The 144,179-nt window shown below is 44.9% G+C and overlaps 2 protein-coding genes across 3 annotated transcripts; one reads left to right on the forward strand and one right to left on the reverse strand.

The window, feature by feature from the left end:
• The first annotated feature begins 45,586 nt into the window (after positions 1–45,586).
• Dlgap5 (DLG associated protein 5) lies at positions 45,587–83,055 on the forward strand. Its single transcript, XM_059274501.1, has 19 exons — positions 45,587–45,689; positions 50,642–50,877; positions 54,269–54,458; positions 54,905–54,971; positions 56,415–56,499; positions 56,591–56,710; positions 57,781–57,851; positions 59,596–59,870; positions 60,720–60,847; positions 61,359–61,485; positions 66,175–66,260; positions 67,390–67,550; positions 69,561–69,653; positions 73,967–74,186; positions 76,189–76,372; positions 79,180–79,240; positions 80,215–80,422; positions 81,379–81,425; positions 82,695–83,055. Exons 2-19 carry the CDS (start codon positions 50,643–50,645, stop codon positions 82,833–82,835), a joined length of 2,499 nt encoding a protein of 832 aa, XP_059130484.1. The 5' UTR covers positions 45,587–45,689; position 50,642; the 3' UTR covers positions 82,836–83,055.
• Positions 83,056–84,883: 1,828 nt separating this feature from the next.
• On the reverse strand, positions 84,884–96,387 carry Lgals3 (galectin 3). Of its 2 annotated transcripts, none has more exons than XM_059273742.1 (7): positions 96,324–96,387; positions 91,683–91,743; positions 89,253–89,274; positions 88,440–88,778; positions 87,594–87,682; positions 86,271–86,436; positions 84,884–85,182 (listed from the first exon to the last, which is right to left on the reverse strand). In XM_059273742.1, exons 3-7 carry the CDS (start codon positions 89,268–89,270, stop codon positions 85,027–85,029), a joined length of 768 nt encoding a protein of 255 aa, XP_059129725.1. In that variant the 5' UTR covers positions 89,271–89,274; positions 91,683–91,743; positions 96,324–96,387; the 3' UTR covers positions 84,884–85,026. The 2 variants fall into 2 exon arrangements, with proteins under 2 accessions (XP_059129725.1, XP_059129726.1); XM_059273743.1 differs by lacking the exon at positions 96,324–96,387 and adding an exon at positions 95,570–95,697.
• Positions 96,388–144,179: the final 47,792 nt, after the last annotated feature.

The following is a 144,179-nucleotide window of genomic DNA, read 5'->3' on the forward strand; positions in this document are numbered from 1 at the left end:
AACACGCTTTATATTGTAATAAGCAAAAAATTGTCTCATTTTATTTGAGACATATACTGGGACATTGTTAATCTTAATTTGTACAGGTATTCCCATGATGACCATAACTTCTAATAGGTGTGTAATCACAGAATCAGCCTTTTAGCAAATACCACTACACCTGTGGATAAAGAGGGTTTGGAGGTGGGCTGGGGGAGCTCTGCAGCAAAGCTCCAATTGGATGGTCACAGCACTTGCCTGAGGAGCGGTGTAAATACTCCCACCCTGGTCAGTTTCAGGCTACTGATGTGTTGGAGTTGGGAAAGGAAGTTCAGAGTCGGCTCTCAGCAGTTCCTTGGTGCTAGCTCCGGGATATGGGAGCTTTTGATGTGGACGCTACAGCAAAGAGTTAGAAAATAACGTTTTATGTCCTTAGGCTCTTCTGCTTCTCTGTAACATCAGATCCATGACAGCAGGGTAAGGGAAGGACCACTCAGACCACTCATCTCCAATTCAGGAGGAGAGCGGAACCAAAAGCTAATTCTGAGCACCTGTCAGCATGACGAACACTAGGATAAAGTCTTTTGATTCTCTAGGAGATGGGAGTTAAGATGGGGTTGGCATAAGAGAAGAATCTTTTATCAGAGGGACCTCCAACCCTAGGGAGAAACATATGATCCAAATAGGTCTCCAGACCCTTGGTCTCCTCGACATTGCTGGATAGTCCTTCCTTGTGGATATGATTGGTAAGAGGATCGCTTCCTTAGTGGTTAGTCTTGGATCTCTGACCAATGTGAAAGCTAGGAACTTAAGAGTGTTTTCCAAGCACCTAAATGCATTCATTCTCTCTCTCTCTCTCTCTCTCTCTCTCTCTCTCTCTCTCTCTCTCTCTCTCTCTCTCTCTCTCTCTGTCTCTCTGTCTCTCTCTCTGTCTCTCTCTGTCTCTCTCTCTGTCTCTCTCTCTCTCTGTCTCTCTCTCTGTCTCTCTCTCTCTCTCTCTCTCTCTCTCTCTCTCTCTCTCTCTCTCTGGTTTTTTTCGAGACAGGGTTTCTCTATGTAGCTTTTTGCCTTTCCTGGATCTCGCTCTGTAGACCAGGCTGGCCTCGAACTCACAAAAATCCACCTGCCTCTGCCTCCCAAGTGCTGGGATTAAAGGCACATTTTCTCTTCTTAAACTATCAAAGTTTCTCCAGCCTACATAACTCTCAACTGGTTGTTAAGAGTCTTCCTTTTATGAAGAAATAAACTAGCTTTGGTGATATCTCATCAATTCTTTTCTATCTCTTTGGAAGGAATTTTGGCTTTGACTTTTTGTTCAGCTCTTCACATCTTTCTATCATTATGCTTCTATCCCTATCTATAGAGAAATTGCTTCTGAATTTTTTTTGATGAAATTTCATTTCTTTTCCTTGAAGTTATTCTGAAAGAACTTGGACATTCTGCCAGAGCTTGGCCTCTCCCTTCCTGAGAGCTCTGTGTTCATTTTGGTTCTATTTGTGGAAGAATGACGTTCTAATACAAAGAGGACCATCTAGTCAAAAAGTACCATTCTGAAGACAAGATTCAAGGGACATAACCTGACCAGGTCCTGGTGATAGTAGGAAAAGGTCCCACACTGGAATGGGAGACCCAGGTGAAAGAACTACCTGACGCCTTCTGCTCTCAAGTTTAATCCATCTAGTTCTTGATCTGAAATCAAATTCCTCTCTGAGCTGAGGATGTCTTTTTTGTCTTTCTTTCTCATGAACAATGGCATTCCCCAGCAACAGTGCCTCTATGGGTCAGCTACACCAGGACTTCCAGGAAGACTTCTTTCCATAGTTTTGTTTGTCTTTCTACACTTTGCCTACAGGGATCAAAATGTCTCTACCATCTGTGAAGCTGTTGTCCTGAGGTTGGGGGTAGGTTCCATTCTACAAAAAGAAAGACACCCCTTCCTTAACCCCCAGATCCCCTTCAGGCTCTAACACCATCTCCCCTCTTCTTGACATACCCCTTAGTGTTTGAGGCTATGTCTCCAGCCCTCATAACAAAATGGGTACCTCTTCTTTCACGCCCTTCCCACCCTTGTTTGCCCTCCATGCCCACTCTGCTTTAGATTTCTTGATTGTCAATTTGTGTCATGCTCAATGATTGCTGTGGTTTCTATCCCCTCTCTAATTGCCTGAGGTGCTCAAGACCCCAACAACCGTCCTTTTATTGCCTTCTTGGGATATAGATGTAAGGGCTGAAGTCATAGGAGGAAGGCAGAAGATACATCAATAGAGCAAAATACAGCAGGCTGAAAAATAATGATTGTGGTAAATCAGGTACTGGTTTGGAAATGTCTGCTATGGCCACCAATTTCTTCTCTCCCATCTGTACTTTTTCTTCAAAAGCTTTTGCACAAGTAACTCATCTGTAACAATCCATATTTTTTTTTCACACTCCGTTCAGGCGTCCAATTTCAAATTTCTCACATTGTGTGGTTTTCTTCCAATCTTTCTCCAATGTAGTCCAATTTCTCATTTTTGGCCACTTTTGCCCGTACGCTTGCCTCCCCCCCCTCCAATTGTTTAGAACGAGTTCCATATGTCCTAAGCAAGTCTAGACTTCTTTTCTGTGGGATGAATTCCTCCAGTCTTCTGTTCCGTTCTTCAGCTCCTTGTGAACACAGTGTTATGCTTTCTTGATAATCAGACTTTTCACCCAGACTCCTTTCAGTGCCTCTGACATTGCTGGCATTTCTGTCAGGCACTCTGAATTCTGTTTTGGTAGCAGGCTTGTGTGTTTTGTCACACATTCTAAAGACTAAATCACCCTCACGCTGTCAATCACATTCAATTTGTTTTGAATGCTTGCATCTTTTCTTTCTTAAGTTCCTGGTTTCAAACCCAAGGAAAGATCTGGCAAAGCCCAGGCCATTATCAAATGTCAGTTCCGTTAAAACTGATGAAAGTTTCCTCGTCCCCTTTCCTTCTCCTCTGAAGGGGACCTGAATTTTATTAGCACTAGTTCATTATTAGAACTCCTGATGGAGTTTGGATCTAATGGCAGCTCAGGAATCAGTAGCGATATTTACCCATGTTAGCCTCTGAGATGATGATTATATGGTGCAAGAGTTTACTATTTATTTATTTATCTATTTATCTATTTGACTTTGTCTCCCCCACCCCACCCCTCTTCAGACAGGGTCTCACTCTGAGACTGTAGATTGGTGCCACCTTGCCAGGCTGGCTTAAGACTTTTTTGGTAAGTTTTCTGTATTATCCTTATAACCTTTCTTGTAAACTTTAGATTTTTTTAATTAATAAACTATATTTTTAAAATAATTCTTAGGTCCATTAATACAATTAAGTAGGAAGTACAGAGTTCCCATCTGTGCACAGCATCTTCCACCATTTACAGCACAGTGGTGGTGTGCTTCTTACAGGGATGAGCCTAGACTTGCACATCATGTTCACCTAAAGTTCATTGTGTATGTCAGAGTTCTCACTTGATGTCATACATTCTCCAAGTTTGGTCCAATGTGTAGTGATTGCATGCATCATTGTGGTATTGCACAGAATAACTTCACTGTCCCAAAGCCCTTCTATGCTTGGATTGTTCATCCTTCCCTACCACACATATCCCTGGTGATCAATAATTTCTTTAGTTTCCATAACCTTTTCCAGAGTGGAATTCAGTAGGTAGTCATTTCTTTTAAAACTTCAGTTATTTTTTTTTTACAGTACTAAGGATTGAACCCAGCTCTCCATTAGTACAGTGACACCAGGTATAAACCTCAGTAGATGTGACAGAAAGTGCTGGTAAAACATTGGCCAATGACTCTTTTCCTCTTGTAATTTTTTTTATTCTGAAGCCCTTAAAACATTATGATGTCCATAAAAGTGAGAATAAGAATTCCTCTTGTATTAATCAAGGTTCTCTAGAGGGAAAGAACTGAGAGAATGAATGTCTATTTAAAAGGGAATTTGTTAGTGTGGCTTAAAGGTTGTGGTCCAGCTAATCCAACAATGGCTGTTTTTCAGCAGAAAGTCTAAGAATCCAGTAGTTGCTCAGCCCACAAAACTGGATGTCTCAAATGGTCTTCAGCCTCTAGTGCCAGTGAAGAAATGAAGTTGCTAGCAAAAAGGCAAAGAGCAAAGAGCGTCCTTCTTCCATGTCCTTTATACAGGCGGCAGAAGGTGTGGCCCAGACTTAAGGTGGATCGTCTCACCTCAAAAGATTTGCACTTAGGATGGGTCTTCCTATTTAAAATGATTTAATTAATAAAAATCCCTCCCAAGTGCACAAGCTACTTGGGTTTTAGTTAATTCCAGATGTAGTAAAATTGACAACCATGATTAGCCATCACAAATCCACTCCTTGTCAAGTTGATGCACAATCACATCTCTTTATGTCATGCTTAATTTCAAAATGAAAATGACAACCAGGCCATATTGTGCCTACAGTGATATAACTACTCCACGTATGACCACAAATGCATAATAAATTTTAGAATATGTGGCCATGTCCCTTGACAGACATTCTTTTAGTGACTCAAAACTTAAATATGACAACCACTGATATTCTCTCGATTGATATTAAGTTACACAATATAGAATTGAGAAAAGAACACACAAATATCTTCACAAGCACATTATTAACAAAATATGACAGAAACATGCATGTCAGTTATATAACCCTTGCTTTTGCAACTGGTCATGTGGCCTTGGTTGGTATTTATAACTACCTTTCTCTACTACCCATTCTATATTTCTTCCATTGTAGGGAAGCAATCCAGTTTCCACTTGGTAATCTGGATCAATCTCCCCTCCTAACACTATTACTTTCTTAGCCTGTTGGATTAAGGGCACGAGAAACCCAAAGTGGCAAGAGGGAAGTCCGAGCTTCCAGTTCAATGGAATGTTTGTTGTGTCTCCTGGCAGGGGCACTCCCCATTCTGGAACCAAAACTTCTGGGCCAGCAGAACCTAAGGTCATGGGAACAGGAAGCAAAAATTTTCCTAGTGGGTCACTAGGCAGGAGAGTGGAAACATTACTTTTTCCACCCCTTGATTCATGAACCCATATATCCTGGCTATGGGAGACACAGTACCATACACTGGATGCTGATTCAAAGCATGTACCACTTCTGGAGAACCCTGCTCCAGCCCTCCATGCAGCTGCCACCTAATTGGCACTGTAACTGTGTCTTCAAAAGCCCATCATTCTATCTGGCCAGCTGCTTCAGAATGTTGTGAAACATGATTAAGACCAATAGGGTCCATGATCGTGGGCCCACTGTTGTTCTTCTCTGGCTGTGAAGTGAGTTCCTTGGTCAGAAGCAATACTGTGTGGAATACCATGATAAGGCATTCTGTAAGTTCATGAATGGTAGTTTTGGCAGAAGCACTACCTGTAGGAAAGGCAAATCCATAACCAGAATAAGTATCTGCAACGTTAAGGACAAACCGTTGTCCCTTCCATGAAGACAGTGGTCCAATATAGTCAACTTGCCATCAGGTCGCTGGCTGGTTACCTGGAGAATGGTGCCATATCTGGGCCTCAGTGTTGGCCTCTGCTATTGGCAAATCTGGCATCAGCAGCAGGTGTAGCTAGATAGTTTTAGGGACTGGAAGTCCATGTTGTTGACCCATGCATAACCTTCATCTCTGCCACCCTGGCCACGTTGGTCATGGGCCCATTGGACAAAGACAGAGGAGGGTGAGGAAAGAGATTGGCGAGTTGATTCCTTCACTGGCATTAGAAGCTACTTCTTCAGGATTCCGGCATATTCTGAAGAGTGTCTGAGGTGTCTAGCCTTGTGGACCAAACAACTATTGGATCATTGGATTTTATGCTAGAAATGAAAAGTATCGGCCCAAGACCCTCAAGGCCAAATTCTAAGCACAAAGGAGATTTATTTGTCCCAGAACAGAAAGTAGGGAATAGAAGACAAAGACAGGAGATAGAGAACCAGGGAGAAGGGGGAGGGAACAATGATGCAGAATATTATTTTAAGGTGTGTTACTTTTGTTTATCTTGTATTTGTTTAACTCTGTGAAGCTGTGTTCCTTTGCCTGTCTAAAACACCTGATAGTCTAATAAAGAGCCGAATGGCCAAGAGTGAGGCAGGAGAGAGACATAGGCAGGGCTGGCAGGCAGAGAGGATCAATAGAAGGAGAAATCTTGGAGGAAAGGAGTGGCCAGAGAATGGGGACTCCAGGGGCCAGCCACCCAGCTACACAACCAGCCATGGAGTAAGAGTAAGATTTACAGAAGTAAGAGAACAAAAAAGCCCAGAGGCAAAAGATAGAGGGACAATTTAAGTTCAGGAAAGCTGGCAAGAAACAAGCCAAGCTAAGGCTTGGCATTCATAAGTAAGAATAAGCCTCTGTGTGTGAATCATTTGGGAGCTGGGTGGCAGGCCCCGCAAAGAGCAAAAACAAACAACAACAGGACAAGGAAAAGAAGCAGAGATATTTGTCCCAGGGGCAGTGGAGACAAAGGACTGCCTCTGGATAGAGGGAAGATGGACGTGGAACATAGGAAAATGGCAGTTTATAAAGTTACACCAGGGAATTCCTGTGTTAGGACGAGGTGTTTAAATTTAACTGGGCATGTTAATTAGGTGAGCCAAAGGGCATTTTGATTGCTGGACTTCAACACTTTCATAGCTGCACCTGGGTAGTCAGCCTCAGGAAGAGTGTTTTAGTTAGGGTTTCTATTGCTGTGAAGAGACACCATCCACAGCAACTGTTATAAAGAAAAAACATTTAATTTGGCTGGCTTACATTTTCAGAGGTTCAGTCTATTATGATCATGGTGCAACATGGTAGTGTGCAGGCAGACATGGTGCTGGAGAAGCAGCCGTGTGTCCTACATCTTGACTCAGAGGCAACATAAAGCGGTCTGAGATAGTGGATGTGCTTGAATATATGAGACTTCAAAACCTACCTTCACAGTGACACACTTCCTCCAACAAGGCCACATCTACTCCAACAAAGCCATACCTCCTAATATTCCTGCTTCCTTTGGGGGGCTGTTTTTTTTTTGTTTGTTTGTTTGTTTTTCAAACCACCACAAGGAAGAAATGGCCAAATAATGGACTAGACCTTGATGGCTAACTTTAGGAATGTAATCTAATGATTTTTAGCAAGGCAGAGGGGGTAGGAGCGCAAGGCCTGCCAGGGCCACGTGCTCAGGTGGGCTAGTGTCCCTTCAATGCTGGTAGACAGCCGTTGTTAGAAGAATTAGACCACAACCTGTAAGCCACTCTGATACATCCAGAAGGTTGGGATATTGTGAGGAAGACCCCTCATCTCCTCCTCTAGCCTCCTAACATCTGTGATAGGCATGAACACCTGCACATATCACACGCGCACACACACACACACACACACACACACACACCACATATACATACACTACACACATACACACATGCACGCACATACATGCATGCACGCACACACCACAAAAAAAGAAACAAACAAAAAAGTGTGGGAGACAGCTTAGAAATGGAGAGCAGAGAGCCACAATCATCTGATTCAGACACGTATCTACAAGGCAGTCGTGGGGACTCTCTAGGTTCTCCACAGCATGTGTACTAAGATTCTAGAGTTTTTCGTTTGTTTCAGAATATACCATAAAACTCACATCATATGAAATGACCTGGATACATCTCTGCTCTTGGACTCGGAAAAAGTAAAACCCACTAAAAAAGATAAAAGCGGCCCAGAACGGACAATTCTAAGTGCCCAGAGCTTGCCCACTGGATGTAAGTTCATAAAGGGACCCCCATCTAGTTTATTTGTTCACTGTTCAAACACCTTTTGCTCCTGGGAAGGCTAAGGACATGCTTGTCGGAAACTGCAATGGAGTTGCAGAGTAAGTGCTGTACAGCCCCCTTTAGAGTACAAACTGTGGCTGTTAGAACTCCGGAGTGATGCACATTCTGGGTTGATCTCTGATCCACCATCTATCTGCTCTTTCTCCACTCTCCTCTGTGCCTTAGAAGGATGATGTCCAAGGACCTCAAACCCTGGGCTCCCTTTTTCTATAACTTTCCATAGGAAAGGACTAAAAAGGAGCATTCCCCACCCCACCCCACCCCCGAAATGGGGGACTAGAGAAAAGTAAGGAGCTACACCCCGTGTCCCTCTGGCCATGGCTGTGCTACTCTATGGCCACAGCTCCAGCTTCCCAGGTCTCAGAGATATTGCTCCCTCCCTGATCTCTTTTTTTTTGTTGTTGTTGTTGTTGTTTGTTTTTTGTTTTTTCGAGACAGGGTTTCTCTGTGTAGCTTTGCGCCTTTCCTGGAACTCGCTTTGGAGACCAGGCTGGCCTCGAACTCACAGAGATATCCACCTGCCTCTGCCTCCCAAGTGCTGGGATTAAAGGCGTGCGCCACCACTGCCCGGCCCTCCCTGATCTCTTAAGGTTTACAGTAGCAATAGATTCCAGCTGTTGTTAATCTCGGGTCTTTCCCCAGTCTTTGCTGGATCCCTTAACCTGGTCCGTACTTCTGAAAATAGTGTCTCCATTAAACTTTTCAGTACAACTTGGTAAGTGGATCATCCATGACAGCCAGAGACTCACTGTTGCATTATGTTCATATTCCAGAAGGAAGATAACTCTGTTCTCCTTACCAAAGAGTCTTACTGCTCGACCTTACCAAGCAGGTCATGTTCGCACAGTCTGGACGAATGCACAAAAAGGCTTTTTGTGCCGCTGGAGATAAAGGATGTCTCTGCTTCTTTCCGTATCTACCCTAAATTCCCTCACCGGGGCCGGATCGCAGCCTTCCCCTCCCCCCGCCGCCGCCCCCACTCCTCAGTGCAGCCCCCTCCTTCCCTAGTGCTAGATTCATTCTCTCTCTTTCAAATCTCCCCTTCACCTGAGTCCCAGGACCACTTGCTTTTTATGTCAGCTACCACTCTTCTGATTTAGTCTGCTTCTTTGAAAAGGCATTAGGATTTCTAATTCTGGAGATCAAAGCAGAAAGAGGAAACGCAGGGCAGGGGAGGACTTATAGAAGTCTGTCTGCCTTCAGGTTGTATAATCTACAGGGTCACCAGGTCCCACAGGTCAGGTTGGGCACCATGGTAGTGCTTCCTATGAAGGCTAGAGAGTCCACTAAAGATGCTCTCTGACAGACTGCTCCACTGTGAATTCTGTGGAATGAATCCATCTGATTCTAGGAGGAGAGAGGAGAGAGGGGATGACTTCTTTGAGGAACGAGGACCCAAACTTAGCTTTTGAGGGTGGGAATGACACAGGACATCACACGGAAACTTAAGCTGGCCTCGAATACTCAACATCCCCCGCGTCAGCCTCACAATTGCGGGGATTTCACACAAGAAACATCACAACCATCTTGACTATAGCACTGAAGGAGAGGTGAGCTTAAATCACTTCTAAGAAGAAAAAAGGGCTTTCAGAACATGGGCAAGGATGTGAGCAAAGAGTGTGAAAATGTGGCAAGAAATCACCATGCCACTTTGATGTTAGGAAGTAAGGGAGTCTGATGTGGTAGCCCATACCTGTAATTCCAGCATTTGGGAGGCTAGGGCAGGCAGATTGCCATGACTTTAAAGTTGACCTTGATTATATAGTAAGTTCCAAGCCAGCCTGGGCTACAGAGTAAGATTTTATCTTAAAGAAAAAAAAAAGCCAGGCATGGTGGCACACACCTTTAATCCCAGCATACAGGAGGTAGAGGCAGATGGATCGGAGTTCTAAGCCAGCCAGGTCTACATACTGAGTGGCAGGCCAGCCTGGGGTACATAGTGAGACCCCATCTTCCCCCTACCAACACACAAGTAGGAGGTCACACATTCCATAAGAAGGGTTTTTAAAGGAGTCTTTAAAGACTCTTAGCAGGATTTTAGAATTCCATATAATAGATGGGAAAGAGTATGACGAGCTGAAAAATAAAGACATCTAGATGGGAGATTGATTGTTCGGGGCTGTGTCAGGTAGTGGTCCTTGAGTTCATTGCGGAAGAAAACAATTGCATGTAATGGCTAAATACAGTTGAAAGGGGAAATTGGAAGATAAGGCTGACTTCAAATTTGGGAATGTAGGGTGAGTGAGAGTAATGTTTTAAGTGAGAACAGAGAAATTTTACAGAGCAAGGCATTTGGGAAGGATGAGGTTCGTGCAGCTAGGGGGCTAGTGTGCTTGAGGTGCCTGTGGAACTGGGGCCTGAAACACAAGGAAGTCTGAGACCTACGCTGTGAGCGAGCAGCTCTCCGGGGAAAGCTGCATATTAATCAGGTGGACAATAAGCCATGCCATGTGATTCCATGGACTTAGAGGACAAGACGTGAAATAAACCAACCACAGAAAGACCTAAAATCTCGCTTATGAATGTAATCTGAAAGCAGAGGCCGATCTGGAGGAGGTCGGGAAGATGTTGGTCAAAAGACACAATTGGGGCTGGAGAGATGGCTCAGAGGTTAAGAGCACTGGCTGTTCTTCCAGAGGTCCTGAGTTCAATTCCCAGCAACCACATGGTGGCTCACAACCATCTGTAATGAGATCTGGTGCCCTCTTCTGGCCTGCAGACATACATGCAGGCAGAACACTGAATACATAATAAATAAATGAATCTTTAAAAAAAAAAAAAAACAAAGACACAATTGTAGTTACATGGGAGGAATAAGTCCAAGAGAGTTGATATAGTTAATAATAATGTATTGTATACTTGAAAATTAGCAAGAAAACCAGTGCTCTACAAAAAGTGTGTGAAATAAAGAATGTTATCTCATTTTAGCCATTTTACAATGTATTCATACTTTAAAATATGTTTTTACACCGGGCGGTGGTGGCGCACGCCTTTAGTCCCAGCACTTGGGAGGCAGAGCCAGGCAGATCTTTGTGAGTTCGAGGCCAGCCTGGTCTACAGAGCGAGATCCAGGAAAGGCGCAAAGCTACACAGAGAAATCCTGTCTCAAAAAAAAAAAAAATGTTTTTACTTGTCAATAAAAGAGAAATATTTAAATTAATGACAAACTGAGACATTGAATGTGCCCATCTTTCTGAAACTTAGAGAAATCGCTTTTGAAGGTTTCACTACAGACAACATCCAAGAAATGGGGGAAAAAATCTAAAGAAATGGAACAGCATAAGAAATGTAAGAAACCCGGGCGGTGGTGCACGTCTTTAATCCCAGCACTCAGGAAGCAGAGGCAGGCAGATCTCTGAGTTCAAGGCCAGCCTGGTCTACAGAGTGAGTTCCAGGATAGCCAGGGCTATACAGAGAAACACTGTCTCGAAAAAACAACAAAAACAAAAACAAACAAACAAAAAAAGAATGTAGCTTGTTACTGGTCACTTAGCTATTAGAATTAGAACCCAGACACAGTTCTTTTTAAAATATGTATTAAAGTATTTTATTTTATTTTATTTACGTGTCTGAGTGTTTGAGTCTGTGCACCGTATATGTACCTGGTACCTGAGGATGCCAGAAGAGGGCTGCAGACCCCTGAATCTGGAGTTACACATGCTTGTTAGCTCCCATGTGGGTGCTGTGACTGAACCCTGGTCCTCTGTTAGACAGAGCTGAACCATCCCTCCAGCACCCAAACACAGTTCTTTTAACCCATAACTTATTGGCCCCTTTTCATTACTTATTTTTCTAAATTGGGATTTTTTCCTCTCTTCTCCTGCTTGTCTTGTTTGCTAGATTAGAAATGGATCACCACCTTCCCAAGTATTAGTAAGTCACTCCTGTGTCACCAGGCTTGAGGCTTGAGGTCGTTCTATCAACTGCACTAATCTCAATTCCTTCTTCTTTTTCTTTTTTGTTTGTTTTTGTTTTTTTTGTTGTTGTTTGTTTGTTTGTTTTTCGAGACAGGGTTTCTCTGTGTAGCTTTGGAGCCTATCCTGGAACTCGCTCTGTAGACCAGGCTGATCTCGAACTCACAGAGATCCACCTGCCTCAGCCTCCCGAGTGCTGGACTGAAGGAGTGCACCACCACTGCCCAGCCCTAATCCCACTGCCCGGCCCTAATCCCATTTCTTTAGAGCAGCTGAAAATGCATATTTTTCCCAAAATTTATTTCCCCTTGTTTCCTAGTCATAGACTGTTTACAGAAAAATGGCCACCCCAAGGTAAAGTCCCCTTCCGAGTGTGCGTCTAAGGTAGGCGTGGCCACGGGATAAAGGCCCAGCTGCTGGTGTCCCATGCTTTTTCTTCCTTGTACCTTCTTCATCCTGCTGCTGAGGGTTACGACAATGAAGGTTGAATCCTAGGAATGCCATCAGGATCAGGGTCCCAAGGACAATGGAAAGAGCTATGGCTCAACCCTGTATTATCACGTTATAGACGCTAGTCAGTAGAGAGAGCTACTCTGTTTGATCCATTGGTATTCTGACTTACCCAGGCACATCCCTATGTACACATTTATCCTTCTGTAGGCTCTACTGATTTCCCCAGCATTAACTTGCCTTCTGTCATCATCAATCAGAGCAGCAGGTAAATGATGTTGATTACACCTTTTACATCTAGAGGTCTACCCTCCTGGGAATAGGGCCACTCCAGGTCATTTCTACAGGGTGTGAAGAATTGGCTCAATAATGAGTGTTAGTTCATTAGTGACACTCAGCCTGCCGCCCTTCTGTGCTCCTAGTGATTGGTTCCGCTGACACAAATAATTGAAAGTTTGGTAGAGGCACCTTCTCCTCAGAAAGAATGCAGTTCCACAGGCAAACATGCAAGCCGCTAGCTGTACAGAAACCAAGGTAAAGAGAACGCAGTTGGTGGAGAAATGTAGATCCAAGGGAATTGTGGGTGATTTCTCTGAGATTGGACTAATTCTAAAGCCAACATGTGGTAATTTCAGGAAAATGAAATGCCAACATATATCCAGTAAGATTCTTTAAGCTCAGCTGACTTGGGTTTTCTGTTACTAGCACAAAACATATCTCCTATCACACCTTCCAGTGACTTCAGGGTCACATCAGTGTTCAGTAATGCCCATCAAGCTGAGTGTAGTGACACAGGCCTATAGTTCCCAAGGCAGAGGAGCCCCTGAGGCCCAGAATTTGAGGCTAGTCTTGGGTTCAAGGTCATTCTTGGTTATATAGCAAGTTCAAGGTCAGCCTAGGCTACACAAACTTTGTCTTAAAAAAAAAAAAAAGATAAAGAAGTTAGCATGATGGCACACTCTTGTAATCTGAGCCCTCAGGGAGCAGACAGAGGGTAGACGCCAACTTGAGGCCAACTTAGTCTAATATAGCAAATTCCAGTCCAACAAAGACCGCATAGTAAGACTTTGTCTCAAAATACGAAAAAAAAAAATCAAAACGTGGAGGTTTCTTTCTTTTCTTTCTTCTCTCTCTCTCTCTCTCTCTCTCTCTCTCTTTCTCTCTTTCCTCTCTCTCCCTCCCTCCCTTTCTTTTTTCCTCTTTTCCTCAAGACGGTGTCTTTCTGTGTAGCTTAGTCCTGGCCATCCTGGGACTCACTTTATAGACCATAGACCATGCTGTCCTTGAACAGACAGAGATCTACCTGCCTCTGCCTCCTGACTGTTGGGATTAAAGGCGTGAGCCACCACCTGGCCAGACAGGGGTTACTCTTTGTGGAAATTCATTCTGTGAAATTCTCCTTCCTTCCTTTCTTCCTCATTTATTTTTTTATTTTGTTGAGACAGCTTTTTTTTTTTTTTTTTTTTGGTTTTTCGAGACAGGGTTTCTCTGTGTAGCTTTGGTGCCTTTCCTGTATCTCGCTCTGTAAACCAGGCTGGCCTCGAACTCACAGAGATCCGCCTGTGTTGTGATCAAATGTGTGCTCCATCACTGCCCAGCTAACAAGCTACATTCTTAACAAGCCTGTGATGTATCTATTAAGTGAAGATGATCTCAGTGATGCCACAGAGCCAGAAGAAATGGGGATGTTAGCTCTTAAATGCTTTGTAAACCACGGCACTCATGCAGATAAAAGCTACCTTTATTAACAGCCATGCTCACAGCCATGTAGCAAATACTTTAGGAACACATTCATTGAGTTAAGAGTGAGATTTTAGTTTTTTCATTACCTCTTCAAGATTGGTATCTGTGGCTAATTGAATTTAAATTTTTCTCACTCCTTTCCCCCCGCTGATCAGATCTCATTTATCAAGTTTGTATATCCAGAAAGAAGCTGAACAACCATTCTCAAGTACAGTAAGTCCGTAAACAGAGCAGACGCACCAAGTAAGGTGGTTCCAGCTATTATATATATATATACCATCAATGTCAAAATAAATAAATGTGAAATACATTTCTTTCTTTTTTTTTTTTTTTTTTTTTTTTTGGTTTTTCGAGACAGGATTTCTCTGTGTAGCTTTGCACCTTTCCTGAAACTCACTCGGTAGTCCATGCTGGCCTCGAACTCACAGAGATACGCCTGGCTCTGCCTCCCAAATGCTGGGATTAAAGGCGTGCGCCACCACCGCCCGGCGAAATACATTTCTTAAGGTTATAATAAATGGAGTTCAAAGTTCATCTATAAACTTTTACACACATAGTAGGCATTACTTAAAAAGAAAATGTTTCATGTTTTGGATAACATGCATTTTACAAGTTACAGTAGGAACAGCAGATGGGTTGCCTCACTATGGAGACATTATTTCTTCTCCTGGGTTAGCCATAGGGAAGGTGATGTCTTGGTCTGCAAGGTAGTCATTGGTGGGGAAATGTTTTATACACAAGGAGCTTATCTGAGGGCATTGTGATCATGGGAGCCATCTTTGTCAAAGAAGAGAATTAATACAGGAAGGGAGCTCCATTCTCCACAAAGAAGATACAAAAATCCACAAATAAACAGTTGACTTGCTGGGACAGGGTAAGTCAAAGTGTTCCTGGAACATCTTGTTGAGCAAGAAAGTAACAAAGCACTCAAAGAATGATGGGTAAGCGCTAGAAGGATCAGAGCCAGTTTGAACGTCTCCCATTAGCTAAACCTGAGACAGTCTGGATGTCGAATAGTGATAGCAGCAGATTAACTCCTGTTGAAATCTGTACGGAGGGCAAGGCTTACTGAAGGAGCTTGCACTGTCTGGGCATCTGGATAGACACACTTCTTCTTCTCCATTATATACACAGCAAGCTTTGGAGACCAGACACCCCTGTCCCTTGTCCCAGCAAATACAAATAAGACTGTCAAAACAAGGGAGGAGGCGAGGGATCATCATGGTGGAATACAATTGTAATCCCAGTACTTGAAAGGTTGAGGCAGAGGGATCCTAAGTTTAAAGTCTAACATACCTAGACCCCATCTCAAACGCACACAAAAACAAATAAAGAGCATGAGAAGAATTGAACCTGAGTCTGATGATGCCTCTGGACCTAGGGCCAATTTCTAAGAAACACAGAAGACAGACAAACAAGAAGAACAATGCAATGAGTGTGTCGTCAACAAAATAGAGACGGTAAGGAGGTCTAAGTCAGACACACTACATTCCACAGTAAACAAAACAATACAAAACAATAAGGGAAGGAGTGGAGGAGAAACCTGGAGACCGAAAGAGACTCCAAAGACACAACAAATGTTTGGGGGGCTTCCCTCCAGCATCAGGTATCTGCTGAGATTGTGTGAAGCTGATACTAATAAAGATCTCAAAATGTTCATTAGCATTTTATTCATTTGTTTTTGAGACAAGGGTCTCACTTGGCACAAATGATTTTCCTGCCTCAGTGCTACTAATGCTAAGAGCCCAGGCCTCCTGGTGCCATGCCTGGCTCATTATTTGTTACTTTTTTAACCACTGACAGGGGTAGAATACACTCAGGACACATATGTGGTCAGTACTATCATTCATGATATGCACTTACCTTAACCATCTTTATCAAAATCTAAAGTTCATCAAATCCAAAGACAGGAGCTACATGTCAATTTTTAAAAGCACGATTCTGGACAATAGTAAATTAGTGTACAAGCACACACATGGGAGGGAAGGAGTCATAGAGGACACCAGAGAGTGTCTGGTTCAAAAGCCAGGAGAGGAGCTGGGGAGGAGAAACAGGTGTGAATAGCTAGGGACTCCGGAGGATGCTGGGTCACATCTGAGTTTGGAGCTAGGTTACAGAGGTAGTCTTCTTATTATAACACAAAAGCTCTATATTTGTGCTGTTTAGTTGTATATTTCTATTTAATTTAATGGGTAAAAAGTTTTAAGAGGAGGGAATTGGGGGGTAGATTTGATCAAAACATATTCAATGTATGTATGGAATTACTTTTATTACCATTCTTTTCTTTGATTGAAAATAGATTCTTTTCATACAATATATTCTGATTATGGTTTCTCCTCCCTCAGCTCCTCACATTTCCTCACCAACTCCCCCTCCCATCTTGATCTATACCTCATCTGTCTCTCATTAAAAGACAACAGGCATCTAATATAAAATAAAATAATACATAACAAAAACAAACAAATCAAAATAAAATGAAAGAAACATAAGAAAAAGAGCCTAAGAAAAAATACAGCAAATGTAATATAGACACAGAGACACACATGTTCTAAAGCACAGAAAACCCATAAAAACAACACCGAGTTCGCTTTGTGTTAGCCATCTATTGGCAGGCATAGGACCTCCCCTTTAGAGTGGCATGTTTCCCCAGTGAGACTCCCTTGGAGAAAACTAATTCTCCATTTGCAAATGGTCATCTGGGTTAGAGATGGGTATGGGTGTTCACCTCTCCTCTCAGCTCTAGGCTGCCACCATTTGGTGCAGACCCATGCAGGCCTTCCCTGCATGCTGCCACAGTCTCACATTTGGTGGAGACCCATGCAGGCCTTCCCTGCATGCTGCCACAGTCTCACATTTGGTGGAGACCCACGCAGGCTCTCTGCATGCTGCCACAGTCTCTGTGAGTTCCTCTGTGCATCTGCAGTGCTCTGTTTAGAAGGCCTTGTTTCCTTGGTGTCCTTTATTCCCTCTGGCTCTTACATCCTCCCCACCTCCACTTCTGCAGAATTCCCTGAGCTCTGAGAGGAGAGAATTGATGGAGACATCTCATTTAGGGCCGAGAGTTCCAAGGTCTCTCACTCTCTGCATGTTGTCAGACTGTGGGTCTCTGTATTTGTTCTCATCTGCTGCAGGAAGAAGCTTCTCTGATGATGGCTGAGCAAGGCACTGATCTGTAAGTACAGCAGAACGTCATTAAGGGGTCATTTTACTGTCAAGTTCCTTTAACAGGAGAGTAGTATTTGGTTTTTCCCCTAGGTCCCTTGTTGGAACATGGTCCAAGAATGGAGTAGTGTGAGGAGATTTCTGAGTGCTTGTGAGAAAACCCCAAGAAAACAAGACATGAATCTTGTGACCTCAGTTTCCTCAAAAACACCAATTTGTTCTTGGAATGTGTTTTCGTGCTCCTCCCAGATGTAACAAATAGGAGTGAGTTAACAGCTGGGCGGTGGGTGGTGGCACACGCCTTTCATCCCAGCACTCGGGAGGCAGAGCCAGGTGGATCTCTGTGAGTTCGAGGCCAGCCTGGCCTACAGACTGAGTTCCAGGACAGGAACCAAAACTACAAAGAGAAACCCTGTCTTGAAAAAAAAAAAAGAGTGAGTTGACTTCAGCTGTTGTTATTCATGCGCCTCTATGGGAAAACATGTTTTTGCCACAGGTAACTTGTCCTTGTGACTGTATACAGCTTGAAAGCGTGAGAATTTTACTCGGGTGACCTTTCTTAACACTCAAGGTATAAACTGCCTGATGCTTTCAATAAAGTTGACTATTGCACGAGACTTTAGTCCTCTTCATTTTGGGGCCCTGCTCTCCCAGGTTCATGACATAGAGCAGTAAACAGTCCCTGGCCCATCTGGTCTATATTCTGGACCACCCAAGTGGCACTGGGTATGGGTTCCATTCCATGGGGTGGACTCCAACTCAAATCAAATATTGGTTGGTTACTCCCACAAGTGTGTGCAACTTACTGTATCAGCATATCTTGCAGGCAGGTTATAGACCATTATAGATGGAAGGGTTTGTGGCTGGGTTGGTGTTTACATTTCTGCTCTGGTAGCATGCAGAGTGTCTTCCAGTACCAAGAACACTAGTCCATAGGGGTGAAGGCTCTAGGTGTGATGGGGTAAAAACCCCAAAGACCACTGAGTACAACCCAGGTTTAAATTTAGAGTCTGTATTCAGCTGGCCAGCGACTGCCTGGAGAAAAACACTTCTCACAGAGCAGCCCCAAATGCATATTGCAGGGAGTTTTTAAAGACAAAGAACACAGCAAAAAAAAAACTACATCCGGGCTGGTGGTTGTAGTTGACCAGCAAGCAGTTGAACAAGAGTCAAGAACACGCAGTTAAGCTGGGCAGTGGTGGCTCACGCCTTTAATCCCAGCACTCGGGACGCAGAGCCAGGCGAATCTCTGTGAGTTCGAGGCCAGCCTGGGCTACCAAGTGAGTTCCAGGAAAGGCCCAGAGCTACACAGAGAAACCCTGTCTCAAAAACAAAACAAAACAAAACAAAAAAAAACAAAAAACAAAAAACATGCAGTTATCTGGGGCATTTCAACCCCGAGTTTCTAGAACAGGGGAGGGTGATTTCCCATGGGACTTTTCAGGGCAGGGGCTAAAAACCAAAGATGGCTTCAACTGAGACAAAATGGAGAAACTTTTGCCCTGCTACATAGGTAGGCACCAGCTTGACTTCTCCGTGTTCAATGAGTTGTAAAGGTGTTGTCTTCAGCAATAGGCCCTTACCATCACTTGGTGGGGAGCAGCCAACAGCCTTGGCAGTCGCCTAGGTTGTTTGGGGGTTCTCATGGGACCCCTTTGGCCAACAACTAGATTAGATGTAACCAGTTCCTGGTACTGGAAGCTTCATTTGGTGAGATGTTCAGCTAGGGCTCTGTCTCCCTTATTATTTGGAGATTTCATTTAGATCATCTTCTTATATGTATATACTTTAGAAAGATTCTACTGTATTAGATTTCCATATGACCCCTCCAATAGCCCTTAGTTTTAGCTGTCCCCTCCTCATACTCCCTTCCCCTACTTGTCTGATCCTCCTGTTACAGCCCCACCCCCCGCCAGTTTATCCGTTACTATTCTATCTTCCCTTCATAGGAAGATCTATGCTGTTTTCTTTTCTTTCTTCCTTTTTTTAAATAGATTTGTTTATTTATTTATTATTTATTATGTACACAGTGTTCTGCCTGCATGCCAGAAGGGGTCACCAGATCTCATTAGAGATAGTTGTGAGTCATCATGTGTGTGCTGGGACTTGAACCCAGGACTTCTGGAAGAGCAGCCAGTGCCCTTAACCTCTGAGCCATCTCTCCAGCCTCAGACCTATGCTGTTTTAATTACCATAGCTCTGTAGTACAATTTGAGATCAGGATGGTGATACCTCCAGCAGTTCTTCTATTATTGAGGGTTGTTTTGTCTATCCTGGGTTTTGTGTGTGTGTGTGTGTGTGTGTGTGTGTGTGTGTTTCTGTATGAAGCCGAAAATTGTGCTTTCAAGATCTGTGAAGAACTGTGTTAGAATTTTAATGTGATTGCATTGAATCTATAGATTGCTTTTGGTAGGACGGCCATTTTTACCATATTAATCCTGCCTATCCACGAGCATGGGAGAGCTTTCCATTTTCTGATATCTTCTTCAATGTCTTAAAGGTTTTATGTTTGTTTGTTTGTTTTGTTGTTGTTGTTTCAAGACAGGGTTTCTCTGTGTAGTTTTGGTGCCTGTCCCGGATCTCGCTCTGTAGGTCCGCTTGTCTCTGCCTCTGGAGAGCTGGGACTAAAGGCGTGTACCACCACCGCCTGGCCCAATGTCTTAAAGTTTTTATCATACAAGTCTTTTGCTTGCTTGGTGGAATTACTCCAAGATGTTTTATATTTTTTTAAGGCTATTGTGAAAGGTGCTATTTTCCTGATTTCCTTTTGTTGTTTTGTATATAGGAAGGCTAGTGGTTTTTGTGTGTTAATTTTGTGCCTGCCACTTTGCTGAAAGGTTTTTCAGCTGTTGCAATTTCCGGGTGGAATTTTTAGGGTCACACATGTATATCTATCATATCTTCTGTAAATAAAGATACCTTGACTTCTTCTCTTCCTATTTGTATCCCCTTGATCTCCTTCAGTTGTCTTATTGCTCTAGCTCAGACTTCAAGTACCATATTGAATAGGTATGGAGCGAGTGGGCAGCCTTGATGGTGTGAGCCACCACACAGGTGCTGAGATGTGAACACAGGTCTTCAGGGGAGCAGCCAGGGCTCTTTCCTGCTGAGCTGTAGCTCCTGTGCATCTTTTTCTTCTTTCCCAAGGACACAAGCGTATCAACAGGCAGCAAGCCTAACTTAATCGCAAATGAGCTCTATCGTTTTATAATACCTTCTGCAAAGAGAGACCAGGAGCTCTATTCAATACATCACCCTACTCCCAGTCCCTAAAACAGCACCTGATGAAGAGTGAAGGATGAGTGACTTAATGCTCAACATAGGAAACGGATGTATGTATGTGGTTAAAGACTTTCTGCAGAAAATCTAAATGAACTTGTAAATTTCATAGAAAGCCAGAGCAATGGCCTCATTAACAAATAGCAGTCTGCAAAATAATCACCAGCGTCCCCACTCCAGGCCACCGAGTGGCCTAATATGTATCTTTCACATTATTGGATTTCTTGTAATGATACCACTGGGCGGATTATTTAAGGAAACCTAGAATATACAAGTGCTAAGTTCTATTACTTAATGAATAATGTATAAATTAATTGCTCCTGGAAAATTGGCGAAACTTTCCTTCGGCTGTCTACAAATTTATGTTTGCACCTTACACTCCTGGGGAGGCAGTAACACATCAGAGTTAATTAAGATCACAGGCTTGGAGTTAGGCAGTAACACCCCATTCTACTTATTTCCTTCTATTCTTTGAGAGGAAATTTTAATTCCACAACATACTGTGACATCATGCTGGAAAGGAGCCAGAGTTGAGCAGTTGAATTAACACACCAGCCAGGCACTCTGTCCTAGCAACACAGGGTTCTACTCTTCTCTTCAGTTTAGTTTGGCATTTTGACAAGAAAAATAATCTCACGATTCCAGCCTGGGACTAAAATTAGAGTACTAGATTTCGTTTCCAGTGCTACCTCTGGTAAGCACTATGGCCATGAGAAAATTATCTATCCCACAGTGCACATGTTTCTTCATCTATAATAATGACAAAATCCTGATCACCAGGGAAGCATGTAAAATGAGGGGAAAATAGCATAACATTCTATTTTTTTTTGTCTCAGCATATTAAGGAAGAGGCAAGGTATGCTAGAAAGTACAGTGGGCTAAAAAAAAAATACAGACTATTTCCAACTTATCACTAGAAGTCTAGAGGATCTGGGATGAGTACTAACTTTTGTGGGTTAGAATCTAGCAGCCACATGGACTCTAGTGTTGGTTCATCTAGATTCCCTGCTGACTTTTCATCACCATAATAAGATACTCAGTGCAATTAACAGGAATAGAACAGATTTCTTAGGGTGCACAATTTCATGGGTTCTAGTTCCTGACCAGCTGGGCCTGATGTTTGGAGCCTTTGATGAATGAGTCCATTACGACCACAAAGCCACACCATTTCCTAAAGGCTCCACCATTTCCTAACAGTATCGCCTGGAGACCATGCCTACAACCTAGATTTGGGGTACCATTTATACAAACCACAGCACCCTCAGTCTAAAAGGTCCAAGTTATTACTCTGGGTATTGTGCAAGTTCAAAATTTTCTCCGATGATCAAATTGTTTGGGTGGAGTAAGGGAATAGATAGAACCATGCTAAAGAAATGCTAAATTAATGGGCATGTCTCCATCATCCACAGTGTCCTCCAGGTTTTGTAAAATTGATCTTATAAAGGAATATCCATGGTTAAGAAAAGAGACAGCTGTTCCCTTCCAATAAGGACAGGATCTGCACAATTTGCTCCATCCTTCACAAGGTTGCTTTTCCAACCCCTGGTGAAAAGAACTTACTCAATAGCCATTCCCAAGGGAAGTGGTGTTGATTAGCTATTTGGCAGATTCCATGGCTCCCCTAATCCTCAACCAAATGTCCAGCCGAGGTTCTTGCAATGAGTATTTATAGAAAAACTCTTCTCCACCAGCATCTCTCAAAGTCAGATTCCAACCAAAGAAACTGAGCATACTTACAGTGCTATAAGGAATTGGTTTCTGAGATTGTGGGCTAGTTAAGCAAGCCCGAAGTCCACAGAGCAGGTAGCAGATAAGGCAAGATCTTGAATGTGCTGCATCCCCATGGGACCAAGCTGAAGCTTGTCCACGGGCCTTCAGGAAGGAAGAGCCAAGAGGAAAGGAGAGCAATGGCAAACTCAGCTGTGCTTTCCAGTCACTGAACTCAGGAGAGACTCACGTCCCTCCTCAAAAAGGACAGCTTTATGGAGGTGGAGCCTGACCTGGAAGCCCAGATCAGTGCGGCTCTCAACAGACAGCAGAGAAGCTGCTTCTTGCTGTAGATGACAATCAGTGCAGAAACCCGACGCAGGCCAGTGTCGGAAGGACCAGAGACTAAGGAGTGCTCAGCCCTAAATGAGAGGTCTGTGTCATGCCCCACCCCCGAGGCTCAGGGAGCTTCTTGTAAGATTGTGAGAGCCAGAGGTGGTGACGACTTCAGGCCAAGTGTCTTCCAGACACAACAGGGCAGCAGCACATATGAACCCACAGTACCTGTGATAACATGCCTAAGGCCGGTGGAAGCTCAAGCCAGACATAATCCCAGCAGGGAAGGGGAAGGTGGGCATGCAGTCCCACCCCCCGAGGAGCTGAGGAGCTATTAACATCTGATAGTGCTGGGAGAGGGAGAGCTCATGTTCTTTAATCATGTGACCCTGGTAGGTTGATCACATTACAGAGCGAGCCGCACTCCAAACAGTAGCTGGGCTACACAAATTAGACTCAATGGTTTTAAATTGAGAGAGAGAGAGAGAGAGAGAGAGAGAAACAGAGAGAAAGAAGGGGGGATGAGCACAGGAAGGTGGGTGGATAAGGATGTGGGGGTGAATCTGAGAGGAGCTGAAAGACAGAGGTGAATATGATTAAAATACATTGTATGAAATTCTCAGAGGATTAACAAAAATATTTAAAAGATAATATAGCTTTATTGAGATATAATTAACACAAAATAAATATAATTTCCCTGCTTAAAGTATTAATTCAGTTGATTACAGTATATTGTCATTTATCAATATCCACAAGGTATTTGTCTTAGGGTTTTATTGCTGTGAAGAGACACCATGACCATGGCAGGGCAACTCTTACAAAGGAAAACATTTAATTGGGGCTGGCATAGTTTCAGAGTTTTAGTCCATTATCGTCATGGCAGGAAGCATGGCATCACACAGACAGACATGGTGCTGGAGAGGTAGCTGAGAGTTCTACATCTGGATCCTCAGGCAGCAGGAAGTGACAGTGACACAGTGGCCAGGCTTGAGATTCTGAGACCTCAAAGCCCACTCCCTAGTTACACACCTCCTTCAACAAAGCCACACCTCCTCCAACAAAGCCACACCTCCTCCAACAAAGCCACACCTCCTCCAACAAAGCCACACCTCCTCCAACAAAGCCACACCTACTCCAACAAAGCCACACCTCCTCCAACAAAGTCACACCTACTCCAACAAAGCCACACCTACTCCAACAAAGCCACACCTTCTCCAACAAAGCCACACCTACTCCAACAAAGCCACATCTCCTCCAACAAAGCCACACCTCCTCCAACAAAGCCACACCTACTCCAACAAAGCCACACCTACTCCAACAAAGCCACACCTACTCCAACAAAGCCACACCTACTCCAACAAAGCCACACCTTCTCCAACAAAGCCACACCTACTCCAACAAAGCCACATCTCCTCCAACAAAGCCACACCTCCTCCAACAAAGCCACACCTACTCCAACAAAGCCACACCTACTCCAACAAAGCCACACCTACTCCAACAAAGCCACACCTACTCCAACAAAGCCACACCTACTCCAACAAGGCCACATCTCCTAATAGTGCCACTCCCTATGGGCCTATGGGGGCCATTTTCATTCAAGCCACCACAGCATTGGTTCTAGGTCTTTCCACAGATACCAAAATCTATAGGTGGTAAAATCCCTTGGATATAATGGTATAGTATCTGTATATAATCTGTAGCCATCCTCCCATGTAACTGTGACTCACTTCCATATTACTTAAAACATATGATTAAAAAAAAAGCACACAACTAGTTGTTATACTATATTGTTTAAAAGATAATGGCAAGACCATGAAAATCTAAACGTTTTAGCGGAGAAGCATTGTTTTAAAGATTTCTCTTCTTTTCTTTTTTTTTAATCTGTTTTTTTTTTTAATTATTCTAGCCCAGGCTGGCCTTGAACTCGTGATTCTCCTGCCTCTGCCTCCTTCAGCAAATCCTACCGGCGTACGTCACCACAACCAGCTTAAAGATTTATTTATTTTATTTTGTATATATAAATGTTTTTCTGCATGTACGTCTGTGTACCATGTCCATGCCTGGTGCCCATGGGGTCCAAAAGAGGCATCAGATCCCCAGAACTAGAGATACAGACAAATGTGAGCCATCATGTGAGTGACTGGAACCAAACCCAGTCCTCTGCAAGATCAGCAAGTGATCTTAACTGCTGAGCCGTCTCTCCAGCCACAACAGGAGCAATTGAAAAAATAAATTCTGGATAAAGGATGCCAGAGAAGCAGAGAAGAAGGACCGTGGAGGGTAGAAGAGGGGCAAATATGAGCAAGGCACACTGACAAATGTGTGCTGAAATGTCATAACGAAACTCATTTGTACACTAAAAGGTTAGTAAGAGAAAATGAATGTTTTCAGGCAGCTGAGGGTATTGTTTAGTGGTGTGTAGCATATGTTTAGCATGCACAGGCCCTGGGTATGGCGTCCAGCACACATATGTATAGTTTTTTTTCTTTTTTCTTTTTTTTTTTTTCCAGAGCTGAGGACCAAACCCAGGGCCTTGCACTTGCTAGGCAAGAGCTCTACCACTGAGCTAAATCCCCAACCCCACATATGCATAGTTTTACTCCCAGTTTGTAGCTGGTTGACTGTGAAGATGTGGAACCTGCAGATACAAGGGACTGACTGCGTTACAGAAGCTGGGCCATTGCCACCACAATCAATTGTAGAAAAGGTTATATCCCTCACATATGCCTCCATCCCTACCCACCCTCTCCAAACTCTACACTCAAGGCCTCATCAGTCACTTCTTGTGTCTTTACACCTGTTGGATTAGAGGATTGATATTAACAGATTCAAGGAATAATATTTTTATAAGGATTTTGTTTTTATTTTATGTGATGCCAGTTGGTGGTTGAACCAAGGCCTCGTGCATGTAATCACTGAGCTGTATCCCCATTCCCACATGTAAAATCATGTTAATTTAAAAGTTTTAATTTTTTTCTTTCTAATTCAGATATCATTTTTTAAATGTCTTACCCAATTTACCTAGAAAGAATGTCTAATGAAATGTTCATTTGAGTTGATGAGAATAATCTGGGCATGGGGGGCCAAGCCTATAGCTCCAGCTACTTGGGAGGCTGACGTGGGAGCATGAAGTGAGCCCAGGAGTTGGTCACCAGCATGGGCAGCATCAAGACTTCCATCTCAAAAACAAAAGGGGAGTGGGAGAGGAAGAGGGGTGCTGTTCTTGTCTTATCCCCGACTCTAGGCAGAAAACAATCTTTTATTATGGCGTATGAGCTGGCTGTTGGTTTTTCATAGGTGTCCTTTTTAGGTTGAGAAGATTCTCTTCTACTGCTTTTATCAAGAAGAGGTTTCGGGGGCCCTGGGGAGACAGCTCAGTTGTTCAGAGCACTAGCTGTTCATCCTGAGGACATGGGTTTGAAATGCGAATGCAACGTTACTGGCTGTGAGCAGATAATTGTTGACACTGTCTGGTTGACACATGAAATGTGGTCGTCGTCTTCTTCTTCTTCTTCTTCTTCATATTGAAAATCTCTATATAGATCATGCTGGCCTTGAACTCACAGAGAGCCACCTGCCTTTGCCTCCCTCAGGTTGCTGAGATTAAAGGTATGAACCACCACACCCGGCCAAGATTTATTTTATTTATGTGTGTGTGTGTGTGTGTGTGTGTGTGTGTGTGTGGTGTGTGTGTGTGTGTGTGTGTGTGTGTGTGTGTTAGTGTGTACATACACATGCAGATGTCCTTAGAGGCCAGAAGAGGACGTCAGATCCGCTGGAGCTGGTGTTACGGGCAAGTGTGGGTGCTGGGACCCGAGCTCTGGTCCTTTGCAAGAACAGCAAGTGTACTTATCTGTTGAGCCATCTCTCCAGCTCCTGCTTTTCTTTCGAAGAATATGGTTGAAATATATAGCAACTGAAGTTTTTATTTGTTTTGTTTTGTTTTACTTGACTAGAGAGCAAACCCAGGGCCTTGTGCATGTTGACAAGCACACTATATCTTCGCTATAGCCCCAGATTAAAAAGGCGTTTTTGTTTTGTTTTTCTTTGTTTTGTTTGTTGAGATAAGTTCTCCTGAGCAGCCCAGGATGGCTTCCATCTCTCGTTCTTTCTGTCTCAGCCTCCAGAGTGATGGGGTTCCAGGCTTGCATCAAAACACTCATTCTCAAATGTTTTTGAGAGGATTTTCTGTGCTTCTTTCCCCATGAGCTACCTCATTTTGTCCTAATATCTTGTTTGGCAACTTGGTGACTGACTATTTACAGACAAAGACCTAAGAGACAGAGAGATGATTACACTACATAACTGCGATCACACAGCTAGTTGGAGGCTGTACTCAAATCTAGGCACTCTACCTCCAAATCTAGGGTCCTTCTATTCTGAAATTCTCACCATGGCTTACTGGAGAATACGTAGAGAAGAACCAGGAAGTGGGTTAATGGTCATTGCTTTCATTCAGAATTATGAATGTAGCACAGGCTTCTCTATAGGAATTATACCAGCCCCCAGCTGCTATGAGTTTACACATAAAAGTGTTACTAACCAGGACTGACTCTCAAGTTCTAGATGTGCAAGAAGGGTTCCAGATGAGAAAGAAGGGTTCCACCAACATTTCTGTCAACACCACAGAAGACAGTGATAAAAGCAAATTTATCATTAAATTAATTGCAATTGCCTTTCTTAGGACTCAGGGTTGTACTATGCACCTTTTCCTTCACAATGGAGTGTCTGCTGAGAAAGCTGAGCCATTAACTCCTGCTTAGAATCTGTTAGCACATCCATTGTCAAATCAGTTTTGTCATGGATGGCTTTCGGCTTCCCAAAGGCCGTGTGCCGAGGCCTACGATTTCCTTTTGGCATTTACATTTCATACATAAAAGATGTCACAGCAGAGGACAGATCAGCTAATGCTCTTAGCAAATATTTTCACTCTTTAATAATTTTAATGCAGAGGAGTGTCCTTAAGATAGTGAATTAGCCACCAGCTCTCTAGTAGGAGACAGAAAAGGAGATATTAATATACCAGTTATCACTCATTGTATACCACAAAGGAGGTTTCCACACAGAAGTCTGATGAATGCCCACCTGGAGGTAAATTCCATTTAGGTTTATACAGCGGTGAAGGAACATAATCCAACCTCCATAATCCAACATCCAGAGACCGTACAGGGAACTATGATTGGGAGTCATACTCTTTTAGGTAATACATTTTATGAAAAGTGTTGAACATGAAAATAAAAAAAAAAAAAAACATCCCTGGTTTCTGAAGAAGCAAACACATTTTCAGTCCACATCAAGCCTTCTGATTCACCACACCTGCTACATTCCTCTCTCACTTTATAAATGTATTGCCTGTCTACACATACCACTCAGCAGATGTCACGTCTGGTTGTCCTACAGGTTTAGCATTGTAACTGACTTGTAGCTGGGACGCCATGGCACTGTGGAATGCCATGGATAAACTTACAGTGTAAAAACGGTGAGCCTGAACTATGGCACAGCTGGCAGTGGCCGGAATCCTCAGGATTGGCTTGATGAGGAAAAGAAAGGAGGAGAGGAGGAAAGAAACATCAGTCCTGGGACCCACAGTTACCACAGGTGAACGGTTACCCTAACCCGACACTCAGGAAGGCTGCATTCGGTAGCTCGGTTTTGTGCAATGAGAAAACGCTTCAGGTGAAAAGCAGCTGGCGATGACATCCAGGGTTGAGAGGTTCCCCAAACACATCTTCTGAAGTTGATTTGACTTCACTTTTGTCCTCTCTTCATGACTGGTAGGTATGGCGCTGGGTAATGGAATCAAATCACCAGACTTCTGGTCGGTGGGCACCATTTTCCGAATTTCCCCACTGTGACCTAAAAAGAGCAATAAACAAACTGTGTTTGTAAGAAATAATCACTTCTCACTCAAAGTGAATATGACAAGAAAGATCAAAACGATAAGAAAGAAATCTTCTGAGCACCACTTGGTAGTGTGTCCAGCAGTCACAAAGCTCTGGATTTGAACCTCAATACTACATAAACCAGGAGGGGTAGTGCATATCTGTGGGGTGGTGCATATCTGTGGGGTGGTGCGTATCTGTGGGGTGGTGCGTATCTGTGGGGTGGTGCGTATCTGTGGGGTGGTGCGTATCTGTGCGGTGGTGCATATCCGTAACCTCCGCTCAAGAGAGGTTGCGGCAGAAGAGTGGGAAGTTTAAGGTCATTCTCAGCTATACAGTGAATTTGAGACCAGCCTCGGTTACTTGACATCTTGTCTCAGAGAAAAAAATTAAAAATTAAAAATAAATCCCGGCTAGGGCTGTAGTTCCGTGAGAGAATGAATCACCTGGCTCTTGTGAGGCCCTAGGTTCGCATACCATAGTAAGTATGGAGGTCAGAGGACAGCTTGCAGAAGTGGGTTTTCTTCCTCCACTCTGTGGGGTGTAGAGGTTAAACTGAGGTGCCAGGGTTAGTTTCAGCACCTTTAAGCACTTAGCCATCTCACAGGCCCTGCTTACTCATTCCAAAAAAAAAAAAAAAGGCAAAATGTAATTCTTTCTTCAAAAATGTTCAACTCTGCTGTGGTGTCTCATGCCCCAGCCCTGGGGAAGCAGAACCACGAGGCCTGCCGTGAATTCAACCCCAGCATGGGCAACTAGTGAGTCTGAGGATAACTCAGACTGCAGAGTGAAACCTTGTTTAAAAAGACAAATCAAAACAAATTGAAAAGTGTTCAGGTATGTTCTCATTGGTTCCATTGCCTTGCTTGCTAGACAGATCCTTCATCCTCTAAGCCTAAACTGACCGGAGCATCCCATTCCCACCATCCTTTCCTTTCATGGAAGCAGAACAAGTCTTGTCCACTTCCAGATATTATATTACAGATGTTAGAGCCTAAAACTTATTTCCTCTCCTGGGGTTCAACTAAGTTAGACCAATGTCCTCTAATCACAAACTGCTAGCCTCACAGAGACAAGGTTGATGGACAGGCCCTTCTGTCCTTTATTAGCAACATTAATCAGGAGGCCGGCACGCTTGTGGACAGCTTCTCCTGGGAACCTTTGTGGTGAAATGAGTCTGTCTGACACAAATCCTTGCAGATCCTGAAGTGACTTGTTTAAGGACAATTGCTACAGTTTGTGTGTTCAGTCTTTTGTTATTTCCTGTCTCGTTTTACCCTGAAGGATAGAGGAAAAGAGTCAAGATTTTAGTGCATATGAGGAAGGTTTCGGGTAGACAAATGATCTCCAAACACTCGGGCACGTCAGCTGCAGCAGGGTGGTTTCCTCTGGGGAAAGGTGGAGAAGCATGAAATCAGAAACACACAAGAAGTTTCTGTTGAACTTGTAACAGTCCACTCTCTAAAAAGAAAAAAAGAAAACGGCTGGACTGGGTAGATGGCTCAGAGGGTAAAGATGCTTGCCACCAAGCCTGACAAATGACCTAGGCTTGATCTCCAGGAGGCACGTGGTGGAAAGCCAGAGGCAACTCCACAGATGCTGTCTCCTGGCCTCCATACAAGTGCGTGGCGCACACACACTTCTAATAAAAATTTAAAAGCACGTATACTATTGTGGTTAGGATGGGGTATGTTCCCTGTAGGTTCACGTGTCTGAATGCTTGGACCCAGCTGGTTCGGTAACTTTTTTCTTAATCTAGCCATCTTTCCAGCCTTATATAAACATTCTTTTTAAAAAATTTTACAGGGCTGGGCAGTGGTGGCGCATGCCTTTAATCCCAGCACTCGGGAGGCAGAGCCAGGAGGATCTCTGTGAGTTCGAGACCAGCCTGGTCTACCAAGTGAGTTCCAGGAAAGGCGCAAAGCTACACAGGGAAACCCTGTCTCGAAAAAACCAAAAAAAAAATTTTTTTTTTAAAAATTTACACATTTTATCATGTTTTTCCCTCCCTTATTCTTCTCAGATCCTCTCTAACCTCCCCACCCACCCAATTTTGTGTTCCTTTTCTCTTTCTCTTCCAAAAAAAAACAAAACAAAAGAAAAAAAAATACCCCAAAAAAAACCCACAAAAACAAATATTAAAATAAACAAGCAAAAGACCAATACGACCAACAACAAAAAAAAGACAAAAACAAAAAAACAAATCTGCCAAACAAATGACAAATTAAAATAAATAGAACTATCACTGAGTTCATTTTGTGTTGGCCGTGGCTCTATTTTTGAAGGCTGTGGAACCTTTAGGGGGCGGAGCCTAGCTGGAGGGGGCGAGTCACTGTGGGCTCACTCTCCCGCAGCCACGCCTTCCTGCCATGATGGATTGCAGCCCTTCTTAAATTATGAGTCAAAACAAACCCTTCCTGCCTTAAGTGGCTTTTGTCATGAATTTGTCAGTAATGAGAAGAGTGACTTACATGCACGTATTTACGTAAAAGTTTAAAGGCTTGTATTACGCGCGCCTGTCTTATATCCAAGCCAGTGTCTGGAATAGGCACAGCTGATGAGCTCTAGAGCCGGGAGCTCAAGGGTGGGAATGGGAAGTCTTCCTAGATTTTGACAGCTCTAGTGTACACGTGACAGAACCGCACCTGCTCTAACAAACAGGCGCATCCATTGGTCAATTTAACTGAAAAATCTACCGGTAGTTTCAAGTTGGTCCTGAATCGGGGCACCTCAGTGTGACCAGGATGCTATTTTTTTTTTTTTTTAATGTGCATTGGTGTTTTGCCTGCACGTATGTCTATGTGAGAGTTTTGGGTCTCCTAGAACTGGAGTTGCAGACAGTTGTGAACCGCCATGTGGGTGCTGGGAATTGAACCCCGGGTCTATTTGGAAGAGCAGACAGTGCTCCTAACTTCTGAGCCATCTCTCCATTCCCCGGGATGCTATTTCTGACTGCTCACTTCATGCTTTGCATGTGTGAGTGATGCCTCCTGGTGGCGTGTACTTACTGCTTCACCCTTGCTATCTGAATGACTTCCTTCAAGTTAGCAATACGGTGACCCCTTACCAAGGTTTGTCACTTTCCACAGCAAAAGTGAATGCTTACTTTTCCCCAAAGTATCTTGGCTTGTCACTCTCAACTGTAGCATGTGATCATCCTTGAATCATTGTCATGGCAATAAGCTTGAGACCTATTCCAGCTAAACCAGAGAGTAAATAGGAATTTTGGATTGCTCCCCAAAAGAAGGGATACTAGGCAACAAACAACAGATAGCCACTGTAGCTAACTAATGCTTTACCACGTACACCAACTAGTCCATATCTATGTCACCAATTTACAGTTCCCATAGCTTAGTCTCTAAGACCCAAGAGGAGCCCATGTCTGTCCTCAATGTTACCCTGTCTTTAGAGCCTCCCTCAGTTTCTGACACATGGCAAGCCATCAGAAAGAGGAAGTTGTAGACAGAACAAAGCAGTGTGCCTTGCAACTTCACTCCTGAGCATTGGCTCCACATCAGAAAAAAACAAAAAACAAAAAAACCAAAAACAAAACAAAACAAAAAAAAACTAATGTTAGGTCTAAATGCGCATAACTAGGGCTGGCTCGCGTATCTTCCTCCAAGACTAAGAGAAGAGCATCTGATGCTTTAGGAGACAGGTAATTTTTAGGAAGAACTGATGGCTCTTTGCAACATTTGCTGACAATGCTTTTGGCTGATAGAAATGGTTTGCTACAGCTTGTAAATTCACTTAGAATGGTTGCAACAGCGATGGAACTTAGAGGATCCATTTACACTGTTGTTCAGAAGGAGCTTAGATCCAGACTAACTTCTTTTCTTTTCTTCTTCTTCCTCTGGAGGCTTGTCTGCCCATCACTCTACTTCTTCCTGTAGAACTTGTATAATGGAAGTTGCCAGGTAAAATCTCCAATGCTTCATTTTATGTAAATTTCAAATATATAATTGTCTTGTTTTTTTGTTTTGTTTTGTTTTGTTTTTGTTTTTTGAGACAGGATTTCTCTGTGTAGCTTTGGAGCCTGTCCTGGAACTTGCTTTATAGACCAGGCTGGCCTCGAACTCACAGAGATCTGCCTGCCTCTGTCTCCTGAGTGCTGGGATTAAAGGTGTGTGTCACCACAGCCCAGCTTTGTCTTGTTGTTGTTGTTGTTGTTGTTTAAATATGTCCTAGATGTTGTATAACACCAGCTATTGATTGCATGGAGATATATTAATTATTGTTGGAGATTGATTGCAGCTCAGAAGCAGAGTGCTTGTCTATCCTGAGTATGGTCCCCAAGCTTGCACAACAAACCACAACAAAAGTATTTGCCATTTATGTGAAGTTACTGGACATCCCGTATTTTAATTTTCTAGAGTTCTGTCTTTATATTTGTTAAGATCTGGCCACCCAATAGATAATTCCAGGTGCTTACAGCTCTTTTTAGTTTACTAGTAGATAAAACCCTGGGTTTCTTGGAGTATAAAATATCTAATTATGGGATTGTTTGTTTTTTATCATTTTCTTTTTGCTTAAGGAGTAATTAGTAGTTATAAAACAAAGGCTAAGTACTAAGAGATTCGGCCACACCTTAACAGCCCTCTATGTTCCTATCCTCAAGTTGTGTCCTTATCTTAGTCAATCTCCTATTGCTGTGAAGAGACACCATGACCTCAGCAACTCTATAAAGGAAAGCATTTAATTGGAGCTGACTTACAGTTCAGAGGTTTAGTCCATTATTATCATGGCAGGTAGCATGGCGGCGTGCAGGTTGACATGGTGCTGGAGAGGTAGCTAAGAGTTCTATATCCAAATCCCCAGACAGCAGGAAGAGAGTGTGACACTGGGCCTGGCTTGAGCATCTGAGACCTCAAAGCCCGCCCTCATGACACACTTCCTCCAACAAGGTCACGCCTACTCCAACAAGCTTATACTTCCTTATAATGCCACTCCCTATGGGCCTATGGAGGCCATTTTCAATCAAACCAACACAGTCTTCCTCCTGCCCCTTAAAGAGCAGCCACTGTCCCGATTTCACAGAACAATGACAACTGTTCTCTGGCATTTCTTTTTTCTTTTTAAATTTTTTATTAATTAAATTTTTTCATTTATTTTACATCACAACTGCAGTTTCCCCTCTCTCCTCTCCTCCCGTCCCCTCCCCCCACCTCCTCTCTGTCTGGCATTTCTTTAACGTTGGCTATCCATGTGGACATCCCTAAGTGGATTTTATTTTGAATATTTTTGAATTTTATATAAAAGTTTACATATGAGTGATATTTATGACTTTTCACTCAATATTGTGTTTGTAAAATTTGAACATGTTAAAAATACATGCAGATGTGATCTCTTAGCTCTCATTCATATGACGTTCCTATCTGTCAGCATAACGTTCACGGTTTATCCACCTGTATGTTTTAAATGTACTACAGTAAGCTAAAATAAATGTTCTTTTTTTAGACAAATAGATGCTCTAACTACCCAGGAAAATTGCTCACACTTAGCACTTTTTGTGAAACTTCATTACTGTGTTCAATAACAGGGAAAAAGTTTATGATTCCTTATGTAATAAAATGCTTCAATTCGATAGTTATTTAATTTTTAGCTATTTAGTTATTTTTCCTGTACTGTGAATCAAAACACTTATTTTCATTTGGAAGGGAGAGGTTTTGTCAGCCTTAGCCATTTCACAAATTTGAGCCATCTTGGGCTACATGAAACCCTGTATCAAAAAGAAGAATTTAAAATTTTTACTGATGTATTATATGTATGTAGTAAAATGTACACATCTTTTTAGGGTTGTTGGTTTTTTGTTGTTGTTTTTGTTTTTGTTTTTTGAGATAGTGTTTCACTGTGTGTCTCTGGCAGTCCAGGAATTCACTCTGTAGCCCAGGCTGGCCTCAAACACATAGTTTAATGGTTTTTCATATATACATGCTATCTTTAATATTGTATCTTCCAGCTGTATATTTCCTGCTGCTGTCTACACACTCTGTCAAAATGTTTGAACAGATAGAATCAGGGTTGTGTGCAGTCTGCTAGACCTCGAGGCGCCCCCCCCCCCTTGGTGAGTCCACTGTACTGCTGCTGCTTGGTTCCTTTAAAGAAGAGCTCAAGAATGGAATTCCAAAATGAACTGAGACGATATAGATTTTGACACAGGTGACAATGAAAGCAGATGAACTGATCTATCTACTAAGAAAATAAGATTTACCTTCCAAAAACAGGCTTTAAAGCAGGCCATGGTAACTTGTATCTGAAATCCTAGCACTTGGGAGGCTGAGTCAGGATTGCTGTAAGTTGGAGGCCAACCTGGGCTACATAGTGAGTCCAAAACCTGTCTGTACTACAAAGTGAGAGACTGTCTCAAAAACAAAACAAAACAAAAGGAAAGAGAGAGAATTTAGGATCAGTCAGATAAGGACATCACAGATATTTATAACAAAATTAAATATGTAGACTAGTACACAAAGCAAAAATGGGATGAGATAGGATACACCTGTGACCCCAGCTACACCTCATTTCTGCCTTAAATACGGTTTTAGTGATGGGTTTTGCCTGTGCACTATTTTATGATACCCTGCGTTCATCTTCTCACACTTAAGGTAGGCAGGCACTGCAAATATCATCCCCTGCTAGCTGTAAAATGCTTTGAGTTTGATAGTGTATGGAAATAAGATTACAGGCAAGTAGTTTGCTCTAACTTTTGGACTTGCTGATATATTTTTCATTATTCTCTCTTCTGATGACAAATGCCTGTCATTCCTATGGAAATGATGCTCATCTGTAACTATCACGGCAGTAAAATCTCTCTAAATGTGCACCATATCTGAAAACGATATGCACTCATAGTTCAGACACTTGTTACAGAGCTGCTGGCACTATTTGAGGAGGCTGTGGAACTCTGGAATTTTGGATTGTTTCCCAAAAGAAGGGATACTGGGCAGCAAAGAGCGTAGAGGGGACTTAGCTGGCCCAAGTAGGTCGCTGGGATTAGGCCTTTGAATGCTATCTCTGACCCCCGGTTCTCCTTCCTTCCTTACTCTGTCAACGGCTTCCACCACGCTGTGTTGCTACAGTGAACTGCCATGATGGACTGAAACCTCTGAAACCAGGAGCCAAAAAAAGTCCCTTAGGTCATTCCTGTAGGGTGATTTGGTCACAGAGATACAAAGTAACTAATGTACTCACTAATGCACACAATTCTAGTAGGGTTTTCTAGTGCTGTTCAGGAAAGACAGAAAGAGAAGCCAAGCACTGAGAACTTAATGACTACTAAGCAGAAGTGTTCAGATGACGGATTCAATGATTAAACAACTGCCATGGCCTGCTGGGCTTTGAGATGGATACTACTGAGGTGATGGGGAATGAAGAAATGACAGATATATGTACAGAGAAGCTGGGATCAGGAGGGCTGTGTAATAGGATGGAGACTCACTGGCGGGCCAGGAAGCTCAGTGAGTTGATTCTTTTTAGCTGAATGAAGAGGTGAGCTAGCCAATCTTGGTAGGGGGTTTCTGTAGGGGAGCAGTCCCAGGTGGCAGTCACCCTGGATGAGGAAACTGTTGGAGGAAGCATGACATGGTTATGCTTATGTCATGAATGTTCATTCACAGGGGTACACTTGTTCCCCACAACCAATCATCTTTTAAAGACTTATATTTAATTGTGTGTTTTGGATGTGTGTCTTCTCTATGTGAATATGTACATATAAATGACAATGTCCACGGAGGCCAGAGGTGTTGGATTCCCTGAAGCTGGAGTTACAGATGGTTGTGAGCCACCTAATATGGGTGCTGAGAGCTGAACTCAGGTCCTTGAAAAAGTACTACATGCTCTTAACCACTAAGTCTCCTCTGCAGCCCTATTGCTAACAACAGTGGACGCAAAGAGCTCTAGATCAAACTGCAGACTTTCCAACATGGCTAATCCCTCTGAAATACCATCCAAGTTATTTTTTAAAAACATAGCAATGGTGGTTGAAAGGTGGCCCAGTGGCTAAGAACACTGTCTGCTCTTCCAGATAATCTGGGTTCAATTTCCAGCACCCACATAGTGGCTAACAACTGTCTGTAACTCCAGTTCCAGGGGATCTGAAACCCTCTTCTGCCTCCATGGGCAACACTTGCATGTAGTGCACAGACATATGTGTAGGCAGAACACCTATACATATAAAATAAAAACAGATAATTTTTTAAAATCATGATAGTGGAAAAAGATTTGAGTATCATTGATGTATCCCAAATTTTAAGAATGGATTTATATTTCCAGAAAAGTTAAAGGAAAAAAAATTGTATCTCAAAACTTGGAAAACAAGCCAAGCTCTTTCTGAGACAGCTTCTGAGTTGTTCCAGACTAAGCATCAAAGACAGAACAGTGGGCTGCAGAGCCACGGGAGTGCTCACCGACAGAGCAGTGGGCTGCAGAGCCACGGGAGTGCTCACTGAAGATGCTTCTGGTGAGAGATCTGGGGACAGAGACACTCATTCAACATTCAGAAGCAGAAGTTATAAGTGATTCTGAGACTCAGAACAGAAGAGACGTGGAGGCTCCAGCTCAGCTCTCTTCACCCATGTTAGTGCAAATAGATGAAAATTAGGTAACGCTGGAGAATAAAGCGGAATAATAGCTTCAATGATCTGAGGAAAATATTTTTACCTCAGCATTATTATTAATTAAGCATGAGGCCAAAATAAAATTGTTCCAGGAATAAAAAAGCAAGTTTAGCATTCATTCCTTCCATAGAAAAATTTCTTAAAACAGTTGGCCAACAAAGAAGGAGCCTAAGCTCCCAGTCTACACAACAATAATGGCAATCACATGGAACCAGAAAGAGTAAAAAATGAAATGGCAAACTCCTAGACTTTTTTCCTTCTACATTAGTTCAAATCATACTATTTGACTTACAGAGGATTACATGTATTTAATTACAATATTATATGAACATCCTATCATTTTAATTTGTTTAGACTTTTGAAATGTACATGTGTATGGGTGTTTTGCTTGTGCATATGTATGTGTATACCATGCATGTCTGGTGCTCTCAAAAGTCTCCCTGGACTGGAGTTATGGATGGTTGTGAGTTATGATATGGGTGCTGAGAACTGAATCCGGGTCCTCTGCAAGAGCAGCAAGTGCCTTAATCACTGAGCCATCTCTCCAGTCCCTAGTGTTTTATATATATAACATATATGTATATATGCATGTTTAATATATATGTTCTTAGCATAATTTGCATTGCCTGTGAAGCCTGCTAACATGGGGATAATATTTATTGTAAGTGTTTGTGTTTGAGGGAGGGATTGTGGGGACAAGACCCAGGGCCTTGTACATACTCGTCGACCATGCTCCCTCTCAACCAGCAGATACTATTTATTTAATTAATTAATTTGTAAATTAAAATTTTATATATGTGAGGGTTTTGACCACACATGTGTGTGTCTATCTCTATATAGATACATATGTATACACACATGTGTATGTGTGTTACCATGTCACCATGTGCAAGCCTGGGGTACACAGAAATCAGAAAGGGTGTTGGAGACCCTAGAACTGGAGTCACAGTTGACAGTGAGCCACAACGTGGGTTCTGGAAATTGAAACTGGGACCTTAGCAAAAGCAAGAAGTGCTCCAAACCACTGACCAGCCTCCAAGCCCTGGTTTAATTTGAATCAAAGCACAGAAAATTTAATAATTAAAGAACAGTGTGTATATGTCATAAACTTTGACAACATAAAAATTATGTGGCAGGGTAAAAATCTCAGTCAATAAACTAAAGTGTGAGAAATACCTCTTTTTTTCCACACTTCAACTTAAAAGCCTGCTTCTGGGGCTGGTGAGATGGTCCAGCAAGATAAGGCACTAGCCACCAAGCATGAGGACCTTGATTCTATCCCTGGGCCCCACATGTTGGAAAGAGAGAACCTGCTCTGACCTCCACACACAAGCTACGGCACACACAACAGACACACACCCACACACCAAAATAATAAAATAAAGGTAATAAAAAGTTTAACAAAGCCTGCTTCTGGGACAATTTCCCTTTCTTTTCCTCTCCCTCAAGTACAGCTAAATAAGAAACGAACTGCAGATGGTCTGGGATTTCCTTGATTTCTCAGGGTCTGGTCATGACACACAGTTGCCAAAGCACTAGAGAGTAGGGAGACCCTTCCTCCATGAGTAATCTTTGCAGTCAGGTACCCAAGAGTCTCCATGAATGATCACAGGGCTCCGCTCCTGCCTCTGGGGCCCAGTGAGTGGCGTGAGTCTTAGCTGAAGTCAGAAAGCCTGTGCAAGCATCCTACCTTCCCCAAGATTTGCCGCCTCTGTCTCTTCTGAGGCTTGCCCTTGCCTCAGGATGCCAAGATGGAGCAGTATCTGAGGAGAATACACAGCTTGGCCACCGCCCCAACCCTTACCCAATCTCTGCCGAGAAGGCCCTGCCAGCCTCCTGCTTCTCTGTTTCCATGGAGCTACCCTTAAGCCCTGAACTTCTCACTGAGTTAGGTTTGCGGCAAACGAAATTTTACCAGCTAACCATACTTTCATCCCTGTATTATACCTAAGGTGAGAACATTTGGAGCTTGATATTTTTCTTGAGTGGGGAAATGGTAAAGGGAAATGTAAGTTAGAAGAAATATGAACTAATGCTATAAAATATTATTCAGACACGTGGTGATGTAACCGTGATGGTTAATCCTCACTATAAACCTGACTACATCAAGACAGGCCTGGTTGGCCTGGTTGGCTCACCTAGGAGGCTTGCCAAAGAATTCAGAGCCAGCCTGGGCTACACAGTGAGTTCTAGACCAGCTTGGGCTACAGAGTTAAAAAGTGAGACTCTGTCCCACCAACCCTCCCAAAAAAGGAAGAAAGGAAGGAAGAGAGCAGAAAGAAAGAAGAAATAATTCCTAGGGCCTATGGTTGGCCAGATGGCTCTAGGGGTAAGGATGCCTGCTACCAAGCCTGATGACCTGAGTTCAATCCCCAGACCCTCCATGAAAGAAGACAAGCACTAATTCCTGGAGGTTGTTCTCTGACCTCCTCATCCATGCACATATACACTCACAAAAATAAATATATAAATATGCTTTAAGAGAAGATCTTATTCATTCTATAAGTTCTGTTCCTCTAGAGAACTCTAACACATTATTTAAAGCCAATGAATCAACCACCAGAATACTTTTAAAAACTAATTAAAAAATACCAGTAATAAAAACACAGAGGAGGTGGGCACTATAGTGCATCCCTACACCCCCAGCACTCAACAGACAGAAGCAGGAGGCTCATGAACTCCAGGGTAGCTTGGGCTACACGGTGAAACTCTGCTTCAAAAATAAATAAAATATGCATCCAGAAGTGGGGGGATAGATAGATCATACTAAAACCTTAAGTGTTCGTAGAAGAAAATCAACTGACTCCATGTGAATCTGACTCAACTTGAAGAGCAGAGACATATTAAACTAAAAGCAGAAATTATCACCGTCAGTTATTTATGGAAATGAATTACAGACTGGGAGAGAGTCAGCCAAAGCAGGGAGATTTAATTTTTCCATGTTAGGCTTGTTTTATTCTAATTTTTATATTATATGAATGGAAACACTTTAACAAAATTAGATCAATTAAAAATAAATAAGGCTCTTTTTAACACATGGCCTCATTAATATTTATAAGATATAGTTAATGAAGAACTCATTAAAATATGCCCATGGGCACTAGGTTTTCACTTTTAAAATTCACTGCTAAATCTCTTCCTGTATCATAAACAACTGCTAAAAATATTCAGGAAAAACTCCTGGGGTCAGTGAGGTGGTTCAGTGGTTAGAGGCACTTGTTCAAGCCTTAGAAACCAGAGAGTGGGAGAAAACTGATTCCTGTAAGCTGTCTGTCCCTTGCCCTCCATGTGTGCACCATGGCATGTCTGCAACCAAACACACAAAGAATAAGCAAATAAAGTATACAGAAATGAAAAAACTCCTTGCCTTTCTACAAATGAACTATTTCCTCCAAAATAAAAACAAGTTAAACTATAACTTGTTTATAATGTAACAAAAATTAACAAGAGTCACAGATCAGCATCAGTGAGCACGCAGTCTTTTGGAAAAGAAAATCAGTTAGTCAAAAGGCAATCACATTATTTGATCCAGTTGAACTGCTTTTATTACATTTGTAACAGACCCCCAGACCTTCATAGGCTCCCAGACCTTGGCACAACTGACGCCATGATGCAAGTGCCAGTCAGGCCATGTAGACATTCGGCATGTAGACAGCACTACTAGCCAAAAAAATGGAAACAAAGACTTAATCCATCAAAATCCATAGTTCTGGGCAAGTCTCTAAATGTACTAACCTTGCTTTTTGGCTTCTGTAGTTCCTCTTCTGGCTAACCGTTCTTGTTCATTGAAGTATGTCAACCCAGGATATGTCTTTTGTGCTTAAAAGCTCACCCTGAGAAAGGCTCGGGGTTACACTGGGACCCTGAACACCCAGTGTAGTCCCTGCCAGCTGATAAAGACTGTCTATTGGTTTAAACCCATGTCTGAGTAGTGTTCTCTGGTGGATACCCCACAACACATTTTTTTTGTTGTTGTTGTTTTTTGTTTTTCGAGACAGAGTTTCTCTGTGTAGCTTTGCGCCTTTCCTGGGACTCACTTGGTAGCCCAGGCTCGCCTTGAACTCACAGAGATCCGCCTGGCTCTGCCTCCCGAGTGCTGGGATTAAAGGCGTGCACCACCACCACCACCACCACCACCACCACCACCACCACCACCCGGACCACAACACATTTTTATTCATTTCGTGTGTGTGTGTGTGTGTGTGTGTGTGTGTGTGTGTGTGTGTATGTGTGTTTATTATGTGGTGTAGAATTGTGTGTGCATGCATGCTATGGTACATATGTGAAAATCTGAGAATTGTAGGGGGCATGGAGGTCTTCGTGCTCACATGCACTGGAGGAACCTGGAATGTTAAGCACACAGGGTTTTTCCTTCAAGGGAAGGAATCCCAAACCTACTTTCTGTCTGGAAGGCTGGAGCAGATGCACTTTCTAGCTTGGTGATCATTGTGAAATATGTGTGGCTGGAGACTTTCCCCAAACGGGACCTTCCTCCAGACTCATCCTCATAAACTTGTTCCTATACAATCTATCTTTATGTCTATCTTTATGGAAGGTGTCATGTGTGATTCTGCTTACTCTGTTCCTCAAAGAGATTTAGATATGCTTTGTTGTGCCTGTGGGATTGAGTTAATCATCACAAGAATAAATTTTTACCAGATTGTGCTATGTTTAAATACACCTAAAATAGACAACTCCTGAAGTTTGAACCAACATTGGCTACCGGGTCATTTTGTGCTGAATTGCATTTCTGCCTCCCAAGGCTCGTCTCTCTGCTGCCTGTGAAGGATGCAGAGACCCCAGCAGAAGACAACTTCAAAGACTCGGTTCTTTCCTGTGATGTCAACAGGCACCTTTGTTGCTTTTTGTAAGGAATTTGGCCACAGTGATGAAAAAAAATCTAACACAGTGTTCAGTGTATAAGTATACTTTTTTTTTTTTTTTGGTTTTTCGAGACAGGGTTTCTCTGTGTAGCTTTGCGCCTTTCCTGGGACTCACTTGGTAGCCCAGGCTGGCCTCGAACTCACAGAGATCCGCCTGGCTCTGCCTCTCGAGTGCTGGGATTAAAGGAACCATCTCACCAGCATGAACTTTTTTTTTAAAAAGATGGGCACGGTGGCACACACTTGTAATTCCAGAACTTATTCACTGGAGGATCAGGAGTTCAAGGCCAGTCTCCATCTGGTCAGTTGGAAGCCAGTTTGGGTTATAGGACAATGGCCGCAAAAGTATCCTGACTCCGAGTAAAAGAAAGTATAAGATACTGTAGTCATTAAGGTCCTCACGTGGTAAAATCCTTAAGAAAGTGTGTTAGTTCCTTCGGCTCCCACTAATTTTTCTCCTTTGTAAAAAGTATACTTATACAGCCGGGCGGTGGTGGCGCACGCCTTTAATCCCAGCACTCGAGAGGCAGAGCCAGGCGGATCTCTGTGAGTTCGAGGCCAGCCTGGGCTACCAAGTGAGTCCCAGGAAAGGCGCAAAGCTACACAGAGAAACCCTGTCTCGAAAAACAAAAAAAAAAAAAAAAAAAAAGTATACTTATACACTGAACACTGTGTTAGATTTTTTTTCATCACTGTGGCCAAATTCCTTACAAAAAGCAACAAAGGCAGGCAAGGTTTATACGGCTCACACCTGAGGGATGCTATCCATCTCGCTAAGGCAGTACAGCAGTGAGCAGAGGGTCCAGAGGCTGCTTGCTCACTTCTCAGTGGATCAGGATCAGAGAGGTCAACAGGAAGCTGGGCTGGGCTATAATCCTCAAGGTCCACCCTCAGGACCTCCCTCCTCCAGACAAGTCCCGCCTCCCAAAGTCTCCCCAAAGTTAGCACCATCAGTTAACTGACTTCCACAAGCACACTATGGTACATGTACATACACACACACACACACACACACACACACACACACACACAGAGTAACAGTGTTGTGTGTGTTAGTGTGTTACAGTGTGTGTGTGTGTGTGTGTGTGTGTGTGTGTGTGTGTATGTAAGACCATGTACGCAGGTAGGTGTGTTTGCAGGTGCCCTGGAAGCCAGAAGAAGGTGTTGGATCTCTTGACGCTAGAGTTACAGGTCTTTGAGAACCACTTGATGTGGGTGATGAGATTCAAACTCCAGTCCTCAAGTCATTTTTTTCAGGGCCTCCTATAAGTTTTGATTAACATTATTTTCATTTTCATTTAGTGATTGTTTTTTTATAAGATTTATTTATTTATTATGTATACAGTGTTCTGCCTGCATGTATGTCTGCAGGCCAGAAGAGGGCACCAGATCTCATTACAGGTGGTTGTGAGCCACCATGTGGTTGCTGGGAATTGAACTCGGGACTTCTGGAAGAGCAGTCAGTGCTCTTAACCACTGAGCCATCTCTCCAGCTCTTAGTGATTGTTTTAAAACCCTGGTTTCTGGGTGCCCCCCCCCCCCCCCCCCCCGCCATGCAGCTGACCTGACGTAATAATCCCATCAAACCGAATTAATAAATCCAGGTTTAATGAGCAAAGCAATCCTGGGTGACCTTGGGAAGGCAGGGGAAGAGTCAGAGAGGAAGAGTCACAGAAGGGTCACAGAGGAAGGGTCACATGGCAAATATGACTAGCAGGTCTTAAGTACCCTGGAGGTGTAGTCTTGAGCAGCCCCAGGGAGCGGCTGGTTTTGGGTGGGCTTTGAGGGGGAGAGGGTCTGGAATGGGAGGGCAGCTCTAGGGGGTTTTAAGGAGGCAGGTTTGGGGAGAGAGAGAGATGGGGGAAGGGGAACTGAGGGGGAGCTTCCACCAGAATATTCCAGACTCTTTGGGTATATGGGTGCCAGGGGTTGAGGTGGAGTTCCCACCAGAACACTTAGCTTTAGGCTTTTTAAATTTTCCATTGTAATTTTTTCTTCAACCTGTTTCTTTTTTGTTTTGTTCTATTTTTTAGGTTTGTTACTCTGTGTAACAGTCCTGGCTGTTCTGGAACTCACTTTGTAGACCATGGTAGCCTTGAACTCAGAGATGCCTGCCTCTGCCTCCCAAGTGCTGGAATTAAAGGTGTATGCCACCACCACCCAGCTCAACCTATTTCTTAACAGAGTCCTAAATTTATCTTCTTGTTCTTGGTTTCTGATTTAATTGGAGATCTGCTCTCTGAAGCTTCATGGTGCCTTTTGTCATGGTCTAGCGTGTGATCATTTGTTACTGTCCAATACAAGCATTCCTTATAAATACCCCGCTAACATAAAAGTTAAACAGACTTCTCACCATGTGGAGAACTTGGGCAGGAAGTGTTGCAGGCTTTCGCTGGGGAATTTTCTCTAGTGAGGATGCTTTGGGAGGTTTGCTGGCTCCACCCTCATCAGCCATGAAGTCTTTCAGGGTTGGCAGGCTGGGGGGATGGTACAAATGGAGGTCCAGCAGGTCATTGAGAGCAGAGGCCAGTGGCTAGCATTGACAGGCGAGCAAGTGTGAGCCCAGAGACTGTGACGGATGTGATTCAGTGGCCACTGCCACCAGGGCCACTCTCTAGCCGTCTCTCCCAGGGGTATCCATGCAGAGGGTAGAGAAGCCATGTCTCAGGAGTACTCCAGTAAGATCCTAAAGACCATTCCCAAAGATCCAGTTTTTGTATCATTATATCACTGAATGGTAGATTTGTGTTTTCAGAGCTCATGGGTGGTTCACTAACATACCAAGGCCACCTTGGGGTTCGGTCATTAGCATGTCTAGGCCTGCCTTGGGTTTGGCTCCTACCTGAGCTACCATGTGGCTGGGTTTACCAACATACCAGAGCTTGGTTCTGAGGTCCAGCTCTGATCAGAGCTACCTGGTGCCAAGCTCCTGTCTTATAGGCATTACATTATTCCAAATCACACAGAATGGATTTTAAGTTACACAAAATGGTTTCACTTACGTTCCTAACAGTTTTGTTTGGATAGAGATAGGATCACACCCTGTAGCCGTGGCTTGTCTGGAACTCATTATGTAAACCAGGATGGCCTAGCACTCACAGGCCTCCAGTGCAACCTGCCAGTCTGGACTCAGCATTTTCCTTTAAAAACAGAACTTATTTATTAAATGTTCTAAGATTTGTTTTCTGCACGTGAGTGTTTTGCCTGAAAATTTATCTGCCTCACATATGTGCCCACAGAGGTCAGAAGATGATGGATCCTCAGGAATTGGAGTAACAGTTGGTTGTAAGCCACCACGTAGAACTGAACCTGAGTCCTTCGCAAGAGCAAAAAAGCTCTCTCAATTGCTAAGCCAACCCTCCAGCCATTGTCTCAGCAATTTTTTTTTTTTTTTTTTTTCAGTTTTTCGAGACAGGGTTTCTCTGTGTAGCTTTGTGCCTTTCCTGGAACTCGCTTTGTAGATCAGGCTGGCCCTGAACTCACAGAGATCCGCCTGGCTCTGCCTCCCGAGTGCTGGGATTAAAGGCGTGCGCCACCGCCCGGCAAAGAAAAAAAAAATCTTTTAAAATGAAAGGAGATGAGAATAAACGACCTGCAGAAGCGAGAAGGAAAGCTCCTCCGCTGGCCTCGCCCTCCCGCCCGCTCCACCAAGACAGATGCTCCCCGCCAGCCTGTTTACCGCGCCGTCACCGCCTCCTAAGCCTTCGCCTTCCAAACAATTCAAAAGTCGCACAGATCCGACCTATCGCAAGCCTCGCCCGAGGGGAAGGGGCGGGAGCTTCCGGAAGTGTTGGCCAAGGTCCCTCTAATCAGCGACCCGCCGCGGGAAGTTTCAGTTCAGGGCCGGCTCGAGGCGTTCCTACTGCGGGTCTGCGGAGGTTTCTCTGTTGCGGGATTGTTGGGGAACGGGCCCAGAAGCTGCTTCAGGTAAGTAGGATCTAGAGATCAAGGTCCTTCTTCGCCGCATACTGGCTTGAGAATGGCCTAGGCTGAAATGTTTTCGTGGTCCCGGAAGATGGCTCAGCAGTTAAGAGCGCTTGCTGTTTTTGCAGAGGTTCACTTCACTCCCAGCAACTCACATTAGACATCTTTAGCCTGTAGCCAGCGTCAAGAGATTCGACACCCTCTTTTGGACATTAATATGCAGGTACACACACACACACACACACAATAAAGTCTTCGAAAAATTAAAAAGCGGCATGAAAATTATGCATGTTGTCCTGAAGAATTAGCCAAGTGTTGGAGATAAGAATCTATCTGACTTGTAAGCTAATAACCTCTCAAAAGAGCCCAGAAGTGGCAGCGGCCTTCGCTTTTCATGAAGACTCTTGTCATTTGTTACCTCGTATAATTATTAAGTTGAAAATCTTAAAAGCTAAAACTTACGCGGTTTTAAAATACAGGGGAGTAGGGTGAGAGCCCACGCGAGGGGGCTGACGTGAGAGTCACGTTTGATCTTCACCTAGAAGGTAGTGGCTGTTATTGTCAGTCAGCTGCTCTCCTCGCTGTGGAGCGGCCCCTGTATGATCCATTCAGATCTTGCCTTTAGGCTCCTGCTTCGACTTCCCTGGATGGGCTGTAAGCCACGTAAACCTCTTCTCTCCTAAGTAGGTTTTAGCCAGTGCTTCATCACAACAGAAAGCGGACTAAGATAGAAAACTTTTGGAATCAGATCTTGGTCCTTAGTGTCCTTCTCCTGTATTTTGCTTGGATACATTACTATCTTTTTAGCCGGGTGGTGGCACGGGGCAGATCTCTGTGAGTTCCAGGACAGCCAGGGCTACACAGAGAAACCTTGTCTTGAAAACAAAAACAAAAAGATCTAAGAAAAGGTCATTGCAAAGTATAATTTCTAAGATGGACAAAAATAATGGGGCAAACTGATGAGGTTAACAGTGTTACCAAGTTTTGCTTAAACTCTTTCTCTAGTAGTTACTTTGTGTTTGGCTTGTTTTCTATTTCTTTTTTTTTCTCTCTCTCTCTTTTTTTTTTATTTTTGGGTGGGAAGAGGATTAAAACAAGGTCTCATGTAGCTCTCTCCAGCCTCGAACACCCTATGGAGCTAAGACTGGCTATGACCCAGCCCTCTCACCTCCCATCTCCCAAGTGCTGTGATTGTGGTTTTGCGATTGTGGTCTCACTATTTCATAGGCTGGCTTTAGCCCGGTGCTGGAATCACAAGAGTATTCATCACAGTAGGCTATCACTGGAATGATCTCACTCTAGCCCAGTCTGGCTTTGAACTCCACTGAGCCTTCTGTGTCAGAGTCCCAATAACTATTACTAGGATTGTGTGTGTGTGTGTGTGCGCGCGCGCGCGCGCGCGCGCGCTGTGGAGACCTGAAGTCAATGGCAGGCGCCTTCCTCTATGGCTCTTGTCTGACTGGTCTTATGTCAACTTGACACACAAACTAGAGTTATCTGAAAGGAGGGAGCCTGAACTGAGAAAATGCTTTCATAAGATCTGGCTGTAAGGCATTTTCTTAATTAGTGATCGATGGAGGAGGACCCAGCCCATTGTGGGTGGTGCCATCCCTGGGCTGGTGGTCCTGGGTTCTATAAGAAAGCAGGCGGAGCAAGCCAGTAAGCAGCACCCTCCATGGCCTCTGCATCAGCTCCTGGCTTCAGGTTCCTGCCCTGCTTGAGTTCCTGTCCTGACTTCCTCCAGTGTAGCACTATGATCTTGAAGTTAAGCCAAATAGACCCTTTTCTCCCCAATGTGCCTTTTGTTCGTGGTGTTTTGTTGCAGCAATAGAAACCCTAACTAAGACAAGTTGGTACCAGCGAACTGGGGGTCTTGCTCTGACCGACCTGACCATGTTTTTAGGGGGATTGTGGAAAGACTTTGGAACTTTGGGCTAGAAAAGCCATTGAGTGTTGAGAGCTCAGTGGGATATTCTTTGGGAGCTTGGGAGATAAGAATGTTGAGAGCAGTGCAGAGGATGGAGGCCTGGATTGGGAAATTTAAAGGCTCTTTCAGGGCCCTTTGCTATTTTGATCGAAGACTCTTTGGTTCTCATTAGCTGGGGCTTAAGAATCAGCTGTGATTAAAAAGATACCAGAATTACTAAAGGAAAACCTTTCTTCGCTGGGATCCTCGATGCTAGTCAGCTGGAGCTGAGAAGTTAGCGATTAAGAAGAGACCAGCACCATTGAGGTGAAATCTTCTGGGAAGTGTTTCCTGAGACAGTCAGCGCACAGAAGCTGTGTTCCAGAGGCGACCAAGGTTGGGCTTTGTGCTGACAGCAGAATTGGATAGGCATGAAGGTAGTACTGGTTTTGAAGGCATGAAGGGGTCATGGAGAGCAGCTTGGCACTGAGAAACCAGGAGAGGCCACTGGTGAAGGTGTAGCCTCAGCATCAGTTGAGGCCCAGTTGAAGGGGTCATGAAGAAAACTTGGGTAGGTACCACGAAGAGAGCCTATGAGCGGCTACTGGTGAAAGTGCAGCCCAGCTGCAGCAGAAGACCCCAGAGTTGTGGAGATGCCGTTACCATGGGATGACCACCAAGAACAGCAGCAGCAGTGGAGTGGAGCCAGCCAGAGCCAGAAGACAAGCTGTGTGTGCTGCACTGGGCAGAGCATAAGAAGTGACCCAAGCCGGGCCGTGGTGGCACACGCCTTTAATCCCAGCACTCGGGAGGCAGAGCCAGGTGGATCTCTGTGAGTTCAAGGCCAGCCTGGTCTACAGAGTGAGACCCAGGAAAGGCACAAAGCTACACAGAGAAACCCTGTCTCAAAAAATCAAGAAGTGACCCAAGCCCCTTGGAGGGTCCCAGAAGATCATAGTGGATCCCAGACATTGGACATTGTGTTCTTTACACTTGGAGTTTGGTTTGGCTTTGGTTTGATTGTAACTGTGCCCTGGTTCTTCCCTCTTGAAGTGAGAAAGTATTTAATTTACTTTTTATTTTTACAGGAGTCCACAGCGTGAAATTCTTTGAACTTTTAAAAGAGATTTGGGATTTGTAAAGAGATTGGGTATTTTAAAGAGACTGAAATGTGAATGAATTTGTAAGGGCTATGGACTTTTTCAAGTTATTTATGTTTTTAATGTGAGATCTTGGCGATGGTGGCGCACGCTTTTGATCCCAGAACTCAGGAAGCAGAGTCAGAGGCTGGCGGATCTCTGTGAGTTCGAGGCCAGCCTGGTCTACAAAGTGAGTTCCAGGAAAGGCACAAAGCTACACAGAGAAACCCTGTCTCGAAAAACCAAAAAAAAAAAAAAAAAAAAAAAAGAAAGCAAAGAAAGAAAGGGAAGGTTGTGGCTTTAATCGTGATGTGTTTGTGTGTCAAACTGACAAGGGGTCTATTGTCCTGCTGGTTTTATGTCAACTTGACACAGAAACTAGAGTTATCTGAGATGGAAACCTCAATTGAGAAAATGACTCCATAAGATCCAGCTGTAAGGCATTTTTTTTAATTACTGATTGATGCGGGAGAGCCCAGCCCATTGTGGGTGGTGCCATCCCTGGGCTGGTTGGTGGTCCAGGATTCTATAAGAAAGCAGGCTGCCGGGCGGTGGTGGCGCATGCCTGTAATCCCAGCACTCGGGAGGCAGAGGCAGGTGGATCTCTGTGAGTTTGAGGCCAGCCTGGTCTACAGAGCTAGTCCAGGACAGGCTCCAAAGCTACAGAGAAACCCTGTCTTGAAAAACCAAAAAAAAAAAAAAAAAAAAAAAAAAGAAAGCAGGCTGAGCAAGCTATAGGGAGCTTGTAAGCCAGGAAGCAGCACCCTTCCAAGGCTTCTGTATCAGCTCCTGCCTCTAGGTTCCTGTCCTGCTTGAGTAGGAACTTTGGATTTCCTCCAGTGATGGACTGTGATCTAGAAGTGTAAGCCAGATAAACCCTTGCTTGCTCTTTGGTCGTGGTGTTTTGTTGCAGCAATAGAAACCCTAACTATGACAGCTCTCTTCCTGAGTTTCTCATCAAAGCTGGAGCTCATTCATTCAGTTAGGCTGGCGGGCAGAAGAGCTCCGGTTAAGTGCCTGCGCCTGCCCAGGTCAGCACTGGAATTACAGGCATGCGCTGCTGCTGTGCCTGCCTCTTACGTGTTAGAGATGAGCTAAGGTCTTCAGGGTTGGGTGGCAGGCACTCGGTGGATTGAGCCATCTCCCCAGACCATTGCTTTGTTTTTTTAAAGCCTGCCTCCGCCTCCCCAGTGCTGGGATTAAAGGCGTGCACCACCACCACCACCACCACCACCACCACCACCCCCGCCCGGCTCATTCTTTTGCTGTTTGAATTGAGAAGAAAGGCTGAGGCTCTTCATCGCCAGAGGAAGGTCAAGGAAGTTGTTCTGTAACGTAGCTCTTTACTTCCTCTGTTTCCACTTCACACGTTGCCTCTTGTCTGTATTCTAGATTATAGTTTTCCTCTGCTTCATTTAATCTGCTGAGCAGCTTTCTACCCAGAAACCCCAGATAGGCACGTATCTTTGTCTTTGATAACTTTCCACTTTCATATTTATTCATTTTTATTCTGTTGTGTGTTTTAATATTTTCATTTCAAGGGAGTGCAAAGGAATATAAGAGATCTGAAATCTTAATTGTTTTTATTAATTTCTTTTGGTCTTTGAGAGAGGCTCTTCCTCTTTAGCCCAGAAGATCCTAAAACTCACAATGTTCTGCTTTCTTGAGCCTCCCAAGTGATGGAATTGTAAGGGTGAGCCAGCCACCACAACCTGGTCTCAGATCTTAATTTTTTAAATACTAAAATGAAAATCCATGGGGTTGGGAATTTAGCTCAGTGGTAGAGCGCTTGCCTAGCAAGCTCAAGGCCCTGGGTTCGATCCTCAGCTCCAGAAAATAAATAAATAAATAAATAAATAAAAATAAAATGAAAATCCATTAAGTTAGTGTCTATTTCTCTTTTTTGACAGGATGTCTTCATCACATTTTGCCAGTCGGCTTCGGAAAGATTTAAGCACTGAAATGATCAGAACCCAGATTGCTCACAGGAAGTCATTATCTCAGAAGGAAAACAGACACAAGGTATATGAACGAAACAGGCACTTCGGCTTGAAAGATGTCAACATTCCATTGGAAGGTAGAGACCTTGTTAATATACATGAGATGTCTCTAGACCTCGCTCCAGAAAAGGCCAGTACCAAAACGAGTAAGTAAAGACCTTTCGAAGTTGTGAGTACTTTTCAGAGTGAGTCAAAGTGAGTCTGGAGAGATGGCTCAGCAGTTAAGAGCGTTTACTGTTCTTGCAGAGGACCTGGGTTCAGTTCCTGGTGTGGTAGCTCACAACCATCTGCAGCTCCAGCTCCAGGATGTCTGACTCCTCTTCTGATCTCACAGGCTCCTGCATGCATGTGGTGTACATACAGACACATACATACACTCAGACGTTCGTGCGCATGCATTAGATAAATATTAAAAGCAAAGTGAAAGTTGGTTTAATGCCTGGGAGGATAATTAAAGAACTCCACTGATCAAAGGAAAATCATTCTAAATAACTCGGTGAGAACCTTTGAAATAAAATAGAAATACTTTGCCAGTCATCTAGAGGAGAGAACAAAGAGATCATTTTTTTTTTTTTTTTTTTTTCTGGAGCTGAGGACCGAACCCAGGGCCTTGGCTTGCTAGGCAAGCGCTCTACCACTGAGATCATTCTTAACATTTGCCAAAATGCAAGGAAAGAAAGAACTGAATAAGCAAAAAGGGATATTCTCAGAAAAAAAAATAATGAAAACAGAGTGTCCTAGAAGGCAAGAAATGTTATAGGGATGGAGAAAGAGAACCAAGGCATAACTTAAGCTCTAGCCAGGAGTCACTGGAGTCCTATTTTGTTTATATACCAAGTGTTAGAAACTAAATGGCAGTCATGCCACACAATGTAAGTGGTGAATGAGAGAATGTTTAGAAAGGTTTGGTTTGTGCTATGTGGGAGGCAGATGGAAGTACAGCCGTTCTCCTTCAAGTGTGTGGAGTTCAGAGGACAGCTTTGGAGTTTAGCTCTCCTCCCACAGTTATGTTGGTTCCAGAGGTGAAACTCATGTGTCAGGGTTGCTTAGCAAGCGCTATAACTACTGAGCTGTCCTCTTGGCCCCTAGAAGTTTTATGTTATGGTTTTCAGGGTCAGTGTGGCATGTGCACCCAGTGCATTTGAACCTGGTTTTGGAAAGGGTTTTATTGGGACTGGAAGATGATAGTCTGCCACCTCGCCCAGCTCTCTCCCAGATTTCTCGGTTTTTTTTTTGTTTTTTTTTTTTTTGTTTTTTTTTTTTTGTGATTCTGAAGTGTGAGGGGTGAGAACTGGACAAAACAGTTACGGGTTTTTGTTTCTTCTGACCTGAGGTGAATAGTGCATGTTTGAAAAAAAAAGGAACTGGGCCTGCTAGCCTGTTTAGAGAGAAAAAAAATAACCTATTTGGGGAGCTGGCAGGAAATGAAAAAGGCCTAGAACCCGAGTTTTGAAAGGGAGATTTTTTTTGTGGTCTGAGCACAGCTAAAACATACAGTGAATATTGAAGAATACAGCAATAGTTTTAGGAAAGAGCATTTTTAAATTGAGTTCAATTTTTCCTTTTTGAAAAATACATTTTAAATTAAAATAGAATTGCCTCACTTTACCCCTTCCCTTTCCTCCCTTCAGTTCTTAGGTCCCACCCCTCCAAACCCTTCTATACCCCTAAATTGATAGTCTTTCTTTTATTATTATTACATACGTATGCATGTATGTATATGTATGCACAAGTATATACATACAGCCTGCTTGTTGGACATGTTGAGGTTATAATGCCTATTAGGCATGTAAGCAGAGATGATTTTTTAAAAAGTAATTGAGGGGCCTGATGTGGTGGCTCATGCCTTTAATCTCAGTACCCAGGACGCAGAGGCATGTTAAAGCCATAGGGGCTGTATATAATGAGACCCTGGCTCAAAGGAGGGGAAGGGTGGGGGAAAGCCAGATAGGAATGGGTTCAAAAGAGAATGGAAGTGTCGCCTAGGACATACTCGGTCTTCAAAGATTGAACTTGAGTCTAGTAAAACCCTTAGATGTAATTTCTACTCTCGAAAACGTGGAGGTTAGGAATAAGTGAAAAACGTGAAATAAGCAAAAACAAGAGCCCAACAAGGGACCAGTTCTTATGCGGGCTTGGCCTAGGCTTAAGAACCTAATTAATGCGAGAGACAATTCACAGAGAAGCTTATAAAATTTACAGAGAATGAAATTCAAAGAAATGACCACAGTGTGATGCTTCTTAGAGCAGAGGTCGGTAAGCTTGTGAAGGAGTGACCGAACAAGGTGGTAAGAACCAGCAGTGTTGCTGAGAGACACACAGAGCTAGGGAGGTAAAGCTAGTGGAAGAGCTGGTCTAGTCAAAAACAGGAGCCCCAGTGAGGAAGGCTTTGTGTATGAGTGACATCTCTCCCAAAGAATGCTTTTGCTTTGTTTGCAAGGTGTGAGGAATTGAACTCAGGGCCTCACCCAGGCTAGGCAGTTAATTAAGCATGTGCTCTTCCACTGAGCTAGACTCCCAAAAGAACCTTGAGTTTTGCTAATGCCAAGCTAGCCAAGACCTTGCTTCCCTCTCTCAAGGTACAGCTTGTAGGCATATGTCAAAAAATACCAACAGAATTCTTCAGGCTTGTTGCATGTAGGAGAAGGCAGACCAAATGGCCCGTTCTAAAGTTCTTTTGAGTGATTCAGCTTGAAGTAATCAACATACCAACTTTTTTTTTTTTTTTAGCTGAGGATCGAACCCAGGGCCTTGTGCTTGCTAGGCAAGCGCTCTACCACTGAGCTAAATCCCCAACCAACTTTTTTTTTTTTTTGGTTTTTCGAGACAGGGTTTCTCTGTGCAGCTTTGCGCCTTTTCCTGGAACTCACTTGGTAGCCCAGGCTGGCCTCGAACTCACAGAGATCCACCTGGCTCTGCCTCCCGAGTGCTGGGATTAAAGGCGTGTGCCACCACCGCCCGGCCCAACTTTTTTTTAATTGAGCAAGTGAAGGCATACACAGTGAATACAATTTTCAAAATGATTTGAGCTTGAAATAACTTGTTTTGCCGGGTAGTGGTGGTGGTGCACACCTTTAATCCCAGCACTCGGGGGTCAGAGCCAGGCAGATCTCTGAGTTTGAGGCCAGCCTGGTCTACACATCGAGATCAGAACAGGCACCAAAACTACACAGAGAAACACTGACTCGAAAAAACAAACAAACAAAAAATAAATAACTTGTTTTACAGTGTTAAGGAATTAATAGGACAGGATTAAAAGCATTTCTTAGCAGATGAAATTAGACAAAAAATGTGCTTTTAGAAATTTGATGTTAACCAGGCACTGGTGATGCATGCTTTTAATTCCAGCACTTGGGAGGCAGAGGCAGGCAGATCTCTGAGATCGAGGCCAGCCTGGTCTACAGAGCAGCAAAGGCTATACAGAGAGAAACTCTGTCTCGAAAAAATAAGGAAAAAAAAAAAACCACCAAAAATGGTTTTGTAATATTTTGTGTAAAATGTTTCATGGACTGTTGTTTGACACTCTGCTCCCCTTAGAGTCAGAGAAAACAGTTCTGAGTGACCAGCGGAAGCAGCTCCTCCAAAAATACAAGGAAGAAAAGCAGCTTCAGAAATTGAAAGAACAACGAGAGAAAGCTAAGCGAGGAGTGTTTAAAGTGGGTCTCTACAGGCCTGCTGCTCCGGGCTTCCTCGCCACAGACCAGAGGAGTGTGAGGACCCAGCCTGCTGCCCCCGGCTTCCTCACCACAGCCCAGAGGAGTGTGAGGACCCAGCCTCCTGCCCCTGGCTTCCTCGCCACAGACCAGAGGAGTGTGAGGACCCAGCCTCCTGCCCCCAGCTTCCTCGCCACAGACCAGAGGAGTGTGAGGACCCAGCCTCCTGCCCCCAGCTTCCTCGCCACAGACCAGAGGAGTGTGAGGACCCAGCCTCCTGCCCCTGGCTTCCTCGCCACAGACCAGAGGAGTGTGAGGACCCAGCCTGAGGTGTGTCCATGGTTTAACTTAAAACATCAGACAGTTCCTTTAACTCTGAAACCGAAAAGCAGCTACTTAACTTAAGGAAAGGTCTGAATATTAAACTGAGACATAGAATAAGTTTGGTCTGTGTTTGTGTTTTCGTTTTCTGTTCTTTTTTAATTGATCTTTTTTTTTTTTTTTTTTTTTTTGACTGTTTAAAGGCTTTTTCATACAATGGGCGGATTACAAGATCCAAGGCTAAAGACCACACGGAACACACTAAGGTATCATTGTGTATAGATAATTGCTACTGAAAGAACATACTGTGCCTGTTCCTCCCTCAAAAGTTTGTAATTCCATTTTAAACCTAAAAGCAGATGCAAACGTAGTGATTTATTTACCTGAATCGGAAGTGTGAAAATTAGCAGTGACTTAGAGTAGTTTCTGGCTAGAGGCCAAGGAGGTTTTCACTCACAATAGTCTCTGCAGAAACACCTCTTGGTGCAGTCCATCCAGACTTCATCCACATGCTGCTGTTCACTGTGCTGCTACTGTGCATTCCACACCAACTGCAGGAAGTGCAGATCGGAATGAGAAAAGCACAGGGCGGCTGAGATACATTTCCAGGTCCTCTAAATACGGCAGCAAATGAAGGCTTCAGGAGAGAATTAAGTATGTCAGCTGGGGCCTGAGTATGACTTTTTGTCAAGTAAGGAAGCTAAGTTTCATGTTTTTAACATATTGGAGTCACTGCCATGTCCTCGTAGCTCCTCTAGCTTTCGGGATTCTTACAATGCTGGAGACAATTCTGAGGCTTTATGGTGCTGACTGTAGGCCTAGAAATAAAATGGATACATATGGTGTGTAAGGTAGGTAAGATAGGGGATGGCATTAAGAGTAGGCATTGAGTAACATTTTAGTTGGAGCAGTCCAGGGAAACCTTACTGAGATGCTTGCCTGTGGGGTGTAATCTTAAGGAGGTGAGTGAACCCCAGGAAAAGGCTTTCTGCCTAGGAGAAATGTAAATGTAAAATTCAGAGATTTCTCTTTTGATGTTATAATTTGGGGTTTTTTTTCCCCCAGCGGTGTTGGGAATCACAGAGGCCAGGGAACTACAGGTTAGTCACGCTCTGTACCCTGAGCAACTAACTAGACCGTGGTACAGGTGCCACTCACTATTCATGGCTCCTCAAGAGGCTGAGGCAGGGGGCTAGCTTGCCAGTCTAGGCAACACAAAAGGCCTCATCTCAGGGAAAGAAAACCACAGTTAATATTGTTAGTGTTTTCGGAATTCTCAAGTGAGCATATGGCCTTGAACTCAGAGATCCTCCTGCCTCTGTTTCCTGAGTGCTCGGATTAAAGGTGTGTGCTGCCATGCCTTCCAGCTTTGGTTTTTTGTTTTTGTGTTTTTTTGAGATAGGATTTCATGTAGCCCACACCCATGTATCTCCCTATTGGTTGAGGCTGGTCTTCAACTGCTGATTCTTTTGAGATCAACTTACAAGTTAAAAGTGTATTTGGCTGGGCGGTGGTGGGGCATGTTTTTAATCACAGAACTCGGGAGGCAGAGCCAGGCGGATCTCTGTGAGTTCGAGGCCAGCCTGGTCTACAGAGCGAGATCCAGGAAAGACGCAAAGCTACTCAGAGAAACCCTGTCTTGAAAAAAAAAAAACGTGTATTTGATTTCTTATGCAGTTACGTAACAAAGTACCTAATTCTCTTCACAGATTGAGAGCAGGAATGTTCTTCAAACAACACGATGTGGCCAAAAACAAACTTCTGAAAAGAAAACACTGGACAAAGAGAAAAAAGGTGGGAACATTAGCAATGATGATGCCCTTGGTGCTGCCACAGGAATAATGTAGGAATGACAGAAAGCATCTGATTGGATTATTTTTCCCAGTCATGCAGCCCATGGTGTCGTCAGGGAGAGTGACTGGATCAGCTGCTCCTCAGAGGACAAAGCAGACCGCCCGAACAGTCTCGTCTGCCCCGAGAAAGCCAGTCACAAGCGTTGCTGGTGGTAAGGACTGTCCGAATGCTCACACAGTAATGCACTTTATAAAGAACAAGAAAGCTTCAAAACAGATCATGGCCCTGAAATACAGTGTGCTAATAAACAAAAAACACTATAAACAGATGCTGAATTATCAGATTGGTACTGGAGTCATGGCCGGGGGCTGTGTGTAGGCTGTAGGTCCACATTGGGTCGCTTCCTCAGTTATTCCTCACTTTGCTTTCTGAGGGGCAGCCTCTGACCCTGAAGTTGCCCATTGAGCTAGCCTGGCTGGTTGGTAAGCTCCGGGGATCCAGCACTGACTGCAGATGGGTGCTGCCACATGCAGCTTTTTATAGAGTCCTGGGACCCAGACTCCAGTCTTTGCCTTACAGTTAGCACTTTGCCAACTGAACTCCTGCTCTGGACTTTTTTGTTGGTTTATTTTTCTTTTCTTTTTGAGATTTATTTCTATTTTATGTGGATGGGTTTTACCTGAGTGTATGTCTGTGTACCACATGTGTGCCTACGGAGGCCAGAAGAGGTCTCTTTATCTCCTGGAACTGGAGTTAAGGTGGTGGTTAACTGCCATCTAGGTGCTGGGAGTCACCCTCTGAAGAACAGGCAGTGCTCTTAACTGCTGAACCCTCTCTCCAGCCGCCATACTGTGTTTTTGAGATAAGGTCTCACCAATTAGCTGAGGCTAGCCTACACTCTTGATCCTGTTGCCTCAGTCTTCCAAGGAAGTTCTGAAGTTGCAGGCTGCCCAGCTGTGTTGGTTGGTTGGTTGGTTGGTTGGTTTAGTGTTGGCAGTTAGATTTATTGCTTCTGTTTTCTTTTTTATAATCAGTATGTATTTGGTAATCAGAAAGAAAGGAAACATACTTTATTTTGAAAAGCAAAATAAAGTTTGCTTTGTATTTGACAGGAAATTTTATTTGTTTTTGTCCCCTTTTATAGTGTGACTTGTAATCTTAAAAGTTGAAGATATGTATTCCTATTTGTCTTTTTTCAAACTTTACCGAATGATCTAGTACTTTAACGGAGCATTGCCTGTCTGTTTTAAAATGGATGTCTTACTTCATTTTTTATTTTAGAGAATGAATCCGAAAGAGTGGGGCCAAGTAGAGGAAGACCTGCCAGAAAGGTGGAAGCCAAACTTGGCAAGGTAGAGCACGGGTCTGCTTATTTCTAAGTGCCTTGACTCAGCTGAAGGGGAGCGTGTAGACTGCTTCAGAGAGCGCCCCTCCACACACACTCTTCAGAGAGCGCCCCTCCACACACGTTAACGCCTTCCACATCAGGAAGCGTCACAAGGATTTACTGATACTGGTGGTTAGGTGTCTTGATCTAACCTTGGGTTTTATAAGTAGAGAAGGCACAATCTGGTTAACAGAGAAAATGGAGAATAGAAAAACACAGCTGCAAGAACTAGTTATAGGGTGAGATGCTTTGATTGTGGATTCAGCTAGAGCAGGGTATTATCTATGCTTGCAATTAGCTGCATAATTGGAGTTTATTTCTCCATCCCTAACAGAATTTCCTATATAGATTGTCAAGAATCAATAAGCTAGGGTTCTTAACAGCATCCAGCAATGAGATCCTCAAAAAACAGGACCAGGGCCTGCAAGATGGCTCAGCAGGTACAGGTGCTTGCTGCCAAGCCTGATGGCCTTAACTCAATCCCCAGAACCCACACAGTGGAAGGAGAGAATCCGTATCTGCAGCTTGTCCTCTGACCACCACTCATAGAAATTAAAAGAAGCCAGGTGGTGGTGACGCACGTCTTTAATCCCAGCACTCAGGATGCAGAGCCAGGTGGATCTCTGTGAGTTCGAGGCCAGCCTGGTCTACAGGACAGGCACCAAAGCTACGCAGAGAAACCCTGTCTCCAAAAAAAAAAAAAAAAAAAATTAAAAAAAGAAAACAAAAATTTTAAGGAACTATTTTGAGTTCCTAGTTTCTTGGCCTACAGTGCAACCTTAACCTTTAGGGGGAAAAAAAGATCTCCTGCTGAAGAGTAAGAAACCTCCCTGGAGCCTTACTGAGTGTCAAAATCCTCCAAGGAAGGAAATAGTGAATCTTTTTAAGCCATGCTAAGATTGATTGTGGGGGCCAGCGAGATGGCTCAGTGGGTTAAAGACCTTGCAGTCAACCCTGATTCCCGGATCCCACAAGATGGAGGAAGGGAGCTAACATCTGAAAGATGTGTTCTAATTCCACCCATGCCGTGGTGTGCATGCCCCCAAACAAATACACAGACAGTACCATAATAAGTGTATTTTTAAAAAATGATTGTTCCTCTGCATGTTATCATTGGTTTTTACTTTCACTGACACCTTGGCCTTTGAGATCCTTATCCAGGTTGAGTTTGAGTTCAGACCTCATTAATAAGCCAAACTAATTTTTAATGTCTAAATATCAATTAACAACTAAACTGACTTGGAAGAATATCTTTGTATTCCATTGCTTGATCTCATTGTATCACACCGAGAACTATTGTTCTGTAGTAAGATTATGTACAGCCTAAGGTTATTTTTTAAGTATTTACCAATTTTAAGTATGTGGGTGTTTTGCTTTTATATGTCTTTGTGCCACCTGTGTGCCTGGTGCCTGAGGAGACTAGAAGAGGGTGTTAGATCCCCTGGGATTGGAGTTAAAGATGGTTGTGACCCACCATGTGGCTGCCGAGAATTTGAACTCAGGTCCTCTGGAAGAGGAGCCAGTGCTCTTAACCTCTGAGCCACCTCTCCAGACCCAGAAGTTGAATCTTGTTGAATTCTGATTGGTACAAGCCATCACATTGTGAAACTTGTTTGTTGCTGCTGCTGCTGCTGCTATTTGTGTTTCTGTTTTAATGATTGCGTTTGTTCCTGGAAGAGAAATTCCAACTTGATTCTGCTTGTACCTAGGTCCTTCCCTCTAAAGTTGATAGAGAAGAAAATAGTATGGATCCACAGAGCAGTGTAACAAATGGAGTGGATCTGGGTGGCGTCTTCCCCGAGGTGGAGAGCTCCACTAAGACAGTTCCTGCAGAAGTGAAGGGGAGGAAGTCCTTTGCACCTACGCATTGTGTGTTTCAGCCTCCGTGTGGTCTGAAGACCTATCCAGTAGCACCCATGAGTCACAGAAGTGACAGCGCTTTCTTGACACCCAGTTGTCACTGGAGCCCTTTGAAACCAGAAGTGTAAGATGAAATCTTTAAGCACACACAAATACTAATACACAGTTAATCTTAATAATAAGCACTTTATTAAAAGGAGTAACAAATGCCTGTCTTGCATTTCTACTCTTTCTTTTCCTTTGTCTTTTTTTTCTGCACTATTTGTAGTTAGTGAAGTATGCTAACTATGAATCACACACACAAAAGAGTTCTTTGAGAAAAGCTCTTCAGAAGCCTACAGTAATGCCTTTGATAGTTTGGATATTTTCTCTGAGTTGTCTTCACCATAAACATGTTGGGTTTTGCTTTTAAATACGTGGTTTAATTATAGCCCTTAAATAATATTTCCTTCTTTACTTTTGTAAAGATTTATTTTTATGCACATGAGTGATTTGCATTCGTGTATATAAGTGTACCACATGGGAAAATGTGCCACACGTATGCAGTTCCTCTAGAGGGCATCGATCCCCCGGCACAGGAGTTACAGATGATGGGATCAGCCGTGTGGGTTCTGGGAACTCAACTCACATTCTCTTCTAGAGCTGCAAGTGCTTGTAACTCAGTCGTTTCTCCAGCCCCTTAGATTTTTGGGGGGGTGAGGGGTGGGGAGACTGGGGCTGAGATGGCAGCTCACTTTGTAACCTAAGCAGCCTTGGCCTCCTAAGTGCTGGGGTTATAAACTTGTATCACCACACCCAGATAGAAGCGTATTCAATAAAAGCACCTCTGTGAGTGACTAATGAGGCCTACTCTCAAACAAAGAGCATTTCCACTTTATCTTTTTTTTAAGCAACACAGCTTTCCAGTCCTTCAGTTTTACATATATGTGGACTTCATTTTTCGTGAAGTATATTTTTTTGCTGTTATTTTTAGCACTACCACTCAAGATGCAGCAAACGAAATCTTGGTGCACAAATCTCTAACTTGCTCTACAGACACAACTCAGCAGGAACGAAACGACCCCCAGAGTGCTTTGGGTTCTCCCGCAGTCTGTAAGGAAGGTACGGTGTTCTCATCCCGTCTCTGGCTGGATCGTGAAGAACTTCCTGTAGAGCTCATTTTCACCATGTGCTTCAGGAATGTGGCCTGGGCCTGGATAAAGTGGGGATGGAGAAGGAGCTGGGGGATCGCTCAGCCGCCAAGGACAGAGCTGGATGTGGGTCGGGCAGGAGCTGGAAGGAGCCCTGGGGAGGTGGGGACACTGCAGGTGGCCTGTCCCAGGCCCTGGAGAGACCACTTCAGGAAGAAGAACGACCTCTGACTTCCACCTGCTCTTGCGCGCGCGCGCGCACACACACACACACACACACACACACACACACACACACACACACACACCCCAAATATTGACAACCATGATAGAAGAGATGTAAATGAAATGACTGAAGCGGAAACAAAAATTTCAAAGTTCAACATTGAGAAAACTGAAGGATTTTAAAAATTATCTTGTGAGGACTGTCATTCTAGAAATTGTTCCTTAATTAATGAGTAATGTTTTCTTTCACGTTGTAGAACATGCCTTAAATCAAAAGGAAGCGTCTACTACAGATTCCAATCCCCTTTCGGTGGGAGGAGTCACATCACTTGAAGCAGGGGAAGGTCAGGTGTCTCAGCCACAGCATGATGTGCCATATTTCAGGTTTGTCTGCTATTACCGTGAGAATGTGCATTCATGTCTAGACATTAAACCCCAAATTAAAGTGTTTCATTTTATGCATACATATTTAATATGGTGAGCGGGGAGGAGCTGGCTTTTGGGGGATTTTTACTGTGCAGTTTTAACTCTTCTAATAGCTAGGACACAGTAAGGTTTCTATTCCAGGGTAGGTAGATGTGTGAGGGAAGTGGCCTTCCCAGCCTGCCCCGAAGTGTGACCCTTCCGTGCAGGTGTTAACTTTCTTATGTTATTTTGAGAGGTAGAGAATGGATTTGAGGACACATGCAGGCTTTTTGTCTTTTGAGAATATACAAGTCTTGTACGGTACATTGTTTTGTTTTCATTTAGTGGTAAATGTTGCTGACAGGCCTTTTTAGCACCTGAAGAACTCTCTCGTATGTGAGCGCAGAGTACTCTCTTGTCCCGCTCTATCATGGTTTATTTAGTCGGGCTCAGTGGATGTAAACAGGGTTCAGCTGCTCACTCTTGAAGCCAAAACAGAAGAGGGGGAACATCTTATGGATGGGCTGGCAGTGTCTGTCGGTAACACACTTCTAGCCCCCAGGAAGCCCTGGGATTGATCTCAAAATGAATAAACCTCCCAGCACTCAGGAGGTAAAGCCAGGAGGGTCCGAAGTTAAAGGTCACCCTTGGCTACATAACAAATTCAAGACCAGCCTGGGATAGATGAGAGCTTCTCTCTCTCTTTTTCTTTTTTCTTGGTCCTCTGAGAGTTCCATACAATGTATTTTCATCAAGTTCACCTCCAGCATCCTTTAACTCTTTCCTGGGCCACTCTGCCACCAAGCTTTGTTTTGTTTTTTTTTTTTTTTTAATAACCCACGGACTCCTCTTTGTGCTCTCATACACCCCTGGGTGTGGGCCATCCACTGAAGCATGGTGACCTATGGGAAGCCACCCTTGTAAAGAAAACTGACTGTCCATCCCTTAGAGGCCATCAGCTGTCAGGGTGGGGGCCAGATCTGTCTTCAGAACTACAAATCAGCACTGATTTCAAATGCTGTTCCCTCCAGCAGCGTCCCAAGGGTCTTATTTTCCCAGGATAGTGTTTGCAGTACTGAAGAACTTGGCCAGTTAACTGGATGACACGTCATCTCCCCGTTGTACTTGGATGGTTTGTCATGTGTGGATGTCATGCTTCCATGTGTGCTAGTGTATTATGTGTGCGCCTGGTGCTTGCAGAGGCCAGGAGAGGCCTTTGGATGCCCTGGAACTGGTGTTGTGAGCTGCCGGGTGGGTGCTGGGAATCAAACCTGGGTCCTCTGGAAGAGCAGCCAGTGCTCTCGTTTTAACCATCTTTTCCTGAGTATTTCCTGTTAATAACCACTTGAATTGTTTGTACTGTGAAGTTTTTCTAATGGAAGGGGTAAGCTATGCTGTGGTGCTGTGCCACCCACCTGGTACTGTCAGTGCTAAGCTGAGTCTCCTTCCCATTACCTCAGTCATTCAGTTTCTGTGTCTGTCCATTGAATGTGAACAGTAGACCTTCCTTTTTGCCTATCATTTCGTATTTCTCCACTGTTGTGCATCAAACCCAGGCCTTGTATGTGTTCTGTAGATGCTCTACCACTGAGCTATACATCTCTAGACAGGGTGACTCACTCCTGTAATCCCAGCCCTTGGGAGACTCTCAAATTTCAGGCTAGCCTGTGTTGCATAGTGAGACCCTGCCTCAAAGAAAAGGATTTAAGAACAAAACAAACCGTCCTTGGGTTTTCTTCTTAGGGAGTTTGTGGGGTGATCTGCCCAACTCCCTCCCATACCTTGTTTGTTTGTTTGTTTGTTTCTCTTGAGTTTGTGTTGATAGTTTTCCAGTTTTTTACTATGGTGAGATGTACATCATGCAACTCTTTAAGTATACAGCTCATGGGTATTAAATATAGTGTTATGTGCCCATCACCACCATCCATCTCCAGAGCTTTCATCCTGTAAAACTAAAACATTCTTTATCTGCTAGACAAATCCCCATTTCTCCCAAGAGCCCTTGACAAACACAGTTCTAGTTAGTCTCTGTGACTTTTTTTTAATTAAGTGTGTGTCATGTAATTAAATGGAATCACACACTATTTGCATTTAATTAACTAATTTCTTTTGGGGACATGGGAGCCTTTTGGATCTCTCTTCATAGCCCTGGCTGTCTGGAACTCATTATGTTGACCAGGCTGGCCTTGAACTCACAAGAGATCCACCTGCCTCTGGTCCTGAGTACTGGGATCAAAGGTGTGTGCTGCCACACCCAGCCTTTTAATTAATTTATTCATTTTGGTTTTTCAAGACAGGGTTTCTCTATAAAGCCTTGGCTGTCCTGGAACTCACTATGTAGACCAGGCTGGCCTTGACCTCAGAGATCTACCTGATTCTGCCTTCTGAGGTGCTGGGATTAAAGTCATGCCTGGCCCTTTGGGTTTTTGTTGTTGTTGTTTTGAGACAGGGTTTCTCTGTGTAGCTTTGGAGCCTGCCCTGGAACTCACTCTGTAGCCCAGGCTGGCCTCGAACTCACAGAGATCCTCCTGCCTCTGCCTCCCGAGTGATGGGATTAAAGGCGTGCGCCACCACTGCCTGGCTTGGCCCTTTGTTTTTAAGACAGTCTCAAGTAGCCCAGACTTTCCTGAAACTGTATGTTCCTGCATCAGCCTTCTGATTTTATCTATCACCCCAGGCTAGGTTTTGTGTGTGTGTGTGTGTGTGTGTGTGTGTGTGTGTGTGTGTGTGTATGTGTATCTTTGTGACTGGTTTGTTGTGCTTAGCATAGTGTCCTTAAGATTGATCTTTCTTTCCTCCCCCCCCCCCCCCCCTCTTTGAGTTGTGATTTCAATGTGTAGTCCTGACTGGCATGGGCCTCACTTTGTAGACCAGCCTGGCTTCCACCTCATGGGGAGTCCTGTCTATGCCTAACAAGTTCTGAGACTACAGACAAACCCCTGTGCCCAGTTTTCCTTTCTCAAGGTTGAATAATTGGGGCCAGGGGAGGGGAAGGCAGGGGGCCTGTCTAGAGCGAAAGCTCAGCCATTCAGGGCACTTTGCTGCTCTTACAGGGGAGTTTGGTCTCCAGTACCCCGGTGGCAGCTGTCACTCTAGCTCCAGGGAATCCAGTATCCGCTTCTGTCCTCCAAGGCCACTGTGCACACATGGCACACTTACATACATGTAGGCAAGACACTCATACACCTAAAAGTAAATAAATCTTTTCTTTTTTTAAATTTTGTTTATATGTTGTGTATGAGTGCTCTACATGTACACCTGCAGCCCGGAAGAGGACATCAGATCCTGTCACAGATAGTTGTGAGCCACCATGTGTGTGCTGGGAATTGAACTCAGGACCTCTGAAAGGGCAGCCAGTGCTTTTAACTGCTGAGCCATCTCTCCAGCCCAAAAGTAAATCTTAAGTAAATCTTAATCCATACTGGCATTTTGCTCTTCTGTGTGTCTGTCATTTATATTTGTTAGTTTTGGTTTTGGTGGTGTTTGTGACAGTCATGCTCTGGTCTCCTGACTGGCCCAGAGCTCGCTGTGGCAGTCTCCAATCTACATTGAGCCTCGTTGTCTCTGGCTCTGGTGCCCCCACACCCAGCCATAACGACGTTCGGCTTGCCTCCATTTTAGTGATTAGAAGTGCTGTAAACATGAGTGTGTGGTCACACTTTGGGATCTTGCTTTCAATCCTTTGATGTCTACCTGATTTCTCTGCTCTCTGGAATGCCTGTGTGAGCACAGATGGAGCTCCTCCTAGGTCTAGGTCTCTCAGCCTGACTATTACTCACAGTTTAGATCATGTACTTCTTGTTTGGGGGTCTCTTATGTCAGGTGTTTGAAGCATCCCTAGCCTATAGTGACAAACAAAAATCTCCAGCTACTCAGTTGTACAGACCTTTAGTATCAGCAGAGGGAGGCAGAAGGGAGGAAGATCTGAGTTCAAGGCCAGCTGGGGCTCTATGGTGACACCTTGTCTTAAGAAAAATCTCTGGGCATCATCAAATGTTCTCTGAGGAGCAAAATTAACCCAACTAAGAAATAACTATCTAGGGCTGGAAAGATGGCTCAGAGGTTAAGAGCACTGGCTGCTCTTCTAGGGGTCCTGAGTTTAATTTCCAGCACCCACATAGTGGCTCACAACCATCTGTAATGAGATCTGGTGCCCTCTCCTGGTGTGCAGGGATACATGCAGGCAGAACACTATACATAATTTTTAAAGAGAGAGAGAGACAGACAGACAGACTATCTAATAGTTAGATTTTGTAAGACCCTATCACCTTGTGGAGTGGATTTGTTTGTTTCGGTCCTTATTAGTGTGCGTATTAACACCAAGAGATGTTGAACTCTGGACAAAGAACAGAACAAATCACAAATGGTAGCTTGAAAAGTGGGAAAGTGGGTCTTGGCGTCATCCATCCAATGTAAATTTTAGGTGTAGACAAAGGACATACACAAGGTGTATATGACAGGAAATTTGTCTTTTGTGAGTTTCGTATATAATAGTTCATTAAATCCTTACACATAAAGTCTTCAAAATGGCTATTTTGCCTCTATTTCCCTTACTGTTTTGTGCCTTTGTTTTAAACCATCCTAGCCTTGTGTGTTGAAGTGTCATAATGGTCAGGCTGAACTAAGGTGGCCACACTTGTAGAACTAAAACAGATGTCACACTTTTAGAAAGATCCTCCAGTCAGAAACTGACAAGTTAACCTCACAGTGCCTGGAGTGGGACAGGAAGCTGGAACTGGACATTCCTGATGATGGTAAGAAAAGAACATTCTTAGTTTTGTTTCTTTCTGTTGTTGGCATTATATCGTTTTGTGTTTTAGAGAGGTTTTCCTAGCACAGGCTGGCCTAGAGCTCACTGTGGTTGAAGATGACCTGAACCCTAGTCATCTTGTCCCACCTCTCAAGAGCTGGGCTTACAGGTGTGCCCAAACACACCTGACAGTAATAATGATGATGCTGTGTATTTTCTTTTTTTGTAGTAGTAGTAGTAGAGATTGAACCCAGGATCTTCTTTGTGCTAAGCAAGTGCTTGACCAGAGAACTATATCTATAGCCCTTGTTTCTATTAATATTGTTGCATTCTTTCAAAATTAAAACTCTAGTGTCCAACTTTGTAGTTTCAGTATTGCTCAAAACACCAAGAGCTGTTCAACCTCTAATATCTCTATGCTAATGAAGTGTACAGCCTTTGTATATTTTGGGTTTTTTTTGTTTGTTTGTTTGTTTGTTTTTGTTTTTGGTTTTTTTTTTGTTTTTGTTTTTTTTTTTTTGGTTTTTCGAGGCAGGGTTTCTCTGTGTAGCTTTGCGCCTTTTCTGGAACTCACTTGGTAGTCCAGGCTGGCCTTGAACTCACAAAGATCCGCCTGCCTCTGCCTCCCGAGTGCTGGGATTAAAGGCGTGCGCCACCACCGCCCGGCTGTATTTTGTTTTTTTAATGTGACCTTGTATATAGTGGTGTTAATCTCGTATTCCTTAATTATACAAATAATATGTTCTGAATTATAATTATGTATATCAGTATGAAAACAAATTTTGGGCAAAGTCCTTAGTCCTATTTTATTTGGAGAAGCTATTTAAAAAGTTACCAGTGTGAGGTCCTGGGATACTTATGTACTTGACATGTTTGTGGTTGAATTCTCATAAAATACAGGAGAAAGGGAATGGTACTCATTGGGAAGCCATGTGTGATTGAGGATGAACACTGCTAATTGTTACTGGTGCTTGAAGCCAGGCACTAGGGTTCAGTATCTATGGCAAAGTTTTTTTGATGGTTATTTTTTGTTTTTCTGTAAGAATTTAATTCTGTAAACTCTAGGGATCGGGGTTAAGTCTCAGTTGGCTGGCTTGCTATAAAGGTCCATTTTCTTTTCTTAACTTCTTCAGCTAAAGACCTTATTCGCACAACAGTTGGTCAAACAAGACTCCTTATTATGGAAAGATTCAAACAGTTTGAAGGGCTGGTGGATAATTGTGAATATAAACGAGGTGAAAAAGAGACAACCTGTTCCGACCTGGATGGATTTTGGGATATGGTTAATTTTCAGGTATGTGTCAGGTGCTTCGTACATTTGCTTCTAAGGATGGTAAAATGGACGGTAGTGGTTTAGCTACCTAGGATGTGATAAGTGAGCTATCAGGGTGCACCGTGTAAGCTGCATTGTCTTTTCCCCATGGTGTCAAATAGTCTGAGACAGATAATTCTACATGGGAGGCATGAGCCAGTGCAGTTAGTGAATTCTCTTGTGTGCCCGGCATTGTTTTAAGAAATGATAAAAAGGAAAACAGCTGGCCGTAGTGGCACATGTCTTTAATCCCAGGCAGAGGCCGGTGGATCTGAGGTCAAGGCCAGCCTGGTCTACAGTTCCAGGACAGGCAGAGTACACAGAGAAACCCTGTCTTCAACACGAAACAGACACGAAGCAAAGTGAATGGTTTCTCTAGCAGCTCTCATACAGTATGACATTGTAACGTAAAGCTGAGTGTCGGTGGAGGCAGTGGCTAGGAGGCTTTTTGGAGGAAGAACGTTTTCTACCTTGCTGAGTTTATTTCAGAAATAAGCATATGGGGAGCTGAAGAGATAGACCAGCAGTTAAGAGCACCTGCTCCTCTTGCATAGGACTACGATTCTGTTCCCAGCACCTACATCAGGCAGCCTGCAAACACCACGACACTTTATGTAAAGGATTTTCACCCTCTCTATACATGTGCTGCACCTGCATTGGGGCCTTCCCTCTGCCAGCGAGCACTCGGTTATCAGGGCATACCTTCTTCCTCATCTCGGGATTTGAATTTGTAGTGTTTGGTCCCCTCCCTTCTCCTCCCCCTAAAAACATTGAGAAGGAAAGCGTGAAAATGAACAACCGAGCTTAAAAAGTTGGAAAAAGACCCAAACAGACGCCGCAGCCCAGAATGCCAACAGATGGTGGCTGATGGAATGGTGAGCCTGTAACGTGTCAGCATCATATGCCACCGGCAGTTAGCAGTTAGAGCAATAAGGTAACAGCTAACCAGACGCTTAGAAAACCCTGACAGTGAATGCTGGTGAGCAAGCAGCAGGACATGGGGCAGCAGGAACTCTGTCACTGCTGGTGACAGGGCCAGGTTAGAAGACGGTTTGGTGGTTCCTGGCAAAACTAAATAGACTCTGACGTTGTGGTCCCAAAGTCACCATCCTGGATGTTTACTCAAGCGATCGACAGCGTGTGTTGGCATGTGATCTGTGTGTGGTGCCAAGAACAACGCTGTTTGTATTTGCCAACATCTGGGGAAAACGAGATGTCCCTTAATGAGGTCGGTGACAGCTGTTTTTAAAGGGATTCTGTTTGTATTATGAGGAAGCAATGGTACTGAGGCCTTCTTTCCTACCACCACAGTGATCCATCGATCAATCTGGGAGAGTTGTGCATCTAGAACATCCTTTCTGTAGGTTATAAGATGACAAGGCCAAAACTACCAATGAATAATTTTACATAAAAATTCTTGACTTGAACACTGTTTACAGTGACTTAAGCTGAATAACCCCAGCATTTGGGAGGTAGAGGCAGGGGCATTGGGAGTTCGAGTATGTCCTGGACTGTGCAGCAAGATGTGGGTCATCCCACAGTGACTTAAGACCCTGCCACTCCTACACACTCATGCACAGTTCCTTTCTCTCTCTCTCCCCCTCCCTCCACCTCTCCCTCCCTCCCTCTCTCTGTCTCACACACATACACATTCAGTCTTTCTCACACATTCTCTTTCTCTCGCACACTCATCATACACAGTCTCTCTCTCTCACACACACAATCGTATACAAAGTCTTTCTCTTGCACACACAGTCTTTCTCACACTCATACACATTCAGTCTCTCTCTCTCTGTCTCTCTCTCTCTCACACACACACACACACACGCACACGCACACGCACACGCACACGCACACGCACAGGATTTTAAGTTTAATAACTAACCAGTTCTGGGTCACCATTTTCAGTTTATTTAACATAGTCATTTTATAGTCATAAAGTAGCAATTTTAACATAGCATTAATGGGATGAACTTGTGCTTTTATTAACAGGTAGATGATGTAAAGCAAAAATTCAACAACCTCATCAAACTCGAGGAAGCTGAATGGAAAAACAATAATAATCCAAGCAAAAAAGTCCTCCGGGTAGGTTTGTGCATTTTCTACCCAAATTTCTAGCATAGATTCTTCTCTGGTTTTTGTTTTTTAAAAAAACATTTATTTATGTGGGTGGGTGGGTGGGTGGGTGGGTGGGTGGGGGCCCACCCAGTTGTGCCACGGAGCACATAGAGGTCAGAGGACAACGTGGAGACATTGATTCTTTCCTTTTACCATATAAGTTTTGAAAATATTTAGCTTTGGGTTTCTTGTTTCACAAACTAAATTTCATATATTGCTTATTACATTCCGATTGCTCTTGAGGGGAAAAGCAAGGATATAATCAACATGAAGTGTAAGATGTGTCCTTCTAAAGAGAGGGAAGAAAGAGATGTGTGATTGAATTGTATAAGATGTGTCCTTCTAAAGAGAGGAAAGGAAGAGATGTGTGATTGAATTGGGGTGTCCAGGTGACATTTATGTTTCTAGATAGTGGGTAGATGGGCATGGGTTTGTTCTGAAAGCTGCACCTATGTTGACAGGTGTGGTGTGGCACACTTGTAATACCAGTTCTTGGGAGGCTGAGACAGAATGATTACCATGAGTTTAAGGCCAACATGGGCTCCGTAGCAAGTTTCAGGACAGCCAGGGTTACATAGCAAGACTGTGTCTCACAAAACAGACAGACCTCCTACATTTATATATTTCTTTGTAATTGCAATAGCCGTAGGTAATTCATGTTTTTTTATGCTAAATTCCAAGTAGTCCCATGTTAAGCTTTATAGCAGTCCATTTAGAGGGGTGCTATATCCAAAATTTATGGTTGGAAAAATGAAAGATTAAATAATTTGCCCAGGGTAGTGCTGGGTTTCATTCCAGGCCTTTGTATTCCACAGTTCATGCTCTTACTGAGCAGATCACACCTCTGCTTGTTGACAAGCTTTTTGTGTGACGGATTGTAGAATAAGATCTTCCTCACTATGCTTATAAGGTTTTCTATTCTCCTGTAAAACATGCTTTGTCAGTCTAATAAGAGTCCATTAGGAGTTAAGAGCACTAGTTATTTCTTGCACACACACAGGGTAGCTCACAATGGCCTATCATTCCAGCTCTGCGGGGTGATGCTCTCTTCTGGACTCTGGGACACCTGCACTCATATGCACAGTCTCATACAGACACACACATGTACACATTAAGATCTTTTTTAAAGTCCATTTTTCTTACGGTTCAGATGGACATTGGCTTTATTAAATTGTCAGTTTTCTTTATGAAGTTAGAAGAACACTTAGTTTATAAACTCAGGTTGATTGATACTTTATAGTGTGTTATGCGAACAAAGCTGTTCTGAATTCCATCTTAGCAGAGCAAAGTGATAAAGAATTAAAAGAAACCTTATTTCCCCAATGAAGTCTCACTCCAAGGATCTGAGGGGAATGATTAGGTGGTTGAATAAATATCAAATCTTCTATAAAATAAAGGATGTTATTTATTAAAGGTACTAAGATAATGATAAATGTTTTTGAGATGGGTCTCACTATGTATCCCAGCCTGAACTCAAACATGGAATCCTCCTACCTCAGCTTCCAGGATGCTGGGATTATAGGCTTGCAATGCTGCTCCTGACATCCTGTGGGTATTTCTTATTGTTTAGATCTGAAAGTAGTATCAGTGGCTGTATCATATAAGAGTTGTAATTCTGCCTGTGACCACCAGATGTCGCTCTCCTACTTTGTTTCAGGCTACAGTTTGGTTGTTTGGGGGAGGTTTATGTCTGAGCTATACACCAAGCCCTTAAGGCTACTGTTAATCAAATCAAACTAATTTCTTACCTATACTTTGACACACCCTTAACTCTTATACATTTCCCTCAGTTTGTCAGTCTTATTTGTTACTCCCTCTTTAAATGTGTTCGAGATCTAACCTTATTACACTGAAACCAATCAGCTTGCCTGGTCAGACATCTTACTATGTCTCAGCTCCTCAAGTGCTGTTCCATCTCTCCAGCCACATGTCCCGTGCATCTTAACCTGCTTCTTGGTGTCCCAAATCTGTACTGCATACAAAAGTTACTGCTCAAGCTCAAATTCTGCACACCATTATCTCAGAGTATCTTTAGTAAAATCATTTCCATGAACTGTTTTCCTGTCTCAGAAGAATGGCATCACCATGCCATCGGGTGTATAGCCTCTCAATTTTAGTTACATATTTCTCGTCACTGCTCTGCAGGCAGTGGAACGTGGGAGAATGGAGTCCATAGATGAGGTGGATTAAAGTCTCGTGCAATAGGCAACTTTATTCAGAGCCTTTAACACTTTATTCTCTGAGGATTAAGAAAGGTCACATGAGTAAATTTCACATGAGTTCAAGCTGTATACAATCACAAAGATAAGTCACAGGTGGTAAAAACATGTTTTTCCAGAGAGGAATATAAAGGATCATTTCAACATTTAATTGCATAACAACAGCAAGCAATAATTAGAAATCTGAAGTAAACTCACCTCTATCCGCTACACCTTGGAGGAGCACAAAACACATTCCAAGAACAATTCTGTGTTCTGCAGAAACTGAGGCCACGTGAGTGTTTTGGAGTGTTCTTACAAGCATTCAGAATTTTCCTCACTCCATTCCTGGACTATATTCCAACAGTTTTCTGTAGCATGAATTCTAATTCTAAAAACCCAGAGTCAGATATCAGGGTGAAAGCTTAAAGATCAGAGAAGACTAGAAAGACTTCTTACCTCTAGGAATCCTCAGACTGAGGGGGCGGAGCTCCTGTCTCTACTCGGCCTTATCACTTCCTCTCTCCGCCCAGCTATATCACTTCCTGTTTCCTCCTCCCAAGTGCTGTTTTCTTCCTGTTTTTTTTTTTTTTGTTGTTGTTGTTGTTTATTTTTTAGACGGGGAAGTTCTAGACCATCCTGCACCACACAATGAGGTTCTTTTCTTTGTTTTGTTTTGTTTTCCAGACAGGGTTTCTCTGTGTAGTTTTGGTGCCTGTCCTGGATCTTGCTCTGTAGACCAGGCTGGCCTCGAACTCAGAGATCCGCCTACCTCTGCCTCCCAAGTGCTGGGACTAAAGGCATGCGCCTCCACTGCCCGGTACAATGAGGTTCTTCTTTTTTTTTTTTTAATATTTATTTATTTATTATGTACCAGATCTCATTACAGATGGTTGTGAGCCACCATGTGGTTGCTGGGAATTGAACTCAGGACGTCTGGAAGAGCAGCCAGTGCTTTTAACCACTGAGCCATCTCTCCAGCCCTACAATGAGGTTCTTAACCAAAACAAAAACTGAACTACTTTTTTTAAAAAAAAAAAAACAAAAAAAACGGATGTCTTAGTGAAGAGACACTGTAACCAAGGCAAGTCATATAAAAAAAAAAGCATTTAATTGGGGGCCTGCTTACACTCTTAGAAGGTTAGCCCATGGTCATCATGGAGGAAAACAAATTGGCAAGATGCTGGAGCAGTAGCTGAGAGCTTTACATCCAGAGGCAGCAGGAGGAGAAAGAGGCCCCGTGTGGGCTTACGAAGCCTCCAAGCCTCCCACCCTCAGTAACACACCTCCTCCAACAAAGTCACACCTACTTCCGCAGGGCCACACCTCCTAATTCTGCCCAGATGGTTCCACTAAATGGGGACCAACCATTTAAACTAGTGAGCCTTGGATGGCCATTCTCATTCAAACTGCCACACCACACAGGGTGATACTTGGTGTGGGGATGCTGGTCTTTAATGTCAACTGGTCCTAAGGTTGGAGTGGGTGTGCATTCAAGACCAGCTGGGACAACTTAGTGAGACTCTGTCAGAAAATAAGTTATAAAGGGCTAATGACTTACTTGAGTGGTAGAAAGATTTCCTGCCATGTACCTCAGTACCAAAGGAACAGGAAGAGGATGGTAATGTTCAAGGTGGTGTATTAGGGTTTCTGTTGCTGTGAAGAGACACCGTGACCACGGCAACTCTTATAAAGGAAAAACATTTAATTGGGGCTGGCTTACAGTTTCAGAGGTTTAGTCCATTATCATCATGGTGGGACATGGCGGCGTTCAGGCAGACATGGTGCTGGAGAAGGGGCAGAGTGTCCTACATCTTGACTTGCAGGCAACAGGAAGTGGTCTTGAGTCACTAGGTGTGGCTTGAGCATGTATGAGACCTCAAAGCCCACCTCCGCAGTGACACACTTCCTCCAAGAAGACCATACCCACTCTATCAAAGCCACACCTAATAGTGCCACTCCCTGTGAGCTTATGGGGGCCAGCTGCATCAAACCACAGATGGTAATGTTCAGTCCTCAGTACCAAAGGAACAGGAAAAGCATGGTGATGTCACCTTTAATTACTACTATTTCTCTTTGCAGAAAAAAATTGTGCCTGCCAGAACAAGCAAGGCAAAACAAGATGACGACGGAAGGATGGCGGCTAGAAATCGTCTCGCTGCCATAAAAAATGCGATGAGAGAGAGACTGAAGCAAGAAGAGCATGCCCCAGCCGCAGCTGTGGAAGCACCAAAGGAAGTCGACAAAATAGTGTTCGATGCTGGGTTTTTCAGGATTGAGAGTCCTGTCAAATCGTTTGCAGGTTTGTGTTTTTGCAGAGACTTAAGAGAAGTATTTGGACCAAATGGGAGCTTGTATAAAAGGTGAAAAGTAATTTTCATGTGAAAAGATGAAAGTGCACTGATTTCTAGAAAACAGACTATATGCTGGCAAACCCACCTGCAAATCACATGTTTGGAGGCGTGATCAGATTGTTCTGTGCATGATTTATCTTTTAAGATCATGTTTGTGTTTTCCAAGAGATTCCATAGCTGCTACTGCTATGTAATCTCAGTCTGTAGGTTCTGTGACAAGTTAGATTAGAATTAAGATGCAAAAGAAATTGGACCTGGGCTTTGCACTTCGCTGAGCGGTCCAGGTGACTGCAGCCTGCCTCTCGGCACATGAGAGATGGGGAGGTACCTGAGCTACTTTGGTGGAAACCTGTACATCGCTGCATTTTGTTTACTGTTCACTGAGATTCTTGGGACCAAATTCAGCTTTGCATAAGTAAGCTAGGCAAGCACTTGTCCATTGAGCAATGGCCTCCCTTTTTGAAATTATCGCCTTTGAGACAAGGTCTAGTTATACTTCTCAGGATGTCCTTGAACTCATGCGGGCCTGGAACTTGCTCAAATCCTCCTGCCTTTGCCTCTGGGGAGGCTGGGGTGTAGGCTTGTACCACCGGGTCCCACTTCATATCACTGAATTCAAATGTTTTTCTTTTTCTTTTTTTTTTTTTAAAGATGTATTTATTATGTGTACAGTGTTCCGTCTGCACGTATCCCTGCAGGTCAGAAGAGGGCGCCAGATCTCATTACATGTGGTTGTGAGCTGCCATGTGGGTGCTGGGAATTGAACTCAGGACCTCTGGGAGAGCAGCCAGTGCTCTTAACCTCTGAGCCATCTCTCCAGCCCCTCAAATGTTTTTCTGTATGCTACCTGCTCACTCCACTTGAGATCACCCTGTCACCTCCTGCTAGGACTATCCGATTCTGGCACCACCCATTCAAGTGCTGATGGGGGAAAGCTGAGTGTCTCAACAGTTCATTTGTAAATATTCACTTGTTTCCGTGTATTAACCTGTTTTTTAGCTATATCTGGTAACTACATCAGGTTACAGCCTGTGTCTCAACCTTCTAGGAAATACTCTGCTTTACAAAATAATCAAAGGAACTTATTATAATTAATATTCAAACTGGGGTTTTGTTTTTGTTTAGTTTTTCAAGACAAGGTTTCTCTGTGTAGCCTTGGCTGTCCTAGAAGTCACTCTGCCAGGTTGACACTCTTGACCCAAGCATTCATTTGGGTTAGCTAAGGAGTCGCTCATCTTGATTTGCAGGCAACAGGAAGTGGTCCGAGTCACTAGGTGTGGCTTGAGCATGTATTATATTTTATTATACCTCGTAAAATATTCTCACTGTTGTCTCATATTGTCAGAGCTGCCCCTCTTTTTAGTTTTAGTTTTAGTGTTTTATGTATGTAGATGCTTTGTCTGCATGGTTGTCTGCACTGTGTGTGTGCCTGGTGCCTGCAGAAGCCAGAAGAGGGCCTCAGATCCCCAGGGCCGGAGTTACAGCTGTTGTGAAGCACCATGAGGTGCCGGGAGTCAAACTTGGTTCCTCTAGGAGAGCAGCTAGTGGGGTTTTTGTTTTGTTTTTTGTTTTGTTTTGTTTTGGTTTAGGTTTTGGTTTTTCGAGACAGGGTTTCTCTGTGTAGTTTTGGTGCCTGTCCTGGATCTCACTCTGTACACCAGGCTGGCCTCCAACTCACAGAGATCCGACAGGCTCTGTCTCCCCAGTGCTGGGATTAAAGGCGTGCGCCACTGCTGCCCGGCCCAAAGTCAAACCTTTTTAGAGCAGTTCTATAATATTATAGGCACGGGATAGCAAAGGGACACGTTGTCTAAGTGATAATTCTTCAGAGGAAGTCCTTGGCACTTGTCAGATGTTGACAAGAGAAGGCCTAGTTAGGATTTGCATTGCCTTTCTGAATGAAAAGTGAATGAAAGGACTTTTGCTATGGAGGTTACTTTCTTTTTCTAGCACTTTCTTCTGAACGTCGTTCTCAGAGATTTGGAGCACTTAAGTCTGCCAGCAGAGTCGTTCCTGAGAGTGGGGCTGCAGGGGACCTTCTGAGACAAAGGGTTTCGCTGGAGAATCCTGATCTTCACAGCAACAAGAGTGAAAGTGTCAATAAGACATTGTTTGCAGACATTCTTGAAAGCAGGTATTTCTCTACTGTGCATTACAGGTTTAACGGTACTGATATTACTGTCATTTCTCATGGTTAAGCTGGTAAAATGTGACGGACATTTCACAGATGGATGACCTGTAACATGTACACTAGACTTGCTCTTTTCTAACTGAGATTTCAGGTCAGAAGTAAGTTTGGTGGTGGTAATCCTGGCCACTCAGGAGACAGGTGGAGGGATGATTTAACCAGGAGTTTGAGACCAGCTTTAGTGACACAGCCTGTCTTAAAAGAAAGCAGAAAGATCGGAGTTGATAGGTGGTCATGTTTAGATGAGCAGAGTGTATGGTGCAGTACAGGGGAGAGAGAAGCAGACCGGTGTCCTGGTGGTTAGCAGAGCTGAGCTCAAGACCCACCACGTGACTGGCCAGCTGTGAAAACTGGGGGCATGTTAGTTAAGTGAGATTCACTCTCCTCATCTCCAGAGCAGGACTGATGACAGTCTGCTGCTTCTGGGGTGCTTGAGAGGCACATACTGTCGTACTGGTTGTTATAGGAAGTAGCCAGTGTGTGCAGACAACCTAGACGTCACTTTAGGTTATTAACTAGTGTCCACCCTTACAGCAGCCATGTCAGGTACCCAGTGAGGAAAGCTAAATGGTATCTTAATGAAATTCCACTTGCAGTTGGTCAAACTGGATCCATAAGAATGTCACCTCTCCACAAATGCATAAAAATAATCTAATAATGGTTCATAAATGCACAGCCCATCTGATGGGGAAAGGGATTTTAAACAAGGAGGAAATAAAATTGTAATCTGATGTCTAGACAAGATTATTGGGCTAATGAACTAATCTGAATTTTGGAACGTGTTGAACACTCATCACTGCAAACAGTATCACTGAGGCTGGGGGCGGGGAGGCAGGCCATGCGAGTGAAAGCAGGCGAAGTTCATGAACGCTCTGAACTGTTGGATAAAGTCTTTCTAAATCTCCAATATACACAAAAGCATTTTTAGCCTTTAGGCTACAAAAATGCTTTTGGTATTATAAAAATCTGTTTTGTAAACTACCAATTTATTATCCTATTACTTTGTTTAACTTATGGTTTATTATGTGTAATAGCATTTGACTCATAAGTATTTGAAATGAGAATCTGGGGCCAGTAAGATGGCTCAGTGGGTAAAGGTGCCTGATTTGCAGGCCTGGGGCCTGAGTTGGGTCTGTACACACGACATAAAGGAACAGAGGAGAGCTCACTGCTGCCAGTCACTCGGACTTCCCCTGTGCAGTGTGGCCTTCACACACATACAGTTAACTCTTTCAAATGTTCACTTGCAAATGTCCTTTTGAAGGCATCTTAAAAACAAACAACTTTGCAATAATAAGTTGTTCTTTAAGATTCATTTTTGTTAATCCCAGCACCCAGGAGGCAGAGGCAGGTGGCTTTGAGTTCCAGACCAGCCTGGACTACACAGAGAAACCCTGTCTTGAACCCCCCCCCCCGAAAAAAGATTGATTTTTATTTATGTGTGTATACATTATGTGTATGCTTCATGTGTGTGTGGGTACCTGGAAAGACTGTGTGTGTGTGTGTGTGTGTGTGTGTGTGTGTGTGTGTGTGTCCCACAGAGTGCAGAAGAGGGTTCTAGGTTTCCTGAAGCCTGAGTTACAAGCAATTATAAGCTGACCAACATGGGAAGCAAACTCCCACCCTCTGTAAGAACAACAAACTCCATCTCTCCAGAAGAGAATTTTTTTTTTTTTTTCTTTCGAGACAGGATTTATCTGTTTAGCTTTGCACCTTTCCTGGATCTCGCTCTGTAGACCAGGCTGGCCTCGAACTCACAAAGATCCGCCTGCCTCTGCCTTCCGGGTGCTGGGATTAGAGGCGTGCGCCACCACTGCCTGGCCTGAAGAGAATATTTTTAAAACAAACTTTGAAGAGATGGAAATTAACATTGTTTATTCACTTTGAACGTGTCGATTCATGCATTCATGCCGTGGCATGGTGTATGGAGGCCAGAGCACAACTTTTCAGGGATCAGTTCTCCTCCCAACATGTTCCAGGGGTTGAACTCAGGTCATCAGACTTGGTGGCAGGAAACCATCTCGTGGGTCTCCAAAGAGATTATGACAGATAAATATCTTAATTTGTATTTTATTAACATACAAAAAAATGAGTTTTGTTGTGGCAGTCTCAGGTCTTGTTTTTTTGGTGGTGCTGGCATTAACACAGAGTCTCACACATGCTAGGCAAGTACTCTGCCAGCCCTATACTTTGTTCTTTTAAATTACATTCTTATGTATGCATATTGTGTCTGAACATTTATGGGCCCGTGCGTACCCAGATCTGGTCCAAACCTACTTAAGATTAGAATATATTGAATTATACTAAAGTAAATGTAGCTGACCTGCAGACAGCATGGCATGCCTATAGTCCCGGCACTTGGGAAGCTGAGGGAGGAACACTGAGAAGCCAGCCTAGGTTACATAGCAAGACTCTTTCATGAGAAACAGAGCAAATCCGGCCACACAGTAATTGAGTTGCTCTGCTTCAGAGGTCAGCCTCATCTTGACCCTAAATATGTGGCTCTGGATTTGGCTACAATCAGCGTTGCAGGTGGGGCCGTATTAGGCTGAGTAATTGGCACAGGAAGGGGACCTGTGAGCCATCAGACAATAACTGTAACCAGTCTGTACAGATGAGGCAGGCTCTTGGGCCAGGCTCTGTCTCTGACCTCATTAGACAAACTAACAGCCTCCGTGAAGGATGGACTCAAAGCACAGGTCGAACGACTGTGATATGCTTGGTTATTGGAGTATAACCACTGTCTGTTTCAGGTCCAGCAGAGTGGAAGACACTTCGAGTCCTGGAGAGCAAGATTCAAGTGCCATCAGCCATGTAAGTCTATTGCAAGGTGGCGGTAGGTAGCCAAGGGTGTCATATATTTATGTCGGACAGGAAGTAACTCAAAGGAAGTCTAAGTGAATCATGCAAAGTCGTCATCCTCATTGGAATGGCCCGTGGGCGGTTTGAAACACAGCTCCCTCGGTATTCTTCAGGCCACATCAAGATGAATATAGAACCAGTGAACTAGAGCAAGGGTCAGCGATCTTTGGCCTCTTTTTAAGTGTTTTGAATTACTTCATGTGTAAATGTTTTGCCTGCATGTGTATATCTGTGCCCTGTGTGCATGTAGTGCCCGTGGGGTCAGAAGTGGGTGTCAAGTCTCCTGAACATGGAATCACAGCAGATTGTGAGCTGCCGTGTGGGTCCTGGGAATCAAACTCTCATCCTCTGGAAGAGTTTGATGACGTAGCTGTGCGCGTCTGTGTTATGTCTTTCTTCTTTTACTCTGTAGACCTGGCAGGCTTGGGCTGGAACCTCTTGTGCCAGCATCCTGGGTAGCACTGTAGTCTGCTGCCACCAGGCCCAGTGTGCTCTTGTAAATTTACTTTTCTTTCACAAAAAAGTTTGCCCATCTTTGAGCTGGATGTAGGTGCTTGGTGAGAAGCTTGCCTTCATTCCTATTAGTTCTTTGAGATGTGAAATGAGGCAGTAAGATTCAGTGTTCTTTAGACTTTTTATGGGTTTTTTGTTGTTGTTTTGACAGGGTTTCTCTGTGCAACAGCTCTGGCTGTTCTGGAGCTCTTTGTGGACCAGGCTGGCCTTGAACTCACAGAGATCCACCTGCCTCTGCCCCCTTAAGTTCGTGGATTAAAGACGTGCGCCACCTCCACCCAGCATTCTTTAAACTTTTCAATATGTCAGCCTTCTGTTTTTTTTTTTTTTTCTTATATTTCACAGCAGTAAGACTTTTTTATGTGTTCCAATTATGAGTAATTGGAATCTATGATGCCCATTTTTACCTCTAGGATGTAAATAAGATGAATGTCGAGATGGATTGTTCTCCTGCTGGTGGAGTGACGGATGATACTAAGCAGACAGAGGCACTTTCTGATGTGGAAGGTGCGGAGCTACATTCTAAAGTCAACTCTCAAGATGTGCTGATGAGTAATCCTGAGAAAAACTCCCCCTCACCCGGTGTCTCCTCAGAGGAAGAAGTCGAAGTGTCCCGGTCAGGTAAAGTCTTCTCAGATATAGCAAGCCTGGATAAAACAAATTAGACGAAGGTGTGATTGTTATAGGATTCTGAGAAGAAGTTTCTCATGATGTAGGTTAAGATATTAGAGGCTCACTGGAAATACCATGCAAACTAGTTTCAGAATACTTTGTTTTTCAACCAGGTGTGGTGGACCAAAGCAGAGACAGGAGGATTACTCCTAGTTCAGGGCTACACATGGTGTTCCAGGCCAGCAAGAGCAATACAGTGAAACCCTGTCTCAAAACAACAGAAAGTCCGGTGCTTCTGACCCGAGGCTTGAGAGACAGGTGCTGGTCCACACTGGAGATGAGGGGCATTGGTGTGAAACCTGGTTGGGAGCCCACACAGTCAGAAAAATTCCTTCAGTTCCCTTCTTCTGCCCATATCCCCAAAATTGTCTTCAAAATCCTCCATTTTTTCCTCTCAAATGCCTGTTTCTATCTACGTATGTGTTGTGATTATTCTGTAAAAGGGACTGGGCCTCACATTTGTGCTACAGTATAATGAGGGCCTCGTCTCCTGTTCTGTGATGCTGTTCTCAGGTCTGCTGGAGACCTAAGGGACAGTACAATGTTACAGCTATGCAGACTTTCAATGTCTTTACCTGGACTTCTTTTGTGTGAGACAGGATCTCACTAGGTAGCCCTAGCTGGTCTGTAACTTGCTGTGTAGACCTGCTGTGCAGGACCTCATGTAGATCTACCTGCCCCTGCCTCCTGAGGGCTATGATTAGAAGTATGCATCACCACCGCCTGGCCACCCCTATACCTAACGTAAGAATTTTACCTAGAAATCTAATTGCATTAAAAAATAGCTGGGCATGGCTTTGTCTTAGCATTTGATTGTAGTTTTCCTATCTTTTAAAGCTTTGTCCGTTTGTAACAACACTTGACCTGAAGAATGTTCTTTAAAATGATTTTCTCTTGTTTTTCAGTACCATTGCACAGACAGGTTACTTCTGAACTCTACCCTCTCGATCCAGTAAGTTCTCATCTTAATTGGGCAAGTGTCTGTATGTTCTAGATTTTTTACGACTGTAAAGTTTTTGATTTTTATCTTATGTATGGTTACTGTGTGGATGCGAGCATGGCACAGCATATGTATGGAGGTCGGAGGACAAGTCCTGGAAGTGAGTTCTTCCCGTCTGTTGGGGTTTCCAGAGATTGAACTGAAGTCACCACCCCTTTTACCTGCTGAGACTTGTCACCCATCCTGGTTTTGTTTGGTTTCAGAATAGGGTCTTGTTCTGAAGACCAGGCTAGCCTCTAACTCTCCCTCTCTGGTACTGAGATTTCAGTGGCTTGTCTAAAATGAAACTCGCTCCCTCTTGACTTGTGTGCAGGATTTGTGTCTTGCTATTACCTGTGCTTGTGCTGAACTGAATACATTATCTGTCCTTCTAAAGTGGGAAAGGGCTGGAGGACCCAGCCGCAATGGCTGCCCTCCCTGAGCACCTGGATTCAGGTCTCAGCACCCACATAGCAGCACACACCATCTGTAACTATAGTTCCAGAGGATCCACTGCCCTCTTCTGGCCTTTGTGGGCAGAACACCCATGCACATGCAATGCGTGTATTTTTAAATTTTTAATTGAGAAAAGGCTTCCACATTTATACCCTCTAATAGTCTTAACCCCTGGCATGCATTTTGCTATTCAAATCTGATAGGACAGATTGGCTGAAAACTTACCAAATAAGTGGCTTGGATTCTGCCAGATGTTTCTAAGTGGTTCAAGGTTTTTTGTTTTGTTTATAATTTATTTATTTTTATTTTATGTGCATTGGTGTTCTGCCTATACACATGTCTGTGTGAGGGTGTTACAGACAGTTGTTAGCTGCCATGTGGGTGCTGGGAATTGAACTCATGACCTCTGGAAGAGCAGTCAGTGCTCTTAACCACTGAGCCATCTCTCCAATCCCTCAAGTTTTTATAATAAAGTATGGAAAAAGAAAAGATCCAGGCAGTGATGGCGCATGCCTTTAATCACAGCACTCAGGAGGCAGAGGCAAACAGATCTGAGTTCGAGGCCACCCTGGTCTACAGAGTAAGTTCCAGGATAGCCAGGACTACACAGAGAAACCCTGTCTAAAAAAAAAAAAAAAAAAAAAAAATTTAAAAGATTGCATGTTTTTGATAATTTCATTGTTACATAGGGAAACTTAACGAAACTTATTAATTGGCAGTGCAGGAAGCTTATTGGGGGCACCTGTTGATGATGAACTCAGTGACTTCTCTGCATTTGCTCTTCAGCCAGCCCTGAGCAGCAGCAGTCCCTGCACACGAGTGGAGACCAGACAGCGAGACCGTGCCAGACACGTCTCCTTTGGTGGCGACCTCATCGTCTTCTCACCGCTGAGACCCCGAAGCAAAGAGCACCAGGAGGGTTTTTAACTTCAGAATAACTCCAGTTTTTTTCCTTCATATCATTAATTCTCTGATAATTCTTCAATTGTTGGAAATTTTGAGAATACGCATTAGTATTCACTTCTGTTTGGTCTATTTATATTGTATTACATGATGTTTTAATGTCCAGTGTTCATCAAGACACACTTCGGTGGTGATCCTGTAAATGTGCAGGTTATGTAAAATATTAAACGTGAAGCAATATTCACATCTGCATCCTCATTTTCTGCTTCTTCATTTGAACTCCTGGATCTGTTGACAGCAAAGATCGTTGATTTCCTTAGTTCCTTTAGGTGAAGTTTTCTGGATCATGAAGTCCATTTATTACAGGTCAATCCTGCTGCCTCTGCTAATTGTCTCTTTAACAGAGCCAGCTACTATTGACAAGATGCAGGGGGATCTTAATAAATTCTTAATGACAGGATGCTGTGAGCTTCCTCTTGTGGGAGCTGGAAGCCAAGTCCTGGAAGAGCATGTGCACTCGACTGAGTCATCACTCCAGCCCTATTCTTTGATAAACCCTTAGCTTTGTGATTATAAAACACAGTGCTAATTCAGGAGGGAGACAGCCCAGCAGATAAAGGCACTTCACATGGCATATGCCACCCCACACCCATACGTACCTACATATATACATGCATGCATACATACATGCATGCATACAATAGAAAATCAATACAAAACACAGTGCTCCAGACAATCGCACTAACAAATGCTAATGGCCAGACCTGCATTGTTGTTTTGGTCTGAGTGTGAGCCGATGATTGGAAGAAGACATTCTACAATAGTAACTTTGTAGGTTATCTTTTAAGATTAGACATTCTCAAAAGAGAACGCTCAATCTACCTTTGATGTCAGAAGTAGATGTGATTGCCGCTGGGGAAAGATGGTGTTTATTATGAAGCCCAAGCAACTTATTGGAAGGTTACATAAGGTGTTTGCACAAAAGAATGTTCATGGAATGCCTCTCACCAAAAGATGAAGATAACAATCCACTAATGTGTAGTGAGCTTTGTTGTCAGCCACCAGCTCACAAATAATGACACGGAGACTTCTTAATTATGGAAGCTTAGCCATTAGCTTGAACTGGTCCCACTAGCTCTTATAACTTAAATTAACCTATTCATATTAGTCTATGTTCTGCCACATGGTATTACCTTGTCTCCATACTGCCCATCTTGCTTCTTCCAAGTCTGGCTGGCAATTCCACCTTTCTTCTTCCCAGAGTCCTCTCTGTCCCCAGAAGTCCCGCCTATCTCTCCTGCCTAGCTATTGGCTGTTGAGTTTTTTATTACACCAATCACAGCAACACATCTTTACACAGTGAACAAATAATCCACAACACTAATGAATGATGGAAAGTTCCAGGGCAGTAAGATTGCCTCATGGGTAAGGGCACCAAGCTTGACCTGAGGTTGATGCCTGGACCCTACATGGTGGAAGGAGAGACCAAGCTCTCTGCATGTTCCTATTCCTTCAGGTGTTGGTTGCAAGTGCTTGCTTTTTGGTTTTTGTTTTAATGTATATGAGTGACCTGCCTTCGTGCACACCAGAAGAGAAAATCAGAGCCCATTTTAGATGGTTGAGCCACCATGTTGTTGCTGGAAATTGGGACCTCGAGAGGAACATCCAGTGTTCTTAACCGCTAAGCCATTTCTCCAGGCCCTGCAAGTGCTTGACTTGAAACCTTTTGATTTCTGTTCTTTCTGGGACACCAGCTTGTGACAATTGCCAGTTTAAATTATTTGAGAACCACTCTTGCCGAGGACCTGAGTCTGGTTCCCAAGCATCCGTGTTAGGCAGCTCACAACCACCTGTGACAACTCCAGAGGCCTTAATGCCTCTCGCCTGTGAGCAGGCACCTACACACACACACACACACACACACACACGCACACACGCACGCACGCACGCACGCACGCACGCACTCACCTTAAAGGGCTGGGGCTGTGTAGCTCAGTGATAGAACACTTGCCTAGCATTCACAGGTCCTAAGATTTGATACCTAGTATCAGAAAACAAACAAAAACCAGGTATCCATCAGCACGGAAATATTTATTAAATGGATGCCTTACAAGAAGGATAAGAAGGAATAAATGTAAAGTTTTCCACTCATAATGAGCACAGAGCCTTAAATGCGTAACATTTAACTCCGGCTTTGCATGCTGCCCCTCCTGGATTAGATCATGGTGGGTGAAACACTGGTAAGGGTTATGTCACCAGAAATTTCCACTTGGTTGATTTCCCTGAGATTTTTCATCCGATGGTTGTACTGCAGCAGGTGAGCATCGTTGACTGCAACCTTGAAATGGTCAGGTTCAACCAGCACCTGGATCTAGAAACCAGATAGGGAAACCGTCAGGGAGAGTGAGCACGTGGTACCTCGTGCAATTCAGGCGGCCCACCATGTGTACGCTTTGCAGGACCTACTGTCCATGGTGTGTAATTTTCATTTGTCAGTTTCTATAGAAAGGGAAGGAGGGTAGAGATGGCTCAGGAGTTAAGATCACAGGCTAATCTTCCAGAGGTCCTGAGTTCAATTTCCAGCACCCACATGGTGACTCACAACCATCTGTAATGAGACCTGGTGCCCTCTTCTGGCCTGCAGGGATACATGCAGTAAGAAATATTAAATAAAAAAAAGTTAAAAAAGCCAGGCAGTGGTGGCGCACGCCTTTAATCCCAGCACTTGGGAGGCAGAGCCAGGCGGATCTCTGTGAGTTCGAGGCCAGCCTGGGCTACCAAGTGAGTTCCAGGAAAAGGCGCAAAGCTACACAGAGAAACCCTGTCTCGAAAAACCAAAAAAAAAAAAAAAAAAAAAAACCAAGAGGGAAGGAAGAAATAGATTGATTTTAAACCAGTGTAACCTGAGTTCAGGAAGCCCAACACTTCTTCTTTTTTTTTTTGTGGAAAGATAAAGATCAGAGACAGTAACTGCATAGCAAAATGAGTCTAGATTGTCAGATTTAAACCACAGTAAAAAGGCATCAAAATTATCAGAAGGATGGATAATGGAAACCATAAAAGCATAATTTGCCTACACACAAGTTTAGTTTTAATGGGTCCCAAAATACCTAAAAGTTAAAAACAACATAGGAAGACATTCATTAATGACAAATATTAATTTATAGGACTGGTTAGTTTATAGCCAGTTTGGGAAAGGCCAGGAAACGCACTCCCTATAGCGAGTGGACATTCATCCTTAAACCTTGTAGTATAAAAGGGTAAGTTTGGAGCTGTCCAGTGACAATGTTGAGGGTCCTGAAGGAACTGGATAACATGCCTCTCCTGGCCACATGCCCAGCCTGATAAGCCTGGTCGCTGGGGTGGGGAGGAAGATTGGCTAGGTGCCCAGGACAAGCATGGGGTTTTCCAGTGGTCTCCTTCTAAGAGCGTTGTCTGCATATGGCAGCGGTAACTTACTTTGAACTGTTGGCCACTTTGAAATGGGAAAGTTGACTGTCTCTCTTCCCGGCCCCAGTTGTTATGCTCTTTGGTGTTGCACACAATGACTCTCTTGTTGTTCTCATTGAAGCGGGGGTTAAAGTGGAAGGCAACGTCATCCCCTTTCTTGAAATTCAGAGTAATCCTGTGTTAAACCAGAAATTAAAGTATGTATCAAGTCAAGAGCATCTAAGTTTCTAAAAAGCAAACCTTTCTTTCTATAATATAGGGATTGTTTTTCTGTACAGGAAGCAAATAAGCCAGAGCATGAGTTCCAACCCAAAAAAAGAGCAGGCCCATCATCTCATGACGGTGATCAACTCAAAAGTCTAGAAGGGCAATATGTGTGGTCTGTTCACTGAGACAGGGTCTCACTTAGGATGGTGCCTCCCGTGCTGAACCAGAGGAGCAAATGTAAGCCTATCAAAGCTGTGTCCATCTGGTGACAGGATATGGCTCCCATTCCTTTACCAGGTATAAACGACTACAGAGGAATTCATAGCTTCATTCTGGTTTTTTGAGACAGAGTCTTGCTCTATATAGTCCAGTCTGTCCTTGAACTTAGAATCTTCTATTTCTATCTCCTACAAGCTGGGATTGTGGCTATGACCACCATATCCAATCCTCTACTTTAAGGTTCTTAAATAAACCTGTGCATCTGGCTGGAATATCTCCCTTTTGTCCATAAGACTTAGAAACAGACTCACTAATGATCACAGGGGTGTTGATGGCACCACTGACATCAGGGACAGGCGAAATGGATTGCTCTGGACACTCAGCTGCGTTGTATCACATGTAAGTATAACTAGAAGTGATTGCTGGGTCCAGTCTGCCCCGGGCTGCTATGAACTGGCATAGGTATCCTAAATTACCTCCCCCAACCTGGTCCACCTCAGTTAAACCTGTCCTAGTGGCAAACGTTGGTTTTGAAGAAATCTTTTAACAGAATCTTCTCCAACCCTTTAAATAATAATGCCCACTCAGAAGGGTGAGCTTCCCAGCTTGCTGGTCACTGCTGGTAAGACCTAAGCCTCAGTTTTATCTGTCAAAAGGGAAAGCAATGGTCCTTGCCCTGCTTTCACTCATAAAGATCAGAAGATATGACACACACAGACAGTTGAGAATGTTAGCATTCACTCCGAACAGCCCTGACAGAAAAATCACACGGCATCAAGTACTATGGGCTAATCCATGTGGCAGCCCAGCCAGGATTCTAACATGCCGTTTGTAACGTCTTAAGATAGTCTTTATTCCAAAGCCAATCAAGAGACTGGCTGGGCCGCTGGCGCCCCCCCTCATTACTTGTTTGCGTTGGGTTTCACTGCGCCCATGATGGTGATCAGCATGCGGGGTGTGACTCCTCCAGGCAAGGGCAGGTGATAGGGCACGGTCTGGAACAGACGAGAATGTGTGTGTCAGTAAGGCAGTGTGTTTTCCTGGGGGAAGTAGAATTCCATTGCTAACACTGTTACGATGCGTGTGACTAACACAGAACCCTAGTTTAGGCCACCTGTCTAGATGCTGAGGCCGTCTTGCCACGGCCTAAAGTGATAAAGTTCCCAGTGTGCACAAACAAAATAATAAAAATGAGACAGGGTCAGTCTCCCTCCTCTCTCTCTCTCTCTCTCTCTCTCTCTCTCTCTCTCTCTCTCTCTCTCTCTCTCCTGAGACAGGGTTTTTCTCTGTGTAGTTTTGGAGCCTATCCTGGATCTCGCTCTGTAGACCAGGCTGGCCTCGAACTCACAGAGATCCACCTGGCTCTGCCTCCCGAGTGCTGGATTTAAAATTGTGCACCACCACTGCTTGGCAAGACAGGGTCTCTCTGTTTAGACCAGGTTGGCCTCAAACTCACAGAGACCCACCTGCCTCTGCCTCTGAGTGCTGGGATTAAAGGCGTGCATCATTATGCCCAGCTCATTACCACAATCTTAACTGGATTTATATTAAAGCACTTTATCAATGCCTTATCATCTCTCTATACTAACAAGTCACAGAATAAACTCAATATGAACATTCCTTTTTCCACCTGACCAATATACTCCTGTGTTTGGCCCTTGAGACACGGCTGTAAGCAGCAGGCTTAAAGATAACCTCCCTGCTGTCCTCTCCTCTGTATATCAAGCCCATGAAACAACTCTTCCTCCTTACCAGTGATCCAGTGGGGGCACCATAGGGGCCAGCAGCTGGATAGGCCCCGGGAGCAGTAGGGTAGGCTCCGGGTCCTCCAGGTTGCCCTGGCAAGGCTCCAGGGGCAGGAGGTCCGGGGAAAGCTCCAGGGGCAGTTGGGCCAGGGTAAGCTCCAGGGGCAGTTGGGCCAGGGTAGGCACTAGGAGGAGCCTGCCCAGGATAAGCCCCTGGAGGAGCCTGTCCCGGGTAGGCCCCAGGATAGGCAGCCCCTGGGTAGCCCCCTGCCCCAGGCTGGTTCCCCCATGCACCGGGCCATCCTTGAGGGTTTGGGTTTCCAGGGCCAGCTAAGGCATCATTAAGCTGTAAAGAAAGGCAAACAGTTAGAGGTCGGGACTCATTCACAAAATAGAATTCACAGGACTACAGGCATTTGTGACCCAAGAAGCTGAGAAATAAGAGAAGGTTCACTGTGCCCTTGCCTACGCTACTGTTTGAGTTCCAAGCACTCAGATTTCGGGATTGAGTCTCTGCGGTTTACTTTGAGTCTGGCCTCTCATCATCACAGATCAGGGCCTCTAAGCTCTTCTAACTGACACCAGGAACCACCATGGGTCTGCTGCTTTCATCAGGGAAGTCACTGCTGCGGAGGCCAGGTCTCTCCCTGGAATCTGCTGCTGGAAAAGCAAGCCTCCAGCTAACAGGCCCTGAGCAGACAAGTGAGCCAGAGGGAATTTCATGGTAGGAGGGTCGGTCAAAGGGAAAGCTGGGTGGTAGGAATGAAACCTTTAACCCTGTGAGCGTGTCAGGCTAAGAAAGCAGACATGAAATACTTACCGAAAAACTGTCTGCCATTTTCCTAAGAGAAAAAAAAAAAAGCCAAAGGGGGTTATTATTATTTGAACCTAAAGGATTTAGCATCCCAAATAGTTTATGGGCAATTCCATAGTTTATGGGCAGTCTACAATCATTTTGCCCAAGTCAATGGTGCAGGACCAAAAGACATCTTGTGGGTGGGGCGGGGATACTTTCTAGCTAAATTCCAAACTGACCTAAGTTGTGGAGTTAGACCTTGGTGCCAGGAGCTCCTGTTCTGAAGCCTGAGAGTAAAGCCTTGAGGGGCAAAGAGCAGGGTGTGAGCACTTCCTGCCTCTTCTCTAGGTGAAATACCGTACAAGGTGTGGCTTCTCTGGCTGCCTTCCTCCCTCGGTTTCTCTACCCTTGAAAGGATTCACGTGCAGCACAGGCCACCCCTTTCTCTCCCCAGCCCTTCTGGACACTGGGGGGAAGCGGTGTGGCGGTTCCTACTGAGGTCTCCAAGACAGCTGTCAGAGCTGCTGCCTGGTTATTTATCCTCCACTGGCACACCCGATGTCTGCTCGGAGGCTCCACTTTCCATGTGGTCCCAGGAAGGACCACAGACCAGCAGGGGACATGAGACGCACGCACACAAGGGTGTTATCAATGCCACCAGACTCTGCTGGGACATTCAAATCTGAGAGCTTACTTGTGAGTTGGGAAGGGAGATGGTGTTGGACCAAAGCCTTGATGTGCAGGTGACATCTGGGAGTGTTCGTGTCCTTGGATTTGGGGATGTTTTGTTTTATACTTCAGAAAGGTCTTTCTACGTAGCCCATCCTGACCTTGAACTTGAGATCCTCTTGCCTCAGCCTCTCAAGTGCTGGCTGTGGTGTGAGCCACTGTGCCTAGCTTCTCTTAAAGGTACTTGTTATTCCAAATAAAACGTTCGGCAGTAAAGCAGCCGAACAGAGGTGAGTCAGGTGGCGATGGGCACAGAAGCATTTGGGGGCCAAGATACTGTCAAACAGGTTTGTCTTGCACAAAGCTGCTCGGGGCTGGTTTGCAGACATAATGTACTTCTTCCTGCTCCTGCCCCTGTGCCCGGCCTATGAAAGCACCTACCCCTGTGGTAACAGCTCCCTCAGAGTGAAGCCGAGGGCCACTTTGGTTTGGAAACTTTCTCTCTCTCTCTCTCTCTCTCTCTCTCTCTCTCTCTCTCTCTCTCTCTCTCTCTCTCACACACACACACACACACACACACACACACACACACACACACACTTGCTCGCACTTTTTCCCCCTTTAGGGTGCTGAGGATTAATTTTCCTGCCTTGGAATCTTAGGCAAACACTCCAGTGCTAAGCACCATAAGCAGCCACCAGAGGGCTGCTTTGGACTGGGGTGAGTTCTAGCTGAGCTCAGAAGCACTACAGGCATTTTGCTACTACCTGGAAATAATCAGAACTTCATTTGCTACCTGTGATTTTACTCAATTATTCCAAGAAATAACATTATTAGGTGAGTGTGCTGGCTCATGCCTATAACCCCAGTATTCTGTAGCATGAGGACTACCATGAGTTTGAGGCCACCCTGGACTACACTCCGTGTTTCAGGGGCTCATTCTGGCCTTGAACACTTAGGGCAATCCTCCTCTCTCAGTCTCCCGGTGGCTGGGATTAGAGACTTGAGCCACAGTGCCTGGCTTCAGGGTTTTCTTAAGAAAATAAAACCTAGGTTGGGCACGGTGGCACACAGTATTCAGAAGGCAGAGGCAGGCAGATCTCTGGGAGTCTGAGGTCAGGCCTGGTCTATGTAGCAAGTCCTGGGCCAGCCAAGGCTATGTAGTCCTATGTCCATTTTGAAGGCTGTTGGGGAACAGTTTTGAAGTTCAAAGTGGGCAGGGAACTTAAGACTTCTGGGTACCCTTTTCCCACCCCTTCTGCAGTATCTCTAGCTTCAAGCCACTAAATTCCTGTAACTTGTGACAGCCTCAAATGTTTTCAGACATCGCCAGATATGCCCTAGGGCCAAAACCAGGTATGGTTGAAAACGAACCAATCTAGGCTGCTAATGGTTATCCCTACGTAAAGATACAGAAGCAAGGCAATAAAAACTAACAGGGAGTTCCAGGTTTTCAAACTAGCCAAGTTTACAAGGAAGGACGGTAGCCACTTGCAACTTCCGCTCTAGGGAGACTGACACAAGAGGATAAAGTGTAAAGCCCGTCTAAGCTACAGGTCCAAGCAGACCCTCTTTCCAAAACAAGGGAAGTCTGTTGCTGGGTGTGATGCTGCACACCGGTAATCCTAGCACTTAGTAGGCTGAGGCAGGAGGATTGAGTTTAAGGTTAACTTAAGCCACATAGCAAGGTTGTCTCCAAAAGCCATAAAGGTAACACTTCCCCCCAACCCCCCCCCCCCTTTTTTTCTTAAGTAAGTTACGGTTTTAAGAGGCTGGAAGACTTACGTTAAGCTCTTAAATCTGAAGGCCAAATCTCTGATGTTAAATAATGTTTCACTTGAAAATTCTGTGTGAGAAAAACAAAACAAAACAACCTAAGTTTACCATTTTCTTCAAAAAGTGTCCTATTAATAAAACACCAATCAATTATGTTTAAGAATGATACAACTAGAAACTGTAAGGGACAGTTCCACATTGAGCTTTGTTCTTGGCAAAGCCGCGGATGAGGGCTGGTTTAGTCCATTTTCCAACCTCATCAAATGAAGTTTTAGAAACAGCAGATTCCATTGTGATTCATGGGAGCCGTGGATGACAGTTTGGTCTGAACTGTGACACATTCCACGGGATGGCCTCCCTGAATTTGTGTGGTGATGGTCTGTCCCCAGGGAACTTTCACGGATCTGTTTTATTTTGTTAGCAATCTGATGAGACCGACTGGGGAAACATTGCCACTGTTAAGTGAGAAATCAGAGAGCTAATTCAGTGGCCCAAAGCCATCTTGCTGGCAGTCTGGGGACCAGGACACAAGTGTCCTGACTAATACAAGTTTGTTCTATATTACTTTAAACCATACATGTTTGATGTTTTAAAATAAAATCCTTTGGAATTGTTAGTTACTTCACTGAAAAGTTCTCTGGCTTGTTCACCCGGAACTACATGACATGCTGAAACAGTAAACAAATTTTAAAATAAGCTCAAGCTTTGTTCAGAACACTAACTCGGTGACTCATTCAACACACAGGATACTGAACACAGAACACCATCCTGTACAGTCAGGTTGCTAAGAAGAACCACAATGTAACCAATAAGTTGTATTTTTCCAAAACCAGTATTTACTGTTGTTTGTGTCTTCTCTCAACCACAGATCTTTTTTTTTAACTGAGATGTGTGTGTGTGTGTGTGTGTGTGTGTGTGTGTGTGTGTGTGCTTGCTTATGCACCTGTGTGTGAAGGTGCGCATGTCCCTGTGGGGGAGGTCAGAGGTCAGGGCCAGATGCCCTCCACAATCACCCTTCCCCTTATTTTCTGAGACCATTTCTATTTGAGTCTGAGGTGCACTGACTGACCAGAATGACGGGTGAGTGAGCCCACAGAATCCTCCTGTCTCCGCATCCACAATCCAGGATGAGAGATAGGCTCCGGTGGCCATTCCCAGCTTTGTGAGTGTGCGATGGAGATCTGAACTCAGATTTTCTGATTATGTTGCATTGAGCCATCTCTCCAGCCCCCAGATAGAGTTTTTTTCAAGTACATGAATTTATTTTGTGTCTGTAGGTGTGTGTGTGTGTGTAAGGGAGGTCAAAGGACAGATTTTAGGAGTTGGTTCTCTCCTTCCTTCCAGTGAATAAACTCAGTTTATTCCCACCCTACAGATCATGTAAACGTATAAACTCCATTCTATCACTTCTAGAACCAGAAATTTTTGAAGGGCCATGGCAAAAAAAAAAAAAAAAAAAAAAAAAAAGTGAAATTCATCAAAGATTTTTTTTTTTAAAGCAGAGTATGGGACTTGGTCTCTGTATTTGGAAATACTGCATTTGGAAGCAGCAGGCAGAAACAGCTCAATGTCATTCTGATGGATTTAAATATGAGTCAACGGAACCAGCTGTTTATTGGGAGCTTTTCCTTTAATAGGAGTGACCCACCGCTCCATGCTCTGCTGTGCCTACCTACCAACCACCCGGTTGTCTGGGCTCCCAGGGACTCTCCTGGAACTTGTGTTCATAAAGAACAAAACTGTAAAACAATAACTAGTGATCCTGGGCCCTCCCCACGCTCCTTCCCCAGGAACCCAGGCAGCGCCACTCCATTCCCTGCCTTTGTGGAAACATGGAGCAGGGTGTGAGGAAGTCCACGTCCCAAAGCCACAGTCAGTAAGAGGACACTGGCCATCTAGGAGTTCTTTCTCTTCCCAGTTCCTCACATCAAGGAAGATAAAGTTACTCTGTGTTTCTTTCAGTCACTGACTTTTTCCCTTTGGAAAAGTCAATTGTCAGTCAAGGAAGAAGGCGTGACCCCTAGTCAACAGCAAGCAGGACACGGGTCTGCTACAGTGAAGACCTAGACTCTGGCTCCCAAGGGTGTTAGGCAAACAGCACCTAAATCCAAATAAGACCACACTAGGCCACTTGAGCTCACCGGCAAGAAGTAAAAAGGTTAATTTTTTATATATTTATTTTGAGACAGGTCTCACTCTCTGGCCCAGGTTGGCTTTGTAGCCTATGCTGCCTTGAACTTGAGATTCTCTGGGCTCTGCCTCTTGAGTGTTGGAATTACAGGTACTTACTCCCATACCCACCTAAGGAAAAGTTCTTTGGAAAGCACCTGTGTATACTCAGGAGGCAGAGGCAGGTGGGTGTCATAAGTCCAGGCCTGCCTAATCTATGCACCAAGTTCTAGCCAGTGCTACCTATGAGACCCCATGAAAGTTCTCCCAAGGATATGGAATAATACAGATTTTAAACTCTTTTTATTATTATTATTATTTTTCAAGACAGGGTTTCTCTGTGTAGCCTGGGCTATCCTGGCACTCACTCTGTAGACCAGGCTGGCCTCGAACTCACAGAGATTCACCTGGCTCTGCCTCCCAAGTGCTGGGATTAAAGGCATAGGCCACCACTGCTCAGCCCTCTTTAAAAAAAAAAAAAAGATGCATTTATTTATTATGTACACAGTGTTCCACCTACATATGTGCCTACATGCCAGAATAGGGCACCAGATCTTATTATAGATGGTCCTGAGCCACCATGTGGTTGCTGAGAACTGAACTCAGGTCCTCTGGAAGAGCAGCCCGTGCTCTTAACCTGCTGAGCCATCTCTCCAGTCCAGATTTTTTTTTTAAGATTTATTTATTTATTATGTTTACAGTGTTCTGTCTGCACACATCCCTGCAGACCAGAAGAGGGCGCCAGATCTCATTTCAGATGGTTGTGAGCCACCATGTGGTTGCTGGGAATTGAACTCAGAACCTTTGGAAGAGCAAGCAGTGCTCTTAACCTCTGAGCCATCTCCCCAGCCCCGGCCCAGATTTTAAACTTTAAACATTGTGAATTTAGGAAGCTAGCCCCATCAAGGATAAATATGACTATCTTAGGGGAAAGAGACCTATTTGAAAAGTATTCAGAATCAATGTGCAGAGTCTAGCATGATGATCCACACGCTGTAATCCCAGCACTCCGGAGACTATGGTAGAAGGGGTGCCGTGAGTTCAAGGCCAGCCTGGACTATATACTAAGTATGAAGACAGCCAAGGCTATATTGGAAGACCCTATCTCAAGAAACAAAAGAAAAACAAAGCAAAAAAGTATCAGTGACCAAGAAGGAGACAATTGCTAAGTGTGGTTGTACTGGTCTGGAAAATCACAAGTTCAAAACCAGCCTAGATCACATAGGAAGACCTTGCCTCAATTAAAAACAACAAAAATTCTTCCAATCCCAAGTTCCTTTACCTTCCACCCAAAGACTATTGTGGCAGAAAAGAAAGCTTTTTGTTATTAAACTTCAATTTTTATGGAAACAGTTGTGGGTGGCGGCTCACACCTCAGCACTTGGGAGACTGAGACAGGATTGAAAAGTGAAAGCCAGCCTGGGCTACATAGAGTTCCAGACCTGCCTAGGCTGTAGTGAGACTCTGCCTCTCCCTCCCTCCCTCAGAAAGCAAAGACATAAAAATACGGAAATATATAAACTGGAAGCAAACAACTTGGAATTTCAGAAATCAGTGAGTTTTAAACACTGTGACTGCAATTGCTTTCTTCAAAATCAGCTGCGTCACTAGGTCCAGAGGTCCTCATTATCTAGAAACCCTACTCCCCAAGGGTCACTTGACAAATATTCCAGTTCCTGGAATAGGAAATCCTAAACGACAGCCTCAATCCCCGCATCATTGATTACCTGCATTCGTGTTTGAGCAACAGATAATTCGGAATAAATCCAACTTTTAAAAGCCTCCAGCTAAGGCTCTGCAGCTCTGGGGTAAACACCACCACACCCAAGATTTCCTCAGCCCAGATCTAGATGTTATTGCTCAAACCACATCGGGCACTGATGAGTCACTTGGCTTGCAAAAAATTTAGAGGTTACCGTCGTTTCTCATCCGGGAACACGCGCACTAGAGCCTGGGCAGCCCTGTTTTCTGTGCGGTCAGCACGCAGGGAGTGGCTGTAGCCCCTGTCGCTGCTGGACCTGGCAGAGCTCACTGGCACCACACAACAAGATCTTTAGCGGAAGGCTCAGCAAGTGCACCAAATGAGTCTGCTGGCCAAGTCAAGGATCCCAGGAGATGTCCTGCAGAGTCTCCAGGCAGCCCCCTAGCGTTCCGGGAGGGGGACTTGGTTCCTAGGGCCAAGCTAGGGGTAACCGCTTAGAGACAACTGCGAGGCGGCTCTTGGGGCTCACTCGAGCGCAGGGCTTTTGTGCCCAGAGCACGCCGGCATCCCGCCGCCCCAAGGATGCTTAGTATGTAGGTCGCAGCTAACTTTCTCCGAGTGTTACCGGTTGGGGAGCCACGGCTGTGGACCCGCGTCTGGGACCCTAAAGGTCGTCTCCCGCCAGGCCGCAGGGCAGGAACCGCGGGCTCTCCCGCGAGCCGAGCCCTTTCTTGGTGCACTGAGCTGCAGCACCGGTCCCCCTCGCCCGCGCCGCTCACCTGGTCAGTGCTCCGCCCGTCGCTCCGCTAGCTGTTAGCAAGTTGGGCGGCGGCTGGTGCACTTCTAGTACACTTCTTCCCGGCCCGCCCTCCCGGGGCGGGGCAGCATCCCTCGCCCAGCAGGCACCTGACTGGACCGCGCCCTGCGGACCCCGGAGCTTTCCGGAGCTGGAACAAGGACACGCCCCGCCAGCCTGTGCCCCTCACCTGTGCCTGGCAGTGGGCCCTGGCCGTCTGCACCCAGACACTCTAAGATTCACACGATTCCCGAGTCTTAAGCTACCTCTCACGGGCACAGCCTGCTACCATTTCCTTCACCCAAAGCCTTCCCCAGAAGTGCTCAGTGACTTATGCGTGTGAGGGGAGGGAGGAGCAGGTGTCCCTGCCATGTCTGAGATGTTAAGAGGCACCCCCGTTTGCATTCACTCCTGCACTGAATTTTGTTGTGTCTGAACACCCCAAGTTTTGGTGTTTTGATCTACTCAGAAGGTGGTACATGGTAGGTTTCTCTCAATGGGTATTTGTTGATTAATGAATGGATGAACGAGAGTAGATGAATGAATGAATGAATTGCTTCCTAGGAAGATGTTTTCTCAAAGACTGGAGGAGAGTACTGCAGGGCGAGAGACAGTTAAATCATAAGAACAGGGCGAAGCTCTGTCTGTATGATACACGCCACCTTTGCAAGAAGGCTGATAACCAGTTTGGAAGCATTTATTTAGATAAAAACTGAGTGATGTGGTTACGGATATTCAAGATGATTTTTCTTTTCCGGCTTCAGATGATAACATCAGCTAATATCCACCAAACGTTTGTGTGCTCCATACTGTGCCTAGGGCTTTACATACATTTATGGAGTTGGTATTATTTTAATCCTAGTAGGTCCAAAGCAGCACCCCAGAATGGCAGTGCTGGTGACTATGTCCTAAACAGAAGGAATCTGGCTGGGTAAACAGGAACTTCAAGGTGGTTTCTGTTGACCCGGAATCTCACTTAATCTGCCCCTAAATGTCAACTACCCAGGACAAGGGCATCTAGTTCCCGGTCAATTCCAAAAGGAAGACACCCCGCCCCCATTCTGCTACCTGTCATATAAAACCCTCTTGCATTTCTCCCCCACCCAGAGTGGGGGTGTTACCTTGGTAGTTTGAGCCCCAGTAAACCTTTCTTTCTACCCATGGAGCAGTCAGTCCAGTTTGATGGTTTCCCTGTGCCCTTGCTTACAAATCCCATTTTAGACATGAGAATTTAGGTATAGAGAATTAAATACAACCATAATCAAGGTGAAAAGCATGTTAGAGTCCAAGAGCTTAAGAAATGGTTCCTCTGACACCAGTTGTCTTCCTGCTCTAACTAAAACCCCAAAGACTGTCTGACAGAGAGCTCTAAGGGGGTCAGACAGGAAGCTCTGGGTCTGAAGGGGTCTGAAGGACTCGCTGTGCTCGGCCACTGTCCAGAGAGAAGAATTTCATCTGCGGTCAGCTGCTCTTTCCATTTCTGAACGTCTGATCACAGCATTGCCTAAAGCAACCATAATTCGGTGGGCCTCCCTTCCCCTCCCCACCTTCCCTTCCCTCTTCCTGGCTTCCTTTTTCCCTGCTTCAATCTGTTGAATAGGAAAAAAATTTTTTTTTTCAGAAACATTTCTCAAACATAGTCTTTTTGTTTGTTTGTTTTGTTTGTTTGTTTGGTGTTTTATTTTGTTTTTCGAGACAAGGTTTCTCTGTGTAGCTTTGCACCTTTCCTGGAACTCACTTGGTAGCCCAGGCTGGCCTCGAACTCACAGAGATCCGCCTGGCTCTGCCTCCGGCCAAACATAGTCTATTAAGGCCAGCCTCGGCTGCATACTGAGACCCTATGTCAAAACAACAACAAATAACCAGGATAAAAGAACTGAGTATGGTGGTGATGCCTGTAATTCCAGTATTCAGGAGGATTGGGAGTTCAAGCCCTGGACTACAGTAGGAACTCACACACACACACACACACACACACACACACACACACACACACACACACGCAAGCACGCCTTTCTAATGAGATCCTAGAGGAGAGAACCATTGTTCCTCTAGTGAGAACACAGTGGGAAGCCACACTCTAACAATAAAGCAAACACAGACTTGGTGCTGGGTCCCAGCCTCCAGAGTGATAAGGTGTGAGCGCCTGCTGTTCACAAGCCACCTGGTCGCTGATTCTTTCTGTAGAGAAGACCAAATGAGCTCAGACACTGGACAAGCTTCTTTTAAGATTCTTCCACAAGAGAAGCAGAATTCAGAATTACTAACTTTTATGTTATCTGTGAAACAAAACAAAGCAAAAAAAAAAAAAACCAAACAAACAAAAACAAAAATAACAACAACAACAAAAGCCACTGGTGCTGGTGAAGAGACTCACTGTCGGACTGACTAGCTAAGCCCACAGGTAAAGGTGCCTGCTACAGAGACTGACAACCTAAGTTTGATCCCTGTGACTCATGAGGAAAGGAGAGAACCAACTCTTGAATGTTATCCTCTAACTTACACACACATGCTCACAGGCATACCTGCAAAAATAAATGCATTTTAAAATATTAAAATAGGTTAATAAAATTTTAGAAATAAAATAAATGTAAGCATTAAAAAAAAAATCACTGTAGGTGGGTGTGGTGGCACTTGGGATGAAGAGTCAGGCAGATCCCGTCCAGCTGGAGGACAGCCTGATTTGTACAGGAATTTGAGGCCATTAGGGATACACAGTAAGACTCTATCTCAAAAATCACTGTAAAGGCTGGTTTATGTAAACCATGGAGCAGTCCAGAAGTCACCTGACTCTCCAGAATTCCTGTAGTCTCTAAAATAATCAATTATTAGTATATTAATGAATGACCTCAGTCAGTCTTCCACAACCAGAAATGTGCACACAAGCACTCATTCCTCAGTGGCACTGAGAAGGCCTGCTGTGTGCTCTAGGATAGATCGACACGTTCTACAGGGCCTGCCTCCGTGGAATCATTGCTGTCCCCTCCAAGCTGACCCCCGGAAGTCACTGTGTGGCTGTAGATGCATTCTACATCTACCTTGAACTCTGCTCTGCACAGGTAGCCTGGCAACCAACTGTTTGAATGAGTCATCTGTAGATGATTAGCATGTGAGTAAGAGCCGGGTTGGGCCACAGGACTGTCTTTTCTCCCTTAAGAAAGCGCTTCAAGCCTTAAGATGTTGAATCATAAGAAGGCTCTCTCTGAGGGCTAGACAAAAGTGGACAGCCAAGCAGTTTGCTATGGAGATAAGAGATGAGTCACATTCTTGCTCTCTGGGTAATCTTTGGTTGTTTTTTAGGGCTAGATAAAGCTTATGTCTTTGTTACTTAGAAGGCTCACTTATGCTGAACTGAATAAATTCATAAGCTCAGACTTACTTCTCCACTGCCCCATCCTACAGAACACTTCTCTGCCAATTTTATGCTGAAATAAAACTAGCCACAGGGTCTTGCTATATCAGGGAGTGCCTGGAGTTTATAATCTGTATATGTGCAGTAAATGACTCTTTAGAACCCAACCCAATGCCTATATAAACTCATTTAAAATAAATGTACAAGACAGTCTCATAAAATATCACTGAATGACTACTAGATACCGATGACTGTGCTGTGGAAAGAAGGAACAAGCCTAACCTTGGCACGCAGCAACAGGCCACATGATTTCTCCTGATGCAGAGATGCTAGGGCTCTGATTTAATGAACGAATGATAGAAAAAGTCAAGCAAAGGCCCTCAGGGCAACTTCATACCCACAGTGTTCTCAAAGAGGGGCTTGGAGGAAGAGGCCAGGAGAGTGTGAAGGAGACTAGAGCAAAAGTAAATGAGAGAGAGAAAGAGAGGAGAGAGAGAGAGAGAGAGAGAGAGAGAGAGAGAGAGAGAGAGAGAGAGAGACAGGAGAGAGAACCAATGAGTCACTTTTTAAATAGGAAAATTAGAATTGGAGAAGAATGCTAGAAGTAAATAATAGGTTGGGGATTTAGCTCAGTGGTAGAGCGCTTGCCTAGCAAGCACAAGGCCCTGGGTTCGGTCCTCAGCTCTTGAAAAAAAAAAATTATGAACATATAAAAAGTGTGTGGGGAGGGGCGGGGGGTAAAGATGGCTCAGCAGGTAAAGGTGTCTGCCACCAAGCCTGATGACCTAAGTTCAAGCCCCGGGACCCACATGGTGGAAGGGAGAACTGGCTCCTGCATGTTGTCCTCTGACCTCCATTCATGTGCCGTGACATTTTCATGGCCTCCCACACACAAATAACTAAATGCAATAAAAATTAAAGCATGAAGAAACATGAACTAAAGCCAGAGAGAGAAATTTCCCAGAAACTAGCTGCACTGTGCCAAGTAAAGAAAGATGCCCCATAAAACTTGAAGCCCTGAGGAAATACAAACAAAAACCCATGGACTGTAACTCTCATAGAGAGTAGGCTGGTGGAGCAACCAGGAAAAAGAACAAGATCTTTCCCCTTGTCACATCTGGTCCACAGCAAATTTGCCAATTCCGCCTGTGTCTGAATCCTGTCAGTACGTGCAGGTGACAAGTGAGAAGTGGAGCTGGCCTGAGGACCTTTGGTGGCTGTGATGCTCACAGCTGGCTTCTGAGTTGGGAACCTGGAACTTTATGGACAGAAGGTGAGCCTTGGTGTCATGGGGACACAGCGAATGCCTTGGAGACAGAACACTTTCCAGTTCTGGAACCAAAAGACTGTGGCTATCTGCGGCTAACATCTCAGCTGTCTGTAGTTGGTCCTTCCTTTCTAGTGCGTTTAGCAGGGATGTAAGATAATGCGTCAGCCATTTTGCAAATCCATCCCTTCCAACTCACTCAGTACACAAGTTCATCAAAACCTAGCCAACACATAAAATGGGGCCAGTGGCAACAAGGTACCAATTGCTGGTTTACCCAGGCTCCTTGCCCAGGCTGCAGCCCAAGCCCCCTCAAGAATGCACTGGCAGCCCTAGCCAACCAGCGTAGAGAGAAGCCAACAGAATGAGGGAACGAGAGCTATCCACTATCAAAGTGGAAAGGTCCTTTTCCTGCCCGCCTCAGTTCTAGCCACCTCTGTCCTTTTTCTGCCACGAGCCTAACCCAAGCTGGCTTTTAGCACTAGCTACCACAAACCCCACCCTCCTGCCAGAGCCTCTCCCGAGAGCTTGGGGCCTCAGCATGCCCATCAGCTCATCCGCAGCTGCCCCTGACAGAATGCACTTCCAGGGCTAAGTATGGGACACTTCTGTTGGCTGCGCCTGTGAAGAGACAGAAATTAGGGCGAAGAATGGAATGAAAGAGTTTGCTCTGGGTGCTGTGGGGAAGTACTGTAGACTGGGTGGCTTCCATGACAGACATTTACTTACTTGCAAATACAGGGGCCAGAAGTCCAAGAACACCAAGTTAGTGCCTTCCTCTTCCTTCTTTTTGAGACAGGGTCTCACTGTGTATCCATGGCTGGCCTGGGACTCCCTATGTAGACCAGGCTGCCCTTAAGCTCACAGAGATCCACCTGCCTCTGCCTGTCAAATGCTGGGATTAAAGGGGCATGCCACCATGCCTGGCTCTTCTGTTGTGATGGAATATCCTTTATTTATTCTTTGACAGTTTCATACACATGAAAGTTAGTTTCTTCTGAGGCCTCTCTCTTAGAAATGACTGTGCTGGGGGGGGTGGGGTGGCTGGAGAGAAGACTCAGCGGTTAGGAGCACTGGCTGCTCTTCCAGAGGTCATGAGTTCAATTCCCAGCACCCACATGGTGGCTCACAACCACCTGTAATGAGATCTGGTGCCCTCTTCAGGTGTGCAGGCATACATGTAGGCAGAACACTGTATACATAATTAACAAATAAATCTTAAAAAAGAAAAAAAAGAAATGCCTGTGTCTTCCTGAGTCTTCACACGGTTCCCTCTGTGCATCTCCATGTCCCCATCTTCTTACCATAGAAGGACCCCAGTCACACAACTGGATGAGGGCCCACCCTAGGGACCCCATGTCTACTCCTCAGCTCCTTCAAGGCCCCCAGTTTCAAATAAAGTCACATCCAAAGGTACTGAAGGTTAGGTCTTCAACATGAATGAGGGAGGGACACAGCCCAGCTTATAAAATAGGACCGAGGAAGGACTGGAGGAGGTAATTGTCCTCTGAGCTAAAATGGTCACCGGCAGTTCAGAAGATGACAGCTGAGCTGAGCCGCCAACGCTGAGGTGGGCCGGAAGACCACTGGGCTGAGCAGGAAGACAGGACAGAAGACACGCACTGGATGACTTCTTGTCTCTCTCTGGATGACCTTCCTGCCGTGTTTGACGGGGCAGCCCCATTCTTGTGTTGGAGCTTCTTGACACACTGGAGTTGGTAGAATCCCAGGCAAACTGCCCGCACAGGCTCGGTGTTTGACTTTCCCACCTGGGCCCTGCCAGACAGCAGGCAGATGGTATGGGGGAGGTGCCCGTGCGTGCGGTGTTAACCTGGGGACCTTCTCTGCCTCTAGATGAGAAGGGTGGAGAGAGATGGTCTGAGATGAAGATGGAGCATAGAGCATGGCAGGAGGAAGAGGGTGACCAGAATGGAGTATGATGACCCACACACGTGATAAAAACATAACGAAACCCGTCACTTTGGGGCCAGATGGTTAAGGGTGCTTTCCACCAAGCCTGAAAACCTGAGTTGGATCCCAGGGCCTCACATAGTGGAAGGAGAGACCTGTCTCCAGCGGTGGTCCTCTGACCACCATACACAGGCCATGACACATGTACACAGACTCACACATGTACCATACACTCAGTTACATATACAGTAATAAATAAATAAAAGTGTTTTTTTAAATAAACCAGTTCCTTTGTACCCTAACTTAAAATTTTAATTTAAAAATTAAAATAAAAAATAAGGAAGCTTGATGAAACTTGGGAAACTGAGGCAAGAGCATTGTGAGTTTGAACTAAGCCTAGGCTACCTAGTGAGATCCTATTGAAGAAAAAGAAGAAGAAAGGAGAAGAGGAGGGAAAGAGAGAAGGAGAAAGAGGAAGGGGAGGAGGGGGAGGAGGAGGAAGAGAGGGAGGAGGAAGGCTTTGATGGAGGAAGGATTGACACCCAGGTAGAGTCCTGGATTATTGAAATATCCAATCTCATGTCTGCATTTAGATGTGCATCCCACTCTTGACCAGCCCACCTGGGACCCATTTTAACTCTCCCTTTCTAAAGCTTAGACTAGCTAAAGCTGGCTTCTGTCACCGGCTACAAAGGCATTCTAATTAGGGCAGGGCAGAGGCTCCCCAGCAGACTGGCTTGCAGAGGACTTCGTGTGCTAGGTCAGGCATGAGCCAGAAGGCACTGGTTTCCGTGCCTATTACCATGACTACATGACTCATGTTCCAGGATTTCCCTATGAAGTCCAAACCAGTCAGACAACTTCCCTTGGGAGAGTCTTTTCTGGGAGCTAGCTGTTGGGGTGCACCTTCCAGATAGCCACTGTGCTGGGGCTTGTGCTTGCACGGACCCTCCACTTTCTTCCCTGACCCCTTCCCATCAGATCTCCCTGCCACATCGCTGCAGACTCTGCAATGTTGTCACACTTCCTGCCTGCCCCTTAGCACATTCTGTCCCTTTCTCAACTCCCCAGCCACCCTCTTCTTACCCCCCAGGAACACATAGGCTTGCTTAGTGAGTTCCTCCCAAACTAAAAACTGACCATCAAGGGATAGCACGGAGTAGTGGCTCACACCCCTAATCCCATCATTTGGGAGGCTACAGCAGGAGGATTGATGTGAGTTTGAAGCTAGCCTGGATTACATAGTGAGCTTCAGACCAGACCGTCAACACCCTCTCCCAGTGCGAGCTTTGTTTGAGCTTTTTGCACAGAGCAAGCAGAGAAGGGGGTCAGCTGGTGGGTGTGTGTACATGTGACCTACTGATAAGAACAATTTCCCTGACACAAAAATGCTCACACTGCAAACAGAACTGTGGGGCTTGCCGGGGCTGTGGCAGGGCTGTGGCAGGGCGTAGAGAACAAGACAGACAGGCTACAGATCTTCGTGTCGGCAACCCACTGTGTATATTATCAGCGCATTTCCTGGCCAGCAACCATCAAAATCTTTGCAGCCAGTTGGGGGAGAACTGAACTGTGCAGAGAATTCTCTGAGAACGTGGAGAATCTTCCCCTCCGTATTTATTTGTCTGAGACTGGGTCTCACATAGCTGGGGCTGGTTGTGAACAACATACAGACTCAAGAATGACTTGATTCCTCTAACTCTACCTCCTGATATAGGACTACAGGCATGTGCCACCAAGGCCAGTTTTTTGGCCATCTGCCTTCTTTCCTTTGTTTCCTGTGGTTTTGTTGTATGGATGGGGCGGTGCATCTGTGTGCGCGCTTAGAAGGCTAGAGGAAGATGCCATGAGCCCTGCTCCATCACTCTCCGCCATGTTCCTTTGAGGCAGGGTCTACCACTGAACCCGGAGCTAGGCTGGTGACCAGCAAGCCCAAGTGATTCTGTCACCTTTGCCCTTCAAAAGAACTGAAGTTACAGGTGCGCATGACCACACCTGGCTTTTTATGTGGGCACTAAGATCTGAGGAGGCTTGCTCAGCAAGCGCTCTTACCCACTGAGCCAACTTCTTAGCCTTCTCTGCACTAAAAAAAAAAAAAAAAGATTTATTATTTTTTTTATCTTATATGTATATGTGAATGTCCACATGTATATCCCTGCACCACATGTGTGCCTGAGGCCCACAGAGGCCTGAAGAGGGCATTGGATCCCCTGGAGCTGGAGTAACTGGGAGCTGCCAAGTTGGTGCTAGGAACTGAACTTGGGTTCTTTGAAAATGCAGCCAGTGCCTCTCCAGCCCCTCTCTGTACTTTTGAAGGGCCTGTCATAGGCTGTGAAACCACAAGGGTAGGAAACTTCTCAGGGAATCCAAAAAGCACAGCCTAGACTGGCCATTTACTATACGGTGTGGTGGTCTAGTAACAAGAGTACGCTGGGAAGCTAGCTCATGCCTTTAGCTCAGGCAGCAAACTGTAACTCAAAGCTGTAACTCAAAGCTCTCCCAAAACCTTGTGACCACTGGCAGCAATGATATTCACAGTCATGAAGACCTCAGAGCTGCTTGCCCATGCTCTCAACAAGAATGAACGTCAAGCTAGGCATGGTGGTGCACGCCTTCGATCCCAGCACTTGAGAGGCAAAGGCAGGTGGAGCTCTGTGAGTTCTAGGCTAGCCAAAGCTACAGAGTGAGATCTTGTCTCAAAAAGACAGGGAGGAGGGTGTGTCGAGAGGCCTGGAGTAGAGAAGGAAGGAACTCCTGCTGTTCTTTACCTAGCACGGAACCGAGCGGTGGAGGAAATCAGGCCATGAAAAGTGCAATCTAAGTTTATGGTGACGAGAATGAAAATTACGGCACTGACGTTCACAAAGGCCATCCTGGACGCAAACAAAAGGTCAGGGCTAGCCAAGTGATTCCTGGCTATGTGTGCATAAAATCAGGAAAGAACGTCGAAGTGACTGATGCGGTCTTCCAGGAAGCAAGAGAAATCTGCAAGGGAGACAAATGACTTCAACTCTGACCACTATTATTACTCAGAGCTCAATCTGCCTTTGTGGCCAGTTCATTCATTCATTACCACGTCATTATTCATACTCGGGGCAACTGCCCTCCAGACACTCAGTAGAAGCAGATAACACAATAGGAAAACCATGACCCCTGCCCTTAAGGAGCACCCAAACACTGGACCTCATGGACACAGAGATACTAACTATTGTATGACCGGGTACCTGCTAGGGTGGAAAAATGGGACGCATGCTGTGGTGGGCAGAGCAAGGGACAATCTACTCCTCCTGGGAGTGCAGTAAGGAGGGCAGGACCAGTGGAACACCCCGACCAAAGCCAAGGGTGAGAATGGTTCCAGGTGTGGTAGCAATACGGATGAACATTGCCCTTGGGTTTATTACTCGGCAAGAGCTAAGCCAGGCCTTTTCTGTCCTTCAGCTTGTATGATCCTCACAACAACCTATCCGTGAGTAATAAATACTTTCACTTGTTTGATCCGGAAACCGAGGCATCAGGAATTAAATAAATGGACCAGGGTCACACAGAGAGTAAGTGGCTGACTTGGGGTTTTAAATCAGGCAGGGAGGCCTTGGGTCTATACCATGAGCCACAAAACTGTGGTGTGGGTAGGTCAGATTGTGAATGTCCGTTATGAGGGGTTTGCTTTAGAGCAGTGGTCTTCAACCTTCCTTAGTTCTGTGACCCCCTTAATACAGTTCCTCATGTTGCGCTGACCCCCCGACCCATAAAATTATTCTTGTTGCTACTTCATAACTGTAATTTTGCTACTGTTATGAATAGTAACGTAAATAACTGATATTCAGATGGTCTGTGAAAGGGTTGTTCAAACCCCAAAGGGATCTGAACTCACAGGTTGAGAACCACTGCTCTAGACGGATGTTACAAGGGCTGAACTGTGGAGGGGGAGAGTCAGAAGGTAGAGGACTCTAGTATTCTTGGAATACTTGGAATTTTGGAATACTCCAAGTATTCCAAGACTCAGCTTCTTTTTTTTTTTTTAAATTATTAAATTTTTTTCTTTCATTTTACACACCAACCCCTGTTCCTCCTCCCTCCCCTTCTTCTGTTTCCCACCATCTACCCCCATCCCACCCCCATCTCCTCCTCATAGAGGGTAAGACCTCCCTTGGGTAGTCAACACAGGCTGTCATACCAAGTTGGGGCAGGAACAAGCCCCTCCCCACTGCATCAAGGCCGAGTAAGGCATGGCACCATAGGGAATGGGCTCTAAAAAGCCAGTTCATGTCCCTAGGATAAATCCTGCTCCCATTGCCAGGGCACCCACAAACACATCAAGCCACACCACTTTCACCCACATTCAGAGGGCCTAGGGCGGTCCCATGTAGGCTCCCCAGCTGTCAGTCCAGAGTCCATGAGCTCCCACTAGCCTGGGTCAGCTGTCTCTGTGGTTTTTCCCATCATGATTCTGACTCAAGACTCAGCTTCTTAGACCATGGGTCACATCACTGAATGCGGGGCTCGTGGCAAATATGGTAACAGTGAAAGTCTTCCAAACGTAGAACTACCAAAAATTAATTCCAAAGCTAACAGGTAACACACCTGGGAAGTTCCTGGTGTTCTTCACCCATGTTGTATCACAGGGACCTCACCGTAATGTTGGTTCCGAACACAGTACACTTTGCGCTGTGCACGCTGTCTGTCTGACATACCCCGGCTCACCTGCGAGGCTCTTCTACGTCATGAGTTGCAGTGTTTCTACTCTACAAGATTTTTGCTCTTACAGCAACATAGTGGTTTAATTTTAGGAAGCAAAGATTTTTTTTTTTTAAATGTTAGAGCTAGAGGGATGGCTCGGCATTGGAGAACATTGACCGCTCTCCCAGAAGACTTGGATTTGATTCTCAGCATCCCGTGGTGGCTCCCAACTGTCTGTCACTTCCGGCCCTCTCCTGGCCTCCCCAGGCACCAAGCACACACCTAGTGTAGACATATGTGCAGGCAAAACACCCATGACCATTTAAATAATAATCATTTTAAAATTGTTAAATGAATTTTGGTTTGCTATTAGAATAGAATTTTTAATCATCTCTGAAATGGCTATGAACACACTTCTGCCATTTTATAATTATGCAAAGCAGCATGCTCAGCACTGATTATTTATAAAGCAAAATATTGATCAACTTCAAAGAATGTTGAATGTCTCTACATCTTGCAGTATCAAATATTCAGCCAAGATTTAATTTTACATTTAAATAAACAAGCACATCCTTTCCCTAAGTGTAAACATTTCTTTCCTCTTAAATAAGTGATGAATTGCTACATACACCAAAGGATTGTTTAAAATACATTTCTTTATGATTTACTATCAATAAATGTTTGATTTTTAGTCCTACTTGGTATATTTGTACATGCAGGGTTGCATCAATTTCTGCAGTGATGAGGGGTCACAAGTGGGAAATGTTTATTAAGAGACCCTGTTCTGAGAGAGCGCCCAGGGCAATGGCAACCCACAACAGGAAGGAGGAAGTTCCATTTGCTCCCCAGACAAGGTGTGGGCTAACTGGGAAGCACGGTGTGCATTCTGCTGTGGGGGCACAGCCAGACATAGCACTGTTTTCTTGTGAGGCCGAATGCTGCCTCAGAATCCTTAACACATTACTCAGGCAGAAGTGACGTATTAGATGAAACCTAGTCACCACCCCTCACTGGGACAGATGACTCAAGGTCAGCTCTCTCTAACAGATCTCAGTGGCAGGAAGAATGCTTGGATGAGAGGGGACAGTGTAGTAGTCACAGACATCATGGAGGCTTCGGACTCAGGTCCCTGCTGCTGTCAATCACAGTAGAGAGGAGGAGAGTGGAAAGGAAAACCATTGCTTTAATTGTTTGTTTCCACAGATTGGAAACCCAACAGCATGCCCAAGAAGAAAAGTAGAAGAGAAAAGAAGGGTCTAAGGTCAGAGGAGACTCCAGCCAGAGCAAAAAGAGAATGTCGCTCAAGTCTTCAAGGTGACCGTCATCTCCCAGAAAGAACAGAGAACAGTGGAGGATGGAGGCTGTACCCCTAAACCACGTAGGGAGAAACGAGAACGTGATGCCAGATACAGGGAGAATCCGGCAGAGGTACTCACGGATGCCCTCTCTTGTCTAAGACAAGAACAGTGATATGTCCGCAGTAAGGGTCCAGCAAGCATCCTAACCACCAACACAGAGAGAGCATTTTCAGAACTGGGGCGTGGGTGGAACGCACCTGCACAGTTTGGTGGCTGAGAAGATAAGGAATGTAAAACTGTTCTGTGTAGACATTTGCAGGCACAGCTGGCAGGAAAGCCATTGCGTGGCTGACCGGAAGGAAAGACAGGACGGAAGTGAGAGAGGGAAATGGGAACCGGACAGGAGGCCGGAGGCCTGGAGGGGGAACAAGGAGGATTTCTTCTCAGAATGAGTAGGCCCTTACTTCACGATGAACTTCACATTTCCTCGTGAGGTTCTTAGCGCCAGCTCAGGCTGTCATCCTTTGGTCACCTTACACCCCCCACCCCCCATCTCTAGCAAAATGCCAGGCACAAAATGCTAAACAAATTTAAAAAATCAAAATGGATGAAGTGGCTGCTTGACAGTTTTGTTTTGTTTTGTTGAGACAGGGACTTGCTGTGTACACTTGCTGTGTACAGACCTCAAATCTGTAACCCTGCCTCAGCCTCCCACGTGCTGAGACAGCAGGTGTGGGCAGCCATGGCTCAGCTGACCTCATCCCTCCTCAGACATGGAGGAGTTTTTGAGGTGGGTGTTCTTGAAAGTCAGGGGGTGGTCCACTCACCAGGAGCTGTAGTTCTTTTTTTTAAATTACACTTATTGAGTGTGTTGCGTGAAGTCAGTTCTCTGCTTCTGCCACATGGTTCCTGGAAATCAAACTCAGGTTGCCAGGCTTGGTGGAAAGTACTTTAATCTACCGACCATGTCGCCAGCCCCAGGAGGCTACACTCTGAAAGAAAACTGACTTTCTTTCTCTCTCTCTCTCCCAGCAGGTAACAGTGACCAATAGCTCCTCAGCTAGGGGTGGGACACATTCCCAGCCCTCCTCTCCACGCTGGCATTTGACCCGGCTTGAGCTTACACATGGCTTCCGCAGACTCTCACAGCCACTGTGAGTTCATATTTACAGCTCATATTTACTTACTTCTTCTTTTTTTTTTTTGTTTGTTTGTTTTTTGTTTTTTCGAGACAGGGTTTCTCTGTGTAGCTTTGTGCCTTTCCTAGAACTCGCTCTGTAGACCAGGCTGGCCTCGAACTCACAGAGATCCGCCTGCCTCTACCTCCCGAGTGCTGGGATTAAAGACGTGCGCCACCACCGCCCGGCTCATATTTACTTCTTACATAGTCAACTTATGTGAAAATCTTCTTTTGGTGAACTCTAAAGTTTGAAACAATACAGGCATACCCATTGGAACCTCATGCCAAGCTCTGCCTTTAATTTACTTCTTTATAACTTTTTGTAACAGGTGGGGGGCGTAGCTCAGCGGCAGGGTGATTGTCCCAGCAAGTATGCAGTCGAAGTCCAATCATGGCAGTGGCAAAAGAAAAACATTAATGTTAGTTACAAAAAGTAAATATTTTATTTATTTATTTATTTTTCTTTTTTGAGACAGGGTTTCTCTGTATAGCTCTACTATCCCGGAACCTGCTCTGTAGATCAGGCTGGCCTTGAACTCAGAGTGCTGGGATCAATGGCATGCACCACCACTACCCAGGTGAATATTTTTAAAGCAGTTTACCTTGTCATCTGTCTATTCCTTAAATTGATGCAGGTTTGTAAAAGTAAAGCCTGGGACCACATGTTGTAAGAAAAGACCTGACTTTTGAAAGTTGTTCTGTGTCCTCTACATACACACTGTCCTGGGTATACATCTAAACACACACACACACACACACACACACACACACACACACACACACACACACTATATATATATATATATACACACACATATAGGGATCTCTGTGAGTTCGAGGCCAGCCTGGGCTACCGAGTGAGTTCCAGGAAAGGTGCAAAGCTACACAGAGAAACCCTGTCTTGAAAAAAACAAAAACAACAACAACAAAAAAAAACCCCCACACATATAGATGTATACTAATATGTGTGTATACATATGTATACATATATATGTGTATATATGTATATACAATTTTTAAACTTTAAAAGACTCTTTAATAATTTTTTTACAATGTATTATCTGTCAACCTTTGCTTTCTATACCCATTTTTATATAGTTATATGCCTTGAGTCATGTAAAATTTTTTTGGTCAAGAAGGCTCTAGCGTATATTCATATGACAGTACACACCCTGAGACACAGACATTCAGGGCCTAGACATCCATATTTTGTAGAGTGTGTCCCCAGTCATCCAGGAGCTGGACATTCACTTGTCACCTGGAAACAAAGATTTCTGTCAACATCTTCCCAGGTTCTTCATCCCTTTCCTTCACGATGAACTCTCTCTGCTCAGCTCAGGAGGCAGGAGGAAAGTCAAGAATGGCAAAGACAGAATGCAGCTGTTTCCCAAGACTTCTACTTTACCAGTGAAAGCAAATGTCTCATTTCTGATTAAATGCCAAGTTGTAAGGCCCTGGTGAGAGGTGGGGTGCACTCTGGGACTGGGTGTGGCCACTGTACTGGGTTGTTAGTCTCAGGACTCTCCCAGCTGATCTTCCAGAAGCATTTTCTCCTCAAGATCAGCATTATTGTGACATCAGGGCCAGGTGTCCCTCTTTAGGTCACTGCCTGAAGGAAATGCTTTGGATGTGTGAGGAAAACAAATTAGGTCAGGAGGCTGGGCTGTGGTGGCCAGGAACTAGACCACCTGCCTTTCAAGACCCTGTTATCTCCAAGAAACTGTAGTTCTGACTTCAGACATGTGGTGGTATTGTGTTCCCCAAAATATTGTGCACCCTAATAAACTTATCTGGGGTCAAAGAACAGAACAGCCACTAGATACAGAGGCTAGAAAATGGTGGCACTCACATCTTTAATCCTAGCATTCCAGAGGCAGAATCCCTCTGGATCTCTGTGAGTTCAAGGCCACAATGGAAACAGCCAGGCATGGTGACACACACCTTTAATCCCAAGAAGTGAGCCTTTAATCCCAGGGAGTGATGGCAGAAAGCAAAAAGATATACAAGGTGTGAAGACCAGAAACTAGTAGCTTTTAGCTGGTTAAGCTTCAGGCTTTCGAGCAGCAGTTCAGCTGAGAGCCATTGGGATGAGGACACAGAAGCTTCCAGTCTGAGGAAACAGGATCAGCTGAGGAACTGTATGAGGTGAGGAAGCTGTGGCTTGTTCTGCTTCTCCGATCTTCCAGCGTTCACCCCAATAACTGGCCTTAGGTTTGATTTTATTAATAAGACTCTTTAAGATTCGTGCTACACAGACATCTGAAGCAACATTGCCCTAGACTACACAGATATCAGTCCTAAACCACTATGTCCTGTCTGGGGAAGGCAGATGGATGGGACCTTCTTTCAGCAAAGCTCTTTTCAGATAGAAGCCCAAGACCAATAGTGACTGAAGCCAAAGAGAGGAGGCTTGGAGACTCGCTGAGGGAGGCAAATTCCCAGCCACTTCTTGTTCACGGACCTTTTAGAAATCAAATTTCGTGCCCTGCCTTTGCTGGAACACTCAGATCCCTCAAAGGTGGTGGTGGTGGTGGTTGGGAGAGGGGGAGGGGGAGCTAAGCTGGTTCTGCATCCTGCTGAGTCACCCAGCCATCAGTACAGCCTATTTTGTATACTTTATAAACTTGTCTTTAAAAAGTGTTACAGGGCTGGAGAGTGGTTAAGAGCACAGGCTGCTCTTCCAGAGGACCTGGGTTTGATTCGCAACACACACACACACACATACACACACACACACACACAGAGCAGCTCGCAACCATCTGTAACTACACATGCAGGCCAAACACCCATACACATGAAAATATTAAAAGGTTAAAAAAAAATGTTATAAAATCCAGCCTGTTTTGTCTGGATTCTGTTAGCTCTTTAGGTTGCAAGAATGAAGCACAGCTGTGTCTCCACCCAGATGACTCATGGGCTCTGAGGCGTGGCTGTTTTACCAGACCTTCTTAGGGTGAAGCTGGCAGTAAACCTGGTCAGGTGTTCCAAGGGCAGGCACCTCGTCCCATGTCCTGCAGTAGCTACAAACACTCCCTGCAGGCCGGGTGGGCAGCAGAAAAGGGCAGGCAAACCTCTCTGTCCCCCTCCCCAGCAGCCCAGTCAGTCTAGACTTTTCTCAGACTCCGTTTGGAGCTGGGAGGTGGAGGGTGGGAGGCACTTACAAGGTCCTGTACGCTTTGGAGGGCTCCCAAATTGACATTCCCCTGTTTTGAGAAGTCTGTCCTACTCATTCTTTAATGTGTGCGGCACGCGGGTTAAAGCAAGCAAAGAAACTGAGGCCCCAAATGAGCTTTTTAATTGAGGTACTCCTGTCCCTGTGTGAGTATAAGCACACATGTAGTCTCTGGGTGCATGCACTTGTACACACACGTAGAGGCCAGAAGAAGGGTATCAGTTGTCCTTCTCCTCTATCGCTCTGGCCTATTCCTTCCGGGCAGGCGTCCTCCCTGCACCTGGGGCTCATTCAGCTAGATTGGATGCCTGCAAGGCCCAGCAGTCCTCCCACCTCTGCCCCTCTTGGCATTGGCATGTTGGGCTGGTTACGTGGGTGCTGGGATCCAGGCTGCAGCCCGGATGACTGTGCAGCAAGCGCTCTTGACCATGGTCCTAGCTTGGTTTCTGTCACTGTGAAAAAGCACGGGGCAAATGCAACTTGGAGAGGAAAGGGTTTATTTGATTCACACCTCACAGTCCCTCATGGAGGGAAGTCAGGGCAGGAACTCAGGAGGAACCTAGAGGTAGGAAGTCAAACAGAGGCCATGAGGGAGTGTTGCTTACTGACTTGCTCCCCATGGCTTGCTCAGCTTGCTTCCTTATACCACCCAGGATGACCTGCCTCTCGCATAAATCATTCATCAAGAAAAATGCCCTGGCTGTGGCGCATGCCTTTAATCCCAGCACTCGGGAGGCAGAGCCAGGCAGATCTCTGTGAGTTCGAGGCCAGCCTGCTCTACAGAGCAAGATCCAGGACAGGCACCAAAACTGCACAGAGAAACCCTGTCTGGAAAAAAAAAAAATGCCCCACAGATTTGCTGATGGGCCATCTGTTGGAGGTCGTCTCTCCATTGAGGTTCCTTCTTGCAAGATGACTCTAGCTTGTGTCAAGTGGACAAAACCAGCCAGCACAGCCGCTGACCCATCCCCACCCCACACCCAGCCCCCCAAAGGAAAGCTTTTGTGGAGCAGCATGGTGGGAATTCTATCACTAGCATTGCAGAGACTGAGGCAAGGCAGAGAGGTAGGAGAGAGGGACAGCTGGCCTCAGGTAAAGGGCCGCAGAGGTAGCACTGAGTGAGTTACCTTTGAACACAGACTTCTCCTCTGGAAGGAATCGCTGCTTGGAGACAGCTTCTGCCTCTCTCACTCAACAGAGAAACACCTCCAGGCCTTGCCCTTCGGGTAAGGCGACCAGATTTGAAAAAGCCAGGTTTCCTTGCAAAACAACAAGCATTGTATTTATTAATGGGTTGTAACAAAAGCAAACTTAGACCGTAATTACTTTCACGGAAGAGAATAATCCAAGCACAGTTCCCGTATTTACCGAGGACACTTTTGTTTGCTGTTTGCTGCGTGGCATCTGAGTCATTTGACACAAAACAGCTGCGAGACCTCTGCTCCCAGGACACAGGTGGCTCTGCCAGGAACCGTGCTCCAGTTTGATGTTTGGTGTGGTGATATTTCATTTGTGCTTGTTGTGGCTGCATCGCGAGAGCCCCCGAGCAAGACCACCACAGAGCCGATATCCGATGCAAAACACACCACACAGGGCTTTATTGATAGCAAGCAAGCCCGGGCTCGGTCCGTCCAACACACTGGCTAGCCAGGTGGAGGAGGCCGGCCCTGAGATCTCAGGGTGAGGAGGTTTTAAAGGGAAAACCCGCAAGCAGGCTGGTATAAGCCTCGGCATCATGTGATTGGGTGAGGGTGGGTAACTTTGAATTTACTGGTTGGGGGTTACAGTTATCATTTTTGGGCAGGCCTGGACAAGTCCCAGGCTCTGTCCTTGCGCTGCCATGGGGGCTGGCTGACCTCGAATGTTCACATTGACCCATGCGTGTAGCTCTAAGATGGTGAGAGGTCCCAGACAGTAAACAACTGGCTGAACCTTGAGCAGTCAGAGTACGTGCAGAAAGGGAGCTACATGCAGAAAGGGAGCTACTGCAAAAACTATGTCTTTTGTTCATGGCCCTCCCAGAAATTGCTTGCTCAGGTCTCAGGAAACTGAAATTGAGGCCTGATATCTGAGAGAAGACTGAGCAGCCTGTTATGACATCTGCTTGGTCCTTTCATGCTGAAATGTGGCGATATTTTATTCGTGCTTTAATAAATAAAACTTGCCTGGAGATCAGAGGAAAAAAACAGCCGTTATAAGTCAACAAAGAAGTCAGGCGATGGTAGCACATGCCTTTAATCCTATCACTTGGCAGGCAGGGATCTGTCTGGATCTCTGTGAATTCAAAGCCACACTGGAAACAGAACCAGGTGTGGTGACTCATGCCTTAAATTTCAACACTAGTTAACCATGGAGGTCTAGGGGGTCTGTACAGACAGATAGGAAGTGATAGAGCTGGGCAGGAAGAGGAAGTGATGTAGCTGGACAGAGAGAACAAATCAGATGGCAGAACAGCAAGGCATATAGGTGTGGATGGGCAGGAAGTATCTCGCATTTGGAAGCTGCGAAGTTGTTGAGGTAAGGTTAGCTGTGGTTTTCCCTATTTCCCTGATCTCTCAGGTTTTAACCCTATATCTGGCTCCATGTTTTTTAATTTAATAAGACCATTTAGAAATTCATCTACAGTCTAGTGCTGACAGAATTTGTATAACAAATGCTCCAGCCTACCTTAGAGAGTCTACCTGTCCTCTCCCACAGGTCCCAAAGTGTCCTACTCGCCCTTTCTCTGGCCCCAGCAAGAAGTACAGACCTTCAAATTAACAGATTCAGAGTGTTGCCTGGCTTCTGACCACATCCATAGGTTGCTTTGCTTTTAATTTATATAACTTCTGTCATACAGGAAAATGGCAAGTGGGGCTGGAGATATGGCTCAGTGGTTAAGAGCCTAGCAGCTCTTCCAGAGGACCCAGCACCCACATGGCAGCTCACAACTGTCTATAACTCCAGTCTCAGAGGATCTGACAGCCACACATAGAGATACATGCAGGCAAAACATCAATGCACATAAAATAAATAAATAAGTTTTACAAAAGAAAAGAAAAAAGAAAAATGGCAAGCAAGAGCAATACGAATAATTCATAAATATGTGTCTCACTGTGTAGTTCTGGCCACCCTCAAACTCACACAGAAATCTGCCTGCCTCTGCCTCTAGAGAGCCTGAATTAAAGGCATGCGTTGTGTACTCCACTCAACCCAAGATTTTTTTTTTCTTTTTCTTTTTTTTTTTTTTTTTTTTTTTTTTTTTTGGTTTTTCGAGACAGGGTTTCTCTGTGTAGCTTTGTGCCTCTCCTGGAACTCACTTGGTAGCCCAGGCTGGCCTCGAACTCACAGAGATCTGCCTGGCTCTGCCTCCCGAGTGCTGGGATTAAAGGCGTGCACCACCACCACCCGGCAAGATTTATTATATTTATTTATGGTTATGTGTGAGTTTTGTGTGGACCATGTTTGTGCAGATGCCCACAGAACATAGAGGGTATCGGATCCCCCTGGAACTATCGTTACAGAGTTGTGAGCAGTCTGATATAGGTCCTGGAAACCACTTATATCTGGTCCTTTCGGCAAGAGCAGTAAGCATTCTTACCTGCTGAGTCACCTGTCCAGCCCCTCATGTAATTCCTAACCCCCAGTCACTGCGTTCATTTCCTAGTGCAACCACGGAAGGAAAAGGTTTACTTTGACTCATAGCTTTATGAAGTTAAGAGTGGGCTGGGCCCAAAGCTGCTTGAATTCACAGAGAAAAGCAGAAGGGCAAACGGATTCTTTGTAACAAGAAAAGGAACAAAAGGGGACAGGACACATTACAGCTATAGTCTTGTGACAGCTAACGCATGCTCATGGGAACTCCATTCAGGAGAAAAGTGTCCATGACCCAAACTTCCGGCAGGCCCCACCACTTCTCAAATCACTTAAGAGTTAGGAGAGACACGGTTTCCTTCCCCCATAAATACTTCAGTGTGCATTTCCAAGGCCAAGAAAGGACAGACATTCTGTTTTGTTTTTGCTTTCTGAGATCTGATCAAATGCAGCCAAGGCTGACCTTGAACTTCTCATCCTTTAGTCTCTCGCTCCTAAGTGCTGGGATTACAGGTACGTACCACCTGTAATGTATGTACACTAGATATGTCCCACCACATCTAGCTTTTAGGAAGTATGTTTTTTGCACAGTCACAGTGCAGGTAATTCGATCAGAATAAAACATTATTCTCTCATCTATTTCTCTGACTGCTCCAGGAATCTCCTTACTTTTTTTTTTTCTCCTGAGTCTAGGACTAAATCCAAGACCACACAGCAGTTTTTCATTTTGTTTTGTTTTGGCCAGGTCTATTGATGCTCTTTTTTTCTGGAACAGCTTGCGAGACTCTCTTTTTGTTTCCTGACTCTGATGTTTTTCAGATGATAGGTCAGTTGTTCACAGAATGTCTTTGAATTTGGGCTGGCCTTGTGTTTCCTCATGAGGAGACTCGGGACATGCCTTTTGGGTAGGGCTATCACAGGAACAACGCTGTGTTCTTTGAGCATGTGATATTAGATACTGGTCTATACGAAAATACAGCTATTTGGTGACCTGATTGAAGTCTTGTTGGTCGCTCGTTGCCTGTGCGAGACCCAGGTCTGCTGTGAGCAGCGAATTAGGCGAAGACTCAAGATCCTGGGATAACGACCTGGTATTTATACAGAGCCCACACACAGCCTTCCCGATGGCCTTGAACTTGATACGCAGCCAAAGACGAATGTGAATTTCCAGAGGTGTGTCACCACTCATGTCTTAGAAGATGGCAAGTGTCTGCCTCAGGGCTTTGCACATGACAGACAGGTTCTCTACCAACTCAGCCATGTCCCTGCCTCTACTTTCTCTTCCTTCCTTTCTTGTTTTTTTTTTGTTTTTGTTTTGGGGGGAGGAAGGGAAACAAGATCTTGCTATGTAGCCGAGGCTGGCCTTGGATTTGTGATTCTCCTTCATCAGTTTCCAGGGTGCTGGGGGTCACAGGTCCACCATCACTTCTACCTATAAATTTCATTGATTTTTTTTCTCAATTTAATAGTTTGGGCTGAGAGATGCCTCAGAGGTTAAGAGCACTGGCTGCTCTACCAGAGGACCCACGTTAAATCCCCAGCACCCATATGGCAGCTCGTAACTGTTGATAATTCCAGTTCCAGGGGATCTGACACCCTCTTCCGGCCTCTTTTGGCAACAGCTACACATGTAGTATGTAGATATATATGCAGTCAAAAGACCCATAAACAAAAATAAATAAACTTTAAAAAATAAAAAAAGAAGCTCTTTCGGCCTTAGTGCCATCTAACTTGAAATTCCTGCTCCGTGAGATCGAAGTGGAGGGAGAAGCAAATGCCAAGGCTGAAGGGAAAGAGGAAAGATGAGGCAGAGGTCCACGTAAATTATCCTGTGCACCCCCCAAAGGCTGCAGGAGCAGAAATAAGGGTGCTGAAGGCTGCGGCACTGGTACAAGTTGTTGGACCGTATGCTACTGTCAGCAATAAGTCTCAGTGGATCTGGGACATCAACGCCTGCACCCCAAGACCACACAAGAGACCGCCTGTCTTCCTTACAACCAGAACAGTCCCACTGGCCCTCTGCCCTGGACCTCTGGCACCATGGATTAGTTCTGTTCTCACTTGTGGTCAAGTGTAACTCACGAACAGTAAGTCACCTTTCTCAATGTCTCAGCTGAAAAATGAAAATAAGTAAATACAAAATTAAAAACAAGAAATAGTTTCTACATTTTAATAGCAAACTTATAAGAATAGCGCAAAAGATGGACAATATTAAAAATGGGTATTTTCTGGGACTTGAAAAGTAGCTCAGCTGTTAAGAGCACTTCCTGATTTTTCTTGTAGCCTCTGCAGAGGCATATGTGTGCTTACACATACACACAAACACACATGCACATACTGAGACATACATGCACACACAGAGACACACACACACACACAAACACACAAGAACACACAGACACATACACACACAGGCATACATGCAAACACAGAGACATATACACACACAGACCCACAGAGACACACACAGATACACACACAAACACAAAGACACACACAGACAGACCCATAGAGACACACATATATATATACACAGAGAGACACACAGACACACACACACAAACAGACAAACCCACAGAGACACATACATATATACACACAAACACACAGACACACACACACAACAAAACTCAAAACCAAGCACTTCCACATGGGACAATTCTGAAAAGCACAGTGAATAGAGGAACTCTACTTTCTTACACAAATGCCACCAGTACCATTTAGTTGGTCTCAGTACAAAAATTTACTTACGTTGAAAAACCCAAATATTACAGACTGAATCGTTAGCTCGGTGCTTGAGAGCATGCACTGCTCTTGCAGAGGACCTGAGTTCAGTTCCCAGCAGTGATGTCAGGCAGCGCACATCCACCTGCAATTCTCTGTGTCCGCATGCATGAACACATACACATAATTAAAAAGGAAAGCTTTTGTAAAAATATCCAAATACTGGCACTGTTTGGAGACTTTTAGCCACTTCATTTTCTTTTTTAAAAATTTATTCCTATTTGATGTTCATTGGTGTTTTGCCTGCATGTATGTCTGTGTGAGGGTGTCAGAAGCCCTGGAAGTGAGTTACAGACAGGTGTGAGCCGCCATGTGGGTGCTGGGAATTGAACCCGGGCCCTCTAGAAGAGCAATCAATGCTCTTACCCGCTGAGCCATCTCTCCAGCCCCGCAATGTCATTTTCTAATTGTTGTAAGCTAAAACAAGTTCACAGAAGCATTGCTTGCACTAACATTTTAGTTTCCATATTTCTATTGCAAGCGCACACACAAATGAGTCTGGACAAACAGCCATTACTTCATCCTGGCTTCATGTTTTTCCACACACGATGATACACTTAGAGACCTTAGGACTCTGGGGGGATAATCCAACAATTCAGAGCTGTGAAGAACAGGAAAAAGAGAGAAAAAAAGCTTTCACAGTTTTTCCCTCCTCTTTTTTTTTTTTTTTTTTTTTTTTTTTTTTTCTGTGTTGAGTTCAAACCCAGGGCCTCATGCAGGTGCCATACTGACTGGATCACTGGCTCGGTGGTTAGGAGCACATACTGCAGTCACAGAAGACCTGAATTCAGCTGGGAACTGCCACCAACTGCACCCCCAACCTCATAGCAGAGTCTACATTGCTTTTCTCATCATTATAATCATGCTTGGCACAGACAGCAGAGGGCCAACAAAGTAGGCCTAAAGGTTTACTTGCAAAGGGCCAATAGCCAGGTTCTCCAAGGTACAGCTCTCTTTTGAATTCCTGTACAACCCCTCATCAGAGAGTTTGTGAATGCAAACACCAATCCAGGGCCTCTCATGTGCTAGGCAAGCACTCTACCACTGACCTACACTTCTGGCCCTTATTTACTTACTTTACTTGTTTATTTATTTATTGAGACAGCCTTGAACTTTTGACTCTCCTGCCTCTGCCTCCCTTATAGCTGGCGATTGCAGGTGTAGCTGCCATGTCTTGGCTCTGGGTTTTTGTTGTTGTTGTTTTGTTTTTCCAAGTACGGAGGTTCAAACGCAGGGTCTCGTACATAGGAGCTTGCTGATTTCACGACCCCAGGCCTGTAAGAGGGCATATTCTCCCAGCAGCGTTTGTAGTCCAGTGTTTCCTGGGTGCTTTACCAATGATTCAGCTGGGGGCCGTCCTGCTTTACAGAAACTCCCTTCTGCAGGTGGAGCCTGGCCAGGTCCACACCGGTGTTAGAGAGCAGTGGACCTGTGGTGGCTGCTCCATGAATCCTTGTAAGATTTGTTACCTAATATAAATAGCTGTTACAGTGTATCATTTATATAACAATGCAAGGAAAACTCTACGTTTAAAACAGATACAGTGTTTTGACACAATTAAGGAAAATACTTTTGATCTGCAGCTGCTTGACTCGGAAGACACAGACTCCGGGATGCAGAGAGCAGCTACAGTTACCCCTTTTTTTTTTTACCAGACTTCTACTGGTTTAAGCATCTATTCTCGACTGTCCACCTCCATCGTCCTGTGCTGAAGGACATTTTATTGTAATGAAGGTCTCCCTCACCCTTGTTTATTGTTGCTTTATTGCCTTTTACTGAGTGATTTGTTTACTGAATATTACTGAGCCAGTAAAGACTTTTATTCAGGCCACATTGCTTACTCTGATGCATGTCCCACACTTGACCAACCCCTCCATACTGCTTTCCAGGGTTTTCCAGATCCCACTCAAAGAACGGTCGCTCTTTGAGTACTACTTGCTTTCTGGTTCAGCCTTCACTCTCTGTACTGGCTGGTTGTGTGTGTCAACTTGACACAAGCTAGAGTCATCAGAGGAAGGAGCCTCAGTTGAGGAAATGCCTCCATGAGATCCAGCTGTAAGGCACTGTCTCAATTAGTGATCAGTGGGGGAGGGCCCAGCCCTTTGTGGGTGGTGCCATCCTGGGCTGTGGTCATGGGTTCTATAAGAAGAGCACTTATTGCTCTTCCAGAGGACTAAGTTCCATCCCCAGCACCCCCATGACAGCTCAAGACTGTAGCTCCAGATTGAGCAAGCCAGTGAGCAGCACCCTCCATGGCCTCTGCATCAGCTCCTGCCTCCAGGTTCCTGCCCTGTTTGAGTTCCTGTCCTGACTCCCTTGCTGATGAACAACAATGTGGAAGTGTAAGCCAAATAAACCCTTTCTTCCCCAACTTGCTTTTTGGTCATGGAGTTTCATTACAGAAATAGAAACCATAACTAAGATAAATCCTAACCCAAATTGATAGCAAGATCCCCTGTTCCTTTAGTGAGGAATGCTAGCTAGAAACTAATACCCCGAGCCACACCAGGCTTGGACTCAGATCAGGCTCATCAGTCATCATCAGAGAAGAGATTCATCAAACTCCTCCCCTCAAGACTCCGGGAACTGTGCAGAAGAGGAAGCGGAAAGACTGTAAGAGCCAGAGGGGACGGAGGACTCTGAGGAAACAGTCTTCCAGTCACAACAGGACAGATGCACATAGGAGCTCACAGAGACCAAGGCAGCATGCACACAGCATGCACAGGTCCATGTCAGAGGGGGTCCCACTGCAGAGAGGGGGAAGTTGACACGAGCTCCCACCCCTAAACAGGAAGCTGTCTCTACTTGACAGTTGCTTACAAAGGAAAAATTAGTTTTGTATGGAGTCTCACTGGGTGTAGAAACCACACTTGACGGCAGGCCCAATGCCCAGCAGTGGATGGCCAAGCCAAGAACTCAATGGCATTTGGGGAGATATTTTACTTTATACTGCTTTTGGAGGGCATTTTTGTTTTTGTTTTTGTCTTTTTTACCCACCTAGTCTTTTGCATGTATATTATGGTTTTCTGATTCTGTATTTTTATGGGTTTTGTGTATGAGTGTGTGCGTGTTTCTAATGCTTTTTCTTCGTTTTTGTTTTTGTTTTTTTTATTCTGTCTGACTTGGTTTATTTTCACTTGCATTGAGTTGATGAGTGGGGACATGCAGAGGATCCAGGAGGAGATGAGGGAGGGGAAGCCACACTCAGAATATATTGTTTGAAAAAATATTTTTTCAATTAAAAGAAAATGAGAAAAATGAAAAAAAAAAAAAAAGGGTACCTGGTTGCTAACCATGCTCACTTCTACTGGGGCTTTGAGGCCCCAGTGTTGAGTGAGGAGTCTCAGGTATAGCCACACACACGTTTCAGAGCTGCTAACTATAGCTCTGCTGAAAGGAAACTAAGCAGGGTTCAGTCCGGGGCAGTTCTTTTGTAAGATTTATTTATTTTATTACTTTTTATATGTATGAGTATTTTTGCCTTCACATATGTATGTGCACCATGTGTGTGCCTGGTGCCCTCAAAGGTCAGAAGAGGGCTTTGGATCCCCTGGGACTGGAGATACAGTCTTGAGCTGCCATGGGGGTGCTGGGGATGGAACTTAGTCCTCTGGAAGGCAATAAATGCTCTGGACCAATGAGCCAACTCTGCAGGCCTTAACTAGAATTTTTGTTTGTTTGTTTGTTTGTTTTTTCCGAGACAGGGTTTCTCTGTGTCGTTTTGGTGCCTGCCCTGGATCTTGCGCTGTAGACCAGGCTGTCCTCGAACTCACAGAGATCCACCTGGCTCTGCCTTCCGAATGCTGGGATTAAAGGCATGCGCTACCACTGCCCGGCCAAACTAGAATTCTTATAGGCAAAAAGTATGTACAGTGAAAGACACAATTCCCAAGTATGCAATGCAACAGATTCAGCACTGTAGCACATGCGCCTTCTAAGGTACTGGACATTATTCTCAGTCCTCTCCAGTGTTTCTGCCTAGTCAGCCACCCAGTCTGAGGCAGCCAGTGCTCCAGGGCCTTGCCTGGTCTGTAACAGGAACTAGCTGCCCACCTTCCAGTGTGCCTCATTGCACTCCCTGACCCTGTGCCTGGCCTTCTGCTTTCCTTCTGCAGTTCTGCTCTGAATGCTCTCTGAATGCTTTTCCCAAGCAGGTGTCACCACGAGGCCTGATGTGGAATCGACCCCCACAAGCTCGATGCTGATTGATTCCTGAACATCTACATTGTGCAGACTTTGACTCCGGCTCCCCAAAGGGCTGGAGTGTGCTCCCAGGAGAACACGGGTTACCAGTGATGTTACATAAAGAGGTACAGCTCTTCAGGCTGGGTAGCACTGCCCTTTTAGGCTCTTCCAAATTCCAAGTCCTGGCTTCAGCTCGACTCCTAACTTTTATTTTTAAAGATAGGATTCACCATGCAGCCCTCAGCTCCAAGTGACAGACATCCTCCTGCCTTTGCCTCCCTAGTTCTGGGTGTAAAGGCATATGCCACTATGCCTAGCATAATTCTTTTAATAATTAAAAATAAAATTTGGAATCTCTGAGTTCCAGGCCAGCCTGGTCTACAAAGTGAGTTTCAGGACAGTCAGGGCTGTTTCACAGAGAAACCCTGTCTCTAAAAACCAAAAGCCAAAAAAAAAAAGGTAGTGGCATGTGCCTTTAATCCCAGCACTCAGGAGGCAGAGGCAGGCAGATCTCCAGGTTCAAGGCCAGCCTGGTCTATAAAGTGAGTTCCAAGACAGCCAGGGCTACATAGAGAAACTAAAACATAAAAACAAAAACAAACAATAAATAATCAAATAAAATAAAATTAGGGGGCTAGAGATATGTCTCAGTGGCTCAGAGCACTGGCTACTCTTCCAGAGGACCTAGATTCATTTCCCAGCATCCCACATGGCAGCTCACAACCGTCTGTAACTCTAGTCCTAAAGCATCCTATGCCTTTTTCTTGCCTCCTTGGATACAGACATACATTCAAGCAAATGCTCAAACATATAAAATAGAAGTAAATAAAGTCTCAAAAGTTTTAAACTTTTTAAAATTTAAAGCTAGCCTATGAGATCTGAGATATCATTATGGCTTTTTAAAAGTGTGCCTTTACAATTCCCCTTCCTCTCTTCTCCCCTCTCTCAGCTACACTTAACTCCCCCTGTAGCCCTTCCCTGACCATCTCTCTTCATCCTTCCTGTCCGTGTGTCCTCTCACCCACTCCCATCCATCTTTGTCACCCATTTTACCCTTCTCAATCTCCTTTCTAATTCCGCAAGCCTAACTCTTCACATTATCCCCCTCTGTCTTTCTTGTTTTGAAACAGCATCTCATGTAGCCCACGGTGGCCTCGAACTTGAACTTGTAACATAGCCAAATCTGGCTTGGGTCTCCTGATCCTTCTGGTCCTGATCCTTCTGGCTCCATCTCCCGAGGGCTGGGAACACAGAGGAGCACCACAATTGTCTCCACTTGATGGTCACAGTTCTCCCTTCCCACCGAGTGTCCGAGCTGGTGACAGTCTCACAAGGGTGCCTTGTGAGCTTGACTGTGACAGACAGGATCTGTCACAGGAGCATTTTGTAAATGTGAAACCACTCAGCCTACCACGAGGACTTGGTAAGTGGCCAGAGTGGAGGGAACAAGTAAAATATGTGGGTGGGCCCCTACATACGTTGCAAACCCGCATGAATGACTCTCTTTAATACAACCTAGAAAGGACTCTGGAGGGTGGGAACCAAGGCGAGGCCCTAGAACCAGGAAGTTACACCCATGTTAATATTTAGAAAACTGTGGGTTGTAACAGCCCACTTTCCAGGCTCCTGGATGAAAGAGTCAGTGTGGTTCAGCCATGCGAAGTCTGAAAAGGCTCTTTGCACGGCCACACTCAGCTCCGATCTTCACCGGGACCCTTAGTAACACTTCCTGCTCTGCCTGTGCCTTCTGTGTGCTTGGATTCCCCCCAACAAGGCTAGAGGCTCCTCCAGGGAGCTGGCAGTGTCATGCATCTTTCTGTTATTCTCCTGGCTCAGCTCCCTTTCTGGTGACCAGAGGTGTCCAGTCGGTACCTCAGAGTTTGAACTGAGTCTTCTCGGCCACCCTGATGAAGCCTTAATTCCCAGTGCATCAGGTTTCTTAGTGAAGTGCCTACCTCAGGGGCGCTTCTCAGATTGGCTGAATAGAGGATGACCTGATTCCACTGACTTGCTGAAGTGCCCTTCCTTCCAGGATTCTGCATTTTAGAAGAGGGTAACCATAGATGGCATTGCTTAACAACGGAAGTGGGATTAGGTTAGCAGGGTTGTAGTGGGCAGGCATTGAGCCCCGGGGAGAGGGATAGTTACAAGCAAGGCCTGGTTGGTACCCTGCCGTTCGTGTGCCTCTCCTGTGGTTGCAGAATATTGGGCCATCAAGGCATTGCTCTGTCTTTCTGGCAGACATTTTGTTTGTTTCCGTGGGTCCGACAGCCAGTCAGCTCCAGGACCTTCTTTACAGGCTTACAGATGACATGGGCCTTTTGCTGGACTTTCCAGTTCCAACCTCCCTGAGCCAGCTGTCCCTCCGTACCAGGCCAGACACAGTCCAGGACTTTGTTCCGGTTCCTCAAATCTCTCAGGAGCCTAGTTATGTCGGTTCTGTTCTGTTGGCTTCCCATGCTGTCTTGACCCAGTTCCAGCCCCGCAACTTCTACCTAGATCGTTTCAACACCCGCCTCCTAATGAGTTTACCTGCCGCTGGCTATGGTAAGATATATTGGCCATTATGTGAGATTTACGATTAGCCTCCTACCCAGGCCACCACCCGATCCAATAGTCTTCGAGGCACAAAGGCAAAAATAAGGCCAAGGAAACAGGCCATGTTCAAGTACGGCAGAACACCGTTCAGACGAGCTGGGTGAGTTGCTGCTGAATCTGGGGATGCCTCATTGAGATCCAGGGGAAATGGTCCTTCTCAGCCTTGACTTTAATTACACTTGAATGTTACATACACACATACATAAATAAATTAAAATTTAATAATAGTCCAGGTGGTAGTGGTGCACGCCTTTAATCCCAGCACTCGGGAGGCAGAGCCAGGCGAATCTTTGTGAGTTAGAATCCAGCCTGGTCTACAAAGTGAGATCCAGGACAGGCTCCAAAACTACACAGAGAAACCCTGTCTTGGAAAAACAAAACAAAACAAAAATTCAAAAATAGTCGGGCGGTGGTGGCATGTGCCTTTGATTCCAGCACTTGGGAGGCAGAGGCAGGAGGATCTCTGAATTTGAGGCCAGCCTGGTCTACAGAGTGAGTTCTACGACAGCCAAAGCTACACAGAGAAACTCTGTTTTGAAACCCACCCCCCTCACCCCAACTAAAAATAACTGGTTGACTAAGCTGTAGCCATCAAGATCATTCATTCATTCATTCCTTTATTTGTTCACTTATGGGGATCAAACCCGGGGCCTCAGGAGAGCTCCAGTACTGAGCTTCTTCCAGCCTGGTTGTTTCCTATGCCACCCCTCCGTTTCCCTGGAGATGCTGTCTGATCTGGTCAGCTGGAGTTCTGAGACTGTCTGGTCTGGGAGCTGTCTGAGTCTCAAATCCCTTTGTTTCACCTTGTTCAGAGAACTCTATTGGAGTCAGCTGGTCTAAGCCAGCTTTCTTTTTACAATTATTTGGGGCTGGAGATGGCTCAGCGGTTAAAAGCACTGGATGCTCTTGTAGAGGACCTGGGTTCAATTCCCGTCACCCAGATGGTGGCTCACAACCTCTGTAACTGAATTCAGTTCTAGGAGATTCAATACCCTCTTTGGCCTCATGTGTTCAGACACACAGCAGGCAAAACACACACACATAAAAAATAAAAATCAATAAATAATTTAAACAGCTGTCAGAACAGGATCCGAGGGTACAAGTTGGTGTGGTCACCCGTGTGCTCATGGCTGCAGTGCCCTCTGTCATGAGGCTGCTGTCGATCTTGACAGAGTATCCTTTTCGAATCTATGTTATCGCTTCCCTTTGAATAAGTAATCTTGCTACTTTTGCAAATCATTGTGTGTCCTTATTTTTTTGTGTAAGAGCCAAGAGCCTGGAAACAGCTTAGACCCTGAGCAGCTGTAACACTGCCGGAGGCATGTGATCTCTTGGGGGTGGGTTGCGCTGTCTATCTGGGTTAGACAGACTTAACCATATCTAGGATTTTGAACTTCTGCATTTGGAATTCCAGCTAACTTCATGAATTGGAATTGATAGAATCTGCACTTTTCCTAGAAAAATGGATGACACAATTTGGAATTACAGTGACCACAGAGTAGAAACTTTGGCTTTGGTAGTTGTCTGTTTGTGGGGTACACTGGAAAAGTAAGGGCCAAGTTACAGCAGCCCTTTAAAGCAGAAAAGGCAGGAATATTTATGTCTATGTAACAAGCTCGCCTTAGATACTTCCGCCCACTGAGGCTTACATCATGCTCTCATCCAGCAGACGCTGGTATGGGACCTGCTATCTGCCCACCATACCAACGGCATGCATAACAAGGCTTCAGAGGGGGGTGGGGTGGGTCTGCGGAGAGGAGAAATGAATGGGGTCGTTGTACCTAGGGTGAACATCTGAATGAACAGCTGTTTTCTAGAGGTACTTCGACCTTGAAGAAAGCATTGTGGGAAACAGTGATTGTTTTCTGTTGTCTATAGAGTTCTTTTTTTGAAGGAGCTTTACAGCCTCTGCATGACTTTGGTCACAAGATGGTCCTGGTACACCTGGATATCTTGAATTATTGGATACTACCAACAGGTACACACTAAGGATTAAAGTGGCAGGGGTGTGACGTTTTCCTTCAGAACACATATAGATTAGATCAGGGGCTTTGCTATGGGGAACTTGTTTTACCCCCCCCCCAAAAAAAAAACAACTTTTGTGTAACGATCAATAAACCCAGCTTTGCACAGCTGTTTCTTCCTGCTGCCAGAGAGCCTGAAATTCATCTTGGAGTGACCCTCTTTCTTCAGCTGACCCACACACAACACAGAACACCTGACAGGTCCGTTGGGAGAAGGGTGGGGAAAGCTGGGCGTACTGGCACAGGCATGTAATCCCAGACACTAGCAGGCAGAAGAATTGCTGTGAATTCAAGCATAGCCTGGGCTACATGGTGAGACTTGTTTCACAAAATCAAAACAAACCTGAGCTAGAGAAAGAGCGAGAGACACACAGACAGACAGACAGACAGAGACAAGGGAGAGAGAGAAACAGAGAGAGGGGAGAGAGAAATCTAAGATGATGGTGATGGCGAGTAGAGTTTCCTAAATTCTGGCCATTCTCGCTCTCAATCATTATCAAAAATGGAACTATTAAATAAAAATAGTGTAGGGCTGGAGAGATGGCTCAGTGGTTAAGAGCACTTACTATTCTTCCAGAGGACCTGAGTTCAGTTCCTGGTACTCACATCGGGTGGCTCACAACTGTCTGTAATAGCAGCCTGCTCCAGGGGGATCCAATGCCTCTGGCCTCCAACCTCCATAGGCACCTGCACTCATGAGCACACATATGCATGTAATGTAAATAATAAAAATAAATATTTTCTTAATTGTTTAGGCCTGGAGATGTAGTTCAGTTGGTAAAATGTTTTCCTATCATGAATGAAATGTTGGGCTCAGTCTTCAGCATCACATAAAAGCTAAGTTATGGAGCATCACATTGGAGCTACAAGCAGAATCAGAAGTTTAAGGTTATTCTCGGATACATAGAAAGTTTAATGTGAGATTCTGCCTCCAAAATAGAAATAATCTGGCCCCCTTGCTTTTTTTTTTTTTTTTTTTTTTTTTTTTTAAGACTGGGTTTCTCTGCTTACAGCCCTGGCTGTCCTGGAACTCTTTTTGTAGACCAGGCTGGTGTGGGGGACCCAAATTACCCAGTCAGAGAATCTGAGCTTGCTTTACTCAGCAGGGCTGCATAATGAAATGATTTGGCCACAGCGTGGTTACCAGGTGTTTTGAAGGGTCTACACTTGGCTGTACATTGTGCTTTGATCTTGTAATGGGGGGGGGGTCTTTTGCCTCTCCCGTTGTCATTTACAAAAAGCCCTTTGGAATAAACCTTGCGGTGACTGGGTATTGACCCAGGGCCCTCCCAAAGCTATCCTGTGTCTCTTTCTTATGTCCTATATTTCTATCTGTCATTTCCTTATTTGTCTCTCCTCCCCGCCAGAACCCTTTGACAGGTTGGAGCTGGACTCCCATAGGCTGGCCTTGAACACACAGAGATCTGCCTGCTTCTGCTTCTCAAGTGCTGGGATTAAAGATGTGTGCCACTAAGCTAGGCAATATATATTTTTCTAAATTATGGTGCTAGGTGCCTGTTGTGGTTCAAATGGACCAGCCAACCTAGACTTTAATCACAGTAGTGGGCTTTTTGTTGGTTATAAGACGTCTAGTGGCTAATGCACTAAAGAACTCTTTGCCGCCTAACTAAGCTGGACTGCGGTAAGGCGTTCCTGTGCCTAGCTGTCTGGCTGTCTTTAGATGCTGCCTCATCTGGCTATCGGGTGGAGTCCTCAGAACTTGTTTTGCTTGTGGGACTTGCCTGATCCTGCGCTCTCCTCTGCTCAGATAAGCTTCACTGAAGTGTACCGGAGGAAGGAATGCTCCTTTCAGCTCTTGGTGTGATGCGTACAGCTCTGGTTAGAGATGCCAGCCCTCATTCATCATAATATATGTGCTTTTGACCTTTTCCAGCCAGGGTGGTGCTGTAAGAAGCCCCACTTGCTAATGAATAGCAGGCATTGGGAAAAGGAAGTCAGGCTCTGTTTTCTGCTCACTAGAAATACCCGTTTTCCTTTTTGGTGCAGGAAATTGAACCCAGGGCCTCGCAAATACTAGGTAAATGCCCTAAGTGATGCCTCTGGCTTTTTTTTTTTTTAAGACAAGGTCTCATTAAGTCACCCAGGTAGGCCTTGATGTTGAAATCTTTGTCTCCATCTCCTGAGCAGCTGAGATGACCTGTTTGCACCAGGCCTGGTTAGGTATGAACTTTGAAAATAATAATAATTATGACAATTGCGTGTGTGAGTGGATGTGCACGTGGGGGCCAGACGACAACCTTGTGAGTTGGTTCTCCCTTTCCACCTCTACGTGAGTTCTGGGGCTAGAACGAAGGTCACCAGGCTTGCTCGGCAAGCACCTTTACCCTGAGCCTTCTCACTTGCCCAGGCTGTAGACTTTTGAGCAGCTTCCGTTCCCAGCTGCTCCCCCTCTCTCCTGTCAGGAGGTACCATCTGCACCTTTGGGATGGGAGAGTTAGTTAGGTCTTTCATCCTTAGCATCCACATGGCAGCCTGTGCCTGCAATCCCAGAGTGGGGAGGTGAGGCTGGTGGATCTCTGGAGCTCTCTGGCCAGCCTGCCTGATCAGTGGATGAGCAAGCTCCAATATTAGTGAGAGATCCTATCTTCAAACAGAAAGTGGAAACCAGAAATTGAAAAGAAAAAAGATGAGGGGCCGGAGAGACAGCTCAGTGTTAAGATCGCCACTGGCTGCTCTTCCAGATGACCTGGGTTCAAGTCCCAGCACCCACATGGCAGCTCACAAGTGTCGCTAACTCCAGTCCTAAGCAATGTGTTTGTAGTGGGTAGCCATTCCAGCTTTGATCTGTAAGTTCCAATCCCCATTGAGACTTTGGCAACTGTCATACCTACAAGGCGGGGCCAAGGGAGGCGCCTGGGGACCCCAGATCTGGATGAGCGAGCGCTCGCTCGGTTCCGGGACCCTGGACGGTGGAGGTGGATCAAGCAGAGCTCCAGAGAACACCGCTGGACTGTGATACACCTTCCCCAGACCCCGCGACCTACCTATCCCTTCATTTGTAAGTTACGCCATTAAACTTTTAACTACGTGGAGTGGCCTTAATAATTTCACCAATATGTGTTGCCTTCTTCTGACCTACTTGAGCACCAGGCATGCAAGGGGTGAGCGTACACACACAACAGGCAAATCACTCAAACACATTAAAAAATAAAATTAAAATAAATCTGTAAAAGGAAAAACACACAAACAAAAATGGAGGGAAATAAAAATAGCTGGGTGTGGTGATGCACACCTTTGATCCCAGCACTCAGCAGAGGCAGGTGGATCTCGGTGAGTTTGAGGCCAGACTGCTCTATATAGTGGAACTTGTCTCCAAAGAGTGAGAGTGGGAGACCCAGCCCCGCCCCCATCAGCCTTAGGGTGGCATGGGCAAGGGAGAGATTCCTCCCTCGATGCCTGCGGCAGCTGGGAGAACTGGCCCTGCCCCTCAGCAGCTGCAGCACTTGGAAGAGCAGGCCCTGCACCTTACCTGGACAGCACGGTAGAGCTGGCCCTGCTGGTGTAGGTGTGGGTGAGCCGACCCTGAGGACATGAAAGCAGGAGAACCAGTCCTACCCCTTGCTCATTGCTGCACAGGGCAATGCCAGAGAGCTCACCTTGGTGAGGAGGACAGGGAGAGCTGGCAGGCTAACCAACCCTGCAACCACCCAGCCCCAGAAACAGGGTTATGAGTTGGCCCACCCCAGCATCCACCCCATCTGTGATCTGCTGCAGCATGTGAAGGGACACGTCCTGCAGACCCAAAGCTGCAGGATTTCCACAACACAGGGCAACAACAGGATATCCAAGAGGAGCCCCAGTGAGGGCCCAGTATAAATGGTGTAGCAGAAACCAGAGGCCTTGAACCAGACCGATAACTCTCTGCAATGAACACTTGCAAGTAAAGATAGATGGACTAAAGGGTTTACTGTGTGACTCACTGTGTCACACTACAGCTTCCATGACGAGATTTTTCACTTTTTCTTTTCTCTTCTCTCTCTCTCTCTCTTTTTTAAAAATAATCTCTCTTAAATTTTATTTCATTTTATTTTGGGGGGAGGTTGCAAGGCCGAGAATGGATATGAAGGGACAGGAGATGAATGGGCTCGAGATGCATGGTGTGAAAGACACAAGGAATAAATAGAAAGAAAGTTAAAAAGAAAGAAAGAAGACAAATTAGGATCAATCAACTTTCCTGAAGTGTAACGTACGAGCAGAAACATGTATGCATCCTAGCTGTGCTGCCTGGTAACTTTACACAAAATGAACACGTGTTCCTCATGTAACAGCTATCCAGTCTAAGTAGTAGGACTTTAGCTATAACCCAAAGTTCTCCTCATACCCCCAACTCCCTTCCAGTTACTAATCCTGACTTCCCACATATTATATTTATTTTGCTTGTTTTTGAGTGTCATTTCTGATGGTTATTTATATTTTAGTTGCTGTATGCTATCCCACTATATAAATGGACCACCATTACCCACTCTCTGTTGGTGGAGTTTGGGTTGCTTCCAGATCAGGCTGTTACAAATATTACACTTCTGGCCTGGTGATGGTGGTGCACACCTTTAATTCCAGCACTCTAGAGGCAGAGGTGGGCAGATCTCTGAGTTCAAGGCTAGCCTGGTCTACAGAGCAAGTACCAGGACAGCCAGGGCTACACAGAGAAACCAACCTTGTCTAAAAAAAAAAAAAATACCAACCAACCAACAAACAAAAACAAATCACACTGCTGTGAATATCCTTGTGTTCTTGTCTTTGGCTATTGCACGCATGCTGGGCACAATCCAAAAAGAGGAGTTTTCGCTCCCAGTGTATACATCCATTCATCGCTGATGGACACTGGGGATAGCCATTATGTGGATGACTGTCTATTTTTGATAAGGGAAAGAACACAGAGTTGGCACCAGGCCCCAGATTTCTGATCACCTCTCAGGCTTTGGCTCACAGGAAGCCAAAGCGAATCACTTACCCTCTGTTTCCCCGGCTGTAAACTGGAAATAATGAATGCCTTCTCTCCCTGCTATGTGATGGGAGAGCCCTCTGCAAACATTCACACAGCACAATGTGAGCTGTCATCAAAGTGGAAGCTTCTAATTATCAATGGAAACTAAGGGGTTACCACACTTACGTGGGTTTCCATTTCTAATTAAGAAACCAGATTAGATGTGGCAGCTCCGCTAAGCACAGGACACTGCCAGGCACCACGAGGGAATTCCCAAACATACCCTCAGTCTTGGCTAGAAGATTCCTCTCAGTTTCTTCTTTCAGTTGCCAAATACTCCAGGTTTCTTGTTCCCTCCAGTACCAACATGAGTTTGCTTAGTCTGGAAGTACCATCTGGCTGGGGTCTGCCTGGTTGGACAAAGTGATTCTCTCTGGGAAAGCCATAGGGCAGAGTTGGTCCATGCCTCCATGCACTATTAACACACTGACTCAGTATTGCCGATGAGATGCTTTGGTGCCATGGTGAAATACCAAAGGTTATATGATACACTGACTCAAGAGCAGTAAAAAATAATTAATTGAAAGTATCGACATCTTGTGGCATGTTGGTTCCCATGAGGATAGTTACACAAGCAGGAGACAGCACCCTCTTCTGACCAATGTCACACTTGCATGGCTGTGACAGGGATTTCCAACTCACTAGACCGACTGGCATTTTCCCTTGGGGAGGCCCATCCTGGAGTTATATCAATCTTGAATAAATCATTTTTTGTTTCCTGCTGCCCTTTCCTCTTTAAACAAGCAAAATCAAACCTGTGATGGATAATTTAATGAATCAACGTGGATAGGTAATGGTGTCCAGTTGTCTGATCAAACACATCTATTCATTGCTGTGAAGACATTTTAATTAATTAATCGGTTTCCATTATTCACTTTCATACAATGCCAGCCTACTGTAAAATAAAACAATCCATTTTCTTATGATAAAAGAAAATTAGAACTATCACTACAAACCTTAAATTGAAACAAAAAGCATTCATTCAGATGGTTTGATTGATGTGTGTCGCTGTTGGACATCGGGTCCCAAGCAACTGGAGATGACCATGAATTCCTGGGTCTCTTACCTCCTTCTCCTCAGTCCTGGAAGTGCAAGTATTCCCCACCAAGCCCAGCCACAGTTTTGTGTGTGTGTGTGTGCGCGTGTGCGCGTGTGCGTGTGCGTGTGAGTGCGTGTGTGTGTGTGTGTGTGTGTGTTTTAAAGATGGAATTGTCTACTGTGAACAAAACAAAATGAAACAATAAAACACGCAGCAAAAACACGCCCTGAGGGACCAAAGCCGTAGGCACTGCACACCCAGGCTGGTACCTACCTCCTTGTGTGTGGCTGCCATACACAAAGGAAAAACTAGATGGGATGCAAAAGGCTGTGAAGACAAGGAAAGATGGAGCACAGAGATGATCGTCGAGGATGTAGGCTAAATCTGCCCCCCAAAGTCAGAGTCCAATCCTGAAAAGGCCATGCAGAGAAGAAACGAAGGTGTCTGGGGGAAGGCCACGAGGGCGAAGCTGATGCTGATGAGGATGGCCGTAACCCTGCCCAGCGTGGAGATGCCAAACAGACCAGGCACAGAGGATGCCTGAAGGTGCTGCAGATGCCAAGTGCATCATTCTGGTGCCTATACAATTTTTTTTAAATTCAAATGTTATGTAAACATTGGATTTCATTTTATTTTCCCCTAAGCTTTGCTGTGATGTCAGCATGCAGGGCACTTCCTGGTATTATTTATTTATCTGTTCATTCATTCATTCTTTCTTTATTTAATGTATCCCCAGATCTGGCTGGCTTGGAATTTTCTGTGCAGACCAGACTGGCCTCAAACTCACAGAGGTCCGCCTGCCTCTGCCTCCTGAGTGCTGGGATTAAAGGCGTGTGCCACCCAGTCAGGCCACTTCCTCGGTTTTTTAGTGGAAGGAGAGCAGGTGCCACTAACACGTTTCCCAGGCTGCACTGGGAGGCTGGGGGGAAGGTGCCTTTCCTTACTGGTTTGGAGAGCTTCTTGGCTTCCAGAAAGAATTCCCTGATGACACATATAACTACAGTAGCCCAAACACCACTGTAAAGTGTGGGAAAACTCAGATCCATTTCTTTCTTTTTTTTTTTTTTTAATTTAGAAGCATATTTATTTGTAATAAAGGAGTTTGTGTGCAGTGTTGAAAAATCTACAACTTCTTGTTAAATTCACATTTACACTTCACCTTTTTAAACAAACATTTATAATCATGAGATTATATAAGTGAGACTCCTATTCATCTTCCCCTTCACTGTTTGATTTATGGCAGACATTTTTCTTTTCTTTGGCAGACATTTTTCTATAGGTGAATCCATAATCTAAAAAGATTTTAGCCTCCCCTCCTGAAGTACAGCCAACATATCCTTTCATCTGCTCGATATGGTGCAAATTCTTATCCTAATAGTGAAATGTTTCACTAAAGCATGCCCAGTGATTCGGCAAAACCAAAGCTTATTACAAGCCACAGTCATCCTGCTAGGTAGCCTCCCTGCTAGGTAGCCTCCCTGGATCTGTGGGTTGCAGTCAGATCCATTTCTGTGTCTTGCCCTTAACTTCCTTAAAAGCTGTTGGACTTTGTGGTGGTTTGAATAAGAATGCCCTCCATAGCTGGGCAGTGGTGGCCCACACCTTTAATCCCAGCACTCCGGAGGCAGAGGCAGATAGATCTCTGTGAGTTCGAGGCCAGCCTGGTCTACAGAGTGAGATCAGGGACAGGCTCCAAAGCTACACAGAGAAACCCTGTCTCAAAAACAAAAACCAACCAAACAAAAACAAAGAACAAAAAAAGATGGGCATCTTTTGGGTTCAACAGATTCAATGTGGGCTTCCAAAGCTCTTCCTTCAGGCAAGTCACACAGGAACCTTTTTTGCAGTGTTCTACAGAGACAGTATGGAATGTCTTTTTGCCCATGGAAGTCTGCTGAAGTCTCCTTCATAGTCTAAGGCTGTTAAGCAGAATGTTCACATAGGCACAGTCCTCTGCACGCACAGCCATGGCAACTAAACTTGGGCCTCTCGTAATGAGACCAGGCGTCTATCACGAGCCTTGAAGTTTTAAGAAAGCAGTCCTGACAAACTACTTTACCACAGTCACCAGTCACTAACAAAAGCTACCTGATGGCTGCATTGTCAGCACTTGGCCAAGGCCTTACCCATGGATCCCTCAGACATGTGCAAGGCATAAGAGAGCTAAACTGCTCTTAACTCTTTTCTCACAGTCCGTATTTTCTAAGATGCTTATAATTAACTTTATCTATTAACTTCGTAGTCATAAGAGGAGCTGTTACTATAAAAGCATCCAGAGCTAATGATTTTCTTCTTAGTTATCCAGTAGGGTTTTATAATCTTGGGACATTTCCTGCAGTCAGCATAGCTGCTGGGAAGCATCCCACAGACGCCCATCGGTCTTCTTCTCCTTTGGGGAAACTGTAAGCTTAAGCACAAAGGAGCATGTGAGCCCAGGAGGAAGCCTCCCAACACATCTAGTTCAGCTTCTCCATTTTATAGATGAGGAAATGAGAACTTGGAATTGCTGTCTGTTCAGTTGCTTTTGTTGCTGGTGTGTGTGTGTGTGTGTGTGTGTGTGTGTGTGTGTGTGTCTTTTTAAGACAGGGTCTCACTACATAGCATTGGTTGGCCTTGAACTCACAGAGACCCACCTACCTCTGCCCCCTGAGTGCTGGGATTCAAATTGTGTGTTACTGTGCTTGGCTTGTTCAGCGGCTTTTGAATGTCTTTACCACGGGGAAGTGTGATGGTTAGCATTAACTGTCAACTTGACAGGATCTAAGAGTCAAGTGCCCAGGCATATCTGCAAAGAATTGTCTTGACTAGGTTAACCAAAGGGAGAAGACCCTCTGTAAATGTGGGCCCCATCATCCCATGGCCTGGGACATGTGAGTATAACACTCTGCATGGAAAGGAGAAGGCGGGGGCTAAGGACCAGCTTTATCATTTCTGCCTCTTGACGTCAGATGACGATGCCTCACCTTCCTGCCTCCTCCACCATGATGGACTGTGTCTCCTTCAACTGTGAGCCAACAAGTCCTTCCTGTCTGCCTTCCTTCCTCCCACTTCTTCTTTTTTCAAGACAGGGTTTCTCTGTGCCACCCTGGCTGTCCTGGAACTCAATCTGTAGTCTAGGCTAGCCTCAAAATCAGATATCCACCTGCCTTTGCCTCCTGAGTGCTGGGATTAAAGATGTGTGCCACCACTGTCCAGTTTAAATCCTTCCTCTTTAAGCTGGTTTTTTTTGTCAGTTTTTTTTTAAAAGTTTATTCATTCGTATATTTTATGTATATGCATGTTCTGTCTTCATGCACATCAGAAGAGGGAATATCCTATTAGATGGTTGTGAGTCTGTGCAGGCTGGGAATTGAACTCAGGACCTCTGGAAGAGCAGCCAGAGCTCTTAACCTCTGAGCCATCTCTCCAGCCCCCTTCTGTTTTTCTTAAAAGTCTTTCTGCATATCCCTGTCTTGCTGACCAGTCTGGCCTTGAAATGGTAATCCCCCCCTCCCCTACACCTCTGCTACTGAGTGCTGGGATCACAGGCATGGGCCACCAACCACCGACGCCACCTTCCTTTTTCTGTTGTCCTTCTCCCTTTCATGTCTTGTCCTGGCCTGGAATTCACAATCCTGCCCTCAGCCTTTGGAGTGCTGGCCCACAGGGAAGAACTGGACCACTGCTCTCTTTCCAACTTCAGATGTTTAGCACTGTAGTTGGCCTGAGACTTGGCGATGAATGGTTCCTGTGTATTTCCCAAACCTGCAGGAAGGGATGGTGTGGCTGCTTGCAGGCTAGCTGCTGACTTTATGGGCGTGGCAAAAGGAAAGCATGTCCCACTCAAGGCTCAATGGCTCCTGCAGACTTGGCTCTTCTTTGGACACAGCATCTGCCTGCCCTTCACATCTCCCCCAAACTCACACCCGAACCCGTGCTTCCTGTCTGTCCCTTCTATCTAACAGCGCATGGACTTGATTCAGAAAATACAGCTGAGGACTAAGCAGCAGGTGTCCCCGTCCTGAGACAGGTTTTTCTGAAAGGTCTACTCTGAATCTCACTCTTGTGCATGTGAGGCCTTGATGAGAAAGTGATTAAAATTTTCAGAGGCTGTTTGATTCATCAATGCCACGAGCAGTGGCTGAGCAATCGAGGCTTGTCAGCTGAGTGCGTTTCCCGCATCAATGACGTCACACCGGTCTAGAGGCTCGGTTCTCACTTATTTCCTTGGCTAGACTCTTAACAGTCTACAAGCCTGAGATGGAAAATACCCCCCAGGCCTCAGGATAAGCTCACATACAACCTGCCGTTCAGTGGGATCACCACCTCTTCTAACTCCATGTGGTTAGGTACTTGTTGCAACCTGAGTTTTAGCTGAACAAATGAAGGTAGTAATGGGCTAAGTGACTCGTTCAATGTCAGTTATCTAGTTAGCAGGACGTCCAGGGTTTACACACTAGGACCAAGAATGTGGGCTCTTTGTTCTTGTTTTCCTCCACTTACCTTAACAGCACGATGAAAAACATCACCCCACTGTTTCCTGTGTTTGAGGGGTTTCATCCAGTCTCTGGTTCTCTCTACCACCAGGTCTGACAGCCTTGAATGTTTGACAATGGTCTCTTCGTTTGTCTAGGGCTGGGCATGACATGCTGGTTTATGACTCATTCATGCTCAAGAACACGTTTTTGGTGGGTGTTAGTGGACACCAGCCTAAGGGATTCCCTGGGGGGAAGACCCTGTATGCTTATATTCTTTTTTTTTTTTTTTTTTTTTTTTTTTGGTTTTTCGAGACAGGGTTTCTCTGTGTAGTTTTGGTAGCTGTCCTGGATCTCGCTCTGTAGCCCAGGCTGGCCTTGAACTCACAGAGATCCGCCTGGCTCTGCCTCCTGAGTGCTGGGATTAAAGGCGTGCGCCACCACCGCCCGGCGTATGCTTATATTCTTAAAATCAACCGTTTCCTAAAGCAATTAATCCCTCCCCCTCCCCCGCCCCCGCCCCAAGACGTGGTTTCTCTGTGTAGCCCTGGCTGTCCTGGAACTTGCTCTGTAGACAGGCTGGCCTCAAACTGACAGGGATCTGCCTGCCTCAGCCAGATTGAAGGCGTGCACCACCACTGCACGGCCGAAGCAATTAACTCAAAAGGATAATGCTAGGAACCGCCTCGTGCTATTGCTGCCTGCTCCACAGTCAGTCACCACTGAAGTTTATTTGCCTTTCTCAGTTCAAGAGAACTTGAGGCTTTGTGGTGTGATTTATCGTTACCGGAGGCAGGCTCTTGCTGTGCAAACCAGGCTGGCCTTGAACTTAAGAGTCCTCCTAAGTGCTGGCATTGTAGGTATGCACAGACTCTTTTCAAAATTAAGTGTTTAGGTTCCATATACTTTGTGTGTATATGCATGCCTGTGCGAATATATGCCACATGACCCTAGTGCCTGCAGATGCTAAAGAGGACATCATCCACCAGAGGGGAGTTACAGATGGTTGTGAGCTGCCCGAGTTGTGCTGGGAACCCAACTTGGGTCTTCTGGGAGAGCGGCCAAGTGCTTTTAACAGTTGAGCCATCATCTCTATCCCCTCCACATGCCTTTTAAAGACATGCCAGTTGTACACACAACTGAGCACCACACTGAATTGAAGGTGTGATTCGGTACAGCACTGACCCATTCGACAGCATGTCATACCAAAGCCTATCAAGTCCTCCACATCCTTTTCCTCCCGATGATGCTAAGCCTGCAAGAGACTTCTTCCGATGAATCAGGTGTGATTTCTGAGCACTAGCCATGAAAGGCCCTGGCAGCTAACTGATAGCAAAGCTTGGAGGATTCTGAGGTGCCACTTTGCAAGCAAACTGACATCACGGCCACGTGCAGTCTGCATGGTGAGAACAGATGTCATTCACTACATGGAGGTCTATGTGCAGAATTAACCATTCTGGAATGTTCTATGAGCAGATGCTGCAGATGGGGAAGAGCGGAGTGCAAAAGGTAGGTATGAAGGGACAACTGACAATAAGCCTAAAGCAAAGCCAGTCCGCTTCCCCCAGTTACAGAAACATTGCCATGTAACTGTGACATGGTCACGGCCGTGATGGGAATGCAGCCCTGACAGCCTGAGGACTACGCACACCAGTGTGACAACTCAGACATTTGATTCTTCCTGAGGACCACAGGCTCTAGAGTTCAAAAAGATGCCCCACAGCCACGTAACTGAGAACATGAGGTGCTTTGGAGGGACAGACACCCATCAAAACTGGGACCTCCTACCCACCCCTCATTTCAAGCCACCCTTCTCTATATAGCTTGTCTATCCTAATACGTATGGCTTCTGAGTCTGCTTCTCAACTGGAATATACTCTACTTGCCAGTGAGTTACTGAGAACATGGCTGCAAAGCATGACTTGGATATTTTTTTTTCAGTTTTATACTCAGCAGAACAGCATCCTAATATATACTAAGTGAAGGTTAGTTTCTATGCTAATACGTGTGTTGGGTTGGAGGGGCATTTTTTCTTCCAAGATGAACACGAAACAATCTACACTGGATGTGTAGATTTTTTATGTGTGTGTGAGAGTGAGTGAGCTTGAATGTGTGCATGCTATACTTAGGATAACACTAAAACTAATTCTTAACAGGATGCTTTTCAGCTGGGCATAAGACATAATGGCACATACCTTTAATCCTAGCACTTGGGAAGCAGAGGCAGGCAGATCTCTGTGAATTCGAGGCCAGCCTGGTCTACATAGTGAGTTCCAGCACATCCAGGGCTACACAGTGAGACCCTGGCTTTAAAAAAACAAAACAAAACCAAGACCCAAACCAACCAAAACAAACAAACCAACCCAGAAATAATTTTCTCTTTAGTACTAGGAATTGAAGCCAAGGCCTCACACGTATGAACTACAGCCCCAGCAAAAGGAAGATGCCTTTGAGAATGCAAAGCAGAGGTAGAGGGTGGGATGAATAATTATGCTTGGAATTATTCCAGGCAAAGAGGCATGTCTGATCACTTCCTTAGAGTGCAAGCTTAGTGTTTGACAGGTATGTAAATTTTAACAAGCACAATCTAATTTTATCTAATATGACACGTAGCGTATTAGACATACATTACTTTGGTTATTCTAACACAGCAACCCGATCTCTGGCTAGAGGGAATAATGTTCCACCTTTTCCTTCTCAGTTCTGTGGACACTGTCTTATGGATAAGGTAAAGTGCACAGGAAGCCGGTCAATCGCTCCAAATCACCCCGAAGCTCAAAGCCTGAAAGAAACCCAGTCCGTGTCCTCAGCAGTTAGGAAGTTTGCTGTATCAAAAAGGGCCGCCTTTTGGAATCTGTCCAATCTGTACTGGATGCACCAGAGGAAGACATCTGTCACTACCTCACTGGCAAGAACCTCACCTGAGGCCCCTTCTAAAAAGCCCAAGTCCTAGTAACTGGTCATGTATTTGGACTTTCCTATTTTAGCTTCTGGTACCGATCTCTTGAAGCATCTGAGAAGGAATGCAGGAATTGACTGAATTTAGTGCTCAAGGCGTCTTTATTTACCATGTCCTGCACTGGCAAGTTGAAAAGAATCATCATTGGGCCATGTGGCAGAATTGTCTCCTCCAGTCCAGTCACCCTCCCCTAGGCTGCTCATCTGCTGCCAGGTCTTCTGTCCGGCCACTCCATCACCTTTGGCCTAGCAGTTACCACAGCTGCATACCTTATGCTTTAAGAACTGCTGACTACAGACTGGACTTGAACTAGTGGGTCTGACCCTTTGTTGCCTTTCGTAAGCTGTTCTCAGATCTACATTTTAAATGCTGTTCAACACTGACGCCTTGGAGCATGACTTGCCTTTATAAATACAACTTTGGTTCTCCATCAGTATGTGAAGCACTGCAAATCACTATACACTTCCAAAACCAGCCCTTTCATACTATCAGTGAACCCCAGAGAAGGAATGTGTGCCGAACATGCTACCCAACACTCACTGATACTAGATGGACTTGACTTCCTGTGGAGTTCTGTAAGAAGACAGCACTAGGCAGCCAAGGCAGGGACATGGAACACAGAGAAACTCTGTAGAAAACAACATTCTACTAGGGCAGTCTTTGAAGACTCTAATCCTGGCCCCACAACAGTCCTGTGGGATATCTTCCCATAAACGCTGTGAATGTGTTGTTCTGATTGGTTGATAAAATAAGGCTCCATTGGCCTATGGCAGGGCAGAATGGAGCCAGGTAGGAAAATCCAAGAGAGATAGGAGAGTAAGGGGAGACACCAGCCACCACCCAAGGAGCAGCAAAATGCCAGCTGACTGGTAACGCCATAGCCACATGGCAACTTATAGATTAATAGAAATGGGTTAAGTTCTAAGAGCTAGCTAGCAAGAAGCTTGAGCCATAGGCCATCCCATTCATAATTAATATAAGCCTGTGTGTTTACTTGGGTCTGAGTGGCTGCAGGACTGGGCAGGACACAGGAAAACTTCCAGCTACAACATAAGGTCTGTGAGAGCTCTATCACTGACCAGCCTTAGTTTTCTCATCTATCAAATGGAGATAAAAACCTTTGGTCTTCATTTGTGGGGCAAAGTGGGATCATTCATGCAAACTGTAGAGGAAGTATTCTCTTCCAAGGTGCTGGAATGACCAGAGATATGAATAGCAGAGAGTGAGCAAGCTATCATTAGCTCCCAGGAAATTTAGCAGAGTAAGAAGTAGGATGATAGGAGGAAGCACCACTGTCTCTGGCCTCTTCATCTCAAAACATTAGAGCTGAGCCTTTTCCTTGAAAAGCTTCCCCAGAGCTCTGGCACCTATTCAGGATACACTAAGAGGTCAAAACCAAGACAGAATGGCTCATGGCAGAGGTCTAGCTAGACTGGCCATGAAGGAACCATATGGGAAGTGTAGGGCATAGATGAGTATGGCACAACTCAGTGCACAGGCTGTCTCACTGACAGGAAAGCGTCAGGGATGAGGGATGGCCTTGGGTTTTACCTAACTTCTTCTAAACTTGATTTCTTATCTCTAAAGAGAAGCTACCCCCCTTTTTAAAGCATTTATTTATTTGTATGTGTATGGATGTTTCACCTGCATTTTTGTGCCTGGTGCCCACAGAAGTCAGAAGAGGACATTAGATCTCCTGAGTTAGACAGTTGTGAGCTGCTATGTGGGTGCTGGGAACTGAACCAGGTCTTCCAGATGAGAAGTCAGGACTCATAACTACTGAGCCATCTCCAGCTCCCAAGAAGCTACCTTTTAAAACTACCTTAAACAATCTTTAGGGCCGGGCGGTGGTGGCACACACCTTTAATCCCAGCACTTGGGAGGCAGAGTCAGGCGGATCTCTGTGAGTTCGAGGCCAGCCTGGACTAACAAGTGAGTTCCAGGAAAGGCGCAAAGCTACACAGAGAAACCCTGTCTCGAAAAAACCAAAAAAAAAAAAAAAAAAAAAAAAAAAAAAAAATCTTTAAGCAACACTAGCCTAAATAACTGTTACATGAGCCTTAAAAAGACAATACAGCCGGGCGGTGGTGGCGCACGCCTTTAATCCCAGCACTCGGGAGGCAGAGCCAGGTGGATCTCTGTGAGTTCGAGGCCAGCCTGGACTACCAAGTGAGTCCCAGGAAAGGTGCAAAGCTACACAGAGAAACCCTGTCTCGAAACCCCCCCCCCCCAAAAAAAGACAATACAAACACAGTAATAACTTAAATTTTCTGATGCCTTATTTCTGTGTGCACGCATTCATGTGTGAATGTATGTTTGTCATGATGCACATGTAGACATGTCAGAGAACAACCTTGGGTG

The sequence above is a fragment of the Peromyscus eremicus genome, chromosome 9 (genome assembly GCF_949786415.1).
Source record: "Peromyscus eremicus chromosome 9, PerEre_H2_v1, whole genome shotgun sequence".
Lineage (NCBI taxonomy): Eukaryota > Metazoa > Chordata > Mammalia > Rodentia > Cricetidae > Peromyscus > Peromyscus eremicus.

Excerpts from the sequence above, each read along its gene's own strand:
- Lgals3 (XM_059273742.1), bottom strand. Across the intron at positions 86,437-87,593 it reads GTGAAACCCAACGCAAACAA|GATTACTCTGAATTTCAAGA; the intron begins GTAATGAGGGGG and ends GGTTTAACACAG. Across the intron at positions 85,183-86,270 it reads AAAGTGGCCAACAGTTCAAA|ATCCAGGTGCTGGTTGAACC; the intron begins GTAAGTTACCGC and ends TCTGGTTTCTAG.
- Dlgap5 (XM_059274501.1), top strand. The coding sequence starts at position 50,643 with ATGTCTTCATCACATTTTGCCAGTCGGCTTCGGAAAGATTTAAGCACT. Across the intron at positions 50,878-54,268 it reads AAAGGCCAGTACCAAAACGA|AGTCAGAGAAAACAGTTCTG; the intron begins GTAAGTAAAGAC and ends TGCTCCCCTTAG. Across the intron at positions 79,241-80,214 it reads ATTCAAGTGCCATCAGCCAT|GATGTAAATAAGATGAATGT; the intron begins GTAAGTCTATTG and ends TTTTACCTCTAG.